This window comes from Astatotilapia calliptera, chromosome 15, assembly GCF_900246225.1.
Source record: "Astatotilapia calliptera chromosome 15, fAstCal1.2, whole genome shotgun sequence".
Taxonomy (NCBI): domain Eukaryota; kingdom Metazoa; phylum Chordata; class Actinopteri; order Cichliformes; family Cichlidae; genus Astatotilapia; species Astatotilapia calliptera.
The window spans coordinates 8,198,200-8,342,378 of NC_039316.1; the positions used below are offsets into that span (position 1 = coordinate 8,198,200).

The 144,179-nt window shown below is 39.9% G+C and overlaps 7 protein-coding genes across 11 annotated transcripts; 6 read left to right on the plus strand and 1 right to left on the minus strand.

Annotated features, from left to right (window-relative positions):
- The first annotated feature begins 11,709 nt into the window (after positions 1-11,709).
- Positions 11,710-19,971, plus strand: gata4 (GATA binding protein 4). Its single transcript, XM_026143188.1, has 6 exons — positions 11,710-12,451; positions 16,773-16,939; positions 17,052-17,177; positions 17,568-17,649; positions 17,908-18,062; positions 18,247-19,971. The coding sequence occupies exons 1-6, from the start codon at positions 11,929-11,931 to the stop codon at positions 18,370-18,372; spliced, it is 1,179 nt and encodes a 392-aa protein (XP_025998973.1). The 5' UTR covers positions 11,710-11,928; the 3' UTR covers positions 18,373-19,971.
- A 12,306-nt stretch (positions 19,972-32,277) lies between these two features.
- fdft1 (farnesyl-diphosphate farnesyltransferase 1) lies at positions 32,278-39,424 on the plus strand. 2 transcript variants are annotated; one of them, XM_026142879.1, is made up of 8 exons: positions 32,278-32,486; positions 34,181-34,278; positions 35,279-35,462; positions 35,553-35,681; positions 36,383-36,574; positions 38,304-38,480; positions 38,780-38,932; positions 39,024-39,424. In XM_026142879.1, the coding sequence occupies exons 1-8, from the start codon at positions 32,388-32,390 to the stop codon at positions 39,249-39,251; spliced, it is 1,260 nt and encodes a 419-aa protein (XP_025998664.1). In that variant the 5' UTR covers positions 32,278-32,387; the 3' UTR covers positions 39,252-39,424. The 2 variants fall into 2 exon arrangements, with proteins under 2 accessions (XP_025998664.1, XP_025998663.1); XM_026142878.1 differs by lacking the exon at positions 32,278-32,486 and having other exon boundaries at positions 33,683-34,278.
- A 1,599-nt stretch (positions 39,425-41,023) lies between these two features.
- ctsbb (cathepsin Bb) lies at positions 41,024-43,153 on the plus strand. The gene is made up of 9 exons (XM_026142526.1): positions 41,024-41,146; positions 41,254-41,339; positions 41,442-41,556; positions 41,678-41,793; positions 41,985-42,070; positions 42,168-42,308; positions 42,400-42,516; positions 42,733-42,861; positions 42,986-43,153. The coding sequence occupies exons 1-9, from the start codon at positions 41,024-41,026 to the stop codon at positions 43,060-43,062; spliced, it is 990 nt and encodes a 329-aa protein (XP_025998311.1). The 3' UTR covers positions 43,063-43,153.
- A 5,269-nt stretch (positions 43,154-48,422) lies between these two features.
- Positions 48,423-59,030, plus strand: LOC113006589 (phospholipase ABHD3-like). Of its 3 annotated transcripts, none has more exons than XR_003269779.1 (10): positions 48,423-48,644; positions 49,770-49,930; positions 50,044-50,226; positions 50,364-50,409; positions 51,586-51,698; positions 51,830-52,003; positions 52,086-52,134; positions 52,227-52,392; positions 52,688-52,975; positions 58,776-59,030. XR_003269779.1 is itself a non-coding variant. In XM_026142653.1 (9 exons), the coding sequence occupies exons 1-9, from the start codon at positions 48,525-48,527 to the stop codon at positions 52,894-52,896; spliced, it is 1,221 nt and encodes a 406-aa protein (XP_025998438.1). In that variant the 5' UTR covers positions 48,424-48,524; the 3' UTR covers positions 52,897-53,225. The 3 variants fall into 3 exon arrangements, 1 of the variants encoding a protein (XP_025998438.1); XR_003269780.1 differs by lacking the exon at positions 58,776-59,030 and adding an exon at positions 53,238-54,003; XM_026142653.1 differs by lacking the exon at positions 58,776-59,030 and having other exon boundaries at positions 48,424-48,644; positions 52,688-53,225.
- Positions 54,456-58,827, plus strand: LOC113006590 (phospholipase ABHD3-like). 2 transcript variants are annotated; one of them, XM_026142654.1, is made up of 9 exons: positions 54,456-54,880; positions 55,815-55,975; positions 56,089-56,271; positions 56,409-56,454; positions 56,880-56,992; positions 57,125-57,298; positions 57,388-57,436; positions 57,529-57,694; positions 58,488-58,827. In XM_026142654.1, the coding sequence occupies exons 1-9, from the start codon at positions 54,761-54,763 to the stop codon at positions 58,694-58,696; spliced, it is 1,221 nt and encodes a 406-aa protein (XP_025998439.1). In that variant the 5' UTR covers positions 54,456-54,760; the 3' UTR covers positions 58,697-58,827. The 2 variants fall into 2 exon arrangements, with proteins under 2 accessions (XP_025998439.1, XP_025998440.1); XM_026142655.1 differs by having other exon boundaries at positions 54,458-54,648.
- A 1,782-nt stretch (positions 59,031-60,812) lies between the features above and the next one.
- Positions 60,813-74,624, plus strand: prkg3 (protein kinase cGMP-dependent 3). Its single transcript, XM_026142444.1, has 22 exons — positions 60,813-61,200; positions 63,154-63,243; positions 64,631-64,693; positions 64,809-64,935; positions 65,019-65,185; positions 65,343-65,456; positions 66,493-66,598; positions 66,760-66,823; positions 66,964-67,041; positions 67,181-67,269; positions 67,880-67,945; positions 68,135-68,182; positions 68,328-68,369; positions 68,502-68,613; positions 69,724-69,860; positions 69,949-70,038; positions 70,185-70,326; positions 70,447-70,610; positions 70,820-70,936; positions 72,360-72,422; positions 73,132-73,207; positions 73,845-74,624. Exons 1-22 carry the CDS (start codon positions 61,191-61,193, stop codon positions 73,929-73,931), a joined length of 2,052 nt encoding a protein of 683 aa, XP_025998229.1. The 5' UTR covers positions 60,813-61,190; the 3' UTR covers positions 73,932-74,624.
- Positions 74,625-86,148: 11,524 nt separating this feature from the next.
- On the minus strand, positions 86,149-116,649 carry LOC113006786 (potassium channel subfamily K member 2). The gene is made up of 7 exons (XM_026142965.1): positions 116,255-116,649; positions 112,535-112,848; positions 104,803-104,920; positions 98,174-98,334; positions 96,296-96,491; positions 94,069-94,211; positions 86,149-90,228 (listed from the first exon to the last, which is right to left on the minus strand). Coding segments are annotated over exons 1-7 (1,290 nt in total). The 5' UTR covers positions 116,256-116,649; the 3' UTR covers positions 86,149-89,871.
- Between the last annotated feature and the right edge of the window lie 27,530 nt (positions 116,650-144,179).

Here is a 144,179-nt window from a genome sequence, read left to right on the forward strand (position 1 = left end):
TTTGAGTTAGCTACTTCAAAACTTTCAGTTACTGACTTAGTATCCAGTTACAGCTGAAGAAGTTACAAATTTAAGATCCATATCTAAAAAATGTAACTTAGTTTCTACTGAGTAAGTTTAAATTTTGGAATGTGCAACTGAAAAATTTGCATTATTAAATTCTAATTTCAAGGTATGCAACCTGAAATTTCAACATAAAATGTCAGGATGTGTAACTCTAAATTTTGAGTTATTTCGAGGTACATAACTTGAAATTCTGACTTCTTGGCTGAGTATCTTGGAATTTCCTGTTACGTCTAAGTCTAAATTTAGAGATATGTAATTTAAAAATTTTTGAGTTATTATATTGCAATTTTTAAATATATTTTATGTAGATTAATTAATATTTTGTCCCATTATCTGCTAAGTTTAAAAGTTACCTAGCCAAATTATTACTGAAGCTAATGTTTGCCAGACCTGTTAGCAGTGAGGATGTTGATTTAAAGGCGAGCAAACAGTAGCAAACACATGTTACCAACAGCCTAGTGGTTAAAAAAGTACTAAAGCCACCTTTTAAATGAAATTATTCTGTTTGTAATTGTAATTATGAAGCTAGTACCTATGTGGCTTGTCAGCTTAGCTTAGCTTAGCATAATTACTCATTCTTCCAGCTAGCTATACAAGCTCAGGTTTAAGCACAGCAGGATACACAGACAAACTGCTTATTTTACAATTAGTCTTTAAGATAATTTAAGTTTTACTGCAACAATTAATAGACTTTAGCAGATAACCAATTCAAAATACAAAAGTATCTCTAGGAAGTGGTAACACATTGGTAATGGATTTATAATCAATGGTACAAGCCAGTGTTAGGCGGGGTAATCTATAGACCGATAGAGCTGAAATATTATAATTAAAATAATAATGATAACATTGTATGAGTCATTGCAAGTTGTTTAGATGTAATTGAGGCACTCACCACTCCTTTGGTGGTCTAGGACAGTCCAGAGTGATTGAAAGACCACCTATAGGCTACTATGAGGTTAATGACCCTTCACACAGACAAACACACACATGCAGCCTCTGCTTGCACACATACTAGCCACCAACAAAGTCCAGTAAGCAAAGACAAAGAGGAGAATGCGGGTGATGGAGATATGGCTTAAAACCGCACTATACTGTATACCATCCAGTGCCACTACACCTACTGTCAATCTGCCAAGTCAGCTGAGGCTCTGCAGCCATGACCTTCGACCCGGGAACTGAACAGCAGGGGAAAGGTTATCAAAGCTGGGGTCTTGGTTCTTAAAGCTAGCCATCCAGACAGCACAGGAGCTACACCTTTAATACGGTGCAGACAGTGCCTGAAACTTTAAGGAAAGATGGGAGCAAAACAGAATATTACCCCTTCCAGTCACACATACATACACACTCTCTCTATCATCAGAGTTCTCGATCATGTGACCGTGGCAGGGGAGCAAACAGTGCATGGTTGTTTACTCTGCTTATCAGTGGTGTTGTAACAACTAGAGGAACACACAGGTTGACCTCAGCACTTGCGCACACACGCAAACAAATGCAAGAAACCTTACCTTGGGCAAATGAAAAAACAAACAAAAAAAGCTCTGAAAACTGAAATTGTGAATTTTACAAATTATTTAGGATTTTTAATAACCTTCCTTGACATACTGTTCGTTGTGGGAGCAGCTGTCTGTGTTCTAACACATAGTGAAACCACAATAATGAGCAGAGATCATGGACTATTAGCTAGCATTACTAATAAATCTCCTTAACTCTCCTCTGATCTCATCTGCCATAAAAAGAGGCTCGTCCTGCACAGTAACGATCAGTATCTGGAAGAAAAATTGCTGTCTCTGCTCAGCTTATAGGTATAAAACTATGAGCCCCAGTAAACACCGGCCAATAAATAACAGCTATAAATTCCTATATGAGTTATGACCAAGTCTGCCCATTTGTGACTGTGCGATAAGTCAAGTTTTCATGTACGGCAAAGGTAATATTCCTTTGAGAGGCAAAAAAAGATATAAGGTAACATGAGCTATGCGTAGCCTTTTGATGTGTGTGTTCTCCTGTGTGTGTATGTCATACATGCACTCCCACTCTCACACTCAGACTCTGGTTAGTCCGAGCCAGCGCCACATCAGTCCATCATCGCAGATATGGCCTGTGGTTAGATAGCAGGTCTGGCGGCGCACAAGACATTTTGTCCACTCTGTCGTGTTTACTTATAATGATAAGCTTTGATGGATTTCTCAAAAACTATAGACGCCTCGACGCACATGCACAAACCGTCTAATTCACACATGCAGGCCTGAGAACGCGCTGACCAAAAAGTAAAAGCTGCATTTGACAAGTCACTCTCAAGGCATCAGTGTAAAACTCCAAGCATTAATGAGAAAAGCAAATAAAAAAAATACTTTGTAGGCAACAAAAACAAGACAAACACAGTGAATCATAAAGATTGCAAAAACTTTGTAATTGCTCTCTTTTTCACATCAGTCTGGGAATAAAAAGATTTGCTTGAATAGCTAATGAATAAGTGTTTTTTAAATGATTTAACACTGAGGAGACAGTTAAAGTTTTGTGGGCATAAGGCCATCAAGCTGTCAAATGGAGGGAGTAGATGTGTTTAGAGAAGGATTCCTGGGGTAACTTTTTTTTAAAGATTTAAATTTTATACAGAGAGCAAGTCTAAGAATAGTCAGACAGGAGATTTTTAAACTGAAGGAGTAGTTTTGCCAAAATTATACCATAAATTCTGATTAATTTCCCATCAAATAGAGTCTTTGCACTCTGTGATCTGTTGGTCAGCCTGTACAGTGTTTCCACTGGGTTAGTTTACTTTAGCCTGGCATGTAGCCAGCCCACAGACCGGCCCAGTGCAACTGTGCTGGACCAGTTAAAAAGGCTAATGAGGCCTGCGCTTATCATGTCACCCAAAGGCCAGAGAGGTTTGCAGTGGAGAGAGTGCAGGTGGTGATAACTTGCCATACAAATACTTCATACATACAGTGTACTGTAAAAACCTTTTGTGCTACCAAAAGCTTCCCACAGAGGTTTTAAGCGGTCAACCTTTTCTGGAGTCTTTAAGTAAATTTTTCTCAGGATAGATAAAACTAATTATGGGGGAAAAAAACAAACAAACATGTCTAACAGCTGAATCACTTCACAAAATATGGCCACTTCATTAGGTACAACTGTTTAAACGCATATATTTAGCTAGCAACTTGCTAGATTTCGATTTGAAGCTCAAACTGAGCATCAGAATGGGATAGAAAGATGAATTTAATAATTTTGAACTTGGCATGGTTGTTGGTGGATCGACTGTGATTTTCTCCACAAAAACATCTCAGAGGGTTTACAGAATATGCAGATGAGCTTCTCTGAACGCACAACAAAGTGAATATTGAAGAAAAGGGGCTACAACAGCAGAAGACCACATAAGGTGCCACAGAGCCATATTTGTAATTGTCTCTTCATATCATGAAATACATCAAAATTTCATGTATGGGTCAGTTGCAGTGGGCCGTGGTCTTGTTATTTATGTATGCGCCAAACTAAATCAGCTCCTTAGGACAGACTGCTTAATTATCTGAGTCTTGTGGCAAAGCTTATCAAACATGGGCTCCGTTAAGAACTTTACTGAAATAAAGTTTGCTAACTCCTAAAACGAAGGGAAAAGCTATTAACACATATTAATGGATAACCAGGGATGCAGTTTTCCAAAGCTTGACAGTCTGAATCTATGAAGAGCAAACTTTTCAATAAAACTGAACATTTGCTGGGCTGAAAATCCTCACAAGTGCACGGGAGCTGCAGGAGTGGAGTGGTGGTTGTCCACTCTGCAGCATTAGTGCACAAAACTTTGGAACATGGCACAGTCATAGAAGCCAGCTTAGCTTTATCTGGAGGCTAATCATAAATGTGAAAGTAGTATCTTCAGTTGTTTGAACAAGTGCTTTAGGTTTAAGTTCAAACTGAGCACTCTCTTTTTTTCTTTCTTTCTTTCAGTTGCAAATAGTTTTTCTTCTTTTGAAGAAAAAGGAGCAGATGATAATATCTTTTTTTGAGGAAGCCAGAGGCACAGAAAACGCAGATAGAAGGAAATAAAAGAGCCCATAAGCAAGTTTGGGCTACAAATATCAAGCGTTGAGTCAAGACAGAGAAACTGAAAAGACCCTGACTTGTACAACGGCGGGCACTGATCCAAAGCAGACCTCTAACTTATAAGCAGTTCAAGAAACACAAGCTGAAGAGTTTGGAGTGACCCTCGCCATTGTCTAAAAATATCCCAGAACTTGAAGTGATCTGCAAGGAAAAGGATGAAAATAGCCAAAAATTGTCTGGGAGTAGTGGTGGTGTTTTCCTGTTAATAATTGCCCACAGCAGCATTCACTGCTCTTGCACACCTACTTGGTGTTTTAGCGCAAGCGTGTGTGCAACCACATCTGCAGGCTGTGCTACAATGGCTATATATAGCTGATGCTAGTTCAGGGATCACCACTTGCATCTTGCCCAGTGACAGCTGGGATAGGTTCCAGCTCCCTCTACGACCCTGAATTGGATAAGCAGAACTCAGACAAAGGCACACTGCACCACTTGTTAACGAGGGACAGAGATGTTAATTGGGGGAAAAATGATAACACAAATATCCTCAAAAGTTAAAGACTAGATCCGATTTCGTCAGTGATTTCTGCTGGAAGATAGCTAAACTTTTAAACCCTCCAAATTACATCAAACTATATTAATAGCATGCTTTACGATATGATGAAAAAAATTACTATAACCATAAAAAAACGACTTGCACTGAATACACAGTCCAGGTTATATTATCTTATTCTTTTCCTAATGCATCATTTCATTTTACAGTAAGAGTGCACCCTAAGTTCACCACTTTTCTTCCCCCCCCCCCTTTTTTTTCTAACCCTACTCTCTCTCTAGTCTTACTGTACAGTTATTTACAAGGGCACGCAGGCCATTGGTGAGATTTAGGGAGTAGGTGTCCGACAAAGAGAGTGAGAGAAAATGACAGCAAGGGGTGGAGGAGAAGAAATAAGCAGGCGAGAAACAACGCTTTCCTTCTTCTTAGTTCTTCTGATTCTACATCTCACCCCTCCTCTCACACTGTCAAGGCCATTCTTTTCTTCCTCCTACTTTACTCGGCCAAGAAGAGGTCAGAGAATAGGAGAGAGAGACACACACACACACACAAACATATGCACACATCCAGGACTGACCGACCGCAACCATTACAAATCTTCCCGGCCTTATCGAGGACAACACACTGATAAGTATGTCTCCACTCCCCATCCGACAGATCCATCTCCGAAAACATCTGTGACACCCCGTAGGAAAATGTGGAAGTATATACACGTAAATGTGCGTAATGGCAGATTGATGATTCAACCGAATCCCGTCGCTCATTAATGAGTCAAATCAGAGCTGAGCAGAGGTACAGCCGTGGTTTTGGGTGAGTAAGGTTCAGATGACTTGCGATGTGTGGGCGTGTGTGTGAATGTGTGTTTTTGCGCATGTTGTGGGAGTGCTGCACCTGCAACTAATGATGTGAAACTTGCCATCCAGGCTGCACTAACTCTCCACACTTTAAACTCACACCTGTGGACCTGCAACACAAACACACACATATTCTCACTCTTTTTCTCTTTTTCTCTTTAGCTCTTCTGAAGATTTGGCAAGACAATAACCATCTCAGTACTCTGGGCTAAGTGCCTCCTTAACCTAATCAGAGGAAATTAATTTCTTGATTTTTTTTTCTTTCTTTTTTTGCATCCCCGTCTCCAGTGAATTCATGTCTACTGGACTAAGACCAACCCCGACAGGAGAATCTGTCAAATGCAGTGCAGCTGCAGGCCTGGTGTCTTTTCTGGAGATGCATGAGCCGACAGATGTCACAAAAAGTAACCTCAGCTTCATCATGAACTTAAATGGCAGCTTGTATCTGCATATACAGCTTTATCAGCCTGAGAGGGTGTTTGGGGAACTGTTTTCTTAAGAGTGAGCTTGAAAACATGCATAAAGCAAATCTGTTCTACTTGCACACTTTATTTTGTCCACTGTCAATCAGATCCTTTGGTTTATTTTAAAGAAGCTCTAAAAAGGGTTGCAGAGTGACATTGCCAGGAGTTTAGAAACACTACTCTCATGGGTAAGCCCATATAAAGATCTAAACCATGCTCCACACTACATTGTGAAGAATAAATAGTCCTATGTGACTGTTTTTACAGTAGTGGTGTAAAAACTCTCCTCAGGTTCCTAAACATGCCACAATTCATAAAAAGTGTGCATGTGTGTGCTTTCGCGAAATACCCGTACATCCTCACCTCCGTGTGTTTTTGTGGCGGACGTGCGGGGCCACTGGGTCGAGGTGGGCTGGGTCCGTGGTTCCCACAGGCTGTGTGGAGGCTGCCTCTGCCGCGCTATCAGCCTCCGTCTCCGGCCCCCCAGCACCAGCGGGCCCCCTGACGTCAGCCCTGACCTGATAACGGAGTCCACAGCTAGCAGTACAGAGTTGTAGGGAGGGGGGGTGCTGAAGCTGGAGATGGAGGGATGAGCGGCAAGGAGGGGAGGGAATGGGGTTACACTAACAGAGCCAGCGGTGGATAAGCCCCTCAGACAGATAAGACGGAGCAGAGTGTGGAGCCTCTTTTGTTTTCCAGTGCGCCTCCTGTCTGGTGGCATCTCCCTTCTCCTCTCCAACATTCCCGCTCTCTTTCTCCATCTATTTTCAACATTTTTTCTTCCTTCTCAGCCTTACCCAATTTGTTAAACCTTTCTCCTCCTCCTCCACCACTGCCACCCCTCCTCTCTTTGTCCAAACAGAAATATTCCTGCTGTTATCAGGCAATATGCACTATGACAGCCTCTGGATTGAGGGACCTTTTTTCCCTCTTGCTTCCTCATTGTGTTTTTATTTTCTCTTACAGTGTTTCCAGAGATTGGGTGGAGGGAGGTGGTTGGGGGACGCCTGCCTTTGACTGACAGGCGCAGCCAGTTTTTAGGCACTGATAAAGACTTCGCCCGCTTATGTTGTGAATATTTCTCCTCTTGTTTTGATCTCAAGCCTCTTTCAGTGCCATTTTGCCCACACCTTACACCTCTTTAGCCATCTCTCCATGAACTCTGCACGAACCCTTCATCAACACCAAAACAACGCCATTGTTTTGATGATGTCGCTTCACCTTTACCTAACCTTCTTCTTGCCCCTAACTTGCCCCTTGCATTCAAACAAACAGGTTTTCCCTCTCCCTGCAACATCACACTGCAACTAAGCCCCACGTATGAGTGTATTAAACATTGTGTGTGTGCGTGTGTGTTCCCTATTTGCTCTTTAGGCCTTTGCTAGCCAGCGGACTTTGGCCACTGCTTATCACAGGGAGAGGTCCTGGGATCCCTTGGTCTTCACTGCTAAAAATACACTTGCTAATGCTTGCATGCACACTCTCAGTGACACAGGGCACCCCACTATGTTTTTTGTGATGGCTAACAGAAGTTAACTGTCTGTTTTGGATGCGATTGCTTACAGAATTGATCTATAGCTTCAACAGCAGGCTATAACCCCAAGGAGCAGAATTTCAAGTACGTGCATAAGCATCAGAGCAACGATCAAACCTCTGCTGGTGAAGTAGTTTTACAAACAGTGGAAGTCATTGGGACAAAAGAGCGTTTTGATAATTGAATTCTTATCATGCATAATTGAGTGTTGTGCGACGTGTTTGCGCTGCTCTTCAAGCTACGTGAATCAAGAGTCCAATTCAGCACTCGAGTCTGTCACACATATGAGAACCTGCGAGGAGTTAATAATTTATTCCAAAACACACTCCTCATAGATGGTGCGAGAATGTGCGTGTGTGTGTGTGTGTGTGTGTGTGTGTGTGTGTGTGTGTGTGTGTGTGTGTGTGAGAGAGAGAAACGACTGCGTTGCTGAAGCCCAGGTGTCCCGCTGGGAAAACTTGTGTCTCCCCAGAGTGACTCTCTGACCTTACCTGTGCAAACACACTTAATCCACAAGAACAACACAGACACCTTAGATTAACACTTGAACGCACACACTTGGACATTTACACACTTACAAGAATGACTGCACAAGGAAATTGCACTCGTTCATAAAAATAAGCAGTAAATATGAAAGAAAAATGTTGACTGAGCGTTTGTGTGTGTTTTTATCACATCAAAGCTTAACATACTAAAGAAATGAAACATTTTCACTAAAACTGTGATTTGCATGTGGCATTAGACACATATGTGTGAGTTTATTCTACTGGAGGCATCAGTAAAAACACCACAAATATTCCAAAAATCCAGTTTTGATCTTTCAGTGTGACATTGAATCAATCTGAATATGTTTTACTGCCAAGTTTACACTGCCAAGTAGTGCAAGGGATTTGCTTTACAATGCACATGACAATGACCATAACGGAAAGTAGAAACAAAAGCAAGCGATGTGACAATACCCAGATATGAATTTGAATAATACACAAAAACGCAAAACATGAAAAACATTTGAATTACGCAAATATCATAAAAAATGTTCTGTTTGCAGATGATGAGCTGTGGGAGGAGGTGGAAGACGTTGGAGAGAGCGGAGCTTTCATGTCAGTTTGGTTGTTTGGTTTGGAGGATTCTGCAGTTACAAAAATTCATAGCCATACCCATAAATAATCGGCAAAAGAAAGAAAGAAGGATAATGCCTCCCACATTTTCTGTCCAAACAAAAACGCCGCTGGTGAGGATGAGTCCCGATCACAATTAATTACAGGCTACACTGCATTCAAAAAGCCAACGCTGGGGAAAAAAAATTCTGAATTGTTTTCTTCCTGGAGACACTTGTTAAATTTAAACTTTGGAGACGACATGAGGGTTTCTCAAGTGACAGCAAAGGGAGACCTAAACCTCTATTGATCTGCGCTGTCATCATTATTGTTATCTCATTACTGTGCATCAGATAAAACAAGACAAACAGCTGACGTCTTCAGGAGCAGATGCTGAACAGATGAAAGCCCTTCTGACAAACAAAAAGAAGAAGACGTTTTTTGCTAACCAAAATGTCCATGAGGAATACCGAGAATTTGAGCTGAGTGACGTCTCTGTGTGCGTTTCACTGGCCTCATATCGTTCCTCCTCCTGTGTTTTCCTGCCTTTCCATTTGAAGTGTTCTTCCTGGAGCCAGAAGTCTACCATACCCTCGGTGTGTGTGTCTGTGTGTGTGTGCGTGTTTGTGTGTGTGAGGAAGAAGGGCCAAAATAAGTCACCGACCCCCGAATGATTGAGTCGTGGCCCCAGCCAAGACGGGGACACTTTTCCTGGTGCCTGGTTCAGACACACACACACACACACACACACACACACACACACACACACACCTTCCTCAGCAACAGTCTGCTGCTGTCCAACACATACCAGCATCTCTATCTAGTCCCTCACCCAACACCTCTTCATTCATACACACTGACAGCGAACACACACTGGGAAACACACGGTTGCACAGAATCATTGTTATAAACACACACACGCACAGTTTACACGAGCTCTGGCCTCTGTCACTGTCAGTGCTTCAGCTTGGCATATGCAAACACACCAATCAAAACACACACTGTACTCTCCAATAACAGCAGAAAAAGAATGAACGCCACTTTTTCGGTATTTTTCTAAACTTTTTACCTCACATTTTGCCTGATTATGCTGCGGCTGGAAGCAGCTTTAAAGAAGAACGACACCAACATATTTTTTGGGGTTTTTTTTTCCCGCCAACCAACCGTCAGAAATTTTCCACTTTCTTCTTCTCCTGCTCGAAACACGCGAACGGAGAAATTTCGCGTCACAAAACGAACTTCCACGCTGTGACTGGAGCTGTAAAACTCGAAGCGTCTCTTTCATGAATCGACTTTGCCGCTACTTTATGCTTTCTCAGGTTAACAGACCCACGCCCAGATATTATTAGCCAGCAATTGGTGGCTCTGTTATCAGCCTATGGTTACACATTGATGACAGTTGCCCGTTTCCACTCAGGCAATATTGCACTGTTTGCCTTGACTTTGTTCAAGAAAAAGGGGGGGGGGAATCGATACTAAAGTACGAAGGTTAGAGGTTATTATTCATGCTTTATGCACAGACTGATAGATCGATTGTGTTCTCATGAATATTAATAGGGTATTTTCAATTCATTACAGCGGGGCCAATTAATTCTAAGAATAAGCACTGATTTGCATACCAAACAGATAGTTTTATTGGTTCATTCATCATGAATTATTATGAATAACCACAGTTAATAATTGCTTAAACTACACATCATACAGCAGAATCCCTGGTCTCTTCAAACACACACACACACACACACACACACACACACACACACACACACACACACACACACACACACACACTGTAGAAGTACATAATTCAGTGAGGGGATGTCAGTGGGAAGTGGCTGCACAATGAAATGGCCTCGTGTGTTTAGGTTTACTGGTGTTGATGACAGGTATAAATCTGTCCTGGAGAGGACAACAGCCGCCGGACACTTCCGACTAAAGTAGCGCAATTCTTCATTTTGTCAAAACAAAAATAATAATAATATGAAAACACACAACAAAAGAAAAATCATTTCTGGCTGTGGAGAAGTGCTGTGACGAAAACACGAATGAATAAATGGCCCGTGGGACCCCTGCAGGTCACAGCTCATTTATTTACAGGCAATATCCCTCCGCATCTAAGTACATCTATGCGTCCTCCAACAGGTTATAGCCTGATGCATGTGCACTTTTAACTGTCGTAAATAACGGATATTAACCTTAAAAAAAAGACGCTTCGAATTACCAGAAAGAAAGTTGCTAATCGTAATTATAACACATTATTAGAACAATAACACCAATATCTCTGCCTCCAGTTTTATTTTATTTTATTTTATTTTATTTTATTTTATTTTATTTTATTTTATTTTATTTTATTGTATAGAGAGCGAGAGAGAGAAATTATCAGATGTAAAAAATATTTAATAATAGCCTATAAAATATATAAGTCAAAGCACACAGAATAATTACAGAACAAAAAAGAAGACTAAAATCGAGAATTGAAATCTGATAGATTTAAAAAACATTTAAAAAAAAAGAAACACAAAGTTTAGATCTTTAGATTCCCGATTCTTCATTTCAGATAAGCGAAAAATAAATAATAAAACAGCAATTAAAAAATCGGCGTTCAATGAGTTCAGCCAGGTTTTAATTTAATAAAAAAAAGTATTTGGATATTTTGTGCTAGCGCTAAAAATGATTTTATAGCGATGTTTTAAAATCGATAAGGACAGAAAAAGAAACCGCTAGACTCCAATAAGATCCACGTGAAGCAGCGAGTCTCCAATTCCCTTGGAGACTTGAAAGTCTTTATTTATATTTATGTTTTTATTACATTAAAATGCAACATTTAAAAACAGCAACATTTTAAAAAAAATCACCTCTAAACAAAAGATAATAGGTCAGAAAGAAAATAGACCCCCCCAAAAAGTGCTCGGCCTTCGCCAAATCCATGTGATAGGCCTATCTGGAATCCATGAAATAAATACTGTGCAGTTTTGGAAACGTCATTAGAAAAAATGTTTGGATTTGTTTTTGGCAAAAAGAGAGAGAGAGAGAGAGAGAGAGAGAGAGATAGATAATGACAGCTGGATCTTGATCACAGGGTCTGTCACTCCTCCTCCTCTCTTGTGTGTTCACTAATGCGTTTATTTTCACTTCTCTGAGTGTTGCGCTGTTTTGCTTGACTTGATCAGATCTGAACAAGTAGCCTGACTTAAGCCAGCTTCGCGAGCTGCTTTAAACCAGATGTTTTGCGGTAACACGCAGTAGTTCCGTGCGTAACCGCATCCACACAGCCTTCATACCTTCTACCGACGCGGATGTCCAGCTTCAAGGTGAGGATATGTACCAGGGCATAATGACAAGCAACCACGGACCCTCTTCATACGAGGCCGGATTTCTTCATAACGCCTCGGCGGGCACCTCTCCGGTTTATGTCCCCACCACCCGGGTCGTCACACCCATGATTCCTGCGCTTCCTTACCTTCAGGCGCCCGGTGCGTCGCAGCAGAGCAGCCCGGCGTCGAGCCACTCTGCGTGGGCACAGCCGGGGGCAGACTCGGTGCCCTCATACAACCACTCCCCGGTGTCTCCGCGCTTCACTTTCTCCACCAGCCCGCCTCTGTCCTCCGGGGTGGCCACGGCCCGGGAGACGGCAGTTTCTTACACAAGTCCGCTGAACATCTCCGCTAACGGTAGGGATCACTACAGCGCTCGCGGTCTGAGCGGGTCGTATCACAGCCCTTATTCGGCCTACATGAGCCCTAACGTGGGCGGAACGTGGCCGGCGTCCCCCTTCGACAGTCCGGTTCTCCACGGTCTCCAAACTGGCGCTCCTCCTGGGACAACAAGACACCCCAACATAGGTGAGGAAATAAAATACACTTTTACACAAATACAGTGTTTCAGTATTTTAAGAAGGAAAAACGCACAAATGAAATGGATTACAAAAGGGAGAACACAATTATTTGTTTAATTTAGAGATTAAAAGTTGGAATTAATAAGAGTTAATCGGCGAAACTAAAAAATATAAAAACGTGCATTAATTATTAATGGTCAATATCAATTTTGGCTCCATTTTGTTACTTTTACGCGGTTGTAAAGAGGCAGATTGTGATTTTAAAGAAAGGGTAACTGAATTTTAAAACATTAACACCATGAACAAGAATATATGTTTTTACTCATATTTACACATTTAACGTACAATTTCTGATAGTTTATAAAGATATAAAATTATATAGACTTCGGGAAAATCTTCTAAAAGTTCACGTTTTTACATTTATGCTGATCACAAATGAACATTTTCACACAACCTAAATTGAGATGCATTTGAGTGCAAATCCACACAGTTTTATATCTATAATAATTCAACAAAATTAATAATACGTTTTATAAGCCGTTTTAAATGTGTGGCACACATCTCTAAATCCCTATATATATCTATACCTAACTATATATGTATGTATGTATGTATGTATGTATGTATGTATGTATGTATCTATCTATCTATCTATCTATCTATCTATCTATCTATCTATCTATCTATACACACACACACACACACACACACACACACACACACACACACACACACACACACACACATATATATATATATATATATATATATATATATATATATATATATATATATATATATATATATATATATATATATATATATGAACACTCATCAGGCTCAATCCAAACACCCAAAGTTAGACTTACAATAGTTAAACATAAACAACACACAGGAAACATGCTATCTATTAGTTATGAATGAATCTGAGCAATATTATTGGTAAGATTGAAATTAGTATTTAACACAAGTGGAGTTGATAACACCATTTGCGGTTTATGAGCTGTGTTTGACTGTGGCCTTTTGGATCAGGACAGATTTTACTTGCTGGGAATCTCATCCATGCGTCACATATCATCAATCATTTATTAAAGAAGTCTTTCACGATTCTTATATATATATATATATATATATATATATATATATATATATATATATATATATATATATATACATATATACATATATATATAATTTAATTATTATTTAAAAAGACATGTTAGAAGTCACTTTAAGGTGAACAGATTAATCTAATATCTGACCTTTATGTACTGGATGTGATTTTGGCCTGTAGCTGCAGCCTGCAGTGTACTCTGAACCATGGATGACGGAGATTTCACAACACATTCATTTTGCTTAGGCTGTCAGATTTTGTGTGGCTCACGTTTTGCATAGTCTGCATCACCAATAAGCACTGTGTTTGTTTAAACTGTCTTCCCCCCCTACATCTAAAGTTTCTGAACTTATGCAGAACGATGGTGGGCAACATCTTTTAATTCAAACGTGCACAACTGGCCACTTTTCCAGTTCAGTATCCTCAGAAGTAACCAGTCGTTATCGCTCATTCTTCACCACATCAGTTATTATTCACAGCTGATTAACAGCTCATTACTTCCTCATTTCTAAATATCATGTACAGTTTCCATCTGCCACATCCCCCCTCCCCCCCCCCCGACCCTCAACAGTTTCATGGAGAAAAAAAAAAGCATCTCTCAAATTATCTCTAAAAAAGAGAGATAACAGCATTGATCCAAACGGAGCTCTTCATCTTATTACAATCACACTCGTCACAAAGACCCCTGTGTTCACTCTGATTTGGTTTACAAGCGTAACAGTAACACCTCACTGTTGTGCAATCTCAATAAATTCAATCAAGTCTCTGTGTTTAATTAAGAGGCTTTCAGCCGGGTGCCGAAAGCACATTGTTCTGGGGAAAGGGAAACTCCCTCATTTGTTCCGTAAAGATGGAAAAGAGGAAATAAAATCTAATCAGAATTCATTCATTAATCAACGCACAGAAATGCTCAGTGACATTTAGCTTGAATGGATGTGAGGGCACTAAACTAAAATCAGTTTTGATCTTCAAATGGAACAACTAAATTCACTTTAGTTTTGTCTTTTGAGCAAAGCTATCATGGTCGTGTTAAAATTGCAAACCATAAATATATTGATTGTAGAAAACAACAATATTGGCATTTATTAAGTGTGGGATACAATGCATGGATTTATTTATGCTTAAATTGAACAATCCTTTGCTCAAGTTTAATTAGATTGAGGGGGGGGGGGGGGGGGGGGATAACTTTTCAACTAAAGGACAGCATAATTCATCGATATTTCAGATTCTAATATCTATGTTATGACTCTGATAAATTCCTGGAAGTCATGAAAGCAGTTTAGGTGGAATTTGTATGAACAACATGGAAAAAAATACAAAAATTCTATTAAAGTAAAATCTAACAAAGTACCCCTAAAATCAGGTTAAATTGTAATAATTAATATGCGTTAATAAAATATTAATATAATAAAATGTATTTTACTAGGTAAAGCAAGAACAGCAAGGTAAAAAAAAAGAACAAATTGAAGGCTTAAATAAGGTATCAAAAATAAACCCTGAAAGAGGTGATATTTTAATACAAATATTTTATTATTATGCATTCAGGCATGTTTAGTCTTTTCATTCTTTCACTCATGGGGCCAATTAAACAGTGTTGTTGGATAATGTGTAACAATGTGTCCTATTTCGCATGCTGGCCCCCCTTTTTTACATTTTAAAAAAATCTTTTTAAAAAAACTTTAAAATCAGAATTTAAATCAGAAAACTTGAGTGGAATACTTAGTACAGTATGTACCCTAAAATTTTGCCATTGCTGAAAATTGAACTGTTAATTTACAGCAGTACATTATTATAATTATTATTGTTTCTTATAGTAGCTAATCACGCTGTGTTGGCCAGCATGTTGAGTTAAATCACTTTTCTTAATTGAAGTTTCATTGAAATTTCAGAAAGATTTATGACTTAAATGATAATCTGATTAATTAATCTGGTTATGTTTCCCAAAATGCAAAAGTGTAAAATCCCAAGAAAATACTCAGAAAATACTCATTCTATTAAAGTTAAATCTTTTAATGTTAAAAATAAGTTTACAGATACAATCATTATCTTGCTGACTTTAGCCTTTTCCTTGTAACAGCTGACACCATGTACACTCTGTATTTCTATTTTCACTCCTGGCCTCCTAAAGCATTTGTGTCTGGGTTTTTTAACCGCACTATGATAAACGCTGACATATAAACAGTGGGCATGAAAACTTCCATTTAGATATTTCTTTTGTGTATTGTCTCATGTTGCTGCGTTGTGTTGGCTACAATTGCTGCCTCGCTCAAGGTTAGCTCGCCCTGTCGTGTCTGTTTGGCTCTCAGCCTTGAGGAGGCCTGCATGTGTGCAACTGCCTGTCCGGTTGCACAGCGCGGCGAGGGAGGAACACATGTGGGCCAGATTTACGCTATCTGAAGAAGAGCAATTATGCACAGCGAAGTGTGTGTGATTAAAACACATTAGGATTTGAACGGGACGTCCACAGTTAATACGTTGCTGTTTTCTGCTGTTTATCAAGGTGCTCTCAGACCTGACACGTATTTTAGATTACAGCTCGTGCTGGTGGTGGCATTGCTGAAATATGAAGAAGGACTAGTAGTGTTCTCACCTCTATTCCAAAGATTGATGTCTCCTATCCCAAATAGTTAAGAGGTTCTTGGGAGACACTTTGTTATGTGCCAGATGAGAGAGTGAAGATTACATTTATCACATTTATCAGATGTCCCGCTAAGTGAAAAAGAAAAAGAGAAAGAGGTATGATAGACATTTCAGTAGGACTGAGCTCTATTCCATCTTTATTTCCAGCCACCCTTTATCTCATGGGGGTGGGGGTCGGGGGGTTGCGAGCTAAGGAAGGACTCCAGGTTGCGGTTGTGTGGGCCCCTGAGTGGAACCAGCCTGCACCTCCTGCTGGTGCATGAATGCCACTGTACTGCTTGATCACTGTCAGGGTCTGAATGTACAGGAAAGCAATGGATTTTTTTTTTTTTTTTTTTTTATCAGCCAAAAAAAAAAAAAAAAAAAAAAAAGGAAAGCAATGGATTTATATTTGCGGTATCAGAGCGGCTGGAGGTTAATTTCTCTAAGAAGTATTGTAGCATAACTGTTCCAGTAATATTTGAGTGTTACTTCAGATCATATTTTGTATTTTACTTACAAAAGGTTAGAAATGACCAGTGGCCCCATCTCAAGAAAAAGAACTTTTAGGCTTATATTTGTCATCTCTTATCAGATTTGTTTGATGACTTCGCTGAGGGCCGAGAGTGCGTGAACTGCGGAGCGATGTCAACCCCCCTCTGGAGGCGAGACGGTACCGGTCACTACCTGTGTAACGCCTGCGGGCTGTACCATAAGATGAACGGCATCAACAGACCTCTTATCAAACCCCAGAGACGGCTGGTTGGTCACCCACGATTTCATCTTCTCCTTTAGCAAGTCCTGTAAAACAGATGCTTTCATCTCTTTGCTAAATGTCACTCCACTGACGACCGACATGTTTTATCTGTGGCAGTCTGCCTCGAGGAGGGTGGGCCTGTCCTGCACCAACTGTCACACCACCACCACCACCCTGTGGCGACGAAACGCAGAGGGAGAGCCGGTCTGCAACGCCTGTGGGCTCTACATGAAACTCCACGGGGTAAGAGAGAGAACAATGGGAGAACTCTTGCACTCTTCTTCTTCTTTCGGGTGCTCCCTTTAGGGGTCGCATCCATCTCAACCTATCCCTGTATCTTCTTCTGTCACACTTCTTCCGTGGTCTTCCTGGCAGCTCCACTATCCCTCCTCTACACATGTCCAAACCATCTCAGCCTTGCCTCTCTAACTTTGTCTTAAACTTGCACATATGATGGTTTGCAAAATAAAAATTAATGCAGAACATCTAAATGAAAAGACATTAAGAAACTGCATCAAGTCAGTGATCAACTTTTCTTTAAAAACTGTTTTCCAGCCTTTTTGATTGTTTAATATATATTAATACAACCTGCGTTTTCTTTAAGGTTCTTTCTTTGTCTTTGTGTCTCGACAGGTCCCTCGACCTTTGGCTATGAAGAAAGAGGGGATCCAGACCCGCAAACGCAAACCTAAGAACCTCAATAAATCCCAAACTGGTGGGCTTCAAAAACACACTTGATTATATTTGTGTTTCTATTTAAGAGCAAGCAGGAGCAGAGCCGTAAATGTCGTTTCTCCCCTGTGTTCTACATTAGAGTGATAATTTTCTGCTGTCACCTGTTGTCCTTTGTACTTTCAAACCGAAGAAATAAACGTTTTTAGATTTATCAGTGCAAATGTGATACAGGTTTACGTATCAAGGATGGATCACATGTGTACAACACCTGTAACCTCACCTGTGCTGTACCCTGCAGGGACACCAGGCAATGAGGGGGCTCCGATTACACCCAGCAGCACTCCCCGCGCCTCCACCACCTCCACCACTACCACCACTGCAGAGGAGACTCGCCAGATAAAGACGGAGCCAGAAAATCACAGCTTGTACACACATCACAGCTCACATGCACAGGTGAGACACCTCAATGGCGAAATCTCGAAGGACATTAAGAAATTTACGATAAACTCAGATTTTTGGTAGACATTAGTGTAAAAATCAATGCCTCCCTAACCACGTGTCACTCAGAGGTAGTGGGAAGTGAACAGAAAGATGGCAAAAATTCCACTTCTCATCACCTTCTCCATTATCTCTCCAGATTTCTGCTTTGCCAGCCTACATGGCAACTCAAGGAGGCCCCATTCCCCTGAAGATGTCCCCTGGGGGGCACAACGGGTCCTCTGGCTCCAAAGCTGAACCCTGGAACAGCCTAATCCTGGCTTAGAAAAAACCTACAACCCAACATCTCAAAAACCTACCTAACCACAGAATACCTATTAAAGTCTCCTGACAGACTCTGGGTTCAGACCATCTGTTTCCTGCCCGCTGTGCAGCGTTGTCAGTGCAGGAACAGAAATCTGGGAGCTACTACAGAAGAAACGAGGCCTTACAGTGCTGCACACACTGTGTGTGAACTCAGAGCAAACAAGGACTTGAATGGACTTTGTTATAGAAATCTGAAAGAAGAGCAGTGACTAGATTCACTCAGTAACACGACAGAAAACTTTTCGTCACCCTCCTCGACAGATAAATACTGTAACATAATACATGACAATAATAGTTATAGTCATTTTTTTTAAAATAACTTTTTTTTTTGATTTGCATATGATTGTGGATATTTTGCCAAAAAGGAAAAACATTAAAATACACAAAAAATGTTTAAAAAGAAAATCACAATTTTTAAACTTAATGTAAAAAGTTGCACCACCAGGTTTACAGAAAGTGTATTTAAAGGCCAGCTCAGATACATGTATATAAAAGAACCAGAAATATAGTAGAGTTGATCACTTTCCACTGGTTGTATCAAGGCAATTCAACAATAGACTTTCCACACATTTTTCTTCATGGTGCTTAAAGCTTTGATTTTTTTTTTTTTTAACTGTGTGGGATAAAATCTTCCCTTGGATTCATCCAAAGAAACTGGCACGCTGTTTAGGGGAAAGTACAGTGCCTTTTAGGGTTTGCAGGTTTAATTAAACGAGTACTTTTTTGTAGTTCAGTTGTAATGTAATAAGATTGCAGCAGACGCAAACTATTAAGTGTTTCTATGCAGGTTAAATTCAGCAAACTGAAACAATGAGCGATCTGTTATACTCTTTTCAAACTGCAATAGAAGGTAAAGCAAATATAAAACAGGTTATATAGAGTGTCCCAGGGATCCACGGCAGTGGGCCATCCTGCACAACAGTATGTTTTGTCATTGGCAGATCGGTATTTCTGCTGACAAGAATCTGCAGTTAAAAGGCAACTGTGTAATTAGCCCATCTAACCTTTGAATGACTATTCCCCCCTAAACTTACTTTATGGGATCCACCACTCCCCAGTGCCAGTTATCCGATCGCTACACGATCTACTACTCAGTGCAATAATAACAGCTCCTTATCACTTTCTTCCATTCAAAGTATGAAAAATACACGTCAGTATTGGCATCTCTTACAACACATGATAAACTACCTGCGCAGGAAGAGTGCACGTGATGATTGTGATGTGGAGGCCACATAGCTCCCCCTGCTGACAGATGCACAGGCATGCAACCACTGGACTTTAATTAAAAGGTTTAGCGCCAAACCACATCATTATCATCACCGTCATCATCGGATTACCATCTACTATATAAGGACTGACCAATAAGCTGTATAAAGGATTAACTGTACAGTATGTTAGCATTACTTCAATTTGCTTTCTAAAAGCATGGAGGCAACCATTGTAAATGTAGGATATTGCTACTGCTTCTATGTAAAAACTCCACTCCAGTATGATCTGTGACATATTGTAGACAAAGACACTAATAAAGACACAGCATTTTGACATAATGCAAACAGTATGCAAAGGTGGTGGAATTAATTCTGTTTCTAATGACAGTGTCTTACAATAACTTCATCTTCTTCTCAAAAGCACGTGGAGCCTTTGAGTCCTCTTAATTTCCCAATTTGTAAAAATTGCTCTGTGATGTTCACGGTGTTTTTGGTAAAAAGCTGAAGGGCACAGTGGTTAAAGTCCTCAGTCAACTTTTCTCTGATGACCTCTGCACACTTGTCCTGTACCAAGTCCCTCCAACACTGCTGAAACGCAAGTCTCATTATATCCTCGAGGCCAGCATCACACGCTTGTGAGCTAAATGTGTAACCAAGTGCAAAAACACGCCCTCTTTCTAAATATTCCTGGAGACTTTCGGTACTCATCGAAAGCAGAACTTCTGCAGAGTCGATCAGTGCCTTCACCCTCTGCGTCAGGATTTTTTTTCTTCTCATGTGCTGGTTTGCTTTCAAATATAGAACGCATGCTTTTAAAATAAGTCTTCCTGTCCTGCTTCTGCATGGTGGCTGCAAAGTGGATGTTTTCTTGTTGAGGTCCCAGCAAGCGCTTAAGAAGAGAAAACACAGTTTCACACAAAAGATTAAGATCGGTGCTCATTTCAGCTGCTTTAACATAACTCTCATAGTCCACAGTTTGATTTAGGCACTCCACCTGTTTGTAGTTAACACCCTGAAACAGATTTTCTCTGGTTCCTCTAAAGCCCAAGCACTTCATATGGCCAATATGAGTCTTCACTCCAAGTGCATTCCACCTCTCCAGAGCCTTATGAACCAAGTTCAGCATGCACGGGTTGGCATATCTTGCCAAACTTGGGCTGTTCACAGTGAAGATGTAGCCCTTTATGTCTTCAGAGAAACTCTCTGACTCCAGAAGTTCCTGGGTTTGGCTGATAACGAGGTCCTCACTATGTTCTCTATAGTTAGGATAATAAGGCCCGTACATGATAATCTCCTCCTGTCTTTCAATCACTGCCCAAGAATGCTGTTTGTCGTCTTCACAGCATTCATCAGTGATGTCGTGGTGAAACTAAAAAATTACTGTTCACTGAGTCATTGAGGAAAAAATGATTTGTGGCTTGATTAAATTTTAGATACTCCAAAACTTTCATCCCAGATTGCTGTGCGTTAGCCCAGGATGATGTCAGCTCCAAGAGGAGATTGGTCCTTCTAGTTGCACAGGCTTCACGTGTCCAGGGGTGACCACAGCTTGTCCTGTGATGCAAATATATCCATTATTAATGAATTTCACACAAAAGCCAGACAATGAGCACGGTGGCACGGTGGTTAGTACTGTTGCCGCACAGCAAGAAGGTCCTGAGTTCAATTCCACCATCAGGCCGGGGTCTTTCTGTGTGGAGTTTGCATGTTCTCCCCGTGTTTGCGTGGGTTCCCTCCAGGTACTCCGGCTTCCTCCCACCGTCCAAAGACATGCAGCTTGTGGGAATAGGTTAATTGAATAATCCAAATTGTCACTAGGTGTGAATGTGCGAATGAATGTGAGTGCGAATGGTTGTTTGTCCCTGTGTGTTAGCCCTGCGACAGACTGGCGACCTGTCCAGGGTGTACCCCGCCTCTCGCCCTATGACAGCTGGGATAGGCTCCAGCGACCCCCGCGACCCTGAAAAGGATAAGCGGAAGCGAATGGATGGATGGATGGAGCCGGACAATGACAATGTTAAACCTCGGTTCTTTTAAGGACATCTGTAGTTTTATGGGAACTGTGTCTGGTACTGATGAAGAGCTAAAACTTGTTGGACACTTGCTGTGTGAATGGCAAAGAAAAGTGATTTAAGTGACCTGGTTCAGGGACATGAGATGGTTGTTGATGCCAAAAGAGCTCAGCCGAATATTTCAGAAACTGCTGCTGGGATTTTCCCACACAAAAATCTCCAATGTTTACAGTGAACAGTCAGAAAAAGAGAAAATAGTTGTGTGAAAAAGTCTTGTTGATGTCAGAGGTCAGAGGAGAACGGCCAGACTGCGCTGAGTTGATAGGAAGGCAACAGTAAATCATATAAGTGATTGCTACAACCAGCATATGCAGAAGTGCATCCTTGAACGCACAGCACCTTGAAACAGATGGGCTTCATCAGCAGCAGAAGACCACACCAGGTTCCACTCCTGTCAGCTAAGAACAAGAAACCGAGTCCACATTTCACACCTGCTCACCGAAACTGCACAACAGAAGATTTGAAACATGTTGCCTGGTTTGCGGACTCTCCGTTTCTGCTGCAACATTCAGATAGTAGGATAAGAATTCCGGACTACACGGACGCATGGATCACTCGCACCTTGTATCAATGGTTCAGGGTGGTGCTGATGCTGCGGGCAAATATTTTACTGACACAGTTTGGGCCCCTTTGTACCAATTTAGCAACATTTAAAAGCCACAGACTGCCTGAATTTTGTTGTTGACCATTACCATCCCTTTAAGCCCACAGTGTACTGATCTTGTGATGGCTGCTTGCAGCAGGATAACACACTGGATACGTTTTTATCAAACTGTACCAGCTATAGCTGATATTGTTGGATGAACCGACCTGTATTATGTGGTCACATTTCTTCTTTTTTATATATAGATTTAGTAGTTAACTAAACAGACACTACTTGACTCAATAACTCTTCATTTCCCGCAGGTAACATATTATTGAACTACTTGTGTGACTACATTTGGTTCACTATTGCCTAAAACAAAACAAATACACACAACAATTTGTGATCGTCTTGTTACAACACCTGGAAACTATTTCACATTGGAAAATCCATCCAGTCTTCTCACCTCAGCCAAACTTATAACCCTTCTTTGCCAGGCTCTGTCTTAATTTAGGATCTCCAGACAGAAAAAGCCTCATAACCTGATCTGTTGCACTACATTTTTTCAGCCAGGCTGTCATTTGTCAGTACGTAGCTCCTCCTTCCAGTAATACTCAGGCCTTTGTGGCTATGACCTAAACATTGCTGAAGAGCTGCTTCTTTTATTAAACATCAGCCCTCAGGAGTCTTTCCTCATAAAAGGACAGAGTTATTTATGAAGTCTGCTCCCATCTATGATATATTTCAGTTAAAACAGCTGTGTGGTGCTTTTCACTGTGTAATTTTAAACAACGCTGACATATTTTGTATTTGTATTTTTAATCTGTCTTCTAGGTGTTTTCCTTCCTGTGGTTTCAGTTGACGGAGGTAAGCGAGTAGAGGCAACTTGTCTTGGCAACTTGATTTTTTTTAGAACTAATTTGCATATGTGCTCTTTTATGTGTGGTGCTTTTCTAACTGTGTTTCAGAAGACATTTTTTAAAATATTCAATCAATCAATCAATCAGTCAATCAATTAATTTATTTATAAGCACTTTCAAAAACAACACAGGTTGACCAAAGTGCTGGACATAGTAAAAAAGGAAAAAGTAGATCAAACACACAAAAAGAACAAAACAAAACTCTGTCAAAATTAAAAGCTACAGAGTAAAAATGTGTTTTCAAACGGATTTTAAAAATGTCAAGTGTTTGAGAGACCCTAATTTCAAGATGCAGACTGTTCCAAAGTTTGGATGCAGCAATCGCAAAGGCCTGGTCTCCTCTGTTTTTTAGCCTGCTTCTAGGGACAACTAGAAGCAACTTATCAGCTGACATGAGTTCTATTAGGAGTATTTTTAGTTAACAGATCATAGAGGTATGACGGAGCTAATCCATTTAGAGATTCAAAAAACAAGCAATAAAATCTTAAAATCAATTCTACAACGTATTGGAAGCCAGTGTAAATGAGCCAAGACTGGGGAAATATGCTCATGTTGAGCGCCTGTCAAGATTATTCATTTAATTTTGGGGGGATTTTTTCTTTCTTTTTTTGCTGATAGATTTTGGCCTTCACTCTTAGTACTCAGCTATCAGGCCGCTCATACAACTTGTTAGTTTTAAAGCTTCCGAGTTTAATGGAAGAAAGTATTTTTTGCAAAATCCAAAGCTTAAAAAAAATCGAGGAAGAGAGTAAGTAAAGTAAAAAGTCCTTTCCTGGTTCTGTCTTAGATCATCAAGGTCAGTAAACTCATATGGTGCATGTTGCCACAGCCAGAGGTGCCAGACTGCAGCGTTCTCATTCAAGAAATCTGTGTATCTTCATTTGAGACGTAACGTTTAAGATCTGACACATTTCAAACTGTCAAAGGAAACTTTATTGTCATCCCAGTTGTATATAAGTATACAGAGAGATGAAATTGTGAAGCTTAGGGTCCACAGCTTAAACATACACATTATGCAAGTAGAACAAGACAAGAACAGTGCAAGTATGACATACAAAAACTCAAATTACAGGTAACTTGGTAATATGGCTACAAAAGCTGTTTGTCTTGTTGTATATTTTTCACATTAAATTGAATTCCTCTCACACTGACTGCATATCTTGTCTTGTAATAGATGTAATGAATTGATTGTCATCTTAAGAAATTTTAAGAAAGCAAGAGAAACTATGGCTCCAGTCCATATATAGGCCCCAGTGTTCACCCATACAGGTGACATCTCCCTTAGAAAGTGTTAAACCTACTTATTTTGTGTCACTGTTACGGCCGCTAGCCTCAGGTGGCCCCGCCTTCCTCCATGGAAGCTACAGTGCTCCAGGACTCACGGGGGATTGGCTGGCCCGGACATATGCCCGCCCCAACTTCATGCGGATCCGAGCCTGTCAGACTACGCACACCATTGGCTGCCGCAGGAGCCTGGAGTACGACGGACAAGTGACACAGCTGTCTGCAGTTATGACAAGTGACACAGCTGACTGCAGTTAACTGATAGTATAAAAGGCTGAGGAGTCTTCATTCGTCGAGGGACTTGTTGATTTGAACAGACTGTACAGAGAGTCCCTCCCTTTTGCCTTCTGCCTGTGTTTTGTGTTGCCTCCTGCGAGACGTTTAGTAGAGCAGTGCTCTACTGGTGTTATTAATCGTGGTGTTTGCTTAAAGTTTCTCTGCTGCCTAGTGAGTTGTTTCACTAACGGATTTCAGTTGTGTTAATAAACCTTATGTTTGTCGTCCTACCTAACTCCTTGGTCTCTGGGCTCGTTTATGTTACGTCCGCTGCCGCCTAGCAGAGCCGGGCCGTAACATAAGTGGGGGCTCGTCCGGGATCCCTCATAGGGGGTCTTTGTTCCTGGGAGTGGGGGTCAAAAAAAAAAAAAAAAGAGAAATTGAGTTGGCTAAAGATTAAGCACTATGTCGGCTGCGTTTTGTTTACAGCGCTTTTTAGCTGCCCCGTCTCTTGAGATTATTAATAGCTGTCGCAAGAACGATTTGCTGCAAATTGTGGATCACTTTCAGCTGCAGGTTTCAAAAACTCTCCGTAAGAGTGAAATAAAAGCCTTAGTGGTGGACAAGTTGGTGGGAGCTGGTGTGCTTCAAGCGCCTGTTTTGCCTGTGGTCTCTGGTGTGCCAAGCCAAGCTGCCGTAGTTGAAGGGGGCCAGAATGGTTCCAGTGGGGATGGTGAGGGGGATGAGCGGGGAAAAACGCCGCGCACGCTTCCTCGCTATGATCCACTCTCTTCTGGGAGTTCCGAGGGGAGAGAAGGAGCTCGGCTGAAGGTGCGGCTGGCACGTCTCCAGATGGAGGCTGAGGAGAAGGCTCAGAACTGGCGGGTTCAGCTTGAAATAAGGAGGCTGGAAATAGAGGCGGACAAGGCCGTTAGGCTCCGACAGCTTGAGCTGGAGTCACAGTCTCAAGCCTCATCTGTCTCTGCTGTTCATTCCGGTCCCACCTCCACGTCCACTCCTGCTTTTAAAATTGATAAGTGCATTTCTTTAGTGCCCACTTTTAGAGAAACTGAGGTGGATACATACTTTGCAGCATTTGAACGTATCGCTGGTGCGCTGCAGTGGCCTAGTGAGATTTGGCCTCTTTTGCTACAGTGCAAACTGTCCGGCAAAGCTCAAGAGGTGGTGGCTGCTCTTTCTTTAAAGGACAGTTTAGATTACTCGTGTGTTAAAGCAGCTGTCTTGAAGGCCTATGAGCTAGTTCCAGAGGCCTATAGGCAGAGGTTTCGCCAGCAAAAGAGATTGCTGTCGCAGACTTATGTGGAGTTTGCAAGAGAAAAGGGGGTTCTCTTTGATAAGTGGTGTGTTGCGTCAAAAGCGACTGACTATGACGCTCTGCGCGAACTAGTTTTGTTAGAGGACTTTAAGAAATGCATTCCTGAGCGTATTGTGCTGTATTTGAATGAACAGAAAGTGACGTCACTAACATCTGCTGCTGTTCTTGCTGATGAGTTTGTACTCACTCACAAAGCCTCATTTACTGACAGTGAGAAGCCACGGGTTAGCCCTGTGCAGCAGCGCCACACAGCTAAAGAGTCTGGGTCCAGGGAACACCGTGAATGTTTTTACTGTCATAAAACCGGACATGTGATTGCTGACTGTTTAGCATTAAAACGCAAAACATCACATGCTCGGCCACCCAAAGGGGTGGGTTTTGTAAAAGCTGAGGCCCGTCACGAGGACCATGAGTGTGGTGGTAGGGTGCCTGACCCCTGTTTCGAACCATTCATTTTTGATGGCTTAGTATCGCTAACAGACAATCCATCCGAGTTAAAACCTGTGCGTATTTTAAGGGACACTGGAGGTTCTCAAACTGTCATCCTCTCAACTGTATTACCATTTTCTGCTAAAAGTGAATGTGGTTTTAATTCTGTTCTGCGGGGGATAGAGATGGGTTACGCTCCTAGACCAGTTCACAGAATTTTTATTAAATCTAGCCTTGCTACAGGATTTTTCCCTGTTGCCGTTTGCCCGGCCTTGCCAATAGAGGGTGTGGCCATGCTGTTGGGCAACGACATCACAGGAGGGGTAGTGCTCCCTCGTCTGGAGGTTTTAGACAACCCCCTGAATCAGAAAACTTCTGATGTGTCTATGCACCCTGGGCTGTATCCAGCCTGTGCAATTACTCGAGCACAAGCTCGGAAAGATACTGATATTGCCCTCTCTGATTCTGTGTTGATGTCCTCGTTTTCCGGGGAGAATGATGTACCCACTAACAGAAACTATGTTCTGTCACCTCCAGACTCTGTGACGCCCGAGGAGCCTGATCCATTTCCTAAGGACTCTGTACTGCCTTTGACTAGAGATCAGCTGTCAGCAGCTCAATTAGCTGATGAAACAATAAAGAGCTGTTTCAAACGTATGGTAAGTGCTGAGCAAGCCAAAAAGGAGCAACAAGCCTATTTCATAGAACATGATGTTCTAATGCGTCAGTGGTCTCCACCAGGTGCAGAAGGTGCAGATTGGAGTAAGGTCAAGCAGATTGTAGTGCCCTCTGCGTACCGGCAGAAGATCCTGGCCCTTGCCCATGAAAGCCAGTGGTCAGGACACTTGGGCATCACAAAAACATACCAGCTACTATTAAAACATTTCTTTTGGCCTGGTATGAAGCGTGATGTTTCTAAATTTTGCAACAGTTGCCATGTATGTCAGATTGTAGGTAAACCCAATCAGGTCATACCCCCGGCTCCGTTGTGTCCCATTCCTGTAGTGGATCAGCCGTTTGACCATGTCATAGTAGACTGTGTGGGTCCACTACCTAGAACAAAATCAGGAAAGCAATATCTACTCACGATAATGTGTGCCGCTACCCGCTTCCCCGAGGCTGTCCCGTTACATAAAATTACAGCGAGATCTGTCGTTAAGGCGTTGACAACCTTCTTTTCAGTGTTTGGCTTGCCTAAGGTCGTACAAACCGACCAGGGCTCGAACTTTCAGTCTAAGGTATTCAAACAAGCAGTTAGCACTCTGGGTGTTAAGCATATTGTGTCCTCTGCTTACCATCCTGAATCGCAAGGTGCATTAGAGCGGTGGCACCAGACCTTGAAGACGATGCTACGCAAATACTGCCTGGAGAGTGATAAAAGCTGGGACGAGGGTGTTCCATTTGTGTTATTTGCTGCCCGTGACGCCGTTCAGGAGTCACTTGGGTTTAGTCCCTCTGAGCTAGTATTTGGCCATAGGCCACGGGGACCCCTCAAAGCTCTGAAAGAGGCGTTTTTGAGCCCACAAGGGGTTTTCAAAACAAACGTCAGCAGTTATGTAAAACACTTCCGTGAGCGTTTGAATCAAGCCAACGCTCTGGCTAAACAACACCGGCAGCCGCGCCCGCTCGTGCGGGCTCGACGAGGAGGTGCCCATTGACTGACCTGCTCAGCCCAAAGGTTGAGTTTAGCTGGTCGAGTGAGTGTCAGGATGCTTTTGAGAGTGCAAAAGCCCTCCTCTGCCATTCTCCTGTGTTAGCTGCACCTGATTTGACGCGACCATTCAAACTTGAGGTTGATGCCAGTGCTGTCGGGGCTGGGGCAGTGCTGTTGCAAGAAGACTTGCAGGGTTTGAACCACCCCGTTTGTTACTTTTCCCGCAAGTTCAATAAAAATCAGTTAAACTACTCCACCATTGAAAAGGAGACCCTGGCTTTGTTGTTGGCTCTTCAGCACTTTCACGTGTACCTGGGGTCCAGCATGTTGCCTCTTGTTGTGTACACAGACCACAACCCACTTGTGTTCCTGGCGCGTATGTTTAATCACAACCAGCGCCTTATGCGCTGGGCTCTGTTGTTGCAGGAATACAACTTAAGTATCCACCACAAAAAGGGGACTGAAAATGTTTTAGCTGACGGTCTGTCCCGTTTGTAAACATGTTTTACTGCTTTTGTCTTTTGTTGTTGTTTATGCTCTGTAACGTTGGCTTCAGCCCAACATAGTTGGTATTTTAAGGGGAGGGGTGTTACGGCCGCTAGCCTCAGGTGGCCCCGCCTTCCTCCATGGAAGCTACAGTGCTCCAGGACTCACGGGGGATTGGCTGGCCCGGACATATGCCCGCCCCAACTTCATGCGGATCCGAGCCTGTCAGACTACGCACACCATTGGCTGCCGCAGGAGCCTGGAGTACGACGGACAAGTGACACAGCTGTCTGCAGTTATGACAAGTGACACAGCTGACTGCAGTTAACTGATAGTATAAAAGGCTGAGGAGTCTTCATTCGTCGAGGGACTTGTTGATTTGAACAGACTGTACAGAGAGTCCCTCCCTTTTGCCTTCTGCCTGTGTTTTGTGTTGCCTCCTGCGAGACGTTTAGTAGAGCAGTGCTCTACTGGTGTTATTAATCGTGGTGTTTGCTTAAAGTTTCTCTGCTGCCTAGTGAGTTGTTTCACTAACGGATTTCAGTTGTGTTAATAAACCTTATGTTTGTCGTCCTACCTAACTCCTTGGTCTCTGGGCTCGTTTATGTTACGTCCGCTGCCGCCTAGCAGAGCCGGGCCGTAACAGTCACACTCCAGCAGTTTTCCAGTTTTGCAAAGAGGAAGTAACCATGAACATCAGCGGTTGCTGCATCTCTTTACACTCTGGAACACAGCAGAGGTAGGGCAGGTGGGATTAATATTGGTAATAACATTCAGACATTTTTGGCTTGCCTGGAGATTTCGCTCCTCCGTACATGGTACATTTTGGATAAGTCGGTATTTAGTCGAGTCTACAATTAGCTCAGCTGACACCTTTCTACATAATTCTGGTCATGTAGGGGATTTAATTCATACCGCCTGAATTATCCTGTCATAGACAAAGAGACTCTGGCCCTTGTGTGAGCAGTGCAACATTGAGAAGTTTGTGTGTTCCTCTTGTGGTCTACACAGCGCACAGCCCTCTAATTTTTCTTCTGCTCATTGAGTTCCCCAAACTGCAGACTGATGTGTCGATTTCTCACCTTCCTCCGCACGGTCCAGCATCGCATTAGTGTTTTCAGTCAAATCACTTCAAACTATTTTCCGATATTTATAAAACCCCTCCGAGGGTGCCAGGTGCTAGCAGTGAAACTGGCCTTCCAGCGTGGAGGGTTTAGATCTAATATAGAGTAAACTTTAAAAGTGTTCATACACAGATATCAAATGTAAAGGATTTATTTGAAACTTTGCACAATATAATTACTGAAAATAATAACAGCAATAGGTTTTTGTCCTAATAATTATAAACATTTAATGATACAGAGGAAATCAGTTAAAGGTTAAGTGTGGGACTGACAGACAAGCTTGTCTGAGCCTTAGTTTTCAAAGCATGTAAAATGTGCAAGTGCAACATTGAAAACTTGGAATACACCAGTTACAGCTCACACTGATGCAGAGGGACGCACTAACATATAAGCATGTGTTACAGAGTGAACCGGGTATTTTAAAGCATCAGGAAACAACTTCTCACACATACACAAACAAGCTAAGTGAGGTTAGATGGTGTTGTTGTGGACACTGACTAATACGTGGCATTTTGCACACAGCCTGTAAATGTCAACAACAAAAGGAGTGTGTAAACAATGTATATTGTAGTGATGGCAGTATACTGTGTATATTTATAGTGGCAGTATGGGAAATGATTATTTGGAAATGCTTGAAATGGAAATGATCATTTACTGTGAGGTGAGGTGTGGTTGGGGTGTGGACAGTAGTTGTGCTTTTGTAACGTTGAGGTATGGACAGCTACACACTGCCTCAGTCCTGCCTGTTCACATTTTATTCTGTAAAAACTAAATTTTCACTGCTTTTATGACCTTTTTAGTGGGGAGAACATAGCTGGGATTTAATGATTTAACAAATCTTTTGAATCCTTTGTCCTCCACAATGCTAAATGGCTGGGAGTCCTCAATCACCATGCTGACCAGGTCTTCATCTATTTGAGATTGTTCTCCTGAGGAAAGACAATAAAGATAAAGCACAAATATAAATATCACACACGTAACTTATAACAGTTGTATAATATTGTTATATCATTTAGTAACATTACTGCATGCTATATTATCATTGCATTTGATGGCTCACCTGGTCTTGCTCCACAATCGCTGTTCCCCTTATTCTCATGCAAAGCTCTGTAGTGCCTAAGCATGGATGAGGTGTTGTTATATCCCAGCTCCCTGGCACATAGCAAACACTTCACCTTGTACAAAAGTCAAGACAGCTCAACATAAATTGTATTGCACCATCAGTATCATGAAAATACATCTTCTGTAGAAATTTACATACCTTGTTGGGAGGAATAAGATCAAAATGTTCCCACACAGGGGAGGACATCCTCCTCTTCTTAGCTGGCTCCATTCTCTCCTGACTTTCTCTCCTCACTCTCATAATCCTCCAAACGGTCTCCAAACTCTCTCTAACCGCAGCTCTCCATCAAACACCCACATTTTGAATGAAGTCTGAGGGGTTTATATCGCTGTCATATCTCGCGGCAAAGTTCGAACCACTTCATGAACCAGTCACGTGGTATTAATACCGTCTAGCCACATGATTTTTTTGGGAGGAGGGGGCATGATTCTCTTTGGTTTCATTTTGGCTTAAAATAAATTTTGGTTAGCCCGAAGGCCAGTCGGCAGCTGGCTGTAAATATGCACAACAATATATATTATATACATACATTGTATATGTCTAGTTTGTAGACAAAGGCTATAAATGAGGGGAAAATGTAAAAATATTAAATTTAAAAAGGAGCAGAGAAACACTTGGCTGTGTGCTCACCGTGTTTTGACTTTGGCCATTAGGTGTCCTCTATTGAACTGTTGATGATCTACTTGGCAATGAATCGGTTCAGATTATCACGGATTTTGCGGCCTTCCTTAGCTGCAAATGAGCAAATGACCTTACAAGCACGTCGTTTAATTGACAGGGAAATATATTTTCAACACGAATGCAATGTCGGATTTTGATTTTTTTTTTTTATCATAGGACAGCTTCCTTGTCCAATTTTTGTATTCGCAGTAGTTTCAGTATGCTCCAACTTCACAGTGGTGGGATGCATCACGAGCAATGATGAGTCTGACTGCAGGATGGGGGTAAAGCGATTGATGCTTTGATGCATGGGATAACAATCTCTGCATCAGTGTCAAGAAAACAGAAGGAGATGATTGTGGATTTCAGGAGGGATGGAAACTCCCAACCAACCTGCACATTGGATGAGCAGCTGTGAGAATGATCTCCAGCTTTAGAAGTACCCGAGAACCTTAACTGGAGCTACAACACTTCCTTCCTGGTTAAAAAGACTCACCAGTGCCTTTGTTTTTATAACATACAAGGTGCTGCTGTGTATAAACAGTCAACAGGTATCAGACCTGGCCGGGATTACCACGATTTCATTGAGCAGACAGTTTCTTTCTTGATTAACTAACGGACCAATCAGCAGCTGGGCTCCACTGACAGCCCAGGGCGGGGCGGGGCATCACACCAGTCACTCTGGCCGCTCATTGGACGTTAACCTCTAAGCCCATGACTCGCCAGCCAATCAGACGCTCCGTTGATCTGACGAGGCTCCCGGCCGCAAACCGTGTCCTCGCTCATGTTTGTGGTGCTGCCGCATCTCAGAGACACGAATATCTGATGGGGCTACATCTTGTCAGTCTGCCAGAGTAACCGCTGAACACCTGAAGCAACATGGACATCCTGAAGTCGCTGGGTCACCCGGAGGAGATATTCAACCTGTTTAAATTTAAGATGGGTGGATGCAGAGCCGTCATGCCAAAGTTGAATTATGTGAGTAAAATCTACTCGAAAACGCAGTCTGAGCTCATATTTATAGATTCGTTTGAATACTAACACATCAGCCACACGCAGAGAAAGGATGTTGCGCGGATTAAAAAGCAGATAGCCGTTCCTCTTTTCAGAGCATCATCACAGTGAGTCTGCGCAGAGGAAAAAAAACAAACCAAAACAAAAAGCACATAGCCATATCTGGCACTTTACACCTCAAACCTAACTGAGCAACACGGTCCTTAGTTTTGCTCCAAACGATCCGGGTGAAAACAGAGACAGCTAATTGGACTTTGTCAAATTAGATCTGCGCTCACACAGTCTACTCACACAGGCAGAGATGACCATTGACTTGGGATTTACCTTACATAATGAGCTTGGAGGGCGCACCGGTGGGGAGAGATGCTGTGCGCGTGTTTGACGGATAATCCCACTGTTTTAACGCCAATGTGACCCAGAGGCAGGACCCGGAGAGCCTGCAGACTGCACCATGCCAACGAGGCTTCGTGCTCGGATTGGCAGCATTACTTAAACAAAACACACACACAGTAAAAATATTCTTCATTTAAGATTTGGATTAAAGCACCCGAGGAACAAACCTGCACAGGATGTCAAACGTTAGAGCTCAAGTCTGTCATCTGATTGTATTAAAAGCCAAATTGTTGTGCAAAAGCAACACAAGTGCAGTAATGTCTGAGCACAATCGATGTAAACATTAAAAAGAGAAATAAAGGTTATAATGAGTTGTCCGTTTGTTTTAGTATACGTCTCATATATTTGTTTTAAAAATCTTTTTCCTGGAGTATCACAGACTTGCAGGTCACGAATTTTCCCGTCCTTCACGCTGTCTCCCACCAGATGTCAGCAAAATACAGTTTTCATGAGTTCTGCTTTTTTCAGGGGGAGGGGTGTTCAAACTTGCTAAGGTTTGTTTTTCTATTGCAATGAAGGCTTTATATTGCACAAAGTCGCAGTCGACACCCCACAGCTGACTGTTTGCTTATCGCACACAGCCAACATTATCTAGCTGCATGCGTGCATGGAGATACAACTAAATAGCAGCTAATGCGTGCTTTCTTTAAAAAGAAAACACTGCTCACCTTTAGCGAAAAAAGGCTTTAGTGCAGCAAAAACCCCAAATCGGGACCCCCCCCCCCCCCATTTTTAGCATGCGGGAAGTAGGTTATGAAAGTGAACTTCAGCTGGCGTTGTTTTGGGGGCAGGGGTGGGAGGAGTGTGCCTGCTCATAACAGCAGATCTACAAACGCTGCGCACTGGCCACGCTCAGCCACGGTTCAAGGTTAAAGTGCTTAAAGATCCGCGGGGCGCTTATTTAACTCCACGCAGCGTCGTCCACACAGCGTTGTTCACCTCTCTTGTCCTCTACATGGACTTCATGTTTCACGCTTCCTCAACAGGCGTGGCGTCAACATGGATAGTGTGGTTTCATAGCTGCAGAGTCGTTCTCGCTGTCGGTTTTTCGTATGGCCGGAGCTTGCTGCAAGTGTCCGCTGTCTCTGTCCGTGTTCAAGCGCTCTCTCTCGGTGGCTCCGCGTGGCTGCGGCTCCGCTCCACGCTCTCTCCTGCACGGGTGGAGGCTCGGGGAGAGGGGCCTGCAAGAGGCCGCCCGACCCTCCAGCGCCCTCAGACCTGCAGGCTTCTACCGACAAACAGCTTTTCTCTGTCTCTCCTGTCAGGAGTCCATGACTGAGAGTCTGCGGACCTGCTACCTGTACCTGAACCAAACCAGTCGCAGCTTTGCAGCTGTGATTCAGGCGCTGGACGGTGAGTTGAGGTGAGTAAAACTTTACTGGAGCTGGCTCCAGGTGAGGACACGTGTGTGCGTGCACACGGTTTGTTTTCTTTAGAGCAAAACAAAGGGTCTTGGCCGAAACACTCTCCCTTTAAAAAAAAAAAAAATCCCTCAACTTATCTCATAAGTTTCTATTTTTTGTCGACTTTTGACATTTTTTTTAGTATTATTAATTCCGTTTAGTGTTTATTTCCAGAATGTCTTACTTTAGTTGGGATTCGTTTCAGTGCCAGTTTTAGTCTTTAACTATAGTTGTATGGAGGGCATATGCTCGAGGCAACATTTAGGATGAGTATTACAAAAATAATAGAAACGCTGAGAGCAGTTGACCCACAGTACAGCACCAAAGCGTCATCAGGCAAGTTATGATGACAAACTTTATAAACAAGTACTCAAACTAAAGATATACATTCAAAAAGTACATGTTAGGTTTTTGTATGACAGACTTTTTTTGTCCTGGCTGTGTGATGTTGTTACCAGCATCATGTGAAGCAAAATACCATGGCGGGTAAAGGAATCACAAATTAATCTAACATGCATATCTTTGGTCTGTGAGAGGGACCTGGACCAGGACCTTCCCAATTCATTATTTGGGATGAAATATCCCTGTAATCTAAGACAGACTGACAGGCATTCATTCCTTTTATGAACCCTAGTTTAATTCTTTCATTTTGAGCCAGATATTAAACACGAATCTTAAATAAAATTTTGATATCAAACTACATTTCTATGTACTTGAAAGACTCTCCATAAATAAAATGGGTGTTAATTAACGTTTCCATTGCAGGCTTTTCAGGGTTGCAGAGGTGAAGGCTGCCATGTACCTTTTCTTTTTCTGCATTTAAAGTTTATTGTTGAGTAGTATTAATAGGAATATAAAAAATATCTTTGATGCAGCCATGCAGGAGTTTTTCACATATAGACACTTGACATACCTGCTACCTTTATCATTGTGTAAATCCTCCTTGTGTCTATGATCCAGACATGCAGTTTGCATTTTCTACCTGGTTCTGCGTGCACTGGACACAGTGGAGGATGACATGACCATTCCTCTGGACAAGAAGGTTCCCATGCTCAATGACTTCCACACCTTCCTGTACCAGGATGAGTGGTGCTTCATGGAGAGCCAGGAGAAAGATCGTCAGGTCCTGGAAGACTTCCCAACGGTCAGTGGGTTGTCAAGGGTTATTTACCAAGTTTGGGCAAATTAAGGCAGTGACTAATTGGTAACTATAACCTTTGTCCTCTAAAACCAGATATCGCTGGAATTCAGAAACCTCGCTCAGGAATACAGAGACGTCATCTCGGATATCTGCCACCGTATGGGAGTGGGAATGGCTGAATTCCTGGAGAAGAAAGTGGGATCTATGAAGGAGTGGGACCAGGTAAATGTTATGCTTCTGTTAGTTGTTCTAGCACCATAATGACTACATAAATGACTGCTTTGAGTTGGGGGGGGACATAAAGAGTAAGTTCTAAAATTACTGGAGTAACGACCCAAAAGAATTATTACATTGCAAAATAAAAGCCTTTTATTTTGAATAAAATGTCATCACTCTGATTAAAAACTGAATGGATGTTATCAGAGGTTTGTAAGCTACAAACTAGCTGTTGACTCACTGGTACAGCTCAGGAGCAGATGGTAAGCTTACAATTTTATTGAATTAGCTACAGTAGCGTTCAGATTTGCAGCTCCTTACTTCTTAAATCAGCTGCAGAATCAACCAGAACTTAAGGAAGGTGATTTTAAATGTTTCCTTTATTTATGGCAGTAGACAATTTTGCTTTGACTAATTTATTTATTGAGACAGAGGTTTTATATATTTCTTTTTTATTGCCTGTACTTAATTGCTTTATGGGTGCGTGCGTGCGTGTGCGTGCTACTGTTTTATAAAACTCCTCTGATTGTACTGCTGTCTTTCTTGGCCAGGACACTCCTGTAGAAGAGATTTTTAATCTAAAGAATCTTGTCATGTAGCTATATGATTCAGCTCTGAATATTACATAATATGAATGTTTAATCATAAGCCAGGATTTTGTTTCTCTTAAGTCCTGCACTGTGATTTGTTTTTCTGTTTTTGTGCAGTATTGTCACTATGTTGCCGGTTTAGTCGGCATTGGCCTGTCCCGGCTGTTCTCTGCGTCTCAGCTGGAGGACCCTGAAGTTGGGCAGGACACTGAACTTGCGAACTCCATGGGCCTGTTTCTCCAAAAGACTAACATCATCCGAGACTATCTAGAGGACACACAAGAGGGACGTGCCTTCTGGCCACAAGAGGTAGAAACAAAATCTCTTGTCTAATACCAGTGTGCCTGACCAGGGTCCGGTACTATGAAGCAAGTTTAGAATACCCAAGATATCTTTCACTTATCTGGGTTTGCTTACCCTAATCGGGCCAAGCAGTCGCACGAAGGAGGTTATCAACTCGATACGTCAGCCCAGGGGTTTCTAATCTAGCTGTGACCATGTTCACATGAATGGGGCAATTTTCCAGGAATTATGCTATTTCCTACTGAACTCATTGGTGCAGTCATAAATACTTAGCAATATCTGCCATATTTCAAGCAACTTAAAAAAGTCCAGACGCTTTTCTTTCCAAGCTCCTTAGACTACAATGACCTGGATGACTGAGAACCTTCACAGACACCTGCCATATTCATAATACAAAATGTGCTTTGTAACATTTGTTTCTATGCAGGAGGGGCTTTATACTGTCTAATGTCTTTTTTTTTTTTAAATTTTTTTAATTTATTTATGCTTAACACTAGTGACGGCTGTGGTCCTATTTGTAGTGTTTTCATGTTGTACAAACGTCTGTTTGTGTTGGCTACAGAAGGCCTTTCTGACATTTCTGAGAATGTGGTGCAAACCTTTACTTGGGCTCTAGGAAAATCTATGTTGCCGGTCAAAGGTTAAGATCACTGTGACACTAGAAAATGTGGTACTATGAAAAAAATCTTGATGCACTTATCATTCTTTTATATTTTGCTTACCAAGGACCCAGACTTTCTTTCCTTTTAAAGTGGTCAGAAGCAAGAGTTCTCCAGGGTTTCTGTAGGTATTTCAGAGTTTGTCTTTGGACATTGGCTGCTTTTTCACTCATTTTGCCTCAGCCCTTGACTGTTGTTGTTATTGTTGTTAAGCCACTTAACACTGACCTATGGAGAGAAAAGAAAAAAAAAAACAACAACCCCCAAAACAAACCCACCTAATTCGTGGGATGTCTGCAAATAACGGTTAACTTGGCAAATAACCCATTTTAAATGGTATCTTTGGGCATTTGGTAACTAGCCTGTTGCAAAAGCACATCATTTGTTCCCATTTATTTAGTTGAGTCTATGCCAGAGTTTAACAGCTTTTTAAATGGTATTTTTGTACCAACAAAGTGATTCTTTAAGAGGTATTAGCTGAAAACTTGGCATATCTTTAGCAGCGTGTCCTTAAAACTGGAAACTGGACAAGTGGAGGGCAGAAGAGGAAGCAGGTCTCCAAAAATTATCTACAGCAGGTGAACGGTATATGAAAGTCATGCCCCCAAGATTTGGGCTGAACTTCAGCCAGCGGTGTTGGAGAAATTGTCTAAATCGATGGTACTTTTCTGCATTCATAATTCCATCAGATTGAAAACCTACCTGCATAGAAAAACGCAGAGAGGACACTATCAGCCATGGATAGTGACCTCTCCAGAGCCAGGAGCTCAACATTATGATAGTAGTGTTGGGTTGTCTTGACAGAAAATGGACCAAATGCGGTCAACGTTCCAAAGAAGAGTTTCAGATGTCCCTCAGGAAGCCTGCAGTTTTACAATAAAAGGACAGTCATGTGGCCATGCTTTCACCCTGGCCTCCAATCTCTAATCAACTTATTCTCGGGTCTGTGGGATAAGTGTTTGTACTAAATTTGAAGAAATTTGCTCAAGGCTTCTAAGAAGTACATAACGAACAGAATCCAGCCAAGGCTGGTGCCAGTACAGATAAATAAAATCCTTGTTACATGCTGTGTGCAGGCTTGGAGCCAGTTTGCAGGCCGTCTTGAGGATTTGGCCCAGCCTGAGAAGCTGGAGTCGGCGCTGTCCTGTCTCAACCTGCTGGTCACTGATGCTCTGCGTCACGTCCCGGATGTTATTGCCTACCTGTCCCGCCTGCGCAACCAGAGCGTCTTTAATTTCTGTGCCATTCCACAGGTATGCGCTGCGTCACAATCTCCTCCAAACCATAACATTTAAACCTGTTCATTTTTTATTTATTTTTCAAGCTCAGAAAACAAACCATTCTGTCCATGTCCTACGGTCTTACTGGAACATGTTTTGATTTGCATTTAAAGTTTGCGAAACATTTTAATATTTTGTTTTAATAATAACTTTTTCTGTAACTGATAAACGATGGAAAATGTTGCGCTTAAATAGAGAGACCAATGAATACTGACTCATGAGAAATGATCAAACACTTCCACTTCACATGTTGTCATTTCTCTCTTGACCAGGTGATGGCAATAGCTACACTGTCAACGTGCTACAACAACCCCATGGTGTTTCAGGGAGTGGTGAAGATCCGAAAGGGGCAGGCAGTCACTCTCATGATGGAAGCCACCAATATGAGTGCTGTGCAGACAATTATCGCCCAGTACAGCCAGGAGGTGGGTTATTTTTTATTTATTTATTTTTAAACTCAGTCTCTCTCTACTGCTTCCACCATATTGGTGTACTGAATGTGCTCTCTCTCTCCAGATATTACACAAGGTGTCCCCCACCGACCCGTCTCGGGAAAAGACGCTCCACATCTTGGCTGTAATCCGTGAAAAGTCCGCCCTGTCGCAGTCCAGCCTCCGCTCCAGGACCCACCACCTGTCGCCCATGTACCTTTCTGCTGCTATGGTGCTCGCTGCCCTCAGCTGGCAATACCTTAGCACTACAGCGGCACAGGCCCAAGGCACCAGTGACATGCAGAGACCTTGAACTAATTTAACCCCCTCCTTTCCTGAGCCTCTATACAAAAGAAGCCCCTGTGCCCCCTCTGAAGGTCTGTTTCTAGAGGAATTTACAGATTCACTGTGGCTGTTACAGGATGATGGACACTCTAAAGTATGACTCTGTTAGCAGGCTGGTGTCATTAAATGATTTGATCTGTAGCAGTCCATCCTGTGTCTAGATAAATTATATACACACATTGGTGTGTGTGGGTATATTTGCCATAAATGGTACACTTCCACAGTTCAGGGTGTTTTTTTTTTTTTTTTTTTTTTTTTTTTAAATAGTTTGTTTGAAACATTGTTTGAATTGTAATTATTCATCGTATTTGAATAATTGAAAACAAACGTTCACAGTTTAATCCTGCACATACTAGGATTTTTTTTTTTTTTTTTTTGGGGGGGGGGTTACCAACAACCACCACCACCACTTGTTTTTCTTTCTTTTCTCATATCACATCAAACCTAGCTCCATATTCCACTTGTGTTTCTCTAGCAGAAACACTAAAAAGTTACATTGGTGCACTCTGCAGCGCTTCCGCTGTATGTTCGACGGCTTCCAATCACAGTTGAACCTTTTCGGTCCTTTTCTGTGTGTTAATCTGTTTCATCGTTGTGTTTTTTTTAAAATTAAGGAAAAACAATTATGTGCAATATCAGGGTAGTTTTTATTACAGATGAAAAGGGGAAAATGGATGTATTTTCAGGTCCTTTATAGCATCAGCAAAAGAGGGAAGAAAAAGGCATACTGAGACTGCTAGCTAAGTGTCCTTAACACTGCTTTGGTGCGTTGAAAGGCTAGCACAGAGTAACTTTGTACAGAACCAAAGGAGAGCTAAAAACATTGCTATGTAATGTGACATTTTGATTTGTACATATTTGAAGAAATAAATAACAATTAATCCTGTATTTTGAGTGATTTCATGTTTTGATGCAGAGTTTAAGTGTGTGTGTGTGTGTGTGTGTGGGAGAAGTTCATACATATTAAACAAAAAATTAAGAATCAGAAGGTTGATGGTTAAATAAAGGAAACAAAGCTGCATCTCGTTATTGACGTATAATAATTTTAAGAGCTTGGTCAACCTTTGGAATGGCAGGCTTCTAGTCACATGAGACATGCAGGTGCATTTATTACACAGGCATGTGATCAACAACTGTAGTCTTATAAGAAGGGTAACTGTAAGGTTTGTTGAGTCAGAGAGAAGAAGAACGACGAAAAAGATCTACTAAAACAGCAACCCAGGTAAAAAATTAAGACATTTGGCAAATATGCTGATTTTTTTTTTTTTTTTTTGCACATATGAGTTCAATATGCATGTGGATTAATACTTTATGATTGTCTTAAGCTGAAGTTTTCATTTTTTGTTTTTAGCTTGAATCAATGTACATATATGTTAAATCTAGCTGCAGTTCTGATTCATCTGATAATATGAATGTTCTTTTAAACTTTTTTTTTCTTTATAAATTGGAATAAAAGTATCATTTATCATTAATTGTGGATCTAATTCTTAAAGTCAGTGTTAGATATATTTCAGAAAGAATGTTTCTAATAACCAAGTTCATTGCATTCATACATGACCCAGTTCCTATGTACAGAAATGTATTTGCAACATTACTGCAAAACACATGTTGGTTATAAATAAAGGAAATGGCCTCTTTCCTTATTCCCTTTCCTTGTAACGCTCCACTGAGATGTGCTTTTGTGTGCATGTAAACAGTTTCCTGGTCACCTCCTATGATCACTGATGTCTGTTTTGCAGGATGAGTCCACTGTTCCTCCTCTCTGTAGTGGTGATGGTGTCCACCACTTGGGCACACCCTCACCACTCCCTTCTCTCCTCTGAGATGGTTGATTTTATTAACAAGGCTAACACCACCTGGACGGTGAGACCATGCAATCAGTTTTTATGGATATTTCCACATCTTAGGAAGCTGTTAACAACCCGTAAGCGATGATTTCTCTGCTCCAATTTCCTTTTTATTTGCTCCAGGCCACAAGGAATTTCCAGAATATCGATGCCACCTATGTTAAACAGCTGTGTGGCACCATACTGAATGGACCCAAGCTACCAGAGGTGTAAGTTTATCAGGTGGTTTGGACAGCTGGTCACATGAGATGACATGTGACAGTCAGCAGGTTGAGCTAATCTGCAGTGATTCTGTTTTCTCTCTTGTTTAGGCTTCATAATATTGAAGGCATTAAACTTCCTGACAGCTTTGACGCACGCAAAGAGTGGCCCAACTGTGCCACAATCCAACAGATCAGAGATCAAGGCTCCTGTGGGTCCTGTTGGGTATGACACACCAAGAAATTAAAAATACACCACCACCAAATAGAGGAGATAGGGTGGGACATTAAAAAAAATCATTACCAACTTCCATGTTCTCAGTGTTCCCGGTTTGATTTTTACACAGGCCTTTGGGGCAGCTGAGGCAATATCTGACAGGTTATGTATCCAAAGTGGTGGTAAGATCTCTGTGGAGATCTCCGCTGAAGATCTGCTGGCCTGCTGTGATGAATGCGGCATGGGGTGAGCATTAGTAATGGGTCGTGTATATAAGTAAATGGGCTGTTCATTAATTCTACTCATGAAGTTTTCATGGAAAAGTTTTTTTGGAGAAACCGTGATGGCTTATAATTACAGTCTTCAAAAATCAAATGAAGTAAAACAGCTATAACATAACTCATGGTGCACATTATGTCTTTTTGTGTTTGATGTAGCTGTTATGGTGGCTATCCTTCTGCTGCTTGGGAATTCTGGGCAAAGAAAGGGCTTGTCACAGGAGGCTTGTATGACTCTAAAGTTGGTAAGTCCATTATCCACTTGCTGAATTCAGTTTAAGTAGTTTTGGGGAGGAGCAAAAGACTTGACTTAAATGGACTGACCGTGACTGTTTATTACAGGCTGTCTACCCTACACCATCGCCCCCTGTGAGCATCATGTGAATGGAAGTCGTCCTCCGTGTGGGAGTTCAGAGACTCCTAAGTGTGTGCAGCAGTGCACTGATGGATACTCACTATCATATGAGAAGGACAAACACTTTGGTACAGAGAATTAAAATAAACTCTGCACCCTCCTAGCATTGGTTTACTTTGTCGTTGCAGTCCTTGAAGTTTCCTGTATGTCCCTCTTCAGGTAGACGCACATACGGCGTCCCGTCGGACCTGGATCAGATCATGACGGAGTTGTACAAGAACGGGCCTGTGGAGGCATCTTTCACTGTTTATGAAGATTTTCTGCTGTATAAGAGTGGTGAGGTTTATGTATTTAATTCTAGTAATGTCACTCTATATGAGTAACGTACTTCTTTGTCTCAGTTTAATATTGGGCAACTGTTTGAGAGCAAGCAAGTCGACCACTAATCTGAAAAAACTCCACAGACACTTTAGAACGCCTGTCAGAAAATGGGTATTATTCAAAAGAGGAACAACCTTCTTCTGCTTTAATGAGCTTTTTTTTTTGCTGTAGGTGTGTATCAGCATGTGACAGGGGATATGCTGGGCGGTCACGCCATTAAGATCTTGGGCTGGGGTGATGAGAACGGGACGCCCTATTGGCTGGCTGCAAACTCCTGGAATACTGATTGGGGAGATGAAGGTATGGATGAAAGTGTAAGGCACATAGCCGGTGTCACATACAGGCCTACGTCACACAAAGTGCTGAAGATGAGTGGGAATGCTGGCCTAAAACTGTGTCGTCCTCTGTTGTCTTCTTATTTCAGGTTTCTTCAAAATCAAGCGTGGAAATGACGAGTGTGGTATTGAGTCAGAGGTGGTTACAGGAATCCCGCTTAACTAGATGAAATAATCATCACAGCAGACAATCAAGAAATAAATCGAAGAAAAGACAGACCTCATTCTGGGGCAGATTTTGACAGATTTCATGCAATAAAGAGGGAATAAATTGTTGTGTCTTGGTCTTCATTTGCATTTCTTTACCATGATTTGCAGGTTAGGGGTTAGGGGTTAGGGGTTAGGCGATTAATCTCTGATGACCTATCATGGCAGAGCAGAATCTAGATGGTGGTGGTGGTGAAGATGAGTGAGGTTTGGATGAAGCTCCAGTTGATATGTCTATGAGGTGAGGATGGGGAGGAGGTGGGTTGCATGAATGCGAGTCTGAAAGCAAGAATGACAGAGAGTAGATCCCGAAAGTTTGAATCTATTCATCTGGACGTAGCATTTTCAGTGGGAGAAACGTTTCGTCACTCATCCAAGTGACTTCTTCACTCTCAGCTGACTGCAGGTTTCCCCAATCTTATAAACAGTACATCGCACAATGACTGAAACTAGCACATGAACATAATCCAACTTTGGGGATTTACTTACCTGGATGATCGAGCATGCATCAAGACGAAGAGTAGAGATTTAAACCACGTAGAGTGGAGGCTAATTGGCTCAAAGAATGTGGGCAAGAAGGTGATTGGATTAGAGTAATGATGTCAGTACTGAGTTTGACAACGTGGGAAAAAGTAGTGGAGTCAAGAAGAGACTAGTAGCAGCCAAACAACCCAGGAAAGCAGGCAGATGAGTGACTGCGGATCTGCCTAATTGAAGTTGCGCATAAGCTTCATTGGGAAGGTAGATGAGATTATATGTTTTAGCATTCAAAATTTAGATAATTATATTTAGAGATATATACATATTATCTAGCATTCTAGCTTTAGTTGGGATGATGACATTGCTGATTTCATATACTATGTACTGAATCAGTAATTTATAATAATGATAATACCAATATAATACCATGACTCCTTAAATTACAGGATACTACAGCAAACGAAAATCAAAAATCACATATCCAAATAGTCCTCTTTAGGGGCCACTGTAAATTAGTCCTCCTTTGGTGTTGCAGCTTATTTTTGACTGTGGTGAGAAATGTGATTTGCTACAGTCTTAACAGTGTTTTAAAAAGCATGTGCCTGACAAGATTTAAGATGCTTTAAATTTTACTGGATGCCCTTCTTTCACAATTTGTGGTAGATCCATCCAATGGCAATTCCTTTTGTACACTAAAGGAAAAAAGCTGAAAAGGTTACAACACAAACTTTTAAATGAACTGTGACTTACAGGACAATGTCAAGCAGAGGCGGAGGCAGACATTTGATACACCCGGGGTTTAGCCCTAAAGGGTAGTATGCATGTGGGATTGGGGTGGGAGGTGGGGGGTGGGGGGGTTAGAAATGACTGAAAGATTAATAGGCTCTGTTTTGAGTTTTGTTCAAAAAAGAATGACTTCATATAGGGAAAAATATATATCACATGTGCAGGACACCTTAAACTAGTTTTTTAATTAAGCAGCAAGGCAGAACAAAGTCTGGGCTGTATCAAGACTCGAGGACTAAACCCCAATTCAACCAGACCCAGAACTGATCCGGAATTAAAACAGGACTACAACAGTTCAAATCAGGACTACTTAGGATTTAACCAAGACAGAACCAGAATCAGAACTAGATGATAGTAGCACTAAAAATCATCATAGACCTGCACTACACTTATTTTTTAATTCTACCAAAGTCCACTATTTAGATTGAGAAAAGTTTATATAATTATTTAGCCTTGTTGTGCAAACAAGCCTGCATAACTTGCTGACAATCAAACCAAACACCAACATCATCAAATATACAGTTGAAACCAGATATTTACACACTCTTCAGATAAAAACACAAACACTTTTTTAATTGTAACATCAAATCAGACTAAATGTTTATTTTTTTAGATTGATAAATATAAAAAACATATTTGTTAACTTTAAGAGTAAAGAGAGAAACTATCTGTATTTCATAATTTTAAATGGCACCAAATTGTATGGACATGGACTCTACTAACCTATCAGAAGCTTCTTCAGCTCAGAATGGAATCGTCTGGAGTTTTCTTATTAATTAACAATAAACTTAGTGTACATGTACTCCTAAATTTGATGAAAGAGATAAAAAGAGACAGCTCTGTCTGTCTTTATTCTGACATTTAACTAATTCAAAAGATATTTCAATATTTATTTATCCAAAACAAAACAAGTTTACTCTAAATTGATGTTGTACAGTAAAAAAATGTTCTTGGGTTTTCCATAAAGTGTATGTAAATATCTGGTTTCAACTGTGAATATACTGCTGTGTATTGAAATTCCTCTTGTTTTGAATAGGAATATACTGAACAACATACAAAGCATAATATATAAAATAACATCTACCAGAGTTTTTTCTTTAAAAGAAGCCCCTTATGTCCATTCTTGTATATCAGTACATTACTGAAACCAATTTATTTAGACGTGGAGGGAAACAACTGAAAATATGAAATAAACATACATGTAAGCTAAGACTCTCTAAAGAAACAGCATTGTTGTTGTTCGGCTTTTCATTTCGCCATTTGTTGATTCACTTGAAGAGCAAGTAACGTAATATGGGTCAAGTGATCAGTTTGATATCAATCTTTCGTGATACACCGTCATATTTACATTATTTGTACAGTACGAATGATTTTCTTTGGTACCTGGTCGAACTTCAGTTCTCCCCTCTGTCTGCCTGGCTGCACTTCTCCAACAGCGCACTTGCAAGCAGCAGCTCCCCCCGCCCCCTCCCTCAGTGTCTGAGCTCGGATCATACCAATATTAGGGGGGATTTACGCACAGTCGTAAATTCCCACAGTGTGCACTATGTGCTTTGAATATTGTGTGTAGTTTTTGTTTTATACAGTTGTCAGACAGGCATCTAGCTATGAAAAAATTACACTCCAAAAGACCCCGGGCTTCTGAAAAAACAACCCGGGGTTAAGCCCAGTAAGCCACCCCCCGCTCCGCCACTGATGTCAAGACATGTTTCTAGCAGGGCCCAGCAGAGGGTGGTGGTAATGCACATACAGTTCGGACCGTGTGTGTGTAATTTTGCCTCTGCACACTACTACGGAAGATTTTAAATCAAACAATCAGACAGATGCGAGTGGAAGTGAGGGGCACCGTTATAAGGCTGAAGAAACCCAATCAAAATTCAACTAAACCAATCAGAGAAAAAGCAAGAACTTCGGAGTGGTCGAATCAACAATATGGTTCATTGTTTAAAAGAAGGAGTTTACTGGAAAGCTTAACAACATCAAAAAAGCATGAAAGAGCACAAAATACCACCAAAGTGGATGATCACAGAATTATTTCCATGGAAATGAAAACACCTTCACAAGAACTCGCATAGTCAAGAAAACTGTTGACGAGGCATAAATATCAAAGTCTACAATCATTCCTTTGTGCACTTCAATCACATGACTGATTTAAAATCCACTGTGGGGGTGTACACTGTGTCTGCCCAACAAAGTATGGACCTATATGTAAAAAGATGCAGAAAGGTGCTAAGAAACAGGAATAAGGAACAAGTGCATTTAAAAGAGTAGCATTAAAAGAAAAAAAAAAAAGGGATACAATAAGATGCAGCTAACCCTGGGTATGTCTACAGGGGTAAAGTTAGGATTACACAACATAAGGCACTTGTTGGCAGAGGGAGCGGAGAGAAATAAAAAGCTGTGGGCGGCTAGTGACACAGAACGCAACAACTACTTAAATTATTCAGTTAAACTTTAGTCCAGCTGTACTACTGCCAGCAATACAACCTTGGATACTTTATGACAACACCGTAGATTTCACTTATCTTTATAATTCACATACTGATGTGTGCAGAGGTATAAAAGAATAGAATTGCAGTAGCATTTAGTATTCTGAAGTTTCATCTCAAAGTAAGGAGCAGTGTTTATGACTATGCACAAGAAAAAAACACTTAAAATATCCTTTTAAGAGAAAACAAGGTCATTTGAATTTGATGACAGTAAACGAGTTGGGGCACCGTCATGTTTACCACTATAGCATACCCTTTTCTTTTAATAAAAGATATAAAAGATATAAAAGATAGAATATCTGGGAATTGAGGAGACCACCTCTGGAATATTGATGAAGGATTCTAGCGGAACAAAAAATCCTCGGTCTTCTTTGATGCACCAAATGTTTTCAGCTGGTGAAAGATCTGGACTGCAGGCGGTTAACCTCACCACCAAAACTTGTCTGCTACAAACCCAGGCTGTTATAATAGCTGCAGAATGTAGTTTAACATTGTATTGCTGAAACATACAAGGCCTTCTCTGAAAAAAGATGTTATCTGGATGGAACATGTGTTGCTTTAAAATCTGTACATACATGTCAACACTGATTGACCCTGTCTATATGTGCAAGCTGCCAGTTCCATCGGCCCTAATTCACTTTCTTACCAACAGAGAAGCAGGATTTAAGCATTGAGTAAAGCCAGCAAGTTGGATGGTCCCTCCCCTCTTTAGTCCAGCGTCTATATCTTTTCAAATATTTGAAGTAATTTTACCAAGATTTCTTCCTTTATCTAAACTCAAACGTTTATTTTGCAATGACCCCGATGAAGGCCACAAGCTGAAACGCTTTGGTCAGCTAATAAAGTTTTTCCATAGTGCTTCAAGTGTCGCTGGAGTCTTCATGCCACCAGACATTTAACCACACAGCAGTTTTTTACTTTGCTTCAGTCCAATTTAAAAGAACTGTGTTCATAGTAGATGGCAGCGTCCTAATGTTCACGTCTGGCTTCTTCTTTACATGGTTACATGGTACAAGCTTTAATCTCCATTTGTGGATGACATGGTGAACACAGATAATCATTTCTGGAAGTTTCCTGAGTGCATGCAGTGATCTCCATGACGGAATCATGCCTGCCTTTTAATGTGGTGCTGTCTGAGGGCCTGAAGATCATAGACATCCAATAGACATCAGAATTATCCTTTGCATACAAAGATTTCTCCAGATTCTCTTAATGATATCATGTACTGTAGACCGTGAGATGTTCTAAATATTTACAGTTTTATATTGATGATAATTCTGAAACAGTTTTTTGCAGATTGGTGAACCTCGGACCACGGTTAATTCTGAGAAGCTCTGCCTCTCTAAGATGTTCATTTTATACCAAATCATGTTATTGACCTGTTGCTAATTAACCTAATTAGCTGTAAAGTGTTTCTCCAGCTGTTTCTTTTTAGTTTCGCCTTCTCATTTTCTTTTTTGAAACGTCTATTAAATAAAAAATGAGCCACATTTTTTCATGAAACAGTAAAATGTCTCGGTCCAAGCTCCACACCAGCTGGTGGCGGTAATGCAATAATTTATTGTTCACCAAAAAATAAAAGAAGAACGCCTGCGCGCTCTAGAGCTCAACGCTGAATGCTGGCGATGAAGGCATTAAATATTAGTGCACTTCATTCTGTCCTGTCATGTTTCTGACTCATGCGGAGGTATGGGGGACATACTGGGAGTGCGTTTTCACGCCGTTCACGGTGATCATCTGCTCCCTCACAGCCGCACTGTACTATCTGTGGGGCCGCAAGTGTCAGGTCAGATTCCGTGGTTACTTTATTCTGTTTCCTTTTCACTATGCTACTTTCCAATTAGTTACAAAAATTTATATGTTTACTTCAAAAAAGTTCTACTTTACCCCTCAGCTGAGTCTTGTACGCTTTTGCGAGATGTAGAATTAAGTCTGTTTGGTAAAGGGAAAAAAAATTAAACCGATCACACCACCGACCACAACTAAAGCTCAAATTAGTCATCACAGGTGTATAAAATAAAGCACCTGTATGGGTCGTTCTGAAGATTTCGTGAACTCAAGCGTAGTGATGAAATGGGATCTCGCCGTTTCCTTCCTCCTATATATTCCACAATCAACAATCGGTGGGTTTCACACAAAGTGGGAGTGTTTGGGAACCACAACAACGCAGCCAAGAAGTTACCGACCAGGTATTAAAGATCGGGGTCGCGTAAAAGTCGAAAGCTGCAGACTGACTGTGCCATCACAAAAAATGCGTACCAGGAGCTTCATGGCTTTCATACTTCCTGTAATCTGTAATCTGTAATGTTTAAAAGCAATGACTCCACTCGAAAATTGCCAAACAAAAGGAAATGTGTTTGTGAAGAGTTTTTCGATCACCCTTTGCACCTAATGTCTCTCCTGTTTCTTTGCAATTAGACGGACATGTTTGCACTTCTATAACTGGGTGCTTTTTCTGTGAGCTTATTTATCATTGACTTTGTTGTGTGACCTGTTCATATTCATATTAAGCATTGTGCTAAAGTTTAAGCACTTTAAGTTTAAGTATTGGCAGCTGAAGAATTTAAGAATTAAGAATTTTATGTTAAAAATGCCAAAAAATAAGCAAATATAACAAATCTCTGCACAGACTGTATCAAAGGGAAAAGGGGAGTTTTGATCTTAGACTTATTTTCTGTATGTCAGCCACTCACTGATTACATGCTATTGTGTGACATCACATTAAAGTGCAGAGCTGGTATTATTCAGCACACTGACACTGCATCTACATACCACTGATACTGCCATTATTTTCTTTGTACCTTGTTCTGCTCGCCTGGTGTGTTTTGGATGTTTTCTTGTCTCTCACAGGTGTGACTGTATTAGCAGCTGTGCTTTTATAACGCCTTCATCTGGTCTTGTGTCCTTTCAGAGACCAGCTCTGGTTTGCAGTGAGGCTTTCAGTGCATTCCTCTTCAAGCACTGTCCTGTGGTAGCTGAGCGCTTCAGTCCCACTCCGTGGTGCTGGGGAGGCCGACTTCAAACGCTGGTCTTTGCTGTCCTCAAATCCAGACCCCCTGTCAGTTATCGCAAGTAGGAAGAAACCCTCTTTTTTCAGTTCACCACTATTTACAAGAGGGTTAAAAATCTTAATCTAAACATTTAATTAAATAATGAATATCTTGTCTCGTCCCTTCATCTCCCAGTGAGCTGATCCGTACAGTGGATGGTGGTCAGATCTCTCTTGACTGGTTGGACAATCAGGCCAGTGTGACCTACCCAGAATCCTCCACGCGTCCCACAGTGCTCATCCTCCCAGGGATTACAGGAAACAGCCAGCAGTCCTATGTGCTTCACGCCGTTAGCCAGGCCACACGCCACGGTTACAGGTCAGCTGCACTCCTCACACAAAATGAAGTGATCTTGAAGCAGCGCTAACAGGAAAGTTTACATTAAGCAGGAAGCTTATTGTAGCTTGTGCCCGGTATTTGCCTGAAGCAGTTTTCATAAATACTTTCCTTCCTAGATGTGTGGTCTTCAACAACAGAGGTCTTGGAGGGGAGGAGCTGCTGGTAAGTACAATGAATACCTAATAATTTATAGTTAAGTAAAATCTAATTCTCAAAACACTGTTTAAGAAAGAAGCTCATGTTCCAGAATGAACACATTCAAGCTTGACTGAAATTTGCCCTCGTGGAGAAGCTAAATGCCTTCTGGAGAAAACTTTATGGTCAGATGAGACAAATATTAGCTTTTTGGCCATAATGACAAGAGGTGTGTTTGGAGGAGTAAAAGTGAGGATTTCAAATATGAAAACACTGTCTGGGGTTGTTTTCCTGCCAGTGGTGCGGGCACATTAAACAATGTGGATGGAATGATTCTAGTGTATCCAGAGAGTACTCAGAGTGCTTCATTTGTTCCACTTTTTTCATGTTACAGCCTTATTCCAAAATTTTTATTTTTCACCACAAAATTTTGCAAAGTAGAACACCCAAGTACTTGCGAGTTTAATAATAAAAACATAATATGTACATAGGAATTTGCAGCCTTTGCTCAATACTTTGCAGAAGCAGCTTTGGCAGCAATTACAGCTCAGGTCTTTTAGAGTATGATGTTACAAACTTGGCACGCTAACCTTTAGGCAGTTTCTCCCATTCTTCTATCCAGTTGGAGGGGGAAGGTTGGCATACACCGATTTTCTGATTTTTTTTTTCCAGAGACATTCAATTGGTTCAAGTCTGGGTTCTGGCTGGTCCAGTCAATGACATTTGCAGAGTGGAAACCACTCCTTTGTTTGTTTGGTTGTGTGCTTTGTGTGCCTTGTTGGAAGATGAACCTTTACCCCAGTATGAGTTCCAGAGCACTCTGGGGCAGGATGTTTTGATATATTACTGCGTTTATCTTGCCCTTGACCCTGACTAATCTCACAAAAACATCCGCACAATATGATGCTGCCACCACCGCGCTAAATTTGATGTCATGGTATTGGCTGCCTGGTTTCCTCCAGACATAAAGCTTGACATTGAGGCCAAAAAGTTCAAGCTTTTGATCCAACAAAACAATGCATTTGTGACCAGTTTTCTAAGATTAATTTCTTCAGGCATAGTTAGTTTCAGTGTTTTTCTTAATATAAATATGGAGAACGTCATCCTCAGTGCACCATTTCACAGCAGTAATAGCACTAACAGAAGATCTGAGGCTTAAGCACTGCATGTAACTGCCCTCCTGTATCCCTCTGCTTGCTTCAGACACCAGTCACCTACTGTGCTGCCAATACTTCAGATCTTGAGTGTGTGGTGCAGCATGTCAAAGGGCTCTACCCCAGTGCTCCTGTGCTTGGGGCTGGTGTGTCTTTGGGAGGGTGAGTTGGTGCATAGTGTTTCTGCTGGCCTCCATTTCTGGACCTAGATTTGTCGTCTGTGTCTTTCCTCCATTTCTTTTATTATTTTTTTTCAACAATTTTATGATTCGTTTCTTTTCACCCTGCTGCAGCATGGTGTTGTTAAACTACCTGGCCCGTAAGCACACAGAGTCAGGATTGGTTGCCGGTATCACCATTTCCGTACCCTGGGATGCATTGAAGTTCTCCAGCTCGATGGAGGAACCGCTCAACTGGCTGCTCTTCAACAGGCACATCACGAAATCCTTGCACCAAATTCTCAACAGGTCGGATAAGTTACGGTTGCTAAATCTACATTTGCGTTTGTAAATCCAGTTAAATAAAAAAACAAAAATCTGTTTCTCACAGGCACAGGAAGATTTTAGAGAAAGTGGTGGATGTTGACTATGTCCTGAAGGTATGATACAATATTACTCACAGTTTGTCAGTTTCTTAGATGTATAATTGACTCTACATTCATCGTCATCTTGTTTTCACACCCCCTTGTAGGCTCGGTCCATCCGGGAGTTTGACGAACGCTTCACGTCTCTGATGTTTGGTTATAGCTCATGTATGGATTATTACCGCGATGCCAGCCCAGGCAAAAAGCTCCCCAATACAGCCGTACCCATCCTGTGTCTCAATGCCGCTGATGACCCTTTCTCTCCACAGACTGGTGAGTACACAACAGGAGAGGTGTGTCAGTATAAGCACTGCAAAGGGGAAATAACAGCTGTAATGGTTTACTCATAAATGCTGATTCAGTAGGCCTTGTCAGATTTGGCGCACAAAAGATAAATCAAGTTTTGTAATTGTTGAGAATTTATATTCTTCTTAACACAATTCCTTTTTTTAAAATGTAATCAAGGATGTTGAAGTCACATGAAAGGTTTCCGATTCATGTGTCTGCTTTGTGTCTACTCTGCTGTCTGTTTATATTCATTTGGACTTTTTCCGTCCTGCTCTCACAGCCTTCCCAGTGTCTATAGTCCAGGATCTTCCTAACGTCGCCCTGGTATTGACGGCACACGGGGGACACATTGCCTTCTTGCAGGGTTTTTTTCCTCGAGGTGAGAACTACATGGAGCGCTTGTTTGGCCAGTTTGTGCACGCAGTCTTTGAACACCAGGAGGAAATGAAGCAAGCCTGTGGTATCAGAGAGGAGCAGATGAAGGACTAACGAGCAATATGAAGGCACTTACACTGAAGTAATACAACATTTGCAGCTGCAACTCTGCTCATCTACCTCATGACCTCAGGTTCATGTTCTGTAGACAGTCAAATTTTCCTATGATTACACTTTTGCATGCTGTAGAGTGTGGATGGGACACCAGTGGTTAATGAGCTGACACTGTGTAAAGACCAGTAACACCCTGTGTGGGGTTTCAGATAATTGTATCTGCTGCCATAAAGTGTAATAATGAATCGTAAGCGTATCATGAGGACCAGATCACTATGTATGTGTGCTGAATGTATTTTTATTAGCAGTAAACTGAACATCAGTTTTTTGTTTGTTTGCAGTGATTTCCATGACAGAACCATACCTGTTTTCAATGCAGTGCTGCGCGATGGCCTGGAGGTCACGGCCATTTAATACTGACTTTTTGCACTTGTTCTCTGTGCACAGAGATTCCTCTAGATTCTCTGAATATTTTGATGATATACTATGATGAGATATTCAGCGATTTTATGTTATTCTGAAATTGTTTCACAATTTTTTGCACATTGGTGAACTTCAGCCCATCTTTACTTCGGAGAAACTCTGCCTCCCTAAGATGCAGAAATATTCCTGACCTGTTGCTAATTAATCTAATAATTTGCTAAATATTTCACTAGTTGAGAACAAGGTAACATAGGGTTTTGAAATTGATATCGTAGATGTCTAATATGAGGCTGAGGATTAGCACTGCCAACCACCAGTATTTTTAGTGAATGTTAATTCACATAATAGGGCTAGTGGCAATATTTTTATGGGTACTTGTATATTTGGTGTCAAAAGACATGAAGGAGGAGAATGGAGCAAAGGCCACAACAAACGTTTATGGTGATAATAAATCAACCTGAGGGAAAGGTGGGATAAACAAGAGTAAGTTGAAGTGTACAAAAGGAGAAATGAGGTGAGGAGGGAAAAGGAGATACATTTGTACATACTGAACTGATCAGCACAGGATACACTGTTAGAAATATGAGGCAGAAATAAGGCAATTCAATTTCATTCAAGTCCTCAGACGAAAAATAGATCTAATAAATATTTTAAAAATGCCAACTTAGCTGATAAAAATAATTATTTTTGTTTTTAAAGCCGTAAATAAACAAAAGTTTCGATCCAAGCTTCACACCAGCTCGTGGCGGTAATGCAATCATTTATTGATTGTTTTTGATTGAATCTTTATTTTGAACTTGTTGAAACAGTATAACAACATAGAATTAAAACGAGACAAACAAACAAAGAAAAACAAAAGGAAAACGAGCAACCACAACTACAAATAACTTTCATGCTCAAAAAGGAGCAGGAAGAAACAAACTTATTTAATCCCACCCCCTTTTCCACTATCTTGGAAATCAACAGACTACAGAAATCCTCCTTACAACTACATTATATTTTACGTGTATTTAAAAAAAATGTATATCTATCTTTCTATCTATCCATATATATATATATATATATATATACTCATTTTCAATAACCCCATAGAAAGTAAAAGAAAAACTATATCTCCATATTTGTAGTTTACATGGATCGTAGCCATGACGTTGAAGTTGGAGCTTTTGTCCAATCAGGAGCTTCGCCTGTGAGAACTAGGAAGCAGCTGCTCCCGGAGAAAACACCAGACTTATTACCTGATGGCTACCGGCGTCTAACGTAATATCGCCAAGGCTGCTGGGAAGAGTCGAAGTACAACATATTGAACGTTAGATGTTTCTGATGAAGGCAGGTTGTCGGGCATTAAATATCATATTCTTTCTGTCCTGTTATTCCGTTGTGTCGGTTAACGACGTCGTCGGCTAGCAGCTCAGCTGTCAACCGCACTTAGACCGTTGTCATGTTTCTGACTCATGCGGAGGTATGGAGAACATACTGGGAGTGTGTTTCCAGGCCATACACGGTGATCATCTGCTCCCTCACAGCCACAATGTACTATCTGTGGGGCCGCGAGTGTCAGGTCAGTCTCTGCGGTCGAAGTTAGCGGCAAAGACTCCGCCATACCCGCTTTGACTTACAGTTTAGTTGGATTTTTAAGCGTTTTATTTCCTTTAAAATGAAGATCACTATATCCTATTAACTCCTATTCGACTTTATCTGTGGTATTTTGTTTTTCTAATTAATTAAAAAACTGTTTTTCCGTTTTATTTATTTACATTTTTAAGCTTATTTAACATTTGGTCCATAATTTTACAGTTTTTAGTGTTTGGGTTCAGAGGTTTGTACTCAAAGCTCTGAACCTTTTTTAAAAAAAATTAACTTTATTTTGTATAAAATTAAATCTGTAGGTTATAATATTGTAATATGTGTATCATCTGTGTATGAGATATGATCTTTTATTCTACAAAATTAAAGCCTCTCTTTTATTGATTCCATAAATAAAACTGGAAGAAGATCATGGTTATGAGTGATCATTTGGTAATAAGCAGTATATCAGCTTTATTCATAATAAGTGTTTTACTTAAGTTTAAGCAGCTAAAGTGAGGATAATTTCAAAGTATGGTCAATAGTAGAATTTGTTTATGTAGAAAATGCAGAAAAAATAAATATCTAAAATATCTTCACAGACTGTAAACAAGACAATATGAATTTTGAATTGATTATATTTGAATACTATTTTCAAATATCTAAAACGTTGGTAAGAGTTATTTTCTCATTGTTAGCTACTTGCTAATCAAATGCTATTGTGTAACATCACATCAAAGTTTCCAAGTGATGTATTTCTTGCAGAGCTGGTCACATCACATCTACATACCACTGATACTGCCATTATTTTCTTTGTACCTTGTTCTGCTCGCCTGGTGTGTTTTGGATGTTTTCTTGTCTCTCACAGGTGTGACTGTATTAGCAGCTGTGCTTTTATAACGCCTTCATCTGGTCTTGTGTCCTTTCAGAGACCAGCTCTGGTTTGCAGTGAGGCTTTCAGTGCATTCCTCTACAAGCACTGTCCTGTGGTAGCTGAGCGCTTCAGTCCCACTCCGTGGTGCTGGGGAGGCCGACTTCAAACGCTGGTCTGTGCTGCCCTCAAATCCAGACCCCCTGTCAGTTATCGCAAGTAGGAAGAAACCTTCTTTTTTCAGTTCACCACTATTTACAAGAGGGTTAAAAATCTTAATCTAAACATTTAATTAAATAATGAATATCTTGTCTCGTCCCTTCATCTCCCAGTGAGCTGATCCGTACAGTGGATGGTGGTCAGATCTCTCTTGACTGGTTGGACAATCAGGCCAGTGTGACCTACCCAGAATCCTCCACGCGTCCCACAGTGCTCATCCTCCCAGGGATTACAGGAAACAGCCAGCAGTCCTATGTGCTTCACGCCGTTAGCCAGGCCACACGCCAGGGTTACAGGTCAGCTGCACTCCTCACACAAAATGAAGTGATCTTGAAGCAGCGCTAACAGGAAAGTTTACATTAAGCAGGAAGCTTATTGTAGCTTGTGCCCGGTATTTGCCTGAAGCAGTTTTCATAAATACTTTCCTTCCTAGATGTGTGGTCTTCAACAACAGAGGTCTTGGAGGGGAGGAGCTGCTGGTAAGTACAATGAATACCTAATAAATTAGAATAATATCAAATTAGTTTTTAAAAATCTGTAAGTAACATGTCAATACACTCTGAAGGACCCCAGTTGAGTGAGGAAAGTGAGGATTTTAGAGCGGGAGGACAGAAATGAGAAGTAGGAAACTGTGGTGGTCTTGAACTCTGATCCCCCCTGCAAGGATTCTAGCCTTTGGTAGATGGGTTGCCAATGTATTTAATCCCAATTTAAAACAGTTTCAGATTAAAAAAAAAAACCAAACAAACAAAAAAAGTGAATTGAAAGTATTTTCTGTGTGTTTAAGTAGTAATTTAAGTTTTTCCACTGATACACCATTTCAGACCAATAATAACACTAACAGAAGATCTGAGGCTTAAGCACTGCATGTAACTGCCCTCCTGTATCCCTCTGCTTGCTTCAGACACCAGTCACCTACTGTGCTGCCAATACTTCAGATCTTGAGTGTGTGGTGCAGCATGTCAAAGGGCTCTACCCCAGTGCTCCTGTGCTTGGGGCTGGTGTGTCTTTGGGAGGGTGAGTTGGTGCATAGTGTTTCTGCTGGCCTCCATTTCTGGACCTAGATTTGTCGTCTGTGTCTTTCCTCCATTTCTTTTATTTATTGATTTTTAACAATTGCATGATTCCTTTCTTTTCACCCTGCTGCAGCATGGTGTTGTTAAACTACCTGGCCCGTAAGCACACCGAGTCAGGATTGGTTGCCGGTATCACCATCTCCGTACCCTGGGATGCACGTAAGTCCTCTGACTCGATGGAGGAACCGCTCAACTGGCTGCTCTTCAACAGGCACATCACGAGATGCTTGCACCGCGCTGTCACCAGGTTGGATACATTTGGGTTCATAAATTTTGTCTAACAGTTTTGCGTTTGTAAATCCAGTTAAATAAAACCCCAAAATCTGTTTCTCACAGGCACAGGAAGATTTTAGAGAAAGTGGTGGATGTTGACTATGTCCTGAAGGTATGATACAATATTACTCACAGTTTGTCAGTTTCTTAGATGTATAATTGACTCTACATTCATCGTCATCTTGTTTTCACACCCTTTTGTAGGCTCGGTCCATCCGTGAGTTTGACGAACGCTATACGTCTCTGATGTTTGGTTATAGCTCATGTATGGATTATTACCGCGATGCCAGCCCAGGCAAAAAGCTCCCCAATACAGCCGTACCCATCCTGTGTCTCAATGCTGCTGATGACCCTTTCTCTCCACAAACTGGTGAGTACACAACAGGAGAGGTGTGTCAGTATAAGCACTGCAAAGGGGAAATAACAGCTGTAATGGTTTACTCATAAATGTGACGTTTTTCAGATTTTATGGTCCTATTCGAAAAAAACAAGTTGGGAACATTGTGTAAAATTGAATGCTTTACTGAAAGTTGTACAAGACATCATATTAAAAGTGTACTGCTAAAGAAAACACCTGGTGGAACATTAGTAACACGGTTGGGTATAAATAGAGCATCCAAGAGTGTCTAGGTTTCTCAGAAGTAAAGGTGGGGCAGCGTTTACTACTCTGTTAAAGACTACACGAAAAAATAGTTGACAGTAAAGTTTCTCAAAATAAAGCTGCAAATGATCTTGGAATTTTAGAGAATCAAGCAAACTCTCTGTATGCAAGTGACAAAGCTAAAAACCAAGGCTGATATCTTAAGGCCCTTAGGTGCCAGTGGGTTCATTGCCACAGACTCAGGAACACTACTGAAAACATATGTAAGCGAATACAGTTCAATACTGCATCCACACATGCAAGATAACACTCTCTCAAACACTTTCATCTTTGTGTGTGAGCTCATTTAAGATGGACTGAAGCGACGTCAAAACAGATGATTGAATTGATCTCTATTATATTAGGAAATGTCTCATTCTTTTTAGCACAATTCCTTTTTTATATGTAATCATGGACGTTGAAGTCTCCGGGTTACAAAAGGTTTCCGATTCACGTGTCTGCTTTGTGTCTACTTTGCTGTCTGTTTATATTCATTTGGGCTTTTTCTTTCCTGCCCTCACAGCCTTCCCGGTGTCCGTAGTTCAGGATCTTCCTAACGTCGCCCTGGTATTGACGGCCCACGGGGGACACATTGCCTTCTTGCAGGGTTTTTTTCCTCTAGGCGAGAGCTATATGGAGCGCTTGTTTGGCCAGTTTCTGCACGCAGTCTTTGAACACCGGGAGGAAATGAAGCAAGCCTGTGGTATCAGAGAGGAGCAAATGAAGGACTAACGAGCAATATGAAGGCACTTACACTGAAGTAATACAACATTTGCAGCTGCAACTCTGCTCATCTACCTCATGACCTCAGGTTCATGTTCAAGTCATGTAGAAATAAAAAAAATGACAGTGAAGTAAAATCAGTAAAGCTATTTTGAAGTATTTAATACATTTTAGTCAATTTGAAAATATTGCTGATCAATTGATTGCTACCTACTTTCAGTCACAAAGGCCGTCTGTGCACCGCACACCTGTAGTATGTAGACTGCACTGTAGAGTTCAAGTGCTCTGCTTGTTGCTATTTAAAAAAAGTGAAGAGTTGGTTATTAAAATTAAAAACAGCATTATTGTTGTTTTCTTCTTGCTAATTATGTTTTTTTCCCTTTTGCATCAAATGCTTATTTAGTTTTGAGCCTTCAAGAAGTGTTTTCCTCGGGGTTTGTGGCATGCCTTAAAGGATGAAACTTTCCTGTGTTTATACGCTGCATGTTGTACAGTAAACGACACCAGTGGTAAATGAGCCGACACTGGGTAAAGACCATTAACGCCCTGTGTGGTGCTTCAGTATCTGCTGCTATAAAGTGTAATTAAGTATCGTAAGCATCACACAAGGACCAGATCAGCATGTACATGTACTGAATGTATTTTTATTATCAGTAGACAGTACATCAGCTTTGTTTTTGTATTACCAACAGTGCACTGATTAATATGTAGCTTTACTGTGCTAGGTGGTATTAGTGTAGGATTCATGCCATTTTTAAATGACGCCACTGCTGGCTATAAAAGGAAGTGTTTTCAATCATCGGCATGAAGAAAATAGGTGATAATGGTGCTAATTGGTGGCTTTTAATTGTCAGCGTGAGGGTGGATGAGAATTTAATTTTGCTTTTTCAGAAGTAAAAGAGGCTTTTCATGAATGTCACGAATCCATCAGCTATTTGCATGTTTACCACATTCACCTGCCTTTTAATATCTTTTTTTTTAAACTCACGCCTTATTTATAAACTTTATGTATGGGCTGTAAAGACAATCACGGTGTTATTGCAATATCATGTAATGGTGCAATATTTGGGCATTGTATGTTCGATGGTGTATCTTGTAATTACACTACAATTAAAGGGTGATAAAGATCGACTGGTGATTTTTACATCTTGAGTTTGTCTGGAAGCTTCAAGTGGCCGTTCACTGTGATCGATAGCAAGTCGCAGCAGGTTTATTTTGTTATAGCACGTATCACCAGGTTTGACCTGTAGTGGAAAAATGTTATAACCCATATGCTGCCTGTCACTGAGTTACCCTTCACTTGCACCGCTGAAATCCGAGGCCTTTAATCTCTGAGCGCTCGAGTCATTAATGTCGCAGATTAACCAGGAAGATATCAATAATTAACTGTGAACAATAAAGGCCCACGCCCTTTGTCACAATGCTAACCCTCTAACCTCATTTAGAGTCATTTGTGGCCTAGAAAACATTCAGTGGCATTTACTCTGTGGAAAAACAGGAACCTGAAGGAGTAGCCACTTTCCGAATCTGGCAGATAAAATCTACCCTAAAATAGTTCCACACTACCCCAGCTCTTATGTGAATGCAGCCATTTGGAAGAAAGGTGCTTGTTGCGAACACATTTTTTCTTTCTAAAGACAAAAATATGAAGGTAGAAGAGTGAGGACTTGTGCAGCTTTTATGCTTCTACTTCAGCTTTGTGGCAGCTTTTGCAGTGACTTGTTTGCTTGTGCTCCCACTTTAATTTCCTCACTTCTCTGTCATCTGCGTCAGTGAGAAACAATTACTGCTAATAAACGTCACAGTAATCACAAATCAGTTCCTGTTTTTTTTTAAGGTAACAAAATAATGTGAATGAGGTATAAAAGAAGCACCCTGGTACGCTTTTCTTCTACTTGCCCGATGTGTTCTTTCGGGATGAATAACGTGCTGCAACATCACACTTTAGCTGTGTGTTTTCTCAACTGAGCATAATTTTTACAGCCCAGCTTTCTCTCCAGCTCATCCTCCTCCTCCCTCCTCCTCCTCTTCTTCTCCTTCTCGTACTCCTGCTGCCTGTATTCCTCTACCTGGTGTGATAGGAGGAGCCTCAGGTTATGGTTAATGATTCAACACCAGAGCCGTGGAGATTGATAGATACAGAAAAAGAAGGAAAGATTTAGTGAGAGAGAGAGAGAGAGAGAGAGAGAGCTGGAGAGAAGTAAAAATAGTAAAGCTGTAGACGGGGAAATGTAAGCTGAGAAAGTATGCAGTGGCAGGAAAAGTAGAAGAAGGAGTATTGATAGAGAGTTTGCAGGCTGCATGCGGTGTGTCTGCTCAGGTGTGTCCAGTCTGTAGCTCATCTGGGGTTCAAGCAGGTCAGAAAAACTGCACAGAAAGCAAAAAACTTCTCTGCAGTGGAAAAGTGGATATCGTTGAGCAGCTCAAGGTGATTATTTGGCTCCTGTGATCCATGCGGCCTTCATAGGCAGGACATTAGATCACCTTGTCTGCTGATCACACCATGCCTGCAGGTGAGTGTGGCTTCAGTCTATTCGTCCACAGATTACGTGCAAATAGTGTCTCAGAGTTGTAGATTAGGTCAGACAGGCCACCTTCAGGCATTTATCGGTTCTTTAAATATATTACTGTGTTTAAAGTACAGATCAGCATTGGTTCAGCTTAAGTTTTATTGGTTTTTGATTTACTACAGCGATTAACAAAACGTCATATCTGAGAAAAGGCTGCCTAATAAAGACAAAGCACATGACTTCCTTCCAGGTTTCTATTACAGAGTATCTTATGAGAATTCAGCTGTAGTTACACATGGCCATGAATTAATAATGAAGCAGTATGAAGTGGACTGTATGCTGGCTGTGTCAGTATAATGGTAGCTGGCATCATGTTCCTGGCGTGCAGCTGAAAAGCAGACACAAATATCTGTTTTTCTTTCTTTTTCTCTCTCCTTTTTTTGGCGTTGTCTGCTTTAATATCATGTTTCCTGGGATCCTCCAGGATCATTTACAGAATATATGAATATACGCATGTTAAATGAATGTTGCTCACTTTTAAAGTTCATTCAGTATTTAAATAATAACCTGTTTTGTTTTTGATTTTTTTTTTTTTTACCATTGTAACAAAAATAACAAACATGGACCAATGAAACAGCAAATATTCAAACAGAAATACAGCCACCTACCTATCAGTTGCCCCAGGGCTGAAGAATAACTGAGCAATTTCCCCCATTGAGTGTCAGCCTGCAGGCACTAAAGGTTATCATCTCAATCAGCTCAGATTGTCTTTCTCAACAGCTACAAGTTCCTAGAAAGTTTACAAATTGTGTTTGTGCACGGCTCTGTCTTAGTGTGTGCTTTGGTGACAATTTAACGAACCATCCTGAGGCAAATCTGATATTCAAGTAAGCATGTAGGGACATATTTTTATGATCTGTGTAAACTGACCATTAAGGTCTTTTTCTTTTCTGTAACACATTTATGAGCTATGTGCACTGCAGTCACGTCGCTTTCTGTACTGAAATCCCTGGAAAAATATCTAGTTTAGGCCGCTGTACATGTCTTTTTTAAGTGCCCATGCTCCCTCGCAGAACAGGAGCTGTTTATATTTCCCTGTCACATTCTGCTGGTGTTTTACTAAATGACTTTATGAGTTTAGTTTAATCTTAGGCCTGTCCAATGTTCAGGGTGAGGCAGCAGTAACCTGGGGTCATACGATGTGTGCCGTGAACACAGGCAAACAGCCTCTCCAGGGTTTTTACTGTGTGTTTAGTAAAATGGGCACATATCCAAGTGTGTTTGTATTGATTGGAGTGTTTAAAAAAAGAAAACAGAAAAGGAATCTTGTTTGCAGAGGTTCTTTAAACAGGTCACCTTGATTAAGAGAGGTATTGGATCTGGCTTGTGGTTAACTTCATTGTTAATCTCATGCAGCAGTGCTAATGAATCTGTCAGTTAATATGACCTGCTTATGCATAGTCACAGGGTTTTTTATGTCTCACATTAGTGTAACAACCCACAACCAGCAAATATAAATAATCTGCATATAAACGCAAAGCCTGGAAAAAGCAATCTATCATTTAAAGGGGTTTTTATACAGCTTTGACAGGTTTTGTGTCATTATCAGTCACAGAAACTGTAACAGATCTTCAGCAAATGCTGGCAGGGTGTGACAGCACTCAGAAAGCACCCCGTTGACTGTCCATCATTAGTCTGCATTATTCAGCAGGGCTCTTGCTGTGTGCTGCCAGTGAAGTAGGGTTCAGTGCTTTGAGAAAAAGGTATCAACACAGTTACAGTTTAAATATCACCCTTTATGGCTTTGTGTGTAGGAGTTTCCACAAATATCACAACAACTGGGGCTACATTTTATGTCTGTGTTCAGGTGCATAATTTATACAACTTCTCGTTTTCCTGTTATATGAAATTCTCCCATAAATCTTCCTTTTAAAAAAAATCTTATTCCCGCTGTAGCTATGGAGAAGCAAATAGAGGAGCTGAAGCAGCAGCTAGAAAAGCAATGTCTGATCAACAAGGAGCTGCAGAGGCAAAATAAGGACCTAGGTGAGTACAACAATAACTATATAAGCTTTAAATATTATAGAGACTTCATTGTGCAATAGCAGGTTCATTGAGGTGAATATTGGGATATATACGAACACATGAATTAAAGGTGGAGCTCTTAAAGTTCTGAAGGTTGAGTTCAAATTTAGAGAACCAGAATGAGGCCTTCACAGGACTTTTACTTAAGATGTGGAATCAGTGGAACTTAGACAGGTAGACATGGTCAAGACAAACGGCTGAAGCAGTTTGAACAGGAAGCTTCATGTGCTCACAGAAACTGGATTAGAGAAGATTCCCTGGTCTGATAAGTCTCCACTTGTGCTGCTTGTTTTGGATGGTAGATGGTCAACATTTCACATCAACATCAAACCATGGATCCATGATCTGGTGATGATGGTGTAATGGCATGGGAGATATTTTCTTGGCACACTTTGGGTGCCTTAGTATTAGATCTTATCATCCTATTATGACCACATGTCCATCCTCTGGTGGCTAATGTGGCATGTCATAAAGCTCATGTCATCTCAAACTGGTTACTTGAACATGAGAGTTTCACTGTACTGAAATGTCTCGCATGGTCACCTTTGGGGTGTGATGGAATGGGAAAATCATGCCATGGATGACATGTGACAAAATCATGTGATGCTGTCAGGTCAATATGGAATAAAGTCTCTGAGGATTGTTTCCAGCACCATGATGAATCTATGTAATGAAGAATTAAGACAGCTCTGAGCCAACCCAGTACTAGCAACATGTACCTAATTATGTGACTGATGAGTGTAAAATGTTGGAGGGATGCAACTAAAATTTTAGACTTTTTTTTTCTGATCATGGCCAGAGATCAGTTAATAGCATGGATCAGTTATTAGCATGGCCCCACTGTACATAAAACACGGAGTACACATGTAGAAAACCATGCAGTTACTCATTGGTTTATGGGCTTAAACCACAATGAGAGATGGATCAGGCTGATAAGTGGATGACATTATATACTCATGAATGGATGACATTACATACATTTATGACTTGTCAGTCATAAATGTATCCATGCCCAATGTATGCTTTATGTTATTTGTCTTTGATTGTGATCTTAATTGACAAAAGTGACATCAGTATGTGACTCAAAGACTCGAAACGGGTGATTCATAAAATAAACTCACTATTAAGGTATTTAGTGAAGTCATAAATCAAGAGACAACTAGGGTCATTCTAGGGTGATTCATTACGTTTGCATTCAGAGGAGTGGATCCCTGCAGGCCATTAGAGAGAATTTACTTTGGCTTATGTTTCAGACCCATATCCATCTTTTATATACAAAGCACAGAAATCGTCACTTTTAATGTGTTTTGCACATTTAATATGTGTTTTTTTTTCTTCACATTCACAGAAAAACGACTCACCGAGAAAGAGAAACTCCTGCAACAACTGCAGACTCAGTATCATGATCTCGGTAAGAAGCTCTTCACGGGAACACAGAACAGGGACACATCTACTTATCTACTTACACACATGATTGATGCGATTTCTAATGGCGATCTGTAACCATCCATTTGTTTCTGTTACAGACTTTCCCTCTCAGACCGGTAATGAGATTGAACCTGAGGTCAGGAAGAGCCGTGCAGCTGTCATAGCTTCAGAACCAATCCCGGAGAACCTGGAGATTAAACGGGCGAGGGTGAAGAAAAATGTCAGGTCAGCATCAGCACCTTTCCAACAACTTATATAATACCCAGTTTGTATGTTGTAGATGACTTCTTTGAACTTTCTATCGGCAGTGAGACGAGCCTAATTGTCAAAGCTATCCAGAAGAATGACTTCCTGAGCCGGTTAGATGATGAGCAAATAGCCATGATGGTGGACCTGTTAAAGGTATCTCACTTCAATCCTGGAGATGAAGTCATTCAGGAAGGCTCTGAAGGAGACAGCATGTACATTGTGGCAGGTAGGCACACACCTTAGTATGAATGTCTGTCTTTTTATCTGCGATTGCTCCATGTATATACGGAAGATTTTTAAAACTGGGTTATTAACTTCTTACAGCATCATTTCACAAATAAGCAAATTTTAATATCAATTTTTTTTTTGCCCTTTCTTTATAGCTGGTGAGCTTTCTGTGAGCCAGTCTGGCCGTGACCTCCGAACTCTTACTAGTGGTGATGTTTTTGGAGAGCTGGCGATTCTGTACAACTGCAAAAGGACAGCAACAGTCAAAGGTCAGCCTGTATAATGATGCCTCCTGGAGGGTTTTGCAGAGGGTTGTAGTGATTGTATTATATAGTATAATGTAATTTATGTGGAGACATGTATGTATGTATAATATATGACCACATATGTTCTACATATGAGATAATGGATGAACTTTTTGACAGAAATACATAGCAGTGCATTGGAGGAAAACTGCCCAGCATGTTAACAACAAAACATCAACCTAACTCTAGAGCATGGTGGGGAGAATATCATAGTTTGCTTTGGTATTTGGACACATTATAGTCACTGAGGGGAGAACAAACTGACTAACAATAACACTTCTGAAAAAGAAGAAACTCTTATTTTGAAAGGACCCAAACAGTATCCTGATTGAAACTGGTTTAGTGTGGTTTTGGGACTGGTTGTCCAAAATCCCCAAAATGGATGCAGAAAACATGTGAAGGAGGATGTTGCTGCTTATCACAAACGCTTGGAGTCGCATTTTGATATAATGAACATGCCTTGTGCTATGAAAGGTAGCAGCTTTTTCGGACAATGAAATGTAAAATGTGACAAAACCAAAACAATAACATTACTTAACTAACATAACAGTGACAGAAAAAAATAATAGCTTTTTAGTCACAGTAGTTTTGTAACAAAGGTGCCTGATTCAATGTAGAAAAAACAGTGTGTTCAAGTACATCCCTTTACAATGCAATCCATCCGTGGGAAGGCAGTTTTCTCCCATCTGCAGCAAGCTTGTCTCTCATTTATCTCACTTTGTCATATGAGTTCTGCGATGGTAATAGAGTGCATCTGGCTATGGTTTTATGTCATTTATTTCAGATTTCATCTATTACATCTGAACAGTATTTGTGAATTTTCAATCAAACCAAACCCCAATAATTTTAAAGGTTCAATCAGTTTTTGTTACAGTTGTAGTTAAATTAATTCAAGAGTTCAAATGTCTTAATCGTAAAATATGCTTCAAAGTTAACTGAGTCCACTACTCTTTTTATTTTTGTTTATTTTTATCTCTATTATTGTGTGCTCATATTGCAGCAAAGACACCTGTGCATCTGTGGTGCATGGAGCGACAGACCTACAGAAGCATTATGACCAACAAGTCCAAGAAGAAACGAGAACAGCTCATGGGCTTCCTGAAGACGTGAGTTTCTAGACTCAGCAGCCATGATAAAACTTTCATCCCGACTCCTCGGATTCTCTTTGTAACTCTATCATAACAGTTTTGGTATTTTTCGCTGCACTAATGCAGCAAATGCTTCCCCTATTTCTAATTTTCTCTTAAATTCCCACTTGCCATTTCAGGGCCCACACTCTGAAGGACCTGAATGATGTCCAGTTGTCCAAAATCATTGACTCCATGGAGGAGGTGTGCACCTCGATGTCTTTTTTTGCTACGACACAACAGAATCAAATACACTGAACACAAGGATGTTTTCTTTCAGCTCTTGGAGTGAATCTGAAAGTACACATTTTTCTTAATATTATTTTTAATTCTGTCTCTTCTAGGTGAAGTACCAGGACAAAGATGTTATAGTTCGAGAGGGAACAGAAGGAAACGCATTCTACATCATCCTCAAAGGAGAGGTAACGATATCTTAACGTGCGTCTTTGGCCAGTCACACCCAGAGTTTTTATCCAGCCTATTTCACAAACCCATATTTCTCTTGTGTGCATAACATTTATTCTTTCCGTTTGTTTGCCTGTGTGCGTGTTTCCCCTTCAGGTGTTGGTGACTAAGAACGTGAACGGTCATCAGAAGCAGATTCGCAGGATGGGAAAAGGGGAGCATTTCGGGGAACAGGCCCTCATACGGTAACCATGGAGACACAACACATGCCTGAGGACATTTGCGAGAGCCTCGTGCAGCACGATGTGCTCCTCGCGCCTTCCTCAGCTGCTGTCAGCTGTGACATTTTTATTTTGCAGATTCTTCAGATTATCCTCCGAATGCTCTCTGGTGACGGAAACATCACGTTTTTCCCTAAATTGCGCAGTTCTGCTAAGATGCAAATGAGCCATTGAAGCAAATTTATTGCTGTGGCTGTCAGTAGAGGTGCATGCATACAGAAACACTGTGTGTGTGTGTGGGTGTGTGTGTGTGTGTGTGATCCTCTGGTGGAATAACAGAGGTTGTTTTGATTATACAAGGAGGATATTGGATTTTTAATAAATATCAAATATCATCTAGCTTGGGTTGTCTGCCTCTAATTTGCAGGACATGCAGCACCATTGCAATTTCACTGGGAATTATTTTTCTCAAAATAATGCAGTACTTTTTCACATTGCATATTTTTTAATCTACATATTAGTATTTGCTAATATATGTTATTCAATTAAAATATCTCTATGAGGTTCTCTTTCTGCAGCTGTATTCATTGCATTTCCACAGACTTGAATTTTGGCAATGCTTTTTGTCTTGCAGCGAGGTCTTGAGGACAGCAACCTGCACTGCCGACGGCCCTGTTACCTGCTTCTCCATTGACAAGGAGTGAGTCTGACCCAGCACTCAATTCCGACAGTAACCGAATGTGATAGTGTGTTCGCTCAGGCTCTGCAGTGACAGCTGTTGCTCCTGGAGAGGACAATTCTTCGGTTGCTTTACAGTCTGTTTGCTGTCTGTTGTGTTTTCCCACTTGCTTACAGATGCACAGCTTGACTAATGATGCCTTTTGTTTAGGGTATTTGAAGAAACAATTCCCGTAGAGCACCTGGAACTCTTTGATGAGTATGTATTGAAAAAAAAGCACTGTTGATTGCATAACCACAATTTGTTTTTTCCTCCACCTTACCGAGAGTGTGACGTGGAGGTGAAATAGACTGCCCCAGTTAGTTTCCTGCTCATATCCTGTCAAATTTATTTTCACTTCCAGCTCCAAAGTGATGCAGGAGGCGCAACCTCCAGAAAAGTTGAGGTGAGGGGCTGTTGAAGGTGAAGGTTAAAATATGTTACAAAACCAACAATCAGTCACCAGAATAAGCTCAATAAGCAGTTATTAGTGAAAACAAATCTAAAAAATTTAAATAAAATCACCACTCTTTCTCAGCCCCAGCTCCACTCTGAGATTGAAGGATCTGGTTCCAGTCTTCTATCAGGAGGGTCGCTATCAAGGAGATCCTGTCACACTTGGAGTTGGAGGATTTGGCCGTGTGGCGCTGGTCAGTTGTGCATCTTGTCTGGGTTTAAAAACACACACACTATATATATATATATATATATATATGTATATATATATATATATATATATTTTAAACATTTATTAGAAAGGTAGAAACTACAGAGGTAGTTTTCACCACCACACCAGAACAGGGTTAACACAGTCATAATGGATGATGTATTATGGTCCCATGTGTCACAACCGTTTGAGCTATCGAAATGGAAAAAGGACAATAATTATAGCTATGTTTACCCTGCACTGGCATGTGGAAGTTGCTGTTGTAAAGAGAGGCTCTGTCAGCCTACTGTAAACACTGATGTGATGTATAAGGTAGTCTGTGAACTGCTAAAGGTAATTACTCCCACAGTCAGAAAAAATTTATAATTTGTTGTTCAGCTAACTTGTGCTCAGCTCTAACCCCTCATTTTAGTTACGGTCGCATTAGCCACTAAACGTTTATGTACTTTAACATATATGGATATTTCTCTCATTTGCAGTAAATCCAAACCCCCCAGTTCCAAAAATGTGGGGACACTGTGTGAAATGCAGTGCAGAATGCAATAATTTGAAAATCTCACAACCTGTATTTTAATCACGATATAAAAGAAGCAAAACATATCAAAAGTTAAAAATAGGGAAATGTACGACTTTCAGAAAAAAATATTAGCTTGTTTTGAATTTCATGGCTGCAATGTGTCTTGAAAAAGTTGGGATAATTTGCTTCCTTTTTAGTCCAGAGTACAGGATGTTTTCCAAAAAAGAAGTTTAAATTTTGATTCGTCTGACCACAGAACAGTTTTTCACTTTTCCTTTATCCATTTTAAATGAGCTCTGTCCTGCAGAAGACTGGTGTTTTTGGATGTTGTTCATGTATGGCTTACTCTTTCCATGATAGCGCTTGAACCCCATCCTCCTTGTGAACTGCCCCTCTGCCCCTCTACCCTGCTGAGAATCTCTCCCTGTCGAAGATGCTCGATTTATACCCAACCATATTACTTTGTTACATTGTTACCTGACATGAGAACTTAAACATTTCACACATTGTCCTGACTCTTTTTGGAACTGGGGTTGTAAAATATTTAGCACTGATGACTGTTTTTGCTCTTCTAAGATGACCACCCTGCCCCATGGAAAATATTACGCCGTGAAGCGAGTCACCAAGAAGCACATTGTTGCCAAGAGACAGGAAGAGCACATGCTGTTTGAGAAGAAGATCCTTAAAGCTGTGCAGTGTGAATTCATTGTCAGGTATCAAAGATATGTGGACTGCAGTGTTTTAAATCCATCGGTTGAGCGCAGAGCACCTGAAAATGTTTTCTGCTCTCGCTGTTTCTAGACTTCATGGAGCTTTCAAAGACACACGATACATCTACATGGTGATGGAGTTCTGTAGTGGTGGGGAAATCTGGACCAAACTCAAAGAAGTGTAAGACGAAAAGTGAAATCATGCTCTATATTTGGAGTTCCCCAGTTTAAAATACATACTTTTTTGTAGAAGCTGTAGCAGATGGAAGTTTACAGAAATTTTTAAGAAAACCGTTGTCCAACTTATTGCATCTTTGTGAATGTTAGAGGTCGTTTTGACGAGCCTGTCGCTGTGTTCTGCACTGCCTGCGTGGTGGAGGCCTATGCTTACCTCCACAAGAAGAACATCATGTATAGAGACCTAAAGCCTGAGAACCTGATGCTGGATGCGAAGGGCTACGTCAAACTGGTGCGTCTTTAGCTGTAAACAAGTTTCTAAAGCAAACAAACTTTTTTTTAATGTGAATTTCAGTTAATGAAGACTTTATCATCACATTTGATTCTTGTGTGGGTGCTTGTCATCATCCAGGTTGACTTTGGTTTTGCAAAGGAGCTGGTTCGGGGCGAGAAAACCTACTCATTTGTTGGTACTCCTGAGTACATGGCTCCAGAGATCATCAAGAACCAGGGACATGACTTTGCAGTTGACTTTTGGTCTCTTGGCATCCTGATTTTTGAACTATTGGCGGGAAGGTAATAACAATGATAATAATAATACTTTTTTTTTTTAACCAACAGAGACATAAAATAACCTTAATGTTTACCAGCAGATGGCAGCAGCACTGTATGGCTTTTTCAGAGCTCAGTGTCTCACAATTTCAGGTTTCAGTCTTTTTAATACCATTCAATAAAAATTAAACATTTATTAACAACACGTTTTTTTTCTGTTTTCAAATGGTCAGCCCTCCCTTTTCAAGCTCAGAGCCCCAGAAGATTTATGCCAAAATTTTGGATGGGGAGCTCCATTATGCACCTTATATGAGCGAAGCAGCCAAGTCCATTATCAGTAAACTGTGCAGGTAAGAACAGCTGAGTTTATTGAGAGCACATAGATTACATTTTCATATAGGTCACTGATAATTGTACAAAAAAGAAAAATGGAATTAGACCTTATGAAAATTTCACTCAGTGGCAACTTCATTATCTACACCATCCTAATACTAGATTAGACCCCTTTTTGTCTTATTTGTGGCATAGGTGCTTAAAACATCCTCAGAGATTTTGGTCCATATTGGCATGACAGCATCACACAGTTACTGCAGATTTGTCAGCTGCACATCCATGATGTGAATCTGCTGTTCCACCACATCCCAGAAGAGCTTTTTACACTAAGATCTGGTACCTGTGGAGGCCGTTTGAGCACAGTGAACTCACTGTAATCAGTTTGAGATGATTTGAGGTTTGTGACATTATTGCATATTAGCTTGCAAGAAGCAGCCATGAGAAAATTGGTACACTGAGGTGTTAAAGGGATGGACATGGGTAGTATTAATAGTCAGGTAGGCTTTAGCATTTAAAACAGAGATTTCAAAGTAGTTTCCACATCGTGGGCCACAGTTTGATCTTAAGTGGGCTGGACCAATGAAATGTGTAAAATTACAGAAAACTATATCTAGTAGTTCACTGCACACACTGTCCCGTAAGTATACAATATAGTTTGTCAATGTGTGTTTTTGTCTGTTTTTGCTGACTGTGAATTCAATGTAAAAACTGATATTTCTATAGAAGAGTGGATTTAATTACTTAAGTATAGTATGGATGGCTGTAGGGAAGGTCTTTATCATAAGCTGTAAAACTGATGAGATTAAAAGTTTAAAAGTCTCTAAATTTATGCCTTTTAGTGGACTGGATTGGAGTCTGCCGATTCTGGTCCCCGGGCCTTATGTTTGACAACCTGGTTTAAACACAAAATTATTACAAAACTATCGTTCGCTGGATATTTTCTCTTTTTTGGACCATTCTCTGTAAACTCTAAAGATGGATGTGTAAGAAAAAATCCCAGTAGATTGTCAGTTACTGAAATACTTAGACCAGCCCGTCTGGCACCGACAACCACGTTCAAAGTCACTTAAATTACCTTTCTTCCTCATTCTGATGCTCAGCTTGAACTGCACGTCTAAATGCATTGGTTTGCTTCCATATCGTTGGCTGATTTGAAATAGAATTCACAAGCACTTAAGCAGGTGTACCAAAAAAAACTAAAAATCCCCCAAAATCTGGTCGGTGAGTTTTCTTGTTTGGAAATGCCACAGTGCCTCAAAGTACAGTGTGAATAATGAAAAATGACAAAAATGTCTGAAAAAGAAAGCATTCCATCATTAGATGCATTTGTATTTACATAGAAATATATTTGTAATAAAACACACCTCTTGAAAAATGAAAGCTCATGAAACCAAAAGCAGTTTCTGAACTGCCTTCTCTCTGAATGATGCATTTTTTCAGACCTCGGCCTGGTCAGAGATTAGGAAACACCAAAAATGGGATCAAAGATATCCGGCATCACAGGTAACCATGGCAAAACTCTCTTCTTTGGTCACCTACTGCTGCCTGTACTGTAGTACATTACACTACACCACCAGTCTGAACCACTGGTACAACCAAGATGTATCCATGCTTTCACGTTGTTTATGCCAGATTCTGAATCTACTATACAAATGTTGCATCTGAAATTGAGAACAGAAAGCTTTTTTCCAAACTTCCATCATCCAATTTTGGTGTGAATTGTAATGTCAGTTTCCTGAGCTCTTCTGCTTACCTCGGTTGTAACCAGTTGTTATCTGATTTACTGTAGAGTTCCTATCTAACTTGAAGCAGGTCAGCTATTCTCCTCTGACCTTTGGCATCAACAAGGCATTTTTGCCTATATTGAACAGGCAACAGTAATTTTATACATTTACTATCTGTAATGATAAACATTATGCACCTTTCCACCTCAAGTGCATAGCACATACGATGTTGCGTAATTATTATAGCGGTATTACTATAGAGTGAGTACATTTACTACAATAAATATATACTATGTGAAAAATAGGGAAGTGATTAGCAGTCTAAAGTTCTTTGTACAGAAAAACAGCATGGTGATTTTGTCTTTATAGATTATGTTTCTACACTGCTGATTGAGCCTTTTTACCTTGTTATTATTTTATGATTATAAAACCATGTTTAATAATAATAATAGTAATAGTAATGACAAAATCTCCCTTTTTACCTTCAGGTGGTTCAGCAGTATGAACTGGCACAAGCTGCGTGTGGGTCAGCTTGAGGCTCCCACAGCACGGCTTATCCGCAAGGCAAGTCAAACCAGTGTTACTCTTACATGGAAAGCAGAACCTTTTTTTATGTTTAGAGAAAGTGAAACAAAAGAAGGACCGCAGGCAGGATTGTGTGGAGCAAATATTACTGGTTTTCGCAGTGGCTAAAGAACGTTTTGATACATGAAACCCACTGTGTATTCAGACTATATTAACAAAACCTGGGTCTGAAAGGTTATTACACACTGCATGAACATGAAAAAATAGAAAGTCCAAATGGAAAACAACCCTAAGTTTTTCACCCTCATATCATTACTGGCCCCAGAAAGGAAATTAGCCTATCGTAGTTGCTCCAGTTTCTTGCTCTTCTTGTCCTCATCCTCTTCCTAGTCATGTGTTAAGATTAAAAAAAAACCCGGTAGGATTATGCTTTCAAATGAACATTTAAAAATATTTTTACTAAATGCTTCATTCAAAAGTAAATGCTTCTTTAAAATAAATGATCAACTCCCCAAAAATGTTGAATTTGCTTCATTGGGACTATGTGGGTGTTATTTCGTCACTAGCCGAATTTTGTTAAAATGAGGGGATTTAAGAGTGCTTAATATTACTGATTAGAAATAGATTACGGGATAGGCTGTTTGATGAGCTTCATTAACATTTCATCCTCTTTCAGGGTCCCTGCTACATCAACTTTGATCGCTTCCCTCTTGATCAGACGAAGGCAGAAGAGGAGTTCTCTGGCTGGGACCGTGACTTCTGATTCTGCCATGTTAAAGGATCAAGAAGAGATCCCCATATAGGATAATTGTAGGTCGCCTGAGTTGGGGCCAAAACAGGGCTAAAGTCATATGAGGGTGGGAAGAATTTCCTGTTTGGAAAAAACAAAACAAACAACCAAGTTGATTTAAATTTGATTATTGGAGTGAAACTGTATCGAATCATGCACTTTAGACGTGTGCCGAAATTCCTCTTTTGCTATTCTAAAACAACCATAAAGGTGGATAAGGGGCCAAAATATGTAAATGTGTTACAAGAACATGGTACAACATTTTGTTTCCAAATACAGTCCAAGTCAATTTGGTGTCTGGTGGAGAAGTGCCAATAACAACATCTATATAACACTTTTTACTGATTCCAATAAAAACACCCATCCCTGTGTTTAGTGGAGAGTTTCTGTCATATGGTACAACTTGTACCAAACAACAACAAAAAAACCCTGTCCTTATCAAACCTGGAAACAGAATCATTTCTAATGCCATAGCTGTAATGTATGTCTGTGTCTATTGTTCCTTTGAATCTTTAAAGTTTTAAAGAAAAAAAAAGTGCTTATCCTCTTGATAAAGTTGTTTATGTTACACTGTTACTTTCTTGTGGTGTTAGGCCTTGATTTCTAGATAAAAAGATAACTGAACATCATGATGAAGAATACCTTTTTGATTGAAAATAAAGAAAAATTGCCCTTATACACTTGATTCAGCTCAATTTGTTACTGTGCTGCAATAAAATACCGAGCCGATTTGATTTACTTTTTTTCCTCCTGCTGACACCAAAGTATTCAGAGATTAGATTTATGATAGATAACAATGCATGGTGGAAATGCGTTTTTAAGAATGTTATCAGGGTGGAAAGTGGCCTGTGACATAATAAGGGTTTAATCTCATGTTCTTGACAATGGCTGCAGCTGACTGTTTGGGTCTGGAAAGGCACAGCTGTCTGATGTGGCAGCAGGTTTTAGGGCTGGAGGAAGGAGTCTTCCTGTCCCCTCCTGTTAATGCGCACGATGTGCCTGCTGAGACCAGTTTTCCACATCACGACACAAACTTCACAGGAATAAAAACCACATCTTCCAGAGGGAAAATACCCGCTGCCAGATGTTTCCTTCCTACAGAAGACCCAAAACACATTGAAGCATAGACTCTAATACCCCAGCAGCAATGACAGAAGCAGCCAGAGGATGCACAGTATAGTTACAAGTATTTCCTATTCACAGCAGTAAACCGTGACTTCCTGTTTGCAGATCACTTTGTTTTACCTGTGATGCATGTGGTATGATTAACAGAGCAAACACAATATACTCTGTTTATCCAATCCCAGTAACTCATAACAGTTTTCTGATTTCTTGTCACTCTCTCGAGTAACATTCATGTGTATTGAAGCCCCATTTCTTCCAATGATGCCATAGATTTCAGCTGCACTGAATGCATCTCCAGACTCATTATAAACGATAGATTGAGCAGAAAGGGGATTGAGGCTGATAGACTCAAACGAACATTTACACAGTTGATTGATGTGGTCTTATCCTGACTCCTGTCTGTGAGTGTCTCTGTCTTCAAGCTCATTTTCTTGCGAGGAATATTGACTGAGCTCCATGTGAGAGGATTGTCTCATGCAGCCTGAAGTTTAACCTGAAACACTAAAGAAGAAAAAAGAAACACCAGGGAAAAGCAAACATTTGCGCCTCGCTGTGTTCTTTCACTAAATGTCCTTCCCGGTTGTGTTTTCTCCACTGAGCAGTCTTGAGTTAATTAGGCTCAGTGCTAACACCTGTGCTGATTAATTATTGTTTGCACCTGTGCTGAGTCTACTTAAGCCCCTCTCTTTGCTTGCTGCTTTGTTTGGTCACTTATGTTTGAGAGGTCTGAGTGGGCATCTGTTTCTGCGTAAGGCAGCCCTGATGAGTGATTGGCTGCCCTGAGAAAGAATACAAAAGTGCAGGAAACATGTAACCACTTCAATCAGCACTCTCGATCTGACTTCTCCATGCAGGTATTATATTTCCCATAACGGGATCATAAAGGAGCCACTACTTGATGCTCTATTAAAAGCACTCCAGTCTGGAGATTTTAGTGTGTGTGTGTTTTTTCCTATACCCCAATGAACCATCAAAACCCAGAACATGTAAAACATTATGTACTCTGATTGATTGTACCCAGTTGAGAACTGGAAAATATTTGAAATGATTGTTGCACAGCTTTGGCTAGTCATATTCTGGACAATGATTGCATCATTGCATTCATGCTTGAATGAAAGGTCCTGCAAATTTTGTTAATTTTAATTCTTTTTTATTATTATTTCCATTATGTATTTTTTTTTCAACCTCATTTTTAGTTTAGTTTAGTTTTTGATATTTGTATGGCTGGTTTAAGAAGTTCTGAACAGGTAAAACAGTACACATGCAACAATTTGTGAACATGGTCAACTCTCATATATAGACAAGTCTCAATGAATACATATGCACCCACAGCTTCTTCAGGAAATGACTAAAACTAAGGGCATTTTTCATTTTATTTTAGTGTTGAGCATGCAATGTAATGCAGGTAAAATGGGTTTGTAGTAGCTTTCCTAATGGAAACCCGCATACTAAGCTTCAAGCTATATCCATCCATCCATTTCTCCAAACGATGATGTGGTGGAGAGCAGTGTTGCCTCATAGCAAGAAGGTCCTAGGGCTAATTCACCTGCCAGCTTGGGATATTTCTGTACAGAGTTCTGGATAATCTGGCTCCCTCTCACAGTCCAAAACACACACATTTTTGGCTAATTGGTGAACTTGGGAATGCGAAGGGTTGTCTCTCTGTGATAAACTGGCGATGTGACCAGGGTGAATCTTGCCTCTCGCTCTATGACAATTGGGATAGCCTCCCCCCCCAAACCTGAATGGAATAAAGGGAGGAAAACGGATGGATGGATGAATGGTTGTCTGTCTCATTGTTAGCCCTGTGACAGATAGGTGACATGTTCAGGATGTACCCTGTGACAGCTGGGACAAACACCAACCGTAAACACGACCTTTAAATAGTTAGCTAAAATTAAAATTAGGAACTTAAGTCCGTTGGTTATTCTTTCATTTTCCCTATTGTAACTCTAGTTTACAACTACTCTTGATCTGCTGCCAGTATAAAAATAAATGTACAGCTGCACTAAGCAGAGAAAAAATAACTCAGAAATTCCACTTCTCTGACAAGATTGCATGTGTCTGGGTACAGCCAGTAGGTGTGTGCAGGAAAAAAAATCAAACAAAAATAGAACTTGAAAGCTAACATTTGATGTGATGGACTATGAAAGCTCTTCCTCAGTGTCCACCTCTCTCCTGTGTTTCCTGTTTAGAGGCAGGACTCATCTCATGTTAACTCATGTGTGAGATTACCTTTGAGATTTCCCTTTTGCCCCCTTCTTTTTTATTTTTACATGACATGTGCTAAAAACTATTGTTTATCAGACTCTTCCACACCTGTTGCAGCAGGCCAGAAATAGCGAAGCTCTGCTGTTGTATAACTTTTAAAATCCTGCTAAATTAACTGCTGTTATTCACCTTTAATAGTTCAGCTGCTTCCTGACTGAGTATATGGTTTTAATTATATCCTGATAATGTCTGTCTGTGATGACTGGCTCTAATTTACCAAATGTAGCTGCTTGTGTATGCAGAAAATAATGGTATATGCAGAAGCATACTGTGTGTATTTTAAACCCACAGCATGCACTTATTTCCTGCCAGCAACCATTATATAACTGTAGTTATATAACATTTAAATTGAGGAAGTCAATGTATGAGTTATTGTCTTGTCCATGATTTTATTTGACTTTTGAAGAAATTATTGCTCCTCAGACACTGAGCACGATAACTGAGTCACCTTTCTTTGAGTATTTCTTGACCTGCTCTGCTATTATGAGGTAGGTCCTTATCTCTGATGAAAATGCTGATTATTCACAATGAGAGTAGTAATGACCATAATTTGTGTAATAGGTTATATCACAACTTTCTTCATATCCGTTTACCCCTTATCTCCTGTTTTCTAAATGACTGGGAAATTTACCTGAAAATACAGTATACTGCCAGTAGCTAAACAGTGTGCACTGACTCAGTATCTGCACATTTAAAACTTCAGCGTTGCCTTTTTTATTGTATATGTACAGAGTAAAGCCAACATTTCATGTGTTCCTGTCCTTAAGAGCTATTTTAAATTTCCCAGGTGACAAGTGCTTTAAAACAGCAATCAAAGTTACAGTTTGAGTGTGGTCGTGCATGAATTCTGTATGCAGATGGATTTAACGCTCCTTCCTAATTTGGCCTCAGCGATGAGTTGCTCTTATGCATGAATGCCCTTCAGGCCCTTGGAAACAGCTGTACTTATAGGTACCTACAATGTCTCATTTCAGTTCTTCAGCACACTCCAATTATAGTTATAAATACAGGAGCTGAGTAGGTGTAAATGTGGTACATGCGTATGTGCATAAGTGTTTGGTGGGATAGAGAGCGGTTCAAAAAGCAGAATATAAAGGACTTTTTTTAGTCATCACATGGTACTGGACATTATTAAAAACAGGTAACCTGCTCTGGCAAGGAAAGACATCTTCTGTGAAAAGCCCTAATGTATTTCAAAAAGGTGACAATCTTATGAGAAGATTATGGACATAATGAGCTGACCTTGGTAGAAGAGAATGGCCTTAGGAACTAGATGATGCCCAGCCACTTGCTATGACACGTGCATCTACTGAGCTAAGGATGAAAACTGTGGCTAAAAGAGTTTTATCAGAAGGGATCCTACTCTACTCATCATCCTCACTTCCAGCATTACAGAAACGAATGATCTTGTACATGCCACTCCCACAATCCTAGAAAAACTTGGGTACAAGAGCAGGAATGTCTTATACCCTAAATGTGACCCCACTTTGTAGGTATTTTTACCAAGTCCTCACTGTTCAGCAAATATAAGAATGTGTGTGTGCATGGAGTGCTTAGGTTTGCTGAATATAGCCAATGGAAACCCAGGAAAGTCTTTTAACCTGACTGTGATAATTTTTGAAACATATACCCACAGTTACATCTGTAATTATCTCCACAGATACAGTATAATTAACAAGTTGAATCCCATTTGTTTAATTACATATTGTAACAATTTGTTGGCAAACAGATAGGAACAGTGATCTCTAGATTTGTCATTGTTGTGAGGTTGTTAAGAACTCATCATGGCACAAATTCAAAAATCCGCTTCAGTTTACTCTTTCTTTGGTTGTCCAGTTTGGAATTAAGAAACGTTAATGGGAGCTGGAGCCTACTGTAGCCAACATACACCTGTGGAGAATTTTTAGTATCCATATTTTTGGCTTTAACAGAGAACTGAAACTGGACTGCTCTATGTGTAGAGAAATAGGTTCATTTCAGAGGAAATTCATTCTTATACTATAACAGTTGCTATAACAATGTATAGAATATAATGAGAATATTATCAGTCTTTTGCTCTCTTTTGAGTAGTTTCTTTTTCTTTTTCTGAAAGATAGCTGGAACTGTGAATAATAATATGAACTATCATGTGACATTTCCATGTAAATTGAATACATTTCTCACTAGCTGGAAATTTTCTGCTGAGCAGAAATAGACATGAAGAGCTGTTGGAGCTCAGATGGAGGCAGCCATTGATACTGCACTTTTCACCTTTTGAAGGCCATCCATTCAACGTGCAGAGCTTAGCTGGTGTGGAAGGTGGTACAAAGCATTGAAAAATATGAACCGTGACAACTGTTATGACTCCACACCTGACTTCCACATCAGCCTTGACAGCTCTCTGAGACACACACACACACACACACACACACACACACACACACACACACACACACACACACACACACACACACACACACACACACACACACTTCATCATAAAAATATGGTACAGAATAACTACTTTTTTTTATCCATTCAATAGTTCAGATGTTTTATGCAAGAACATTTTCTGTGTTCAACAATGTTTGCTACAATGTTTCCTCTTTTTTTTGGCTGGTAGCATAATCAGTGTATTTATGTGCACTGGGTGGATGAACTCCAAAGTTTCCAAAGCACTTTTATAAATTGGGATTGGACATTCTGTCAGTGTCTATCATTTCAGCCTTTTTCACACAGGTTTACAAAAACCTTCAAGGTCACTGAGGCTCCTTGACATCTATGCTGTGGTATCAAATCATAAACCTGTCTAATGGAGTGAAAATCTTTGCAGACCTTGTGAAATCTTGTTTTAATGCCTAGGGCAAAGACTTCCTGCTGCAGAGCTTTCAGAAGTATGTTAACCTCTCAGTAACATCTGTAGGAGTTTGAAGAGAAATGATGAAATTCTCATAAACAGGCGTAACTTTAAGGCTGCAACAGAATGCAAACTAAGCCCTGGCTTCCTTCCCACATAGCAAGCAGATCTGGCCCAGATCTGGTATCAAGCCGGCTCTGCTGGTTGACTTCTGGCATGATAAGACGTATGTCATCCAGATATGGGCCAGGCCTGGCATAGATGGTACTGTCTATGTGATGACATGCCATATCTGGCTCGATTGTGGTTTGGTTTATGTGGCCCAGGCCCATAACAAACAGGTCTGGCCCGGATCTGGCATCAAGCTGGCACTTCTGACTGACCGGTGTCATGGCAGGGTGTATGTCAACCAGATGTGGGCCAGGTCTGGCAATGATGGCACTATTTATGTTCCTATTTTCCTATTTTAGTTAGAAGATCCAAATGCCACGTTGCAATACTATACTGCTATAGTAGCCAACGTTTCAAATGCAGATTTGACAGGTTTGTGAGTGTACACTTTATCCAAAACCTAGTGACGGTTTACTCATCTGTGCCAGCAGGTGGCTGTAGCTCAGGAGGTAGAGCAGGTCACCTACTGATTGCAAGGTGATTGGTTCGATCCCTGGCTCCTCCAGTTTGCATCTCAAGAGCTTGAATGTGTATAAATGTCGTTAGGAAGCACTCAGTTTAACGAAAGTGTGTGTGATTGGGTAATTATGGCATGTTGTATAGAGCACTTTGAGCAATCTGAGACAGTAGAAAAGTGCTGTAGAGCACTCAGTCCATTCAATGTCTGAACAGAGTTCCGTCATGTTGCTTTTGCACTATTATGTTCCGGCACGTTGTTATTACATGGATTAATTAAGGTACACATTAGGCTGACATCTGGGGCCAGAGCTGAAACTGTTCTGGGCCAGCACAGGGCCAGCAGTGTGTCTGCAAATGGCCCGTGGCTGCACACAATTTACACATGGCCCACATACCGCAAAGAATGATGGCCCTTTGGTGGCTCAGATAAGGTTTGCCAGAGGTAATCCACACATGGGCCAGCACAGGACCACCAGTATGTCTGCAACTGGCCTTGTGCTGGCCCATGTGTGGGCCACCTCTGGCAAACCAGATCTGGGCCACCAAAGGGCCGTCATTCTTTGCGGTATGTGGGCTACGTGTAAGCACATTGTGTGGGCCAGATCGGGGCCATACCAATTTTGCTATGTGGGTTGATGGCTATTCATGATCCAAATTATGAAGTTTACTATTTTTGGACTGAATAATTGTCGTATCCTAGAATGTATCAGCTCACTGTAGAATAATTTTTAAAGATATTTTAAAAGCTTTATAATTGTCATTTCTATTTATCAGGGACACCTTCTTTAAATGATATCTATTTGTGTTCTTCAGCAAGTATTGAAGTAAAGGTCAGGATGTTATTCATCTTCCCAGCATGGGAGGATATCCTTTCTGCAACAGCCAGCACATGATAGGAAAATGAGATTCAAATAGAAAGGTCAGAGTTTAAATATTGTTAATCTGGCTTTAAAGAGCTGCTCTTTGTTTCCTGCTTGACTTTTATAATTGGCTTCGTAATCTCATTTAAATACCTTATGACTGGACATTTTTGTTTGTTTTTTAATAGCTCACCTTGTCAGTTTCCCCAGTATCTGGTAAAATGTAATTACATTTCATAATCAGCACAGAGCAACCTGTTGAAAAATGCACGGGGGTGCCGTCTTCCTCCTGCTGCTTGCAATAGTGTATTGAGAAGGTGGATGAGGAAATAGCTAGCATGGCTCTGTCAGATGCTAGCAGCACCTACTGCTAACTAGTTAACTGCTTGTTAGGTCACTCTTTTGAAAAGTCAGCTAGTACAATACAACCGTGCTACATTTGTTGTGTTAAGTAGCAGCAATACATTAATATGATAAAATACAAACAAACATTCAAACTGATTCAATATCAGAGTACTGCATTGTTGCTCACCCATTAAAGTATTTTTGAGAATTAATTTTGAAAATATTTCTGAAAATTGTCTCTCAATTCTGGGCTAAATTTCCACAGGAATCACACTGCATACAGTTCTCAAACTTTACTGTTACTAGTAGAATACTACTGTTGTCTGCACTTTAGCTTCTTAAAGCTGCAAAGTGCATTTTAATTTAGTGGGGAAAGGATGTCTGTGGCAGGGGTGTGGTCTCTGGCTCTGCTGCAATGGAGGGGTGGTACAGTAAGCTCACGGGGCTGTGCCGGGAGGACCAAGGTGACAGGTGAGAGGAATTAGAACTAATGAAATCTGCCCCTTTTTAGTGCCTGGACTCAGGAAGGAGTGGCGTGGGGTGTGGGAAGGAGCTGAAAAGCTGGCTTCCGAGCGCTGAAGCAGTGGGAACGCTGTATTTAAAAAATAAAGGCGCTCAGTGTGACAATTGAACACTGTGTGGGTCCTGATCATTTCACAATGTGTAATGCACAATGGAAAGAATGACAAAGGAGGAAAAAACAAAGTCTTGAATGCAACATGTTGCATGCTCTTAAAAGGCTTTACAGCGTTGCTATTACAGATATTGTGCATTGGGAATATTGAGCATTGACAGACTAAAGGCCAAATGAAAAGGTGAGTATTCCAGTGTTCAACGCAACAGTGGAACAACAAAAGTAAATGTGTGTTACATTGTGTATCTTAAAAACAATTTTCCACCTTCTATTTTATTTTGCTGTCACAGCTGCACAACTCAGCGGCGCTTAATGAGTGCGAAGAAACAGAAATATCTAAGAAAAAGTCATCATGAGGCCAATTATAATCTAAAAAACTGTAGAACTGAAAGTCTACAAAGGACCTGTCAAAGTCTTTCCACACACAACCCACGCACCCACACACAGTTCCAGCTCGCTTTCAGTGTGTGAGGTAACCTCAACATGTACCTCTTCAACTACAGACGATTGTGGTTGGTGGCTGAGTCACAGCTTGTCTCTGATGTCACTGCAGACAGAATCACTAATGAACGAATTTCCAACCAAGTTGGCTCTGTGGCTGCATTTTTCAGGATGCCGTAGTCTACCTCTTTGCTATTAAGTACATCACAAGCAGCCTTTTCAGAGTGGAGTGACTACAAAGGTCCACAACAGCTATATACAGTTAAAGTCTTCCGCCAGCTGCAAGATCAGAGGGCTTTGAAAAAAGGGTTTCACAGAATTCTAGCTAAAGCAGTTTTCCTGTATACACAACCTGTTTGTTAAATAAGTTATAAAACCTGTGGATTATGATTGTTTAAATACTTACTTTGTTATCAGTCTACAAAATAAAAAGCAAGGCAAGGAGCAGTGAATCATAGCCTTTCTTAAAAGAGCAGAGTCAGAAGCTGTGTCCTCTTGGTGAAATGCAGCATTCGAGAATGTGCTTATAGTCCTGTCTGTCTGTTGACAGCTCAGAGGCTGGAAGGTGATGTGCAATGTCACTCTCCATCTTGAAAGTCATTAAGTAACCTGTCAGTTTTCATTAAGGGAAACTGTAGTAGGCTACGGAGAGGCGTCAGTGCTTTTGTTGCAAATTGCTTTATGTATTTCTGTATTTAGCACAGAAGAAAGTCGAGGACGACCTAGAGAAGAATTGTACATTATTGCACAAACAGTTCTCAATACAAAACGTTCGAGGTAAGTGAAGGTGTCAGTGCAGTCACTCATGAGTAGGCTTCTCGGTCCATGCTGTGCTTGTGAACCATGACGAGCATTTTGCAGCTTGTGACTCAGATCAGTTTGTCAGCACTTGTCCATTATCAGACGGTGTGCGTCATTACTTACGTGATTATCGCACTACTGTGTCCTTTATTGTTGAGGTGTTTATCAAGAAGAAATGCAGCAGAGTTCATTCTGGACAAGTTGGCAGTTATTCAAGATGGTGTTTCTGCTGATGTAAAGCAATATACCTTTTGTATGGCCTTGCAAGTCCTCCACCTCACAACTAGATCCAGTCCTCACTCCTTCTCTGGAACACATTTTTTGCTGAATCTCTGAGTCTGTTGCAATGATCTTAACACATCACTTGAGGTTGGAGTTTTTACTTCCACTTTTAAAACAACCACAGTTAAACCACTAAAGCAATCAAACTTTGATACTAGTATACTAACTAATTACAGACCAAAACCTTCAAACTCATTACAGATTAAACCTTCCCTTTTCGTGCTAAAGATGTACTACTGGACATCTTCAGAAAATGTGAATGAGGCCCTAAATGTTGGTCTTTTAACTGTATTTTTTATTTTAGAGCTCATCTTACGAATTAAGACCTCCCTCACTGCCATTCATACTACACCAAAATAGCTAAGCAATAGATAATTGAATAGCCAATTAGATAATCTACTATAGAATTACCATTCTAAGAAAAAAAGGGGCATTTCCTGTAAATTAAGAGAAACCTCCTGCTTTATACTTACAGGAGAGTCTGGGCAATGAGCTGCTAGAACCTCTTTTATAAGTCTACACATTTGCCTCTTACAATTTAAGCCCAATTTAAGAAATGCTGCTGTACCACAGCAGCATTTCTTAAATTTCTTAAATTTCTTAAATTCTTAAATTTCTTAAATTTCTTTATCATGTAGAAAAACTGAAACCTACTGTTGAAATTGCCCAATATCTCAGGAAGTAAATGTGTAGTTAAACTTCTTTACACTTAGAGAAAGGGACTTTCTTCACTCTTCTGGCCCGCTTAAGATCATAGCGGGCTGTATGTGGTCCACCATGTAAAATGAGTTTGACATCCCTGGTTTAGATCATATATCACTGACAGGAAAGATTGGGTATCAGCCACTCATGACTTTTCCTGTGGTGTTCCACATGGCAGTTGTATTGGTTTATTACTTTTGCCCTTATATGGGCTACAACTTGGCAACCTGTTCACACAGCATAATGTGTTACCATAGTTGTGCAGATGATACATAGCTATACCTATCTGAGATAGATGACGAACTCTCTAACACTGTATTTGACTGACAGCAACAAATAGATCACCACAAACCTCTTAAAACTTAACAAGGACAAAAGACAAAATGTGAGTTCTTTTAATTGGGCCTAAAATCAGACATGATATGTTAATTAATACGTTAGTTACATTAGCTCACAGTAAAAGTCTTATTTTAGATTCTGATTTGAGCTTAAACTTCACATTGATTTTTATCATAAAGACAGCCTTCTTCCATTTTAGGAATATAACCAAGACATGAGCCTCCATCACTCATGTATTCATTTTCAGTAGACTGGATTACTGCAGTGCTCTTTTTGCTGGACTTCCCAAAAACATTAACAGAAGGTTTCAGCAAAGTTCAGAGCTCATTAGTCCCGTTTTATCAGTCTGCTGCAGGATTTATTTAAAATACTGTTACCAGAAAGAAATCTAGTTTCAGGCACTTTACTGTAATTTAACAGCAATATTTGTTTTGCTGCAGGAATAATGGAATAATGACACTAAATGTGCCCCATGCATCACTAACAAATACAATATTTACTGTTACCGTGTTAATCTGGTGAAATTTACAGTGCTCAGCTATTTGGTTAATCATATTAAGCTAAAACCATATAATTCATTTTTTAAAAAGTTCTACATCTTTAGTAGAAATCGCTGATATACAGTGAGACAGTCTTTTTTTGTCTTATCATTGGATTTGTAAAATGTTACAATAAAAAAAAATTGTGCTTTAAAAAAAAATCATGTTTTAGAACAAAAACAAAATGACCTTTTTCATATAAAACCTTTTATTCTAAATATTCAAAAAAGTGGTCATGGTTTAATGTGACATACCATACATTAACACACTGGAAACATACAATGCTATATTGTTTTTAAAAACCAAACAAAGCCCCGGATAGGAAATTCATGATCAATAAACAACATTTAAAATAGCATGCAACACTTGATGATGTCATGTTTCAAAAAAAAAAAAAAAAAGATCACGTGTCCATGAAGCCTTCACATATATTCAACAAATAGAAATATATAAAAAAAATACAGTGAAAATTATTTGTGTTGTCCTTCCATCACAAATTGTAAAATTCTCATGCATCTTCCAAACCCAAGTTGTTATTATGACTATGATTGATACATGATTCTTGTTTACGACATTCTGATTCTGAATTAATGAGGGCTGGAGCTTTAAAAGGCCTTTCACAGCATACCCACATGAGCTATTGGAACACCTTTGCAAGCATTTATCGCTGCGTTAAATGATGCATGTGCTAACGTCTATAATGAGGCTCCTCTCAGCTGTCAACGATGGGTGGATACATTCACCATGCTCGAATCAGGATTCTGATGTGAGCTACAGACCTAATTAAAAACTGTCACCTCGGGAAAAGAGAAGGAAACGTAATGTGTGTGGGCGGAAACTTAATGAGCTTCTTCAAACCCGAACGCACACGCTCAGTCGTGCAGTCGTTAATGGTCATACAAACCACCATGTGCATGTGGCCTTACGTGTCCTGACATGTTATATAATACTTCATTGACGGTCCTCCTTGACTTTCTGCAGCACTCACAGGCTGTTAATCACGTATCTGACAAGGGAAGCAGCAGCACAGTCTTTGCTTTGAGAAGCTACACTAAAGCTGGGATGGCTTTCCTCAGACTACTCAGCAATTATGTACTAATAGTCTTTCTCCCAGTGTATTGCAGTTCAGCACATGGTACAGGTAAGTGTTTACATGATATTGATTGCTTTTTAGAAACATAAAGAGAAGTAACAGTATTATTTGTTAAAGTTCCTTTCTATTTTCCTCAGTGATGCCCCTTTGATTTTATTACACATAATAGCGAATGGCTTTTATACACGAACACACACGACCAGACTCTGCTCAAACCAAGAAAACATGTCAGGGATTATGTTGTGCCCGCTAAACTGAGTCACACTTGGGGATTAATGTCACTTGGGAAGTAAAATTGAAGTAATGTCTTAGCCTGTAAAGATCTTAGAAAGGCAAAAATCAAACAAACAAAAATAAAAACATATTAAAACTATTTCTTACACCTTTAGGAGATGGGATGATATGCAGCAATAGTTATGATTTCTTTTTGTAAGAGCAGAATTACTTCAGATTTGATTTCTATACATACAAAAATGAAACATATTTCTGCATTTTTATTTATTTAAATGAACTGGAACATATTAGATACATAGAAAAACTGTACTGGCATAATCCTGAGGTCAGATTAAAAGGTCACTTTTGCTGACCATATCACAAACTACTTTTTTCCCCCAAAGTCGTCTAAATGAGTAATGAAATATCAAGCTAATATAAGCTGGAGTTAAGTTAGTTAAACGTTACAATTGGTAGTTCATGGACATACATATTTGACAACTAATCCTTATATAAGACCTTGTTTGGTTGGTTCAAGCTGTTTTAATTTACTTTTCCCTGAATTTCATCACTGTCTGTGTCTTGGCAAAGCAGCTATGGGAATATTAGATGAAGCCAAACTGTAAAGTGTGAAAGAACAACAAAGACCATATAAGGATGCAGGGGGAGGTGCTATAAATCACAAACCTATCAACCATGAAACTTCATTTGTGTCCCATTTGGGGCCTTTGTGCTCTCAGTTTAGCTTAGCATTCAATTTCCAGATTGTGGTTTTTGCTAAAACATCCTCATTTACATTACCCCTGCATGTTAAATGGCATTCAAGGGTAACTGGTGTGCTTGAACTAAAGGGTTGACTGGCCTCACTACTGCCACAACTGGAGTGTCAAGACAAAGGACACTTTGGGTACCTCTAAGATGCCAACAGCTTTGACAAATTAGCAGTATTTAATGGCAGCAGAATGGAGGAAGGTTGATATGGCATAACAAATCATCTTATAAGACAAACTGCAAAACTGTAAATGGCACTATTAAATGAATGGGACAGTGCCAGCTGTTGCTGTTTAAATGCACTGAACAAAATCAGACAAGCAAGATGCACTATACACTAGGAGAGACAAAAATGGAAAATATCCCTTAAAAATTGATTAACTTTTATATTTTAATAATTTAAAAGAAGAAGTAGATTCATATTCATAGATTCATAGAGTAATTATAAGTGGAAGTGAGATATAGGCAGTGCCTGAATAACATTCCTGCCATTAGTATAAATTTTCATCATCCCCAAACCTGTAAGTGAGCAGCATTTATTTAAATAATTTCTTCTTCTATATGATGCCCCTAGTATATCTGTAAAGCCTTAATCGGGTCACTAATGTGACACACAGTAAATAAGGATTTCTGATTGTATACATTCACTAACAACAATACATAACAGACCTTATCGTTACGAATAGAGGAACTATTCCCCAACCAGCTCAATCACAGAGAGCGGTAAGGTGGAGATGTGCCTCACAGCTTCGGATATTTTACTACTACAGTACCTCAAATGCCAGAAGTTCATTTAAATTCAGTTTTCAAAACCCTGAAATGCTAGATTTTAGAAATATCTTATTCTTCTGTCAGGAAAGCAGGATCATAGCTTTGGTATACTCGAGTTAGAGGGTTTGATCAGAAAGCCTGGCACTGTGGTTAATGTAACTGTCGGCACATTAAGATGGTTAAAGAAAAAAAACTAAGACAGTTGATAAAGCGGTGACCTTTTCTCAAATGTTACCTCAAGTAATCAAATATATCTCAAAATGCTTTCTCCTCCCTTGTCATGCAAACTCCCTCAAGTCAAAGAAAAAAAAAGTCCACTTATTTTCCAAGACACATCCCAAACACATGATTATCACTGCTGTTCTCAAAAATAAGTAGTATGAGAGCTCGCACCAGCGCTGCTCAGTCTCTCACACACCGTCATCCTCAAAGGTTCAGTATACTTTTTAGTAAGGCACAAGTGGAATATTCCTCATAATGAGAAACTGAATGTCAGTCACAAAGGAACTAATATGTCAACATTCATCTCTATAGCGAGGGCAGACTGACCGGCAGATGCAAGGCATATAAATTCATGCTGTAACAAGCGTAATGCAAAAGAAAGAGGGACATTCCTTTGTGTTAGCACAGAGCTGCTGCCTTGTAGAGAACGTGTTCATTGTTGATGATGCAGTGTTTTTATCAGTGAGGATCCTCTCGATCTGATGCAGATTTCAGGGCCTCTGAAAAATTCAGCAGGAGCTTTGCACAGACACGTCTATTGCTTCCGAAGTTTGATGAATTTATTGGTCTTTGTTTGCAGGGGGTAGGAGGACAGGATGCCCAGTGTGTTGCTACCTCGGTACAGGGTTTTCATTTCATTCCTCTGCTCAGGAGGAGTTTTCTTTTTTTCTTCAAGCTCATGCCTCCAATACAATCATTTGCTCCAGTCTGGAACAATTTTTTTATTTTTTTTTATTTGGCTCAGTCACTAGCACAGCAGTCAGTCAGTCACGTTGATGACATAAAGACTTCAGACTTCTTTCACAGACTAAATCCAAACTGTGTGTTTTTATGTGTGAGGCTCACACACATGAAGGTACATGGCTTCATGACTGATTTATGCGATGGTTGGAACACAGTCTACTTAACAAATGTGTTTGGGTATGTCATCAGCGATGCTCTGTGAATGAACACAAAAGCATGTTTGTATCTGTAATCTCTGTCAGTGGCTAGATGTATTTTACACAGCTCCCCAAATCTTATTATTCACGCTGCTCCTCATTTGAGGTTTTCGATGATGGCGATCTCCTGTCGGTCGGCGTATTCTGGACTGAGGCCGTTTAGATAAAGGCTGCCGTTCCTCGCCAGGGCCCCCGGGACAGGACTGAGGGAAAGATTCACTGTGGGATAACCCTCTCTGTCCTCACAAAAGTTAGCTGACAGCGTCCTCTTGCCAGGGGTCATTTCCTGGTTGATGGACGCATTAATACCCAGCTCAGATGACAGCTTGCGCTTGATGGATGCAGCACGCTGAAACTTGTCATAAATGTCAACACTGAGTCGCCTGCGGGTCTCTTTGAACTCTGCTGACACATTTGCAGTCCATTCTGCTGCATGTGCACGAAACTCCCCAACCTGCAGAAAAAGAATGAAGATTGATGTTTGAAGGCGATCAAACACGTGATTCTAAGTTTCTCTATCTACACCTGGTGTTAGAAAAGTCTAGTTGCACTAAATGTCTCTGTTTACTTGTGTTTGGGTAACATGTGTGAATTATATCATTGCTGGTATTTTACAGTGATAAAATTATTATGATAGATTGTGCAGTTGCACTTGTTGGTAATTTGTGTGCACGTTTTGGACAAAGAGCTGAAGCTGTCTTCAGGGTTGCCAGATTTGTGGGTTTCCCACAGATTTGGGCTACTTTTAACATAGCATTAAAAGTTGACAAAATTAAACACAAGGTGAACGTTTATTCGGGGTGATTGTAGAATCCAGAATCTGAAGGCCAATGAAAAAATGAAAGGTAGTTTAGTTCAATTCAATTTTATTTATAAAGCGCCAAATCCCAGCAACAGTTACCCCCACGAGCAAGCACTTTGGCAACATGGGGAAGGAAAAAGTCCCTTTTAACAGGAAGAAACCTCCGACAGAACCAGGCTCAGGGAAGGGTGGCCATGTGCCACGACTGGTTGGGGTGAAAGAAGGTTAAATCCGCTCAACTCAGAAACAGGCAGCAAACACAGGAATGGCATAAGATGCTCTGCCAACAACTGAAGGGAAAGACTGGGCTTAAATATGTACACTGAGTTTATCAAAGGAAGTGGATACAGGAGGGTGACGAGACACAGCTGAACCTAATTTAAAAACAGGGCAAGGAAGAAAAAGTAAAAACAAGAAACAATCAGCTACCAAAATAAAACAGAAAATAACTAAAGGGGAGCAGAAACAAGTAGTTAAGGACACTGGGGAGGCTAGACTATGTAAAGCATTCAAAAATATACTCTAAACACTAAAAAAAACAGACTACCAAGGTTGTCAAGACCAAACACAGCAGCAGTATAATAAAACAATAAAAAACTAAGAACCCTAAACAACCAGTCACAACTGAAATAGGACACTTAATAACCAAGAATACAAAGTTCCAAAATACAAAAACTTTCCAAAACTTAGAGTTCCAAAACACAGGACCATGAGAATAGCATATTGTTCAATATCCAAGTATTCAAATTCTGTTGACATAAATTTATTGTTGTCTTGAAGTTAAAATGGCTGTTAAAGATTCATAAAAGCTAAAATGTGTAAATTTAACTGACAGGAGGTTGCTAGACAACCGGATGAGATCATAATATCCGATATGGATAAGACTTTTTAGGGTCCCAAATGTGCCCATGTGCCAAATTTGGTCATAAATAAATAAATCAAATATCTACAAATAAAAATTCATATTAAATTTGTTAACTTCAGTAACCTACCAACATTACTCATCATGTACATACACTGCCGTACTAATATGGGGATCCCATTGCAGCATATTAGGCTGGTTTTGGTCTTCTTATTGCTGGTTGTAAGGGTGGTTTTGAGACACCGACATGGCAACCCCAAGGCTTCTCTATTTCTGGCACAGTTCTAAGCATCTACACTAGAGACACTTTTACTGCCATCCTCTGTCACACAGTCAGATTAAAATTTAATTCATGTGAAGAGACAAAGTAATTTTTTATAACTCTAATGTAGAACATGGAGTTGAAGCACTAAATCCAGGAAAAACTAAAAAACTTGGATGTGTTACATGAACATGGTTTATAAAATGTCATTTCTGTTAATCAGTGCAAACCCCTGTTTAATAGCTCTTATCCAGAGCATTCTTCCACAAAATATACCAGCACTCCAATTAACAAATGAGCACGACAGACCTTTTTAACATTCATTCATTATTTGCAATAAAAGTTAGCTACCATAAAGGCCAACAGCAGATGTGGAACTTTATGAGAAGTGGGAAATGAATGAGAATAAAAACCTTTAAAGCATTAGTACATTTAGTCTCATTCTCTTGTGCTATCATTAACCTGAGGTTAGCGGACTTAAAAGGACTTAAAAGCAGGAAAATGTTTCCGAATTCAATGTGATTTTTAGAAATGGGTCTGTGTTGCGAGTTTTTTTTTTTTTTTTGCTGCATTTGGCACAAGATGTTGTACACACATTAGAGGTTGCAGACATTTTCCCAACCATTCATCACTGGCCTGTTGAGATTTTTTTCCCAAAGAATATTAATGCAGGAGCCTAAAGCAATGAATTAAAAATGAGTTTTTGTCATTGAGCTGTGTGTGACCTACTGAACAGGCCTCTGGCGGATATATACTGTATGTGCTTTGCACAGTATGCTTATTTATGGTTCCTGAATAGTGACAGGGAAGAGGGAGTTAGGCCAACACATCATTGATCCCACCTTCATTATGAATTAGACCCGTTTCTCCCGGCTGTTTTGTTTATTTATTAGGCTCTAAGGTACACTTGAATTGAAAATGATGGTGCACATTGGAGCACAAACACTGCACGCTTTCCCTGCTGTCTTTTCACTTTCTCTTCCCTTCCCCTAATCCATTCCCTCAGTCTCCCACTTTGTCTGTCAGTAATGCAATTCCCTGCGGAGCTCACAGCCTACACAGCTGTACTCCTAATTATGGCTGTGAAAGGATTTCCCACTATAGAGTGCTATATGCCCTTCAATGTGTGCATGAATGTGTGGCTTTTCCCATTCTTTCTACATATAAATAATGAACCTGCCACAGCAGCACAGTATCATATTTATCAGCACCAGCCACTGCAAACACACCAAAGATTTTGACCAAGTCCTGCACAAAATGGCATTTTTACATAACAGGGTGGGGCCAGGATGGAGATTGAGCATTTCACTTTCAACTGTGTGTGAGGAAAAAACTAAAAAAGTCGAGACAAATAGGATCATATTCAGTAACTGTAAAGAAACCCCTCCATTGACAAAGTTATATTTGTGGATAGTTAATCTGTAGCATCATTGTGAAACACTTTAACACATGTACAGTTGTTTGGTTGTAATTTGAAAGAAATGATTGAGAATTTTCTGAGACAAAGCGCTTGATCTAAAAGGCTGATTGGTGAGCCACAGCTGAACTCAGTGTCCTTCTATATTAGACAGTTACAACAACTCATTGCTTCAGTTTTACTTGACGCCTTCCACCCTTTGCACAGCGATTTTTAGTTTCTTCTGTCTGGGTGAAGTGTAAAACAACAAGGCTTAAAAACAGCTTTTTTTCCAGCTGCCATCTTTCAGATGAACAGATCATAGTTTTGCTTATATTGATTATTTATGCTTCATGATGTGGAAATTCTTTTATGATTATTTATTCAATTCATTAGGTTGGATTAGGCTTGTGTTTGTTTTAAAAGTGTGCAGGACTATTAACTTACTGCAGACCAAATGTTTGTACTCACAGGTACAAAAAAAGTAACCTGAACCTTTCTGTCATTGGAAAAAAAATGCATTAACTACAAATTTGTTGGCTTTGCTACTTAAAGAGTGAAAATTCACTGAATACTAACTTCTCAATATACTTTGTAGAGCAGGGGTGTCAAACATAAGGCCTGGGGGCCAGAATTTACCCAGCAAAGACTCTAATCCAGCCTGCTGGATGGCTTTGGAAAATGTTCCAAACTTGTTGGATACTTTGTGTGAAATAAAGGCCAAACAGCAATAAAAAAAAAACAAAAAAAAAACGTGAAAATGAAAAATGCTAATAGACCTCTCAGTAAGTGCCAACCACGAGCTTGGTTCCTCAAGCATGGGATGCTATTAGCATAAAACTCTAAGATAAATTTTGGGATTCGAGGGGCTGACAGAGTTCTTTCTTCAACTTCAGTTCAGATTCTGCATATCTGCATGCTTTATGTTGTCAGTAAAACCAACAAAAGAGCCAACTTAACAGCACTACTTGCCTCTTCTTTAGTTTTCTTGGAGATAACCCGAAACCAGTCTCCGATCATACTTAGCACTGCAGCAAAGTATGCCAAGCCCACCAAAATCCAGAAGAGCACCACGGGTTTATAGTAATCAAGGTATTCTGGTTTCTCGAACCCACCTGAAGAACAACAAACAAAACTGTGTTATAAAAGTCGGTCACATCGTTCTGGGATACTTACAGTGCTGTGCAAAAGTCTCGAGCCGCCTGTCATTTCTCATTTACATTTTGCTTGGAAAATGAGAAATGGCTGCAAATATTAATTTAAATATATGTGTGCCAATATTTACTACAAGATCCCCAACAGCACTGGCTGAAATCAGCCCCAAATCAGAGTTGCCACCATGTTTCACAGCTGGCGGTAGAAAAAAAGCTTTAAACCTGAATTCAATTTCTTAAGTACATGACTTTTAGATACTTTTCATCTGCTGTAGATATTTTTTTAAGGCCTGACATTTCTTTGGTCCCCAACCTTTTAAAGCTTTTTTTTTTTAGCTCATAGATTCTTGGGAATCATCTTGTTGGTGCAAATATGCTATTTTATGCATTTAAAAGTGTTAGATTTGACATCTGTTTTTGCAGCAGACTGCTAATAACAAAATGCCTAAAGATAAAATTTAAAATAGGTTCTTTCCCAAACTGGTTGTTCCCTTGAGTTAGGGGCCTTTTTTTTGAACGATTGAATGATTTGTAGGTCAGCCTTGAAAACAGTCAGGTACAGGGAATGGACAGAAAATGAGTGAAAAACCAAAGAAAAACTTTTAAGAAAGTCTCTTGAACACTTTCAAAAAAAGGTGTCTGGCTCCTTGGAAGAAATGAGTGGTAGCTAAAGACTTTTGCACAACGCTCTGCTTGACTTCACCCAAATCTATTTCTATGAATGACCCAGGAATAGGGGCTTTTATATAATGATTTTTCTATAATAGATCCATGTTGCATCAGTTCATGGGCTGGTTCTGGTTTTCTGTCATTGTGAACATATTACCTTAAGCCCATTTAAATGCCGCCTCAGCCCCCATTATGGTCCTTACCTTTCAATGACTCCGTAAAATATCAGCAGGGATAAAGAGTCAGAGCCAGCCAGCTCAGTGTGCAGTTAGATAATCTCCCATTACAACAACATTTTAACTAACGGGAGTCCACATTGATTAGCTTAGTGTAGCTACTGGGGGTTGACACAGGTGCCACAATCTAATCTATAATCATTAGGCCTGTTCAGGGAAGTTTAATCCAGCAGTCTAAGTGTTTGTGATTTGTCCCATCTGCCTCTCTCTTGTTATCTGCCAAGAAGGTCAAATCAAGCTAATACCAGCTGCTACACAAATACACACAAGCTACGAAAAATGCACAGTACACCCTCTTACTTTTTCTATCACAGACATACTGTATTATGTACAGTGTGTTTAGTTAATTGTTTATAATTATTCTTTTAGGGTGTTTACAGACTTGCGTCATGAAATAGTGTGACATTTCAAGAAATGCGGTACGCTTATTACATTTCTTGTGGTGAGTCATGATCAGTGCTCTTCTCGGGTTTATTTATGGAAGGAGAATGAATCTACTTCCAGCAGCTGTATAAAATTTGAAAATAAGCAGGAAGCAGGGTATATCTGAAGATAACAAAATGCCAACTGGTCCATCAGACACAGTGTGACACATTGTTTATTCTGCACAAAAAACCCCCCAACAACTGTAAAACAAGCTTGCTGTTTCACAAAGATGAAACAATATGGTAGAACAAAATGGGAATAATTATTGTGAAATGAGCCAATGTCCGAAGGAAAACTATTGTCCAAAACTAATGTAAAAAATTACTAGAAGGTCTGGCTCCTTAGAAACATAATCTGACCAGTGGCTCTGTTATGCTTGCTTGGATATAAAGTAATTCCCATCAACATCTTCAAAGCACCAAATGAAGACAACATTTGGGAGACTAATGTGATGTTCTGGTAGAGCTCCAGAGACTCACACAATCAGTGGCTATGAGCTTGGTGGTCTTTACAGTTAAATATGTTATCGGTGTTCATAAGAACTACTGTTAAGGTGCTTGTAAATTAAAGTGAGGCACAGAATATAATTGTAGTGCACTGGGAGGCTTATCACTGCTGCGCAGATCCTTTGAGTCAGGCTGGCCGATAAATCATTCAACTATAAATACACTGATTCTACATAAAAATGAAAGACAAAAGAAAAATTCAAGTGACCTTTTTCTCCAGCGACAAAGTCTCCAAAGCCGATGGTGGTGAGCGTGATGACGACAAAGTAGATGGACTCGAGAGTGCTCCAATCTTCGATGTGCTTGAAGATGACGGCTGGCAGGGCCACGAAGATGAGGCACCCGAACAGGATAAAGAGTAGCGTGGAGATGACGCGAATCTTTGTCTGGCTGACTTTCCACTTCTGTAGGGAGATTAGCTCACATGAAGAATACATGATGTGCACTTTCGGAGACTAAAACTTTAAATTCAATCTGTGGGAGCGAAAGGGAAGTGCTTGAAAGAATTCAAACAGCGCAGAAGCTTTACATGGAAACACTGCGGCTGAATTTTATGAAAGTTACCATGTGCTTTGGTTTCTGATGTGCTAATAAAACAAGATGTTTGCTTTTCCTTACAGGTGCGGCCGCTGGCGATACATCGTGAATTTTTATTTGTATGCTATCCTTTTATTCCGATTCCGATCCAATTTTTTTCCTGCCTGTCCTGCCTTAGATATTGTCAATATGTATACTACATATAATGTAATAACTGAAAAAAACACCAACAACAACAACCCATGCTTTTATTTATTTATTTATTTGGATCTGTGGGGATAGGTTAATTGGAAAATCCAAATTTCCATTAGGTGTGAATGTGAGTGTGAATGGTTGTCTGTCCCTGTGTGTTGGCCCTGCGACAGACTGGCGACCTGTCCAGGGTGTACCCCGCCTCTCGCCCTATGACAGCTGGGATAGGCTCCAGCGCCCCCCGCGACCCTGAAAAGGATAAGCGGAAGCGAATGGATGGATGGATGGATGGATCTGAATATTGTAATGAGTCACTTTCTTTGACCTCTTCCTAGGAATAAATTGTATGTTTTCTAACATCTCAAGCTGTGAAGTTCATGCGACATTATTTCCACTCTCAGATGGAACGCCCACCCATGACTTGACATCCCTTGGAAATGCTCTAATAACAGATTTACTACATTTTTAGTAGCAGCTACTGTATGCTAATTGATACATTAGAGTCAGCACTTGCACTGCTTCAACAACAGCATGCACATTTCATTTCTTCATTATCCCCAGAGTTCGTCTTTTGCTTGAGTTACTGTGCATTATATTCTGCACGCTGTCCTTTTTTGTGCTGCCCTTGCACTCATGGTGACTGCTTTCAGCTGGGTCTCTTGGTATCATGCCCTTTTCCTCTGCAGTTATGTAAGACCAAAGCACAGCACCTCAGAGGTAAAGTATAAAGAGCAGACAGCCCTCAGATCACTCTGTCTGTGATGTCTTATGTCCGCATCGCTCTCAAAAAAGCATAGTACAACAATGCACAGTTGAAAGGTAATCTACAGTGAATGTTATAGAAACAAATTAAAACTGCATCACTGTATTTCCATGGGGACCAGTGAAGCTGATGGTTTTCAGCACCTTCACTGCACGGCAGTGAGTTCAGCAGGTGGCAGTCCATCTTTTTCCATTGTCTCCATGACCTTCCAACCTGTCTTTTCCTCCCCGGGGAGGGACAGAGCCAGCTATACATCAAAATCAGTACCCTGACAAAATGCTTTTGTCAGTGCTTTTATACTGAAACAGGAGACTCTTAAACTACTTTTTGAGGGGACGTATGAGTTCAGCTGACTTTTACAGATAAACAAAGTACATCAGGAAATGAAAAACATCTGATAATTAGGCCCTCATCTTTTTTTGTCTTTCTTCTAGGAATCTACCAGATGCTACACTCTTCAAGGTAATAAAAGTCAGTGCCTATCTACCTTATCAACAGATTTGTATTCATTTTTAATCTAAATTCGCATTAAATTTCACTTTTTACAACTTTATTCATGTATAATGTCACTGATGGATAGAGAACATATCTTACCACGATCATCTTCTCTACTTTGGCAATGCCCTTCCCAAAAATAGTTCCCAACTGGTCCCCGACACCAGCCAGTAAGAATCCAAATAGGGGAATCCCCAGCAGGGCATAGATTATACAGAAGATCCGCCCACCTTCTGTGTGAGGAGAGATATTCCCAAATCCTGAGAGAAATGACACACACACAGTGAATGTTGAGTGGATGTTGACAGTTTCAGTGATGTTATGTTTCCAAATTATTCTATCCTCTGGAGCAGAACATAGTTTTAATGTACAATTTGCATACTTTCTAACATAAAAATTAAAGGCGATTGTTGATTCATAGTTGAATCTGTTTTATTTTTCTCTGAGCTTTCATTCATGAAATTGCACATTTTTAAAAATCGTATTGCTCTCTACTTTTGCTATATCACGCTTGTCAGTTTAAATCATGAAAAATCGTGTGAACGAGTGTTTGGTTTTTCTTCTGTAATGAAAAGGAACATGAAGAGTGAAGGATCCAAATGCAGAAAACAGACATTGGTTAGATTAAACAGAAGGCACTGTTTATTTAGATTAAAAACTCAGATTTAAGTCCTAAACAGAAGATGAGCAAAGTCCAAAATCCAAACCCAAAACCCTGAGGGTCAGAGAAATATGCAAGCAAATGAGCAGAGAAGCAGTACTACATGACAAGCAACGCAACCAAATCGTTGCCTGGTCACTGGCTGGATCCCTCCTTATGTGGGGATGGTCTCCCCCCCCCACCGGCCACCTTGATGTGTAAGGTGGGCTGACCCATGTTAGAATGTCCGGTCTGTGCCTCCAGGGCTCGTGGGTGCCTGTAGGCCAATTGGGTGGGTTAGGGCATCTTGTCTCAGGGAGCTTGTCCAGACCATTTTGTCTCATCCCTATTGTGACGCAATGTGCAGATGAGCTCCAAGCCTCAGGACTCATCTGCACACTCCAGTCTACTCTTTGTGGTGGTGGTGCTGGGTGCTGCCCTAGCAGACATGGCGGTGTTCAGGACCGTTGTCATTGTCATTGTGTGCCTGACGTCTGACTTCTTACCGCCCTCTGGCAGGGTGTTGGGAATGGGGCTGCCTACTGAACCAGTCTTTGCTGGTTCTCTCTTTTCTTACTTGGTCTTCCATGTCCCAGCTCCATACATCACATCACTCATTCCCTTAGGGTCTTGGGGAGAGGGGTGAATCATATAGTTCAGTGGTCCCCAACCCTTTTTGCGCCACGGACTGACCTTTAAGGTGTCGCTGATAATTACAACAAAATAAAACCAGTAACGGTACCACAAAAAGAAGATTTATTCAGAACAAACGGGAAAAGACCCATGGAAACCTAGTTAACAATAAAACGATCAAAAAAATAACAATAAAAACCGATAAAACCCTGAAAACCATAAATGTCACACCCAAGCCTCAACTCTCGCGGCCTGGTACCAAACGACGTACCAGTCCGTGGCCCGGGGGTTGCGGATGGCTGATGTAGTTCACCCCAACCCCCCTTTTGAGTAGTAACTCTAATAATTATGGTTCACGACATATAACCACACACATAGGCCATGGGGGGCAGTGCAGTACCCAGAGGCTGTTTCGTGGGGCTGCTGCAGTGGCCCTATTCACCCCTTCACTGACCCTCATTTTATCTGTAAGTTAGACATTGAGGGTCTTTGCAGTACCAGTTTGCCACTGGTTCGGGGCAGCATTTGCTCACCAGGTTCTTGAGTGCCTGGAAACCTGGGACCCTATTCTTGAATTGTACCAGAGTGACAGGCCTCTATCAGGGTTGATTCCCTTTTGTCTTTGGTCCTCTGGGACTCTGGTTCCATCTCTGCCTGCCTTTGGGCATGCTCTCTCTGTCTCACACTCATACTACAAGAAGATTGCTGATTTATGTATCTGTGTATTTTATAATTGTTGTGTTGCACGTGCTGTATGTCTGTTCTTTTTTTATACAAGAGCTGTAGTTGGCGATACATTGTGCTTTTTTTCCTGTCTGTCCTGCCTTAGACATTGTTATACTGTACCACATATATTGCAATTACTGAAATAACACAAATAGAAATGGATAAATAAGCAGAGAAAATATTCACGTGAAAAAAAAACAGAATTTCAGAACTTCATTCATTACAGGCTGCAACAAAACAAAACCTGCCAGACAAGAAAATTTTCACGAAGTCTGACTGTGCTATGATATGATTGCTGAGAGGCACAAAAGAATAGCTGTGAGAAATTTCAGTAGAAGCTGCGTAACGTCTCTGACTCGGAAAAAAGCTTATTATTCGCACCCTCTATTCTCAGCCAACTCTAACATGAATGAAAAATGGGGGGAAAATGAAGCGATGAACATTGAGCTGTACCTCTGAAACCTGAGAAACAAAAATATGAGTCTATTACAGGTTTAACGCCTTTGTTTTAATCCCCAAACTCATATTTAGCTGCAGCTAGAAAATCAGTCAAGATCGTGTTTAAAAACAAAATCTGCGCCTCTCGTACTCCTGACCCCACACACCCATCAAAATGCAATATCAATTTCATTATTTAACGTTTAATAAGGCATCTGCATAATGAACTACATCCACTTTTCTTCATTAATGTAGTCATCTGTCTCAGGAAATGAGCTGCAGGGTGTCTTCTAACAACTTTCCATGATCACATTGGAGCAGGGTGACACCTAATGTGAGAACAATTGTCAATCATGGCTCAGTAATTTTAAGATCAGTACAATGGGAGACAGGATGTCGGATTAGGTTTTTTAACCTGCGGGTGACATTGCAAAACAAATGAGAAGCAGGAGCGCTCTAATTTGAACCTGTACTTAATTCATTTCTTCCTGAATTAATTCTAGTTTATATTCTAAGCTCATCTTTTGTTTTATTTCAATAGCAGACATAAAAGCTTAGTACGGTAAGGGTATTAGTCACATGTGGCAGAAGACATCTGTGGTATTCATTCATCTGTCTATTCATTAAGCGATGTTGTTACCTCGTTATGCATAAATAATCAAATAATAAATAGTTAATAGGAGTGTCATGATGACTACATATTGATTAAAATCATGACAGATATAAATAAAAAATGTTTCTTTTTAGTTTTGTCATTGAAACGTGCAAACATACATGGAAACACAGTATAAGTATAGAGTATGAGGCAAAAACAGAGCTTATACAATTCTAACACCTTAAGAGTCAATATTTGGTATGACCACCTTTATCCTTCAACACAACTAGAACTCTCTCAGGTAAGCTTTTGCATTTTTTCTTTAAGTAATCTTCAGGAATAGTTCTTATTTTAAAAAAAAGCATTCAAAGCTAGTTTTGGATGCCTTTTGATTCATTCTCTAGCAAGATGATCCCACACTACTTCAGTAATGCTGAGTTTGGGGCTTTGGGGAGGCCAATCCATGACTGATCATGTCCATTGTATGTTTTTCTAACCAGATATGCTTTTACTGCACTGGCAGGAAAGCTGAAAAACTCAGATGAATCTAATCAGGCGACTTCCATATGGATCAAAATCTGACAGTGTTTTTAATTCCATCAGTTTTGATCTCCAAGAGCTCCAAAACCACTGACTGAGCTCCAAACCATGACAGCACCTCCACCATGTGTTTAAGATGGCTGTACACACACTCATTGGTGTGCCTCTCTCCTGACCACCTCTGTGGATAGTGACAATGATTTGAAACAAAAGTTTTACTTGTTGCCACTTATTTTCAATCTAGCTCTAGTAATTTGGCAAACCTGTTTCCACTGAGACCATTTCTCACGAGGTTTCCCCGAACAGGTCCTATGCTAGGTCCTTGTTGGATTTTTATTTTTCCTGATTTTTAAAGGACATGATTTTCAGATACTGTCCATCTGTAGATATTTTTTAGTCCTAGCACTTCTTCTTCTGTCCTCCACTTATCCGGTTACCTCAAAAATTTAAGGCTACACCATGCTGAGACATACCAAGTGTTCAGCTCATTGCTTTTTGCTAATCACTATTCTGTGGTTGTCGCATACAAGTACTGGATTGAAATTGACCACTCAAGACCACTTTGAAATGTTTTTTAAGTCTGGGTCCTTGGAAGCAAAATATAATGAAATAATGACTGGCTTCACACTTTTATGCAGATATCAGCATTGTTAATATACTGATTTACTGAGTGACTGTAACTGTGATGTGGTAGTCTGATAGTGTGACAGCCCTGGGCAAACACAGCCAATTTTAAACCATCACATATTTTCTTAAAAATATCTAAAAACATAAGAAGTCATGCATTTAAAATACATTATCTGCCTTCTGCTCTACCGAGATGCTGTTGTCCTACAGGACTTGCAATATATCAGACTTCAAAAACCATGAAAGGTATTCTTGAGTTAGTTTCAGAGCATTGCCTCATGAACAGTACATTAACCTTAAGATTTTAGAAGGAGGAGCCCTGGATCACCTCTTTCCCGACACAGTTGAGTGGATTATGTGATGACTGCATATAGTAACACGTCAGGTCTTGTTCAATCTCTCGTAGGAGCGATGACAATTGCAGTGGACAGTAAAAGCTTAATGACTTCCTTCTAAACTCATTAAGTGACACCGGGAGAGAAAACCAGCTGCACAACATTTAACAGAGTGACTTCATTAGCTACAAAAAGACACAGGCTCTGGGTTTGGTTGCTCTTTCTCTTTCCTTGAATCAGATGTTGGTACAGTGGGTTTGAGGTGGTATCAAAAATATATAAAAAATATACCTTTTTATGGAAAACCATTGCACAACGTGTCGCAACATGTTCTTGTAAAAACAAACTTCCAACAGAGTCCAAAAGGAGCAAAGTTGTATGAGAGAATAATAAAAAATTTTCTACAGTCTATAAATAATGAATCATTTGAGATCTGTTGGTGTAAATACAGTAGAAATGTGAATTTCCAAGTATACCAGTCTTAACAAAGAAATCCCATGGGGGAGAAATGCTGTGAGATCAATGATTACTGTTCTTTTGCTCCCAGGAGAGGGTAGGAAGGAGCCAGGAGAGGCAACCGAACCCACAAAGTTATTCCAGTTCATTACCTCGATAAAGGGCAACGATGAAGGGGGGTATGCTATGTTTCAATAATGGGCATCCAATTAAAGATCACATAAACAAAGGAGTATGTGTGTATGAAATGTAATGTTTGATATGGCTTCAGAAATGTTTTCCTGTCTGGACTCTTAATAGATTCTTTACAGGCTGTGCGCTGACAAGAAATGACATAATGGCTTCTCTAAAGCAAGATGTCTTTGCATAGCAGCACAAAGGCCACAGAACATTTTGTTCCAGTAAGGCAAAATTAAAATGATTGCCAACAGAGAGAGCAGCAATTATATGTTGTTTGCACGAACAACCATCAGAGATACTACAAACAAAATCACCACCCGGGATCGAGACTTCTGTGGCAAAATCTAATTTCAAGCACAGTTTACTACCAAAAAAGATTTCAATTCTTAATTTCAGACAGTTTTGGATGCTTCATGCTTTTTTAATTAGTTTTTAAACTAAAGCAGAGCTCTTTCACTTCTCTGCATCACTTACTGCACTCACATTGCATAGAAAATCTAGTAAACCTGCTTGTACTGAGAAAACTCGACATCTGTAAATCACTGGAGCACAGGAGTATAAAAGAGAGAGTCAACATACTCAGTCTCAGGTGAGCAGACGAAAAACCCACAGTGCAGTCTTTGCTTTTTCGCAATAAATTCGAGGGGAAGCATATTTTAAAGCCAGAAGGCAAAATCCATTTATGGTAATGCAATGCATTAGCAACATTTTATCACAAGGATGAGCTGTGACAGAATCCAGGAAATATGAAATGAAGCTCAACAGCCCACCACACAGATATGTTATACCCATCGTGTGTGTGTGTGGAGGGGAATTTTTCATGAGCAGAACTGCAAGCACAAGCCTGGCGCAGTGCACCAAAATCTAGAAATCTGGAAAGAGGTTGCAGGAGAAGTCTTAGTGTTAGCAAACAAAGTCTGACGCTAAAATATTTATCAAGATCACACTTAGGGTGTTTTTAAAGGAGGGTGTGCTCCGAAAAGGTGCAACAGATGTGAAATGGAGCCCAACAGCCCACTGAACAGACACGGCGAACTGTCATGGTCCAATTGGAAGAGCCAGATGAGCTGTCAAACCGGTTGTGTGGGTGTTTGTGTGCGTGCCATTCCTTTTTTCTGATTAGCAAGCTCTTACAGCTGGAGGTGACAGAGAGAGAGCAAATGGTGTAAATGATGGAAAAAAGGGAAGTGTGTTTGAGTTTCAGGCTGTTTTTTTGCTTGTACGAAGCCAAATTACATTACTACATATTTAAGCTGGACATTTAAGTTCTGTTATGTATAAAGAGCACAGTAGCTAACATTGAGGGCACAATTTGCAAATGAGGTACAAAATTATTTACTGGGATAATCTCAAGTGAGAGGCTGCTATAGACCAAACTGGATCAGGTCAAGTATTCAACTAAAACAACTATTTAAGGCCTGTTCAGGCACTGGCTCACACTTTTTGGTAGTGGGACTGAAGTGTATCCACTTGTATCCAAAATGCTTCCACATTGTTCTTACAATTTATTTGCATTTCCATTTTATTTCACAACCGAACGAGAAATTTCTCTGCTTACCGATGGTGGTGATAACAGTCCCAGCGAAGAAAAAGGAGGAACTCATGTCCCAGAGGCTCGTCTGATTGGATGAATTTCCCGAAGGGTTCACACCTTCTCGAATTGCTATAACCACTTGCTGCAGAAGAAAGAAGAAAAAAAAAACAGCCTTAGCATGAAATAAATAATACAGTAAATATGTGCCGCTATTTTCCATGCCAAAGTTTACATGTCACAAGCAAAAGATGTGGAATGACCTGCGCACAAGTTCATGATGTTTTGAAAAATCGCTTTTACATTTTTTTCTATACATCAAAATGAAGTTTATGTGTAAGTTGAATAATAATGTAATCGTCTGCCTTCTTTCCTGGACGTTCGGCTACTAGTCTGTTCTTTACATCACTACCAGTTTCCCACGCTGTCTGAGTCAGTACTGACTGACATTACAGTCCTATCATCTTCTTGCCTGCCTCCTTTGAGCCAATCTGCCTCCATTCTGTGTTGTTAAATCTGAGTACTCTGTCATTCTCTCTTTCAGAGTCTCATTCGTGCAGCTCATCTCCTCCCCATCCCCACCACACCCAACAGAGCTCTATCCACCAAGCCTCAATCTACATCTTCACCACCATCTAGGGATCCTGTCCTAAATCAATGCTGGGATTCTGCTCTGCCATGAAGGGTCATCAGAGTTTAATCGGCAAATACATTATTTAATTTTACTCTCTCAACAAATCATGTTCAGTTCTTCTAAATGATCTCTCCTTATTGAAATTCTCATGCAACATGTAGACTTGCTTCTTTTCTCACCTATTTGCATAGAGTCTGCTCAGTCTATACTTAACACTGGGCATTTGATTACAGTGAGTTCACCCTGCTGGCAAACTGCATACTGGATAAATATAGCCAGACGCAGACAGCTGTGGCATTATCGCCTTTCTTTATGATAGATTATGCCTTGGAAAGCTAATGCATTAAAATGTCTGATGTGTTCCAGAAGGAGGGAAAAATTGAATTCAGGGAGATTGCAGAATTCAGCTACCGTGATAGATGTCCGCCTAAGACACCATAATACGGCCTAATAAGTGACTGGTCTCCTGATGGCTATTCATAGCTTGGCATCAAGAATACTTTTAAGTGGTATTTAAAAAAAAAAAATGAAGTGCCAAAAGTGCCAAAAATGTTATTTCTTTCAGTGGCAACTTCATAAGCGAATCAATCTGCATATGTTACTTTTATAACAAAATTACTTTACTGCAGTAAAATGTTTACAGACTGGTACAAAAATGGTTTTGCCCTCTATTGATAGTTTCGCCACTTCACAACAACTCTAGACGAGATACATTTTCTTAACAGCTGAATTATAGGTGCTGCTACTTTGACATGTGCCCAACAGGAAGCTGTAGTCACGTCTGCTAGGCCCTTACCTCCATGCTGCTAGATCCAACCATTTGTAGTGTCTCTGCCTTTGGGAGCATTTAATTGCAATGACCTGACAAATGATATAGTTTGCTGCGCAGCACGAGTTTCTTCTTTAGTTTTAGTGAGTGAAATTCCAGTATTTTATAAGTCTGTTACTAAGCACTAATTAGGATTCAGCAGTTAGCTATGTATGCAGCTTGCAAACTGAAGGGAATATCGGACTCCAAATTTCCACAGTGACAATGAGTTTAAGACCAGTGTGTGATGTCACATCCAGTTTTATAACAGTTTATGAAAACAGCTTGTTAAAATTTGTTCATCTTCTTTGTCAGCATGTTAAATATCTATTTTTAGCCATAAAATGATCTTTTCCTAAACCTAACAAATAAATCTATTTGTATAAACGTGTGTAATTCACAGACACACACCAGCTAAGAGTTTGATTTCTCCTTTTATCCTGCTGATTTATGTAATTAATAAAATACATGCTAAGTGCATTAAACTGTACGTCTCCTGTCTTTATCAGGTTAATTTCAACCATCCTAAAATTGGACTGAAATATTTTTTCACGATGAAGCATGAAAATAGGACGCCGCTGCACACAACCACCAAACAGGTGGTCCTCTGATAACATCAAACAGAAAACAGGCAACCGGGTTTGAGAAGAAAAAAATGTCAGCACTTACAAAAGTGAAAATAGCATAAATACCATGCTGAAATAGTTTTTAGCATGAAACATGAAAACAGGACGACACGGCCCAAAACCACCAAATGGGTGGTCCTCTGGTTCCATCAAACAGAAAACAGACAATAAGGTTTTAGAAAAAAATCAGCACACAAACTAGGTGGAAATGGTCATTTCCAAAGGAAGCATTAAAACTTGAACTTAAAAATTTACTTCCAAATAGAATGCAACAAGCCTAATAATTCCAAACCACATCCCAAAACTTCAGAGCCCCTGCTTATGCAATACGTCTTATCCGTGATCAACTTTGGGGGTCATCATTTTGCCCCTTCCAAAATGACAGCTGACAGCTCCTGACTCCACCTCTATAGTTCTATCTGTCTTTATATATCCATAAATGTTTCTGCTCAACTCAGCCATCATATCACTCTGTGATCAAACAAGACCTGATGTCCACTTCAAGGGACAGAAGCAGAACATAAAACGTAAAAAAATTACAATTTTGAAAAAGAACATTTTGTCTTCTGGATCTTAGGAGGTTAAAGTGTGTTAATGGAATATAATAACAATACTACAACAGTACTGTACAATAGCACACAACAGTCTGTGTCTGTGATCTTCCTGCTCTTCCTGCTACCTGTTTCTAACTGTTTTTCTTTTCTTTTTTGGGGGAGTTGACTAGTTCAACTGACCTACTTAACCTATATCGATCTCTAATCACTAGTGTATAACCTGCACAGATATTACAGTATGTAGGTAAAGCTGTAAAGCTGAGAGTTGCCCAGGTAACCACTGGTTGCTAGAGAAAAATGTGTATGTGAATAAAATGTTTGAATTCCTTGTTATGAATATTATGAAAATTTCCTTGTTTAGTCTACTAATTTTTTCCTCCTCATGGACTGCACAAAAAGTTACCCAAGGACACACTCTGAGAACTCTGATTTTAGATCTAAGGTGTAATAAGAGAGAAAAAGGGCACAATTAAAAAATCAGTCTACCGCATACAGCACCATGGAAACTGTCACAGATTCATCATGACGCATTCATTTGGATTACTGATGTTTCAGATCCATGGACAGAGATTCCAGCTTGAGTAAACCTGAGCCAAATAAGACATCGATGAGTACAGCAGACTCAGCTAATATAATTAATCAAACAAACCCCGGCCTCTCTCTGCTACTAGGAGATGGAGAGGAAGGATCGTATTGGCTGTTTGGTATCAAGGATTACAGCATCAAGATAAAACAAGAAAGATAAAAGATCAAGGCTAGTGAACTGTCATTTCCTCTGAATGCTGGATTAACTTGATCCCACCAGGTTTAAAAAAAAAAAGAGAGAGAGACTCAGGTCAACAGGGGAACAGTTTAATTTACTGCAGTAAGAAAAAAGCATTTTTGGCCCAAGTGGCAACTAAAGAGACTCGCTAGAATTATTATTGAGACAAAATGAAAGAGAAACACTTTGAAACGACAGGGGAGCAGATACTCTACTACAGATCTGATGCCATTAACTTGCAGAGGAATACTTCGCTGGACTAAAGCTTTTACTCCCCTGTGATTATGCATTCTGTTCAGTTTGAGGCCAAGAAAAAAGATCTAAAAAGGATCTAATTCTTGAGTGGCTTTTCTTTTAATAAATGTAAGAATTGAACCAAAAAGAGTTAGAATTTTTTAATTATTTCCATCAGCTGGATTTAATATGAATAGACCTCAGGTTTGGAGTTACGTTGCTATAATATGGTAAGTGTACAAGACACCGTATGTTGCTCATCAGTCACTAGAACGAGCTCAAATGACGACAATTAGGAAAAGCACAAAAGCATAGAATTAATTGATTTACAGTTTTCTCCACTCATTAGCTGCTATAATAGAGTTGGTAGAGCCCACTGGAGGACAGCTGTATTATGAGACTTAATACATGTACCAAGATTAGCTTTTATTATGTTTTTGTCTAAACCTCATAATTCCCAAATAAACCGAAGGAGGAGGAGGAGGTCAAAGTTAATTCCACTACATTCACAGTGGCTTTAAAAACACAATTTAGCAAATCATTAGATCAGAAAGCCCTGGCTCAGTCAGCCCCCTTTTGTGTCCCAGCCAAGTGAGCTTACTAATTCACCGCTTTGGCACTCAGCTATATGCAAACTAATAAAAGATAAGAAAGGATGACGTGAAGACCGCAGTGGACGTCTCAAAGCTGAGGCAAATAGACCGGAGAGAAAGAGTTGGAGCTTTTAACATCACTCACTTTTTTTAATTACTCCCTTTGAGAGCACATCTCTCCTCAATCCTCTGCTGAGTAGTGTTTTATCAGCAGGAACCTGCAAAGGTGTGTGCATGTGTGTGTGTTTGTATACATCATTAAGTAAAAGTGTGTGTGTGTGAGGGAGGGGGAGGGGGGGACCTCAGTTGAAGCTGCCTATCAATAAATGATCAGAAGAGTAATAGTTACTTGAAAGGCTGGTGTACTCACTGCAGCTACTCTGCCCACCTCTGCCCGAGACTAGAGTTTGGCTGGACTCTAGTCTCGTGAAAACACAATAAAAGATTTATATCAACACTGCTATCTGCCTTACAATTAGCCTCAAAATACCAAACATTAAAGTGATTCTAAATGCTTCCAGAGACAACTCGCCCTGGATTTTTAGGTTAAGTTCTTGAGCAAGTAATTAGTTCCAATTTGCTCCAGAAGTCCAGGAAACCCATAGAGCTCAGATGCATCTAAAGACAGAGGACAGTCTGCAGAAAAAGGGACACGCAGGACAAGAGACATACTTGTATAGCAAAAAACATCCTCATCCTGTTTATCAGTTTTACAGCTGATGGTCTGTCAAAAAAACTCCTACTTTGTTACAGACTGATCCAATCTCAGTGCATATTGTCAAAAAAAGTTGCTTTTTGTCATGTAAGTTGTTACGTGGGTTCCTACTTTTAGATGACGATGATGCAGAATCAACTGTTGCTACTGCTGGCTTTCCATATGTTTTCCTGATGATGTGCTTTTAAGTATGTCTTAACCGTAAATAAGCTTCACTGTATAGTCGTAGCCCTATTGTTGGACGTCATGTAACAGGTAGTGGGACCGAAAGAGAGAGCTGGAAGGATGATTTCCATTGTCCAGAGCCTCAGGTTTCACTCTAACAATGTGAAAGACGGATGATCTCGGCTCTGAAAGCACCACCATCACCATTAAACATTAACTCGGCAATTTAAAGATAAATAACCGCCATCTGTTACAACTGTGGCCACGACACATTTTTCAATACAGGCAGTAATAAATCCTTTCAGCGTGAAATTGGTTTTAATTATGTTAGAGCACACATGTACTATAAACAGCGTATGCCAATACTTTTATTACTTTAATGCCACAAAAGGTAAATACGCATTAAGTACACTTTGAAGCCCTTTAAAGTATTAAACAATAAAACCCAGAGTGATATGAAAAGTAATCTTGTTATATTGTGAAAGTTTTCTCCTGTTCTCATGTTATGAATGAGAAGACCTGCTTGTTAAATCAAGAGGGGTTTTTTCAGTACGAGGTGAAATCCATATCAGAGCGTGCACCAATGATTCAAGCGCTGCTGTTCTATAATTTAGTAACTAAAAACAATCGTTAAAACAGCTTTTGGTTTGCAGGCTATAGTATACGATGGGCTTTTCACTTGAAGTGTTTGCTTAGAATTTTTTATTATTTTAAAAATGTTTGCTCCACTCACAATGAAATCATCCTTGCCATTAAACTGTATGTTTATGCCAGTAGCTTAATTTGACTTGTGACACGATGATTTGGTTAAAGCAAACAGACAAAAAATAAATAAAATGAATACTATGAAAAGAAATCATAGATTGGAAATTGTATAATAAACTTGCTTTATGTTCTCTGTAGACCTTCATTACTTTGCTGGCTCATTACTTGTTTGCATTTGGTCATTGTTGCAATGTTTTAGGGCATCCTACCATACTATGTGAAAAAAAATACATATATTGGTTTTTAATATATTACCTTTTTAATTTTTCATGTTACTACATAACGTTGGTCTTGCACATTTTGATAGTTGAAGGTGTTTTTCTTGGCTCCAAGTGGCAGACTCTTAATGAGAAATTGCAGCTAGCGGCCAAATTTAGAAAAGGTAGAAAATCATTTTTCCCTTGAGATTTAAGACCTTTCAGCTTTGGCACATTAGAAAAGTAATCATCATCCACAAGTGCAATGCTCCAACAAGATTCCCCAAGAGGAAATGCTTTTAATCAACCCTGACAAGTTTGCCTGCTAGATAAACTAATCCATAGAGAAACAGTCGTGACTTCACGAGTTAAACGGCTGCACCGTCAATATATCTTTTTTTAGTGCATTTTTATTTTTAGTGACTGATGTGCAGTTACAAGTTGACGGATTGGATTCATTTAGTGAGATTTACTAGTTCAACTTGAGACTTCATGGCTTGATTTGTAGTTACATCTTTGACTTTCTTTTCAGCAAACATTGAATACCCAAAGGGCAAACATAACACAAACCTGAGGACCCAGATGGGTAATTTGGCAGTATTGTGCTTTATTTTGCTGCAATTCATAGTTTATATTCGTTTTCTGTATATTTTATTTTGCAGAGCAGTTCAAAATGGTTAGATTTACATCAGCACTAGCATTCAAGATTTGGGGTGATTAAACAGTAGATGGGCTGTTGAGCCCTTTTGTTCATCCCATGCTAATTTGTAATAGCTTTAATAGAAATGTCAAAATTAGCATCAGCCTCCAGCAATGATGGGTTCCATGTCATTTAGTTTACAGCTCAAAAAACATTTAAACGTGCCTCTCTTAAGGTACTCCCGCGCTAGTCTCAGCCTCAAGTAGTAATTTTCCGGTGCTTGGCATATGGTGAGCTCAAGAAAATAAAAAGTTCCCTGCATGGTTCGATTCTGTTGCTTCAAATGAAACTGCAGATAAAAAGTAAGTAAAGATATGCTGTGATATGGAATTCCCTAGAATGAAACTTTGTTTTAAAGTTCCATTTAGCAAAACAGATGCATTTCATGATTTGTAAACCTGTATCAATTGTCTAAGGCTTCTAAAACCCTCACAAATCACTGTTGAAAAATGCATTTCATGGATAAGAAAAGGTACAAAAGAACCCCAAATTTGCTTATCTTTAAAGAATGGTATTATTTAGCTTTAAAACAAAGACATTATGACAGAGACACATGGCAGTCAGAGAGTCCTGCATTGGAACAAAGATGGTGATGGATATAACAAGAGATTCAAACTCTTCTGAGATTCTTAGCTGTAACTATGGTATGAATGTCAAAATCCTACGTCGCCTTGTTCTTGAGTTATCACATTTGCAAACTTGGGTGTTGACACCCCCTGGTCGTTCCCCGGCAGGGTGACGACAATACTCCATCAGACTTTTACAGCTGTGGGGTAAAAACTATTTACAGTTATTATACTTTTCTGCAAGGCATAATGTTAGAGGCAGGGTAGGGTTTCAGGGGTGCTTAAACAACATTAAGCTGCCAGGTACAAACTGCACAGTGCTCAGTGTTCTCCCTGAGTTTTAAAAATCTGCAGACAAATTTTGTGTTTTGCTACACATTAAGACCTGCACAACAGAATAAATTAGGATTATTATTATGGCACTAAAGCTTCCACCTACCCGGACCAGCTCTTCCAACTCCGAGGAGTTTACACATGCATGCGCAACCAAGAAGTCCAGCTTTTGAGTAAGAATGGCCAGTTTCTGGGAGCTCTCGTGAGGCTGTTCAAGCGCTCTGAACACTGTTGCCCCAATGATAAGGTACAACACCACCAGGAAAAAGATAGCTGATACGGTCTTCCACCTCATGACCGTAGTCCGAGTGTCGCACTCGTCCTCTGGGGTGTTCAGCACCACTGGTTTGGTTGAAAACGACAGGCGAGGCTTGGAGTTGTGGGCGGCAGCCTTTGGGTCAAGAAGGTCAGGTGCAGCCACTGCAAGGACACAAATGATTTACGTGGATCAGTGTCTTTACATGTTTCCTCATTTATCACATCATTCACCTTTCCTATGATTAGACTTGGTTGTGCTATTTTTTATCACAGACATAAACAGGAAACAATATGCGCCATATGAGATTTGCATAATATAATATAATAGGGTTGCGAGTAACTATTTCCCATGGTCACCATCCAGACAGTGCAGTATCATAATATGTTTTATTCATTCCAACTAAACAGGGCTAAATGTAATAATAAACCTTTAACAAATGTGTCAAACAAAAAAGGAGCTCTCACTGAAGAAGCTTGGACCAAAGGAGCTGTGATATTTCTGCCTAAAAAGATGGTTTAGTCAACAAAATAATTGCCAGTTATTGATTCTGTCATTTAACTAACTGTTTAAATTACTGTTTGCTTCTTCAACACATAAAGGAAAAAGTTTGTGAGATAATTAGAAATCTTACCACCCTTTAAACTCATAAAATGTTCCAGGACTGGCTGTCCCGGAACACTATTGCAGACTGTTATTTATAACTGCTTTTGTTAATTATCTGTCTTTAAAATGTAAACGAGTACAAATGATTTTCAGTTTCATATTTTTAAATACCTGACACTTCAAAACATTGTTGTTTAAATGGTTTACAGGCATTTCTGACTCATAAATTTACTTCAAAGAGCTGCTTTCAACTTCAAACTCAACCACAACCCATACTCTGTTTAAACTGCCTATTGTGGATCAAATATATATCCTAAAAGGCATAAAACTTTTAACTTGTCTTGAACTCAAAATTGATATATACTACACAACACTGAGCGGCAGTTACCATTTCTTTGTGACCTCTCTGAGAAACTTGTGTCAGGGCAAGCGAGATAGTCTCAAGAACACTTTATAATTGTGTAATGGGTCGAAGAGGCATTTCAACACCTTCTCTTCCAGTCACGAAGTGGTTTATAACCATCCCAGGATTTTATTATCCTTCCCCCTACATTACTCTAAATTCCTCAAGCACAGGGAGGAGTTCATTTCCTTAAGGAAATGGAAAGTTTCTGACCAACTACCAGGATCCTGTCGGGTCCAGAAGACCGGCAAGCATGGAGCAGATGTGGAAAAAGGTTCTTTCACATGTATATTTAAGAAAATCTGGACTAATGTGTTAAAGAAAAGAGCAGGGTTGAATTGTAATGTTTTATCTCTCAATGTATACAGTTGGGTCCTTAAGTTTTTGACAGTTAAATTTTTTCCTCTTCACATAAACAAAGGATTTAAAATAAAACAGAGTCTGGGCTCAGCCTTGTTTCAAGGCTTTTACACATTTTTTGTTTTGGAATCAGACGTTATTATACACGATCTCCATTTCTAGATACTCAAAATTAATTGGACAATTGACTGACAGACGGTTTCATGAGCAGGTGAGGGCTGTTAATTTGTTGTTTCATGACAAATTAGGCCAATAAAAGCTCTGGTAGCCTTCGTTTCAATTCTGAATATGATGCCCAAATAGATGTCAGTGCAAGTGAGGACATCATTAGACTGAAAAAACAAAGGAGCAGTTGAATCAACAATTTGGTTAATTCTTAAAAAGAATGAATGCACTGGCTGACTGAGCCAAAAAGGTGTGAACTGCAGAAGTAACCAAGTCAAGCACACTCGAGGAGATAGCTGATCACTTTTAAAGTTTACAATGAAGAGACATCATGATTGGAAATAGAACAACTTTACAACAAGGTTCAAATTACTGGTTACACTGAAGAAAGAGAAAGATTAGACTTTACCAGGGAAGCTGCACAGTTCTGAAAAACAATCTTAAATTGACTGATTGATTAACGTCAAATATCTATATCTGGTGAATAATAAGAATCAGAATCTGCTTTGTACACATACAAGGAATTAGGCTCCGTTTTTTTCTTTGCTTTCATTGCATGTAACAGACAATACTGACTACATGACATCAGCATGACACAGACACAATGAGACAGACAAAAACAATTAAAGCATGTTTAAGATGCAATGGTGCAAAGATGTAATACATAGTGGAATAGATAAGGGATGGATAATAAGTTACTATATGCACAGTGTAAATACATGAGGACTGACTATATATATGTAAAACAGAACAAAAACTGTATATACAGCATTTTTTTTTTTTGTATTTTATATTGAATCACTGGAATCACCTAAGATGACCTCTGTGCAGACAATTTCTGAATTTTGTGGCATATAGCTAACAATTTTTTGTTTTTTGGCTGCTAAAAAAGAAAAAAGATATTTCAGAAACGTTAATATTAGATATTATAGTGAAACTTTCTGTTGCAGTATTTTAATGCCATCACCTTCTTAAAATGTCAGTAACCTGGCAGAAAAGCTGATCATTAAATCTTAAAAATGGAAGTCCAGTAGGAATGGCAGTTTTTTTTAACGCTGTTATAAGTAATAATGTTTTTTTTACTTGGTTTGTCTAATTACATTTATAATGTTTTTCTTAAGAAACAGCGCTACCTCAACCCCAGCGATCAGCATGAGGTTGGACACTTTTCATTCACATTGTGTTCACACTGAAGGAAAAAAAAAAACACAATGCATCAGCCCTAATTTTACAACCGGCATCATTATCTCTCGATCCTCTTCCGAATTATGTCCAATAAATATACATGTGAGACTGATATAAAACTCCCAAATATCACTTCAATCGATCTGTTAATCAATCAATCTGTGCATGCAAAACATGTGAAGAAGAATGAAGAAAGAAGAATGCAACCCTTTGCACTCCATGAGTTAAAATACTATATCTTTATATATTTTTTAAATACGTGTATGTATGCATGCATGCATGTATTTATTTATTTTGGCTGCTGTCCCATAGTATAAATGTGCAAAGCAACTGAATGGACGCTCATTACAAATTTATAACTCTTTGTCACAAACCCGTTTCCTAAACAGCTTGCTACAGTAGATGCAATTACATAACCACCCCGAGAGGTCCTGGACATAATTTTATAGTAAACAACTCATGGAGAGGATCACTCGCTCAAAAACAATCCAGTGAAAACCAAAAGGACTGTTTTAGGTTTTATGGTTATTTGCACATACACGCAACTGCGGTAAGCACTTTTATTATATTAGTCCATTTTTAATGGGTCTACCTAATTAAAAATGTCGCTTTCTTGTCTATAATTAAGTAAAAGTGTCATCAAGTTCAAAACAATAATACGAATAGTTCAAATATCCCTGGTATTAACCTTCAATCAATTATCAGTGAACCGATTACCTACTGAACGGTTGCTTCCCCCCTTAACATCTTCTCTAAAGTGCAAACTTGATAACAGGTTATAAGTCACGAAGAATAAAAGCAGCTAATCGTCATTTGCTAGGCTTATATTTCCAACTTGTCTGCGTACTTACTTCTCTACCATCTCTTCTCTCTTCGTCTCCTCATGGATGGATCTTTTTTGCTCTCCAATAAAGTGCGAGCACTGTTCCTCTACTGGACTCGCGTTTTGCCTCCGGTGCTCCCGACAAGAGACATGTCCGCTCTTCACATGGCTTCAGCGAACTGCGCTTCACATCAGCGTCACTGGAGATAACGCATCCAGGACGTCGCGTTCCTAGCAAAAGCAACGCTGAGACAGAGCGTAAAAGGAACACGGAGAACAGACCGCCTCCGCGAAATCCAGCCAGGTGTTTGCAGGCATTTCGTGCTTTTACGGAGGGAAGGTTTGGGCTGTCAGGGTCAGTAGACGCGCTTCATCAGTGTGACACTGCTGGATGCGCTGTGGCGCATTCCGGCTGCGCTCACAGTGACCGTGTGCTCTCTTTTTGAGAGAGAGAGAGAGATGGAGAGAGAGAGAGAGAAACTTGATGTGGATTCCTTAAAACCTCCACTCCATTAAAAAAAACCCTCTATATGTTCATATATTATAAAGGATCACCACTTTCTTCCTTCCAGCATCATCCAAATGTACAATTCAGCTTCAGAACCAGAAAGCAGACCTGTCTGACATCCACGTCTTGGTAGATGGTGAGCTGAAGAGCATATAGAATACTACAGAATACTCACCTTAAAAAGCATGAATTTTACCAAAATAGGCCATTTTAAATGCCATTTTGGTGTTAAAATAATAATAATAATAATAATAATAATAATAATAATAATAATAATAATAATAATAAATAAATAAATAAATAAATAGAGCTGTCTGGACTAAACTGGCAACATCCCAGTCAACGGGCCATATCTCACCTCCAGGAAAAAGCCAGGTTGCAGCTCCACGCTTTGAAGCCTGGCTTTAATTAAATTAATTTGAATTTGTGAGACTGTCTGTAAGGTTTATGTCCCCTGTGTTGCTTGTTATCTTTACCTTGGCATGCAGACGTGACCTCCACACGAAAACCAACACTGACAAGGATTCTCAGTAATTTGATGGTCAGTTGCTGATCAGCTCCTTTACCTGCCCTTGTGTGTGTGTTTGTGTGTGTGCAGATGAGACCACAGTATTGATTACATGCATGATCAGCTGCAGCTAATTGAATTGGAGTAGTTCTGTTTTTCTTTCATGCTTTGATACTGATGTACTGCTGGCATTAGATTGATTCATTAATCAGGAAGGCGTCTTTGAAAGAAAAACGTGATCCCTTTAACAGATATTTGATTTTCTCCTTTTTTTTAAATGTTTATTTCATTTTCTAACCAATGCATAAATTATACAAGTCATAATGATATCATACATGATTGATTTCTACTTTTTTTCTATTTTGTGCATTTTTTTGATGTTTTGTTGGGACAGTAGTTGAGGTTAAAGAGGACAAAATTTTCATTTAAAGAAGGGAAAACGCTAAATGAAAAGAATTGTAAACATGTAGTCTGTAACCGCACTTTAAAAATGCTTTAGATTGCTCTTAATAACCGCGTGTTCTTTCATAGATTTTCAACCATTTGTTCCATCCTTTCCTTTTCCATTATAATCTTTTTCTGGCCATCTGTTCATTTCTCCTTCTCTAAATTACTTTAATTCACTCAAGCATCCAATCTGCACTCACATGCTCAGAGAATCTGGGAGGGTTTTTTTTTTTTTAGGTCCTCCAGGACACGACTTCTAGGTAAGTCGTGGTTTCATTGTTTATGATGGATGCTGGTCACACTGTCAGGATCCAAGTAATCTGCGATTAATCATTTCAGAGCATTAATCGCAGAGGTACTGTACATGTGTGACACTTTCATTAATTTCTCCATTCATTTATCATTCAACAGAAGAAAAACCCATTCCTGGATAAAATATGAGAGACTTACATTGTGGCTTTTGTGTCTCACATGCGGTCATATCAGCAATGTGTATTGAAAGGCTCAAGGGATTGCATTTACTCATCAAATATTAACTCCAGTTTACCCAAAGAGAACTGCCATTGATTGTCTGAACCATAATAAATGAGAGACTATGAGTCAGTACAAATTATTTCTTAGTTGTCAACATGCTGTTGTGAGCTGGTATCAGTCAGGGGCTGAATTTTTTGGTTCAGCTTGTGTCCTCAGCCAAGTCAGACATCAGTCCAACAAGCAGCAGAGCAGAATTTATTTGCACTCAAGTGGAATACATGCATATAATATAATGCTCGCTCTGCTGCTATAACACCCGCTGCAAAGTCTTTCAGCAGTTAATGCTGTAATGTTCTGTCAACAGAAACTACAAAACCACTGTAGGTTATGAGTGGCTGTAAATCTTTCTGACTTTGCTTTAAAGCTGTTTTACCCTCGGCTATAGTCATCTTTTTTGTTGCTCTTAGTGTAAAAGCAGCAAGCCTTTTTGACCATCTCACCACTGCTTAGTGTATAAAGCTGCTGAAACATAACATTTGTTTCTTCATGGTTTTGCCATTCTGATTACTTGCAAACCTGAAGAAATTTAAAGGTTACGTCCAAGTTAAATGAATGAGGTAAGAGACCATATGTAGTGATGTGCTTCAGCTTTATGTGACATTAACACACTTTATTAGGTACACCATTCAACTTATCATTAATACAAATGAGCCAATCGCATGTAGACTTGGTCAAGTTCAAACTCGGCATCAGAATAGAGAAGAAAGGTGATTTAAGTGACTTGAACGTGGGATGGTTGTTGATGCCAAATGAGTTTGTCTGAGTATTTCAGAATGTGCTGGGATTTTCCCACACAACAATCTCTAGGGTTTACAGAGGACAGCCCAAAAATGAGAAAATATCCAGTGAGCATCAGTTTTCTGTGCCTTGTTGATGCCAGAGGTCAGAGGAGAATGGGCAGACTGCTTCAAACTGATAGAAAGGCAACAGTTACTAGAAAAATCTCTCATTATAGAAAAGGTAGACGAACATTTCTGAAAGCAAAATATGTCCCACCTCGAAGCAGATTGGCTACAGAAGCAGAAGACCATGAATGCCACTCCTGTTAGGTAAGAACAGGAAACTGTTTCTGCAATTCACACAGGCTAATCCAAAATGAGTAACAGAAGATTGAAAAAATATCGCCTGGTCCAATAAATGTTGATTTCTGTCGCGACATTCTGATAATGCTCAGAATTTGCCACGAACAACATAAAAGCAGAGATCCATTCTGCCTTGCAGCAACAGCTCACGATCGATGGAAGTGCGGGGGATAGTTTCGTATCAGTATCTATAGTAGCAAAATCTCTGAGGTTTTCAGCACTTTGTTGAATTAAAGAATGCAAAAGGGGGACCAGCCCGGTACAAGCAAGGTATACCTAATAAAATGTCTGTGAGTGTTTACTACCAGTGTTGCCTAAGTTTTAAACTTTGCAGTAATGGTATTTAGTCAGGAGGATCATTTGGGAATTTGAAGTAGAGCTGTTTAGATATTTCTGGACACGAAGAGGTTTTTTTTTCATCTCATTATGAGTCCCCCCATGAAATATGAGCACATGGTTCCTAATTCATCGCAATTTGCAGACTGTTTCGCTCAAGCTGGACAGCACCTGTAACTGGAACATATGGCTTTTGTTACAGACAGCAATCAGGATAGTAATCCTATTATGGGTGACATTGTTGCACTAATGGGCCATATTACCACAGTAATTTCTCCTAATAGTGCAGCGAAATGATGCTGTTGTAGTAAGCCACTTGAGAGTTCACCCATGACCCGTTACAAAAGGTTCTTACGTAATAGTTGCTTACATAAAATTTCTGTTGATTAAAATTTAATCACAAAGGTTTAAAGATTTACATTTCAAATGTATTTTTTGCACATTGTATTTCTATTACCTATATTATAATGAACCCGATAGCATGTTTTGCATCTGGTAATTTGAGTGTACTGTGCATCAACATTATGGGGTGTATTATTGAGGGCATATTTTTCATATTTGGTAGAGATGCAAAAAGTGTATCTTAGGAACAGATGGTTGAGGATCTGTTTCTAAATGCTTCAACTCTCGCTGTTATTCCCACATGCTTAGAGATGCAAGGACATGCAGAAATATTGCCTTGGTCAAAAATGTGACTGCAGTAATGTTTAAAAAAAAAGCTCTGGAAACAGATAATTAGCAACATCAGCAAACAGAAATGCTTATACTTTCATGTGATTAAATCTGTGTAATATAGTCTTCATTGCAAACTTGCATTGTAAAAGCTCAGAGGGTTTAGTGCTGAACAAATGAATTGCATCTCTGCCCCCAATCCTGCTGAATACACACCTGAATCTTTTCTAATGAGGTTGCAGTTTCTAAATCCTGCAGAGAGCTATCAGCAGTTTTTAGGAGCACAAGCCTTTTGAATTAAAAAACAAGAAAGATCAGATTTAGATCGATCTTCAATTTTCTGATCTTCATTATTTTACAAAATATATACAACAATGTCAGTATCCACAGAAATTGTCATTTTGTATTAATGAAATACTGATGTTTCTTTTAGGTAGGTTTAATGAAAGCCCAACACAAACAAGTTCTGAAAGTAAACTGAATCTATTGAAAAAAAAAATCATTAAAAACGAATTAGGGGAGACCAGGGATAGTTGTAACATTTTTGACATTTCTGTCTGTAAATTGGAGCTCTTTTAAAGGTAGTGGATTCAAAATGTAATGCAAAATATTTACATGTCTCTGCTATTAAATAGTGCAGCTATTTTCTCTGCAGCACAGTTACCCATTGCATGGTATGGTCTCAAACACAAAGAGTGAAATGTTACAATTAACCCCATAGTCTGGGTTAGTTGTAACATATCCTGGGGTAAAATGTAACACAATGAAATAAGGGTACTAACAAAATATTAACATGTAATCTTTGTTTATTCAACACATGACTGTACTTAGAGCCATTTATGTAGCTGTGTGTGTGTGACAGAATGCAGAAATCTAGCTTTTGAACATATTCCAACCCCCCCAAAAAAGACAAATTATGGAATTTTCTGCAACTGAATATTTCATTAATTTTGGTTGGTCTTCCTTGAGTTTGGCCTCATTGGCTCAGTGGGCATTATAACCTACAGCTCTTGCACCAATTTTAAACATAACAATGAAGCTGAAAAAATGTAGTTGTTCACCAGCATCGCAATTCCATTATTTTTTTCAGGGTTTACCTTGATGTGGTTTGCAAAGTGCTTCAGAAAGATGAGGAAATCTGTTTCTTGCACCCATCCTGACTTATTTCCACTACCAGTGCTTCCTACTGGTCCATCTCTGACACAGAGGTCTGCATAATGTATGTGTGGGAACACAAACAGTGGAGGAATTGTGTTGCCAATGGCATTAACCGCATATACAAATGTGACCAGTGAACCTCTCTCTGCTGATGTCGTTGCCCCAACTTGTTTAATATAAGTTAAAGTAATAGTGTGGTAAGTTGTAACATCTGCATTATTGTTACAACTAACCCAGACTGTTGCTGTTACAACTGACCCAGACTCCTATAGCCATGAACTAGCTTACATTACAGCCAACGGCTAAAACATTAGCACTAAAGACCTACACAGAATATATCCCCATAGACATACAAATAACATAATTCAAGTTTGATGAGTTTAACTGCAAAGCAGATAATGCTATTACAAATTGAAATAAAGTAGAAAAACTTACTTTTTGGCATACAAATTACTTTTTTTCGTGTTAAATTGTCTGTGTTTGACAAAATGTGCTGATTTTTCACATGTGATAGCAGAACTGAATTGGGCATGCACAGGATGAGTCACATCATTTGAAACTTAGCCCTGATTGGAGAAATTGGAAGTGTTACAACTGACCCACGTTACAACTATCCCCGGTCTCCCCTACTATGAAGACAGCACACATTTTAGAAAGTCTGTTTGAAACAACTTATAAAAAGGAGAATTATACATCTTGCATGGGACAATGCTTTAACAGCCTTGCTCTCTGGGATTCAGTGAAGTCCAGTTAATTGCAGCCTTTTTGCACATTGTTTTTGTATCAGTTACTCTCACTGTGTTCAGGGGATAGCCAATAATGCATAGTTTGACACACGATTAGCATTTGTGTGGAAACAATCTTTATAACTGATGTTGCTCTCAAGCATCTGTCTAATTAACCCTGTGCTTCATGTTCATTGTAGGGTCGAGTTGTTCTAGTCACTGGTTCTTGATGGATAATTAAGCTCAAAAGGAAAAAGGCTCCATTATCCGTCGACTGGAGTCTTTCATTTCCTGCTCAGTCAACTGAGCCCTGCAAAAATCAATCACCATGAACAACTGAGCGAAATGAACTTGTCCAAAAGCGCCTGCTCACGCAAAACACCTGCAGGTGCACACAGATGCATGCACATAATACGCCCATATTAGGAGAAATACTTATTTGACCCCCTGCTGAATTTGTATATTTATTCACTTACAAAGAAATAAAGTCTCTAATTTTCATTGTGGTTTAATTTTAATGTAGAGAGACAGGATATCAAACAAAAACCAAGAATCAACAATGGATTAATCAATTACAGATACTCCTGAAAAGCAGACCTTCTTGTTAAAAGGGAGTTTTCCTTCCCACTGTCACCAAAGTCCTTCCTCAAGGGGGTTGTTTAATTGTTTGGTTTTCTCTGTATTATTGTAGGGTCTTTATCTTATACATAGTATATAAAGTACCTAGAGGAAACTGTTGTTGTGATTTGGCATTATATAAATCAAATTGAATTAAACTTAATTGAAGTAACTTAAATTTATCATGTCCACAGTATCACTTTGTCCTATTCCAACATCTCCACCACTGAGAGCAAGATAAAAGAGTTGTCAAAGGACATTCAGGACAAGACTGTAGACCTGCACAGTGCTGGCATGGGCTACAAGATCATCAGCATGAACCTTTGTAATAAGGTGACCATCAATCACCCATGGCCAGGAGCTCCATGAAAATCATGGGATAATGATCATCATGAGAAAGGTGGTGGATATTCCAAAAAATACATGGGAGAAGCTTGTTACACAGGGGACCAAAGTCACAAAGAACATCATTTATAACACACAATGCAGTTTAGAGCAGCATTTCAGTGTAATAAAATGTCAATTAAATGAATAAGGTAAGTTAAATAACAATATTTCCCTTGCATTTCAAATAAATGAGGGTTGCTCTACTTCCTGATAACCTTCTGACAATCATTTCTGCAGAAAAAATAATGTCCATGCCTGACCTGCTGTAATGGCTTAGTTGTTTTAAGAAACTGTTGGATTTGGATCAATGCTGATGTTATTTCAATCACAGTATTTCTCAAAGGTCACTGTTAGAATGCAGAGGTGTGGACTCGAGTCACATGACTTGGACTCGAGTCAGACTCGAGTCATTAATTTTATGACTTTAGACTTGACTTGAAAAAATGTTGTAAGACTTGTGACTTGACTTGGACTTTTACACCAATGACTTGGGACTTGAATTGGACTTGAACCGGTTTACTTGAAAAGACTTGATATTTCACCCCAAATATAAAATTTAACATGCATATTATATAGAGATTGAAAATGTGACGTCATTCACGGGTAGAACCGCAAAGGATTCTGGGAACTCGTGGCAAGCGGTACTAGCGCACGCAGGCTTTCAATTAAAATCAGTCACACAGCGATAAAAAGAAACACAAAAATGTCAAGAAGCTGTTGTATTATTAACTGCAATAGCCGGTCGCATGACAGCCACGGGAAGCCGACGGGTAAAGAGATCGGTTGTTATCGGATTACGTCGTGGAAGAGAAATTGTTCGAGCCATGTTTCCGAAGTAACAAAGAGGCGACTGGATTGCAGCCATTCAAAGATCAAATATAACGTCCTAGAACACTCCAGCTCACAGGTTAGTCTGCTCAAGCATTTACACAAAGGTCAGTCTGCTGTTGTAGTTAATGCGTCATTTTTCTTAACATAATTGGTGATATAGGTTACAAGCAAGTCTGGCGCTGAACAGAAATTGTCGCGCTATGCTCCTTTATTTATTGTGCATAAATAGTGAATTGTCCTGACACAATATTGCGTTTCGCTTCTGTTATTATGGTACATTGACAAAAACACATACTTTTATTCACAGGATAAAACAGGTTTTTTGTATCACTAATTGCCCAGTACGATTACAGCATACAATATTATTGTCACTGCTACATTTCTGTGATGCTACCAGAAATTATTTCCACTACTAATTAATTACCGTTGAGCTCAAAGGTCCTATTAATAAACGGTTAACGAATGTGTATTTATGAAGACGATTTGTGAGACTGGTAAACTTATGATACGTACGATGGTCTTTCGTTCTACACGGTGCATTTCAAGGTCCTGCACCCATCCGTCGGTAAACTGTACCTGGGCTTGTTGCAGTGACCGGAAGTTACTAAACTTCATGAGTGTATGCACTCACTCCAAGAACCGTATAATTATAAATATGCATATAAATATGCTAAGATGAGATAGCTGACTTCATCTAACTAGCAAATGTTTTCCAGGCTACGTTGGTGATACAGTTTTTTTTAATGTGTATGATATTTTTGTCATGCGATTTTAAAGCCGGTCCTACAACCGCATCCAAGAATAACATGCAGCTTATCTCAGAACTGTCGGTGAAAATTATTCTTGGAGCTAGGTTTAATTGAGCTGCATTTTAAAGAGGTGCAATTTCACAATTTGTGTATATTTTCTAAGTTCACTATTTTGTATGTGTTGAGAAAAACACAGATTTTAAAATTACATGGTCTAATATTTACATTTAGCATATAACTGCAACATTATTTTTTCGTTTGTTTTTTTTAAAGACTCGAAAGGACTTGAAATTCAAAGTTTCAGACTTGTGACTTGACTCGGACTTTTACACCAGTGACTTGAGACTCGACTCTGACTTGCCTGACATTACTTGAGACTTGACTTGAGACTTGAGGATAAAGACTTGAGACTTACTTGAGACTTGCAAAACAATGACTTGGTCCCACCTCTGTTAGAATGACTAAGTCTAAAATAATGTCTCAGGCTGCTGGAAAGCAAAAAGCAAATCTATCATCTTTTTGTACGTTTGAAGAGAATATTTTGAAGATAGTTTGGTGCAAGAGTAACACAGTCTGATCATTACTGCTGTTAAAAAACACTAAGTCAGCTCTCCCACACTAGTGATGTGCGATACCATTGATTTCCTTTCCGATCTGATACCAAGTAAAATTCAGGGTGGTATCGACGATACTGATCCGATACCGATACTTTGTACAAAACTGTATTTTATTTATTGTATCTTTTATTGTATCTCAAATTATAGCATCATAATGATTACAGGACATCAGATTACTTGTTCTTATCACTTCATAATGCAGAGTTCATCATATAGAAATAAAAAACCTGAAGTTGTGCGCTATTTGAACACCTTGCCTGCCTGCAGCACTAAAGGACTCCGTGAGAGACGTCTGTCTCGCCCTAGCAGCACCTGTTCATGTCCACTCCTCCTCTTCAGTTCGCCTCAATATACGCTCGTCGATTCTCTGATATGATTTACTCTGAGGTGTTTGACAAATTTGTGGTGTTGCCACAACACCTCACTTTCTTGCCACATGTATTGCAAACCACGTCTCGACTGTTTGTGGATGTAAAATACGTCCGCAATTGACTCCAATTACGCTCAGTCATTGTTGTGAGTGCGTACGCCAAGGGGCTGCGACACATTTATACAGCCATATTTCGCACATGACTATGAAAGGCGGAAGAGGAAGTAGTTCCTTCCAATGTAGACAATCCGAATGATATAGTTTCTTTCCACTGTGTTCTTGTTAATGATAAACTACAAATTTACCCTAAATTACTAAAATATCGATATTTTAATGTGAGAATCGATTCTAGAACATAAATGACTGGTATCGGAGGAATCGATATTTCAGTATCGATCCGCACTATCCCACATAGGACAAACTACCCGATCATCAATGCCACAGACCTCACTTATATTCAGTATGGTCTCTGGGACTGGTTTTTGAATTAGAAATCTTTAGTTAATATATTTGTATATTAGATTTTTTTCTATTGTTCTACTACTTAAAGTTTTTAATTCCTGTTTCCCTTATGATTCTAATACTCAGGCTGACTTTTGTAATGTTGTTTAGTCTCCGGTTTTGTTAATTGTCTATTATTCTTATTCTTACTATTACTATTATTAATAGTAGTAATTGTAGCAGTAAAAGTCTCTCTGTGTTTCTGTTTTCTTCTTTATTGTTTTGTTTACTTCTTGGTTCCTTTGGGTTTCCTTTTCTCATACATCTTGAGAAGTATTAGTAATCAGGCCTATACCAGTCGTCTTTGTTTTTTATGTCCTGTACCAGTTTTTTGTGTCTGTTGTCTCTTTATTGTAATGATTGTGTTAAACGGTGTCTCATTACCCCAGCTCTGTCCAATGGTTCTATGCTTGATTTTCTTCTATGTCAAATGTCATGCTATCATAACTCGAGAGTTCTGCAGGACACGATGCGGACTCAGGATGATAAGTTCAGTGCAGTTATTTACAGTGGCTGTTCAACAGTAATGCAAAGGCAAGCAATAGTAGTCAGAGGATTTCTTGGCTCCCACAGGTAAACCCACAGAGTTGATTCCTACAGGAAAATATTCTCTCTGTCTCTCAGTAAGTCGCGTCAGATGGAGAAGCAGGAGTCCTGTGCAGACGAGAAAAAAAAACAGGTAAGAAACAGGAGCAAAATACCACAAAGCATCTAGTAAGAAGCGCCAGCAACACAGACTGTTTCCAGCTTAACAATTCAGCATTAGCTGACGGGCTTCCTTCTCCTTAAGTAGTTAGCAACAGCTGATCACAGAATTGTCAACCGGTGAGTTAATTATCACAGGTGTGCTGTAGCGGGAAGCAAAGAAGGAGGAACAGCTGTAACAGAAGGTGTGATTAGCACGAACACAGAAAGACACAGGGGAGGAGAGGAGGACTGGAGGATCAGGAAACATGCAGACTGCTGCTGTACTCTGTATTGTTTGACCCCCTTTGAAAGGGCTAAATAACGACAACCTGCTTGTGTCAAAATTTCCACAACACTCATGAACTCATATTTTATTCACAAATGTTTAAACCTTAAAATATTTAATGAAAAAAACATTGTAATGGAAAAGTTATGGATGTCAGATAATCCCTTCATACGTTAGATTTTTCAGCCTCACATATCCTTCCTGTTATCTTATAGTCCCCCCCCCCTCCCTCAGTGTGATCTTTTCCACACTGCTCTTTCACACCTGTACACCTCAGCAAGAGGGAGTTAATTCAGATTAATGTGGTGGCAGACAAGGGCATCGCTGACTAAGCTTGCATCTGTGATCATGAACGCTGCATATAAAATCAGCAGGTGTGACAATACCTGCCTTGTTACATCTTCTTCCATATACAAAGCCAACTCTGAAAATCTTGGATTTGACACTTTATTCATCATGCCTTCTAACGCCCATCACATTATTCACACAGGGCACGATTAATTTACTACAGTCTTGAACGCATTTATGCCCCAACCTGCAATAACTCTATTTAATAAAAATATGAAAATGGTTCATAATAAATTGAGACTTTGCTTAGCTTAGTTTTACTTAGTTATCCTGCTAAAATCAGCCATCAGAAGATGGGTACATGGTGGTCAGCAACAATATTCAGGTAGTCTATGGTGTTTAAACAATGCTCAAAGGGAAAGGGACAAAGGGAACTGAAGTGTGCCAAGAAAATATTATCCACACCATTACACCACCACCAGTCTGAACTGGTGATACAAAGAAGTATAGAATGTATGTTTTCATGTTATTTGCACCAAATTCCGACCCTACGATTATAGCAGATATTTCAGAAATTGAGTCATCACTCCAAGCTTGTCCCATTGTCCCATCAAGTTACAGTTACCCTCACATCAGCTTGAAGCAATCTTGCCATTCTCCCCCAACCTCTGGCACCAACAAGGCACTTTCACTCAGAGTACTACCCTCACTGGAGATTTTCTCTTTTTTGGCCCATTCTCTGTAGATGAATGTGTGGGGAAAATCCCAGTAGATCAGCAGTTACTGAAATACTCAAATCAGCCTGTCATGCAACTACCATGTCATGTTCAAAGTCACTTAAATCCCTGTTCTTCTCCATTCTGATGCTCTGTTTGGTGTCTTTACTGAGATGGTGTGTAATAATAATAAAAAGCTGGAAAAGCCATATTATATTTAATGAGATGCAGATGGCAGTTATTAGGCTGTATCTCTGTCAGCCACTTCTCCTTTTTGGACAAAAAGTGGACCTAGTCGCAGACACTGGCGTCAGGCTTGATACACTAACACAACAGATATTTAAATGAAGTTACTGGTAACAGAAATCCCATGTGAAACTGTCAGGATAGGATCAAGAAGCACTGATACAAAAAAAACTAAAGGGCTACGAAGAACACTGGGGAAATGCATATATAATACAACAAAGACAGAAAGGCGAGATATGCAAATTAAAGAAAATGAAGCATTGGTGATGTTGGGGGGCAAAGGCAGGAAGTGAAAACCACAATTAGATACACAGGGACGCCAACATCCATTGAAAAATAGGAAAAAAACAAAAATAAACTCATAAATATCATAAATAACTCATAAATAAATGATTGAAACAAACAAGAAACACAAAGGAGCACAAGAAAACCAATGAGGACAATGACAGGTGCTCACAGGGAGCTGCAGGTGGTGGGGCTGAAGTTGTGTAAGCTATTGAACGCTGCTTGTTCAGAATGGGATGTGCCAAACATACATAACAACTGCACATGGCAGAATTAGATGTTCTTTTTTCCAGAGAAATATCACAAAGGGTACCTTCACAATATTACTCATAGATAATAGACCGCGTAGGTGTGTCCTCGACTTAACTGTGACTCTCTTGTCAGCCTTTTCTTCCTTCTGCAGGATTCAAGATTATTATGGGATTGGTGGAGCATTCTGTCACGAAAAAGGGGAACTTCTCCTCGGGGAGAGAAGACCTATTTGGCGGGGAGGTTTTCAAGCACTTAGATGCACGACTTTAGTCTCTATTACAGCTTCCTATGTTTGTTTTCTAAGGTGTATTCTAACCTTTATCAGATTCACTACTCGCCCAATACTAACCCTTACCCAAAATATTAAAACATTCGTTCGCTTTACAATGTAATGACTCACATTGTGGTGCTACCTTTTAGTCTCAATAAAACTTTAGGTCCCCACAACATTGAGTCTTACCTGTGTCTCACATACGGAGCAGCAGCAGGACAAATAACACAGGGGTGAAGAGCTTTTTAGATAACAATCTGTGTGGTGAAATTAGGAGCTCTATTACATATATATATATATATATATATATATATATATATATATATATATATATATATATATATATATATATATATATATATATATATATATATATATATATATATATATATATAGATATATAGATATATATATATATGTGTGTGTGTGTGTGTGTGTGTGTGTGTGTGTGTGTGTGTGTGTGTGTGATATCTGATATCTTTCTCCGTTGCTTTGGATTTTACTGTTGGCATTTGATTGATTGATTAATTAAGCGGGTGTCTTTGGAGAAGTGACGGTTTTAATAATTGTCTCTAGATTCTATTGCTCCCCCTCCCCCTCTGTGCCCACTTTCTTTCTATATCTATATGTGGTTAAGTACATGTGCACAAACACGTGTGCACATGGGGGAATCTGCCCCTTCCTTGTTCCTTGTGCACTTCCCTCTCTCTTCACAGGAGAGTGACACGCAGCAGTCAGACAAAGATGGACCGATCAATAAACATCTGAGAGCTGAAGAAGGTAATCCATACAAGTGAACTGAGCTCTCGCATTTAACTCCCACTGTGTCCTTCCCTGCAAACACGACTACTGAGCAACAACATCACCAAACCACAAAAGATCCCCTGATTCCTACTTCTAACAAACGGGATGCTTTTGTAGATACTAATACAGAAATTCAGCTGAAAACAAAAAGCTCTTCACGGTTATGTTTGAATGTGTGTGAGTGTGTGCGTCTGCTGAAGCACTGGGGTTTGCACCTTGTATAATAAGCTGTTGCCCAAGGATATGATTATGTGGCGTTGCTTTGATAAGAAAAAAAACCCCACAAGAGCCCTCCCTCGCTTCCTATCACATTGACTTTGTGGTTACCCATTTTCCCTTTTGGAGACTTCAACTCGCTGCAGCCCAACAGCTCATTATCAGTTGGATAACATTCATCTCAGTGGCAAATACTATACTTGGAAGGCAGCTTTTTGTGTGCATGTGAATTCATTTGCGCCATCTGAAGCCTTTCGAACCTGCGATTAGGCCTTTATTCTTAACGGTTTTTGTGAGAGAGAAAAAAGATAATCCTTTATGCTGAAATATTCACTTTGGCTTTTTATCTGGTGCTTTCAGCACCTCTCGTTTAAAAACGTGCTTTACATTCTCAACTTGTGCTGCTGCAAAGACATTTTTATTGCTGCTCTCTTCAAACACTCGCTGCGCTGCACGCCAGTCGATGAGTAGTGGGGGTGTTAGATCACATGCTCCCTGCCATGTAGGACAACACAGATATTGCTTACTTTGTCACTCACGCATGCACACACGGAAAATTCTAAAAAGGGGAAATGACTCTGATATATTTGTAGTTCGCGTCCAGGTGCTTCTGCTATCTTGTCATGCTCGCCAGAAAGCAGGTGCCACCTGTGTGGAAATGAAACTGTCAGAAAATAGATATCGGCCAGCTAGATGTTAATACAAGGTGTCCTGTTTACCTGCAACACTCTGTATGTGACGCTAATCAAGAATTAACTTGTCTGCCTTCGCCACAGAGGCACCTCCTATCTTGCCAAATTACATCAGCTTGCTGCTCATAATAGAAATAAAGTCTGATGCATACTTTCTTTTCTTTATTATTTTTCGCCTGATGAAAAGATGATCATTAGCAGCAGTTTCAGGAAATTAGATGTATTTTTCCATCACAGCTTGCTATGAAAGCAAAGTGGAAACCATGTTATTGACATGAACGCTGACCAAAAACAGTTCACAAATAGACAGTTATTAGCAGGTTGATGTTTTAAAGTATTGCTTGCAATATTTTCTGTTTCTAGCTCCCACATCTACTTAAACATCACTGAAACAATGAGGCAAGATGCTAAAGGCCAAAGCCTTTCAAGACAAATGCTGATGTTGACACAAAAATATCCCTGTCTGTGTTTTTCTCCACAAAGCTTATTGTTCTTTTATGTTCTTGAAATCAAATGCAGTCCTGTGGGTCCTGTGGGGCTCCCTGCACACATCATCTCACATTAATTTTTCTTGTGTAACTGAATGCCAGATGGTATATTGCAGAGAGTCTGTTGACTTCTACAGTAAAAATGATCAATCAAAAAATAAATCTGCTGCTAAACCTTCATAAATAATTCAGCTTTTCACCCATTTAGTCCTGTGGGCATGTTTGGTGTAAAATTTTGTGCATATATGAGGCTCTGCTTTGGCAGCGAAACTGTTAAAAAAACAAAAACAAACAATGATTCTGAATTTGGCAAGAAATCTGAACTCTTGCTTAAAAAAGTGATGCTGAAGTTTTACAACAGGTTCTTTCTCCCTCGTTTTAAGTTATGTAACAGTGAACAGAGAACATGTTTGACTTCTAGTATATGATTCCCTCATATGCGTTCCTAATTGATGCGCAATTTAGAGGAGACGGGAAGGGGACCTTGACTCACTGACCTGTATTTGCATCTTCAGTGCCTGTGTGCCAGCATCACGTTAAAAAGATCACAATAACTGCAGCTTGTGTTGCTGGGCAACTAACCATCGTCCAAATTGCAGACATACATACCAGGAATAGCAAATTGTGGTGGAAGAACTCTCCACAAAGCATCTGTTGTACGCTTTTCAGAAGGTATTTCCTCACTTTAACACATGGAAGTCGAAGAAGAATGGCATGGCGCTGACATTTTTTTAAAAAAAAATCAAGCTTTCAGTTGAACTGCCGTAACACGAAAGGTTTCATATTGAAAAGGGTGCTTAGGAAGGGCAACATTTTTATTCAGTAAATGGAAATTAACTTGTTAGTAATGACCATCTGTTCAGAACATCAACGTGCTCCAGAAATAATATGTCTTTCATGTTTGTACTAAAGTATCTTCCTATTCCAGCAACTTTCTCTAACTTCTGCAGTTCAGAGAACGATATAAAAATAACTGCACAAGCACCGTTTGCCACAGTAGACAGCTTGCTTACACAATCCCTTCACGCTACTGAGGGTTATTCATTCTTTTCAAGTGTGCATAGAGCTGTCAAGGAGCCGCTAACCAGATCCAGCAGCAGGTTTTTCACAGCCAGATGAACCTGGTACCTCAAATGCCGTTTGCTGAGGTGCTGGAGAAGAACTTTTCCACCCGTGAGACCCGAATGCTGGAACTAATGACGCCGGCTCTCCAGTTGCCAAGAAGATATTTTCCAGTGAAGAGTTTTGAACTATAATTTCAAGCACTTCTTTTCAGAGACACTGATAGCTTCACAAGTTGCATTAGCTGAACCAGGGCACAATGTTGAGGCTGAACAACAATGAAGTGCAATACTGCAAAGGAGCAACAAGGCTCCTGGCTCTCTGGTTTATTAGGTTATTATTTTAATTTTCAATCACTTGCTGTCGGCTATCCAGAGTCCACAATAGGCGACAGCAAAATTGATCATAAAAGTCACTTAAATGGCAATCATTTGCAATATTTTTGCGCATAATATCCCATTAATGCTGTATTGGATATGCAATAAGATTGGATATTATGCTGTTAAAATTAGGTAGGTTTTTAAATTAGGCAAGGCAAGGCAAGGCAAGTTTATTTGTATAGCACAATTCAACAACAAGGTGATTCAAAGTGCTTTACAGAGACATTAGAAACAAAAACAAATAAAAAGCATGATTTAAAATTGATTAAAACAAGCAAATAAACTAACTAACTAATTACATTCAAGATTTGCCTCAACTCCACACAACTCATCTCATGTAGAGTTCAGACTCCATTCCAATATTACATGTGATTTCATAGTCTAGGTGCTGGACATCATATATTCTCCTATGATGGGCATGCATTTTGAATTTTTTGACCTGGAATACTCTGAACTTTCCACTGTAAAATTCATCAAATTTATCAATAATTCAGCCATGTATTGAACATTCACCTTACAAATATCTGTGTGCCACAAAAATACCCCAAATTAAGGCAGAGGAAGGAGAACCTCCTACCTTTCTCAATGCTGCAATTTGTCAGGCGCTAAGAAGAGAAGTGATTTGGGTAATTTGGTGGTATGCAGCAGCCTGTAATTACCTAAACTGTGTGAAACAGATGAGATAAGAAACTGTTTTCCAGAACCCTAATGGAAAAAGTGGATTTTTAACAGAAAATTAAATGTTTATATTTTGGATTATATCACTCAGGGCTGTCACTGTCTGGGACTGCAACACATACTGGGCAAAAACATCTTAAAAACAAAATGCTGAGGCAGCACTAAAACATGCAGCACTTTGCTTTCTTTGTTACATAACCTCTCCCCATGCATGCCCTGTTCTCACAACCGCCTCTGCAGTGTGAAAGAAACCCTTTGGCACTAGCAGAAAATTAAAAAAAAAAAAAGAACAAAACTGTGATATTAAGAAATGTCTGTAAACACACATCAATATTTTATTTGGATCTATCAAAACCAAAACACATAAAATGCATGGGAACGGCGACTCAGCCTGAGAAGATTTTTTTCTTTGTTACCACGAATGACCCTTGAATTTGGAGAGATTTAATTATCCGTCTTGTCTGGATGGAATATAATCCTTGATTTAATTCAAGAATACAATTTTCTTTATCACTGTCTCAAGCCTGTAAGCAGTGGTGCAGGTTTGAGGCTTTCAGAAAACGACATCTCATAAAATTCTGAAAATGGAAAATGAGCATGAACTTAACTCACTAAAAGCAAGAATTATGTGAATCCCTGCTGTCCTCTTTGTGACCTTTGATCTGCTGTACTTACAAATAAGAAGAATGCAGAATAAGTGGAGAAACACAGTGAATGCAGATGCTTCCACACAGGGCAAGGAGTTTGCATGTTCCTGTGGAGGTTTTCTCCAGGTACTCTGGCTTCCTCTCACAGTTTGGTCAGTTTTGTGAAACTATATTTTGCATGTGTGTGAATGTGAGCGTGATTGGTTGTTTAGCTCTCCGTGTTTGCTTTGTGATAGACTAGCAATTTGTCCACAGCTCTGATAGGCTCCAGATATCCTGAATTGGATAAGTGACATTGTTGGATGAATGAATGAAGCCTGCTTTACAAATATCTCACCAGGCTCTTGAGTCAGCTAATTCTTCAGGACACATTGCCCTGATGTCTTTGTAATAACAATGAGGTATATCTGTCCGTGTCCATGTTTTTGGAAAGACGGGAATGCACTGCTTCTGTCGTGGTTTTAGATGAGGGTTTTGAATTCCTGGGAAATTTGGGTTTTTCTGGTTTTGTATTTTTTGGATCCTATATTCTGTATTATTTAGTCATCTGGTCATAATGTTATATTTACATTCCTGGGCTTATGATGATTCAGTTTTCTGTGCTGTTTGTTACTTGATAGGTGATGATTATTCCCCTTTTGGTCTTCCTAGTCTGTCTTTCCACTCTTTTCTCTTTGTTTCTTATCTTCTGTGTTTGTCTCAAGTTTGTATATTTTAGTCCTGGTTTCACTGTTAGTGATTTCCTCATTATTATGATAGCCTCTTGTCCTTTGTTTTGGTTTCCCCTGTTAGATTCTGTTCAGCTGTGTTCACCAGATGTCTCCAATCTCCTCATCTCCTAGTTCCTCCTAGTTTCCTCCTAGTTATTTGTTCCTTTGTTCTTTGCACCTAGTTTCATTCTTTGTCTGAATTTGTGTAAAATTGAGTAGTAACAACAATAAAACTACCTCTTTTAGGTAATCCCTTGTCTCTAAGTCCTGTAATTTGGCCCTACTCTGCCTCCCACACAGTTAAACCTTGACAGCTTCCTCGTGTTTGATGCTTAATGCACATGCCACTATATATGGTGTCATGATCAGTGATCGACAGTTTCCATCTTTGAAGACAAGAGCCAATACACTTTTTATTCTATATTGTGCACTTCCCTGCTGAAATGCCCAAGCTGGCAGCATTGTGTGTGTTTGCCCATGTGTGAAAGAGTAAACTACAAGACACCTTAGTTTCATCAGAAACTTTTAAAACACAAAGTGGTGCTACTAGTATTTTTTGAAGGGCTGCTATTAAATGGGGACAATGTGGTAATAACAAATCATGTCCATTTTGAAAACAACTATACTAATAACTTTGTACTGACTTTATCTAATGACTTTATGAAAGTGGATCTGAATCAAACTGCATACATTTTTAATAAGCCCTCTTTACATTGCTTTAACCAATGCTTTTTTTTCTGTATTTCTAATAGCTTCTTCAAGTATTTCAGTAAAGCAAGTCATTGTTTTCATTAAAGTACTAGCAGTCAGCAGATTGTGTGAGATCAGGTAAAGTCTATAGCTATAAAAAATAGAGGGTTTAAAAGAAGACACTGAACAGGTGGAAACGTCTTTCTTTTTACCTGTTTGTCTAATATCAAAGCAGAAGGACTCTAAAGCACGACCCAAGAGACCAGTGACTAGTTTAAAAAGACTTCATTTGAAAGGACCTCAGGAATCTGGACTCAGAGGCTGACAGATTGAAGTCAGGCAAGGCTTTTTCTGGGACTGGGCAGCTATTCTCCAGGGAGGCCGCTTAAATCTTTTCCTTAGGCTGAAGGTGGAGGAGAACTGCCAGGATAAATTCAGAGGACGAAAAGGTGGGAAGTGGGTAGGCAGGTAACTACAGGTAAAAATGATGAATGGCTTACTGAGACCAGCTTGAGAAGATCACAGGCGATTTAGCTGAAAGTAAATCGATTCCTCTGAGGGATCCATCTAAGCACAAGCAGGGACATAAACTAAGAGAGGCCCAAGAGAGTTTTGTCAGGAACAGGTAAGATTTCAGAAACAGGCATACACCTTGTGAGGCCAATTTACCACCATAGAGGCAACAATAATCTGGCAAAACATGATAAATTAGCATGGCCTTAAATCCATTGAACTAAGGAGTAATGAGAAGAGTAAGGATTTGTGTGCCAGCTGGGTCAGAGGGGCCGGCACCGCCCTGCCCAGAGATGGAGCTGAGAACCAGAAAACCTGCTCCGAACACTAAATGAGAGAAAAGGGGAATCTAGAGGAAGAGTGAAAGAGAAAGAAGAGTGGGGCTTGCCAGGACCATGACACCTTTTTGGTTATTTAATTTAAATCTTGTTCTGATATATTGTCTGGCAGATGGATCTTATCACTTTAATGTGAGCACAGGGCTCCTGTAGTTGAGTGCCTGGATGATCTCATTGTTTTTGGTGTATGACTATTAAATATTGCCTTTCAAATTAGTAGATGATGCGGTAATGAATAGCGAGTCATTTGTAGGATCTCCAGCTTAATGGCAGAATTAGTCTCATGACGCTGAATGAGAATACCCAAGAAAAACTGTATAACAGTCCTAACAGATGCAGCAGAGGGACACTTTAGATTCCCCAAACACATTCGCACACACAAGCACACATTCCTCCTGTCATTGTCATTATGCAAATGCAAATGTGAAAGAAAGCATGGCAGTGCGATTAGCACACAAAGTAGGCTGAGTGAGCTATAAGTTAAAAACCCAGAGTGGGAGGATAGAGTTATGTAGTGACATGCAGTCTGAGGGATTATGGCAATTCATTACACACTGTCAGTCACAAGAGCAGAGCACAGCAGCAGCAGAACCTTGTTTTTATGCATCTGTAGTTTGTTGCACGCATCCATTATTGGCCCCTCACTGTATTTCATCCATCTACTTTTCTTGTTCCCTTCATCTGAGCAGGAGGGTGACTTTTACTCTGCTACGATGACCATGCATGTGTTGTTGCCATGGTTACCAGGTCGCAGAGGGCAAAATGTAATCTGTGGCTGCATGCTGCATTCATGAACACATGGCACATGTTCTTCGGTGTAATGTTTGGCAGCCTCTGACTTGATCAGGTTTGCCTGGCGTGTATTTACTTAGCTGTTTGCCGTTGTTGGCTCCTTATTCATAGCAAATCAATTTCCTCATGTTAGATTAAAAATTCGAAAGACCGAACAGAACCAGTGTGAATGAGTGGCCTGTCATGTTGCCTTTGGAGACTTTGAAATTACAGGGTGCAAGAGAGAAAAAGTATGTGCAGCTCTTTAAGTTCAGAATTTCTCATTTGAGTGGCAGACTTCTCAAAATGGTGCATTGAATACAAGGTAGTTGCGCAATATTGCTTATGTTTGTGTCTCACTATGCCTTTCACATATTTTCTACTTAGTTGTGGAGCTAAAGTTTGAGATTTGTGTGTGTGTGTGTGTGGGGGGGGTATGCAAAGCACGAGTCTTGAATCTGCTTGTTTTTAGAGGAATTTTATAAATTTATTTTTGTTAACTTGATGAACCACTTAACTCTGACCTATGAATCATTCAAGAATAAAGTGATATATCTACACATAACGTCAATTTAGCAAAAAAAAAAATCGGCAATTGTATATATAGGCACGTTCCCATTTCTTTGGCTGAATGTGAATGTGTGAAAAATGCCAAACATAAAACAGTTTGACAGACATGAAAAAATATTTTTGATCCATCACTTCTAATGGTTTGGGGCTGGATTTCAGACAGTAGTGTTGGGGATCTTTCAAAGCACAGAAAGGGAAAGCGCCGTCAGATATTGATCCACCATGCAATGCCATCTGGACATTGGCAATGGCTTCATTATTTAGCATTACAATGATCCCAAACACATTGGCAATACAGCAAAGGCATACCTGGATAAAAAAACTCAACAGATGATTATCAGTTATTGGGAATTGGCCTCCCCAGAGCCTGGAACTCAACATTATTGAAGCAGTGTGGGATCATCTTAACAGAGAGCTAGACGAAGGCGGTCGCACTTTTCTCCTCTCCTCCTCTCCCTTAGCTTCCCTGCTTAGCCTCTTATGTCCTTGTCTAGTCTCGTGTTTTTTGTATTACTTTTCCCTGGAACATTCTCTCACAGTCTGTTCTCTAAAACCTAAAAGAGGAATTATGGATTGGATCAACTGGTCCCTAAATGCAATTGACACCCCTTTCTCAACAAGAAGTTTGGGCTTGGGTGAGCCTGAGTGCTGAAGATATCTACCTATTCGGAAACATGGTAACAGGGTTCTGGCGGATCGGAGCTGGCTTGGCCCTGACTTATTGAAGAATTAAGAAAGCGGAACCGGCTGTTCAAACCCCCACAAGGCTGCCTGCTGGGATTGGAACGATGGGAGAGGCGTGAGTTTCTCAAAATGGGCTCATTGAGTGCAGCACGAATAAGATCTTGGAGAGGCTACGGCTGCTGTGAATACTCAGAATAAGATCTCTGAGTGCAGACTGGATTACATCTTGGAAGGGCTAGCTCGGAATAACATCTCTGGGCGCAAATTGGATGACATTTCGGGGAGGCACACTGCCGTGAGTTCTCAGAATTGGCTCCTTGAGCACAAGAAATGACAGCATCACAGAATGCAAGTATGGCGAAGCTCGTGGCTCTCCAACGGGAGATTGAGAGACCAGTGTTGGACTGTAGAACTGCTTTGAAATTCATAGCTGTTCGCACTAAAGTAAAAACCACCATCACTTCATGCGGATACCCCTTTGGCGCCAGCTGCAGTCTCAAGGCTGGAGCTGAACAACAACACCCTGGTAACGACTGTGTTTAGTCTGTTCCTTCCCATTCCATGCAAGGCCACCTGGGTTGGCTGGAAGACTGTTTACTTAGGCTAGCAGGGCGAAGGACACTGTCTCAGCTGAACTCTGGACACGCACACACATACATATACACTGATATGCACACACTCATCCCCCCTCCCTTTCCAAACGCCTTCGACGCTTATTCCCTTCTGATGCTGACGGTGGATCAAGGAGACCAGCTCACGCAGGCTCGGATGTACTGTCTAATTCAGCTGTCTCTCACCCTTTACCCACCCCTGTTGCTTGTCATGTGTTTCTTTGGTGTATTAAGAGTTTTTTTATGTGCTATGTGCAGAGGTGTTTTTTTCTGTTCTCAAACTGATCTCCCTGTTGGAGCTCAGTCTGGGGGGAGTTATTTTTTTCTCCTTATCTTTCCTCATGTGGTGTATTTTCCATTGTTATACCTCTCTGACCTGTCTTCCCCATGTGATGTTTTGTGTAATGTATGTATGGTCAGAGGGTAAGATGGCGCCGCCATTGCGTGCAATAGGTCGGCAGCCTTATGAAATTTCCCCTTGTGGGACTAATAAAGGTATATCAATTCAATTCAATTCAATTCAAAAGGCAGCCAACATCCAAAGAAGAGCTTTAAATGTACTTCAAGAAGCCTAGAGACTCTTTTACTCCAAGAAATGACAAGAAAGCTTGCATGAGAGAGCTCAAACTGTGTTGAAAAATAAATGTGGTCATACCAAATATTACCAAGAACTGTACTGTAGGTCTGCATTATTTGCAACTCTGTCATGCCAACATTTGCTGCACTGTATGGGAAAGGCTGTTATGGTGGCACATGAGCATTATGGGGAACACCCGTCCATACTCCAGCTCATTCACTCTAACGGGGTGGGGTGAGGTGGGCTTCTTCAGGGGCTTGTTTACAAGCAGGTCACAACTGAATACTGAAGTTCTACCAGTTGGATGCTCCCTTGGCTTTATTGGCACTTCAAGTAATTACTGTAGGTTATTAGCCGGTGGAGTGACTTAGCAAATGACTGTTGTAAAAATGTAACAACTGAAAATATGAGAAACAACTTAAAACACGACACTGCACCTCCTTGTTGCAGAAATTCGTTTCATTATTCGGTTTTTGTAAAGGCATAAGGGGAATAAACAAAAGCAAAGAAGATAATGCAGGCGGATAAATGATTTTTTTAGAATAATGACATTTGGGAGACAACCACTTCTTAAAAATTTCCGCAGAGTATTGTCATTAGCAGGCAACAAATAAAAAGAGGCTTCTGAAACACTGTTTTTAAACGATATATTAGAATGTAAAATATCAGATATGTAATAGTTTTCCTTCTATCAGGACATTGCCGTGTAAGTAGGTAACAGTTTGTTGGAAGCATGTTTTGTTGATATCGTGCAGTCCCTGTTGTTGTTCTGTTCCCAGGGCTGCAGACCTGTCAGAGGGTAATCTGCAGCATCAGACACACACAGGTTCCAGTGTGCCTCATGAATAAAATCCAGAGCGGCAGACCTCCTTTCTCCATGAACTATTGTGTTGCAGTGTTTTGATTAGATCCTTTTCTTTTTCTTTTCCTTGGAACAATAATGAATAAACAATGAGCCAGATACATGTATCTGTTGTTTGTTATTAGCAGCATACACATATCAGGTCCTGACAGCTTTGTATTACACAACTTAACTACATTTGTTTCATTCACAACCAAACTCAACCAGCTTTTCACCTTCAACTACTGGACAAAATCCTGTTTATGTAGCCACAAAAATGTTCAGGGACATTTCTGATCATATACTACACTTCTTCCAACAACTACCTGTCCAAAAATAGTGGCATATCTAGTCAAACTTGTCTCTATGCACATCTATGTCCATAGAGCCAGGCGATTTGTAAAAACAAAAGAAATAAATGTTGTCACTGTATTGCGTAGACACTGTGGAGCCACTCTTGGAGAGGCACGAAGGTAATGGGTAATAAATTGGTGATATTGTGAAATGATATTGTCTCTGTTATCGTTTTACCCATGCCTGTCAGCAAGAAACACAATTCTGTGTAATATAATATATTGTATAATGAAATCACAGTAATAGTAATGGATCCCCAAACAACAAATGTCATGACAAACACATGTTACTATGCAATGAGGAAACTGATATCGGGTGCAGATTTACTGTAGAGCATCAGTAAGTGAAGCTGTTATTATTAAATGATGTGAAAACCTCATACCTCCAATTTGATTATGTTTTATTTTTGTTTTTAGGTGGGGTTGACTGGATGTTGTGGAGAACAATAAAATCAGAATCAGCGTTTTATTGATTTTACGTTGGCCACAAAAGCTGTGCTCATGTGTGGGACGCACATGCATGACAGACCATGACCTTGTTTACTATCAGGGCACCTGAGTGAAGAGGGCTGGATAGTGTGAACTCATATGTATTCAATGCATGTGTAGTGTGGGATGAAGTGTATTTTGACCCCAAACTTATTTATTCCCTTTTAACTACAATATTTTGTTTTCTGTATTTACAAAAGTGTCAGAATATCTCCTGTACTTTGTGCCGTATACCCCCATGCAGCAACCCCTTAATGCACTTTGGTTAGTGTAATATCTTTTAGGTCTCCAAGTCCTTAGTATAAGTGATACAAGTTTTTTTCACCTACAATGACATTAGCACAATATTCATTTCTTTGTCTGCAGAGAAATCATTGCTGCTAATGCAGCTGCTGCAATTCAGTGTGAAAAACACTGCCATTTGATAAAGCACATTCATACTGTGAATGTGTGATTAAACATTTTTATTCACAATACATAATTATTTGACACTTGATTACATAAAACTCTCCAAATGTGAGTCATGACAATGTCCTGCTATGCCCCAAGAATATAAGAAAAAGTGGACAAGACACACCAAGTGCCGCTAACTGATTTCATTTCAATGCTCTAACAATCATAAAACAAAGCCAATTGCTTTTTTTTCCTTTTTTTTTACCCATTATCGGTCCAGTCCTTGTACCTGACCATTTTCAGAGAAATGTTTCTTTTGCTTACTAAGACAGTTAACACTGACCTATGAATAATTCAAGAATTTTACCTATTTCAGGGGATGAACCGGTGTTAAGCAGACAACTTAGCAAAGAACCAATTTTAAATTGTATCTTTAGCCACTTTGTTAACAGCAGCTTGTCACAAAAATACATAATTTGTTTTCATTTCTTTGGTTTAATGTTTGAAAAATGAGTGGCAACGGGCCTCAGAGAGTGATTTATCCACATTTTTAATTCAAACCATGTTTGAAGGAGGTCAGGCGAGACATATAACAGTTTTCTGCAAAACATGGTGCAGGCTCTGTCATGGCTTGGGGCAGCCAGCAGTGTTGGAGAGCTTGTCACTATTGATGGAATTATGAACTCAGAAAAGTACTGTCAGATTTGGATCCACCACGCAATACCATCTATAAAAGTTCCTACTGGCAACAGCTTCATTTTTTAGCATGACAGAGATTCCAAAAACTCCATTATTGATATCACTTATCGATTCAATTCCTTATTGATTCTCTTATGGATTGTCATTGGTTTCTCATTGGCTCTGTTTTGAGAGTCACCACAATCTCTAAGCAGCAATAAAGAAATTACATTAATGCAAATTAATTGCATGCTGTGTGTCAAATGTTTCATGTTTGTTGAGGTATTTCCCCTCTTCTTTGAGATCAGTGTTGGAGTCATTACTCAAAAAAGTAATTATTACACATTTTAAACAGAACATGGACAATTTCACCTCAGTAAATCGCATGATAGGGTGGGGCTAGGTTTCACAATGGGTTCACCCGAAACCTTGGCTGCTTGTGACTACACCCGTTTCCACACTTTGCCTCGTGTGATTAGGTAGGACCAAAAGGGGTCCATGGCTCTCTTGGGGACACTCCCATAGGGCTTAAAATCTGGGACTCTGCACCAATTGCTCTTAGAACTGAAGAAGCTTCTCAAATGAGATGTGAAACGTCTTCAAGGAAACTTAAAGAAGTCCGGACGCTTTTGTTTCCAAGCTCCTTACACTATGATGACCTGGATGACTGAGAACCTTCACAGACATTACACCGAAAACTTTTCTTAAAAGGAATGCAGCATGTTAAAGAGAGGCTACAGCCTGACTGTTCATCTGTTTGTTACCTGATATTAAGGGTCTGGCTGCTGGGGTCGGCATTCGCTGAGCACTTGGGGATCTTGGCTAGCTTAGCATTAGCATGCTGTCTGCACAAATGCTTGCAAAGAACTGAAGTTGTGTTAGCAGAATAATGTGGTTGTTTCTGTCCTGGAAGCAGTTTTCCCCTTTACCATTTATGTCACCCTTCTGTACAATAAAAATAAATGTCCATATCCTCACTCTACACTGTGTCACTATCAGCTGGTAGCCCAATTGCAAGAACCAATAAGCGGCATCAAAAGGCAGACAGACTAACAAAACAAAAGTCAGCCCACATTCAACAACAGCTTTAAATGTCCTAGAACTATTCCTAAAGACTACTTAAAGAAATGAATGAATGAATGAATGAATGAATGAATGAATGAATGAATGAAAGGGGTCATGCAGAGGGTTGGTGTGACAGAGGAGAATACTAGTTACAGGGTGAGATGAAGGCATATTATCTGCTGTGGTGAGCTCTAAGAACTGCTGAAAGAAGAAGGAGGATCTAACAGCAATTATCTCACATTTTCTTAGTAAGACGCTTCACTGGCTGAGACCACATCCTCATTTATTTCTCACAGCATTTCTAGTAGATAATGGCATGAAAATGAGTTGAGTCTACGATTTAGAAAAGGTCTCTAAGTGGACTGGAGATGGCTTCCGGACAGGGCAGATCCCCATGTTTGCCCAAGGGAGGTTGGGGCATGAAAATGAGAACAAACTGCTTATAGTGCAGGGGGGTCATATATCAACAGAGAATGGAAAGGGGATGCATGAAGTGTGAGCCTGCTCCTGAAATTCGGATAAATGATCTCCATGTTATTTTATTCATTTTTGCCAATTACTAAATCAGCATCCACACTCTTGTTTTTATCAGCAATGCAGAAAAAAAGCTGCCAGAATAACAGAGTATA

What these genes read in the sequence shown, in the direction of transcription:
- LOC113006786 (XM_026142965.1), bottom strand. An exon ending in GACTGTTATCACCACCATCG is followed by an intron (nt 98,335 to 104,802) that starts GTAAGCAGAGAA and finishes CATTTCTCTCAG; the next exon opens with GATTTGGGAATATCTCTCCT. An exon ending in AAGTAGAGAAGATGATCGTG is followed by an intron (nt 96,492 to 98,173) that starts GTAAGATATGTT and finishes ATCTCCCTACAG; the next exon opens with AAGTGGAAAGTCAGCCAGAC.
- prkg3 (XM_026142444.1), top strand. An exon ending in CTCATGGGCTTCCTGAAGAC is followed by an intron (nt 66,599 to 66,759) that starts GTGAGTTTCTAG and finishes TTGCCATTTCAG; the next exon opens with GGCCCACACTCTGAAGGACC. An exon ending in TCATTGACTCCATGGAGGAG is followed by an intron (nt 66,824 to 66,963) that starts GTGTGCACCTCG and finishes TGTCTCTTCTAG; the next exon opens with GTGAAGTACCAGGACAAAGA.
- LOC113006589 (XM_026142653.1), top strand. Translation starts at nt 48,525, where the DNA reads ATGTTTCTGACTCATGCGGAGGTATGGGGGACATACTGGGAGTGCGTT. An exon ending in TTGGAGGGGAGGAGCTGCTG is followed by an intron (nt 50,410 to 51,585) that starts GTAAGTACAATG and finishes TGCTTGCTTCAG; the next exon opens with ACACCAGTCACCTACTGTGC. An exon ending in GCTGGTGTGTCTTTGGGAGG is followed by an intron (nt 51,699 to 51,829) that starts GTGAGTTGGTGC and finishes ACCCTGCTGCAG; the next exon opens with CATGGTGTTGTTAAACTACC.
- ctsbb (XM_026142526.1), top strand. Translation starts at nt 41,024, where the DNA reads ATGAGTCCACTGTTCCTCCTCTCTGTAGTGGTGATGGTGTCCACCACT. An exon ending in GCTCCTGTGGGTCCTGTTGG is followed by an intron (nt 41,557 to 41,677) that starts GTATGACACACC and finishes ATTTTTACACAG; the next exon opens with GCCTTTGGGGCAGCTGAGGC. An exon ending in TGAGAAGGACAAACACTTTG is followed by an intron (nt 42,309 to 42,399) that starts GTACAGAGAATT and finishes GTCCCTCTTCAG; the next exon opens with GTAGACGCACATACGGCGTC.
- LOC113006590 (XM_026142654.1), top strand. Translation starts at nt 54,761, where the DNA reads ATGTTTCTGACTCATGCGGAGGTATGGAGAACATACTGGGAGTGTGTT. An exon ending in TTGCACCGCGCTGTCACCAG is followed by an intron (nt 57,299 to 57,387) that starts GTTGGATACATT and finishes TGTTTCTCACAG; the next exon opens with GCACAGGAAGATTTTAGAGA. An exon ending in CCCTTTCTCTCCACAAACTG is followed by an intron (nt 57,695 to 58,487) that starts GTGAGTACACAA and finishes CTGCCCTCACAG; the next exon opens with CCTTCCCGGTGTCCGTAGTT.
- gata4 (XM_026143188.1), top strand. Translation starts at nt 11,929, where the DNA reads ATGTACCAGGGCATAATGACAAGCAACCACGGACCCTCTTCATACGAG. An exon ending in CCTCAATAAATCCCAAACTG is followed by an intron (nt 17,650 to 17,907) that starts GTGGGCTTCAAA and finishes TGTACCCTGCAG; the next exon opens with GGACACCAGGCAATGAGGGG. An exon ending in ATCACAGCTCACATGCACAG is followed by an intron (nt 18,063 to 18,246) that starts GTGAGACACCTC and finishes TTATCTCTCCAG; the next exon opens with ATTTCTGCTTTGCCAGCCTA.
- fdft1 (XM_026142878.1), top strand. Translation starts at nt 33,968, where the DNA reads ATGGCCGGAGCTTGCTGCAAGTGTCCGCTGTCTCTGTCCGTGTTCAAG. An exon ending in TCCTGGAAGACTTCCCAACG is followed by an intron (nt 35,463 to 35,552) that starts GTCAGTGGGTTG and finishes CTCTAAAACCAG; the next exon opens with ATATCGCTGGAATTCAGAAA. An exon ending in TCGCCCAGTACAGCCAGGAG is followed by an intron (nt 38,933 to 39,023) that starts GTGGGTTATTTT and finishes CTCTCTCTCCAG; the next exon opens with ATATTACACAAGGTGTCCCC.